Source organism: Oryctolagus cuniculus, chromosome 8, assembly GCF_964237555.1.
Source record: "Oryctolagus cuniculus chromosome 8, mOryCun1.1, whole genome shotgun sequence".
In the NCBI taxonomy this organism is placed as follows: Eukaryota; Metazoa; Chordata; class Mammalia; order Lagomorpha; family Leporidae; genus Oryctolagus; species Oryctolagus cuniculus.
In genome coordinates, this window is record NC_091439.1 from 26,378,311 (window position 1) to 26,518,904 (window position 140,594).

The window sequence follows — 140,594 nt, forward strand, 5'->3', positions numbered from 1 at the left end:
TTTCTACCTCTTAGTACCATTAAGATAGGACTTTGGGGATTCAATTGCATTGTATCAGAGCTAAATCATTTTCAAAGCATAACATGATGTTTTAGATGAAAATATACAAATGAATTTTCTGGATAATTACTTCATTGAGTATATATTTTGTACAAATGTACTATAAAGAATAGAAAAATAATTTATCAAAATTTATCAAGGGTTCCACTTTTAAGGAACACAGGATTGAGATGGGAAGACAACATGTTTGTGAATTGCTGTAGCATAATGAGAAAGCAATATAGACATAAAAGTCAAAAGAAGGTCAAAGGACAGGTGGATAAGAAAAAGGAATTTCCACTTGAGGACCCTGTGAAGGAGGTAACATTTGCATTTTGCCTTAAAGAATAATTAGAGTTTGTATACGCATTCCTAAAGAAAACTGGCAAGCCAAAAGTATTAGAACAAAGGCCTAGAAAAGACGTTATTAACAGGAAATATGTAGAATTTTATTACCTTATAGACTGGAGCTACGGATCTTGTCCATCACTTGTAACCTCATTGCTTCCAATAGAACATGCAGCAGTTTCTCCATAAACACCTGTTAAGTGAAAGGTAAATATTTGGGAAATAAGACCTTGAATGCCAAATGAACTTGCTCCCAATTAAAAGTTTTAAGCAGAACAACATGATTTGAACTGTATTGTAGGAAGTTAAATCTGGCCAAAAAATGCAATTCAGATGCAAAGGGAGAGAAAAGAAAATACTGAAATTGTTCAGGCAAGATATTAAAATTCTGTTAGTCTTATTTATTTGCTAACATAATCACTAGTCTCTGTTAAAAATTAGATTCTATTTATATCAGGTTAACAATTTAAGAAAGTGGATGATTATAAACAAAAAATACCAGTCTCCTATTCAAGTAAGACAATCCAATTTCTCTGCATCAGCGCTAAGAGCTTTCAGCTATTTTAACAATATTATTGCAATATTTATTACTTATGTTATGTATTATTATTATTCAACATTTGCCCCTTTATTTTTACACATCAAACATGTATAGCTAGTTCTCATTCTTCTTTTAGATAATATTTTTGCCTCTACTGTTGAAAATGAGAATTTTTCTTTCTCACACTAATGTATGGTTTCCTATATTCACTTCCATAATGCCTTTCCCTCATTCTTCTAGTAAAAATACATTAACCATTTTTATTGAGTCAGTATTTGGTGTTAATACCATAATTAAATAAACATACATGGCTAAGCCATGTGGACCACTGTGATTACTACATTCCTATTCTTACAGAACACTTTGTGTTGAAGGTAACCACTGTCTTGTTTTTTCTTAGCTTAATGTCATTCAGCTCTTTCAACATGGTTACATGCATAGAAAATCTAATAGATTTTGAACTCCTGCACCAGTTTGAATCAAATACTCTCTGAGAATCTTTTCAGGATAACTTGTTATTACATAAAAAGATGTATTATCTTTGAAATTCCAACTGCCTTTTTTCTTATTGACTAACCTACTACTTCAATTTTAAATTTCCCTCTTTATTATTGGTTTTCTTGTAACATATCCTCCAAATAGCTTATACAATAACTGGAAGGTAGTATTTTTTAAAGGTTATATGTCTACCTTATTCAAATTACTGCATTAAGTGGATATACAAGTGTAGTCTGAAATTAATTTTTCCTCCGAGATTTCAAGACAGATCAATTATCTTCCCTGGCTACTGATGCTGCTGAGCTCAGTATTGCTTTGATTTCTTCCGTGTGCTTGTTATCCCTGGGAGTTATTAGAAATTTTAGGATGCTCACAATGTTCTGAGACTTCACTAATGTGTGGCCTGGTGTGGGTGTGTCTTTCTCATTCCTTGTTTGTCTTTTTTCTGTTTTCTGGCAGTTATTCCCCCAAGTTTTAAAATCTAATATATTGGTGGAAACAAATATTTTTAATCTCCTTGTGCTATCTATTTTGTGAAGATTTTTTTAAAGATAAAATTTCTGTTCCCATTTTATGGCTGTAATCTTTTATCTTTCTAAGATTATTAATTACAGTGTTGGGAAAGTTTTACTCAGAGTTCTTTTTCCCACTGGTTTTATTTAGCCTTTCATGTCTTCAAACAGCTAATGATCCCTGACTTCCACTCAGTCTGATTTAAAGATCTGTACACATGGGTGAAACATCTCTGTAGGGTGAACAGATGGAGTGCCCACTGTTTTCACAGGAATCCTCAAGCGTCAAATGGATAGGTCTGTTATTTTTGGCTAGCTTGGGTGAAAAGCCCTCCAGTCTCTAATATTGCTCCCAGGAGTATCAACCTTCCTGATCTTCTCTGTGAGCCAAGCAGGGGCACTGGGATTGGCAGGGATTCCACAGTCTTCCCCCTGTAAACTTTCACTTACTCTCCCTGTTCCAAAATGGTACCTTCTGTTAGGCTTTAGAGTACAATGTCTACAGAAAGTAGAAACACCCAGATTTAATTCCTCCAGAGAGTAAATATCACTTCCTGCTGTGATGGAGAACAGTAGGGGAGGAATCTTTCACCAGAAATAGCTCATTAAGCAGTTCTACAATCTCTTAGCTGAAACCCTTGGACCCAGATATGTTTAATGATTCAGATTTCATATTTTATAAAATGATATGGTACACAACTGATATATTACCTTATGAGATCTGTAGCAGCCTTCTTAAACACATTGAATGTTCTGAAGTGGAACATGAATATTCTCACTAGGATGGATGCATAAAGATTATAATTAGCTTTACCTATTTTAGATTATATTTGACAGCAAAGTAATTTGTCTAGTGTCAAATTTTGCTACAAAGTAAGTTTTAAAAGTTTTCTTAGTTTTCAGAAATTTTGGACTTACAAGTTGCAAGAAAAGGATTACTGAACCTTTATCTCTCACCTTTGGCTTTGAAAATAACAATGCCCCCAATTCCTCCTGTAAGTCTTATTGACTTTTCCCTTTGCAAGCATAGGGTTGTGTTCTTCTGTTCTAAGTTGTCACTATCTGTTCATCTGCTTTCCTTCCATCTCCCAAAATTTGATTGATGTATGCCTTCCACTTCTGTATCTTCTGTCATAATGTTTGAACAGGTACCTCTTTACCTGTATTATTCCTTAACTGCTTCCTTAATGGAGTTCAGGGAATTAGCAGAGATCATTGGATGCATCCAGTATACCATGTTTAACTTGAATTCACATGGAAATGTTAACCAGAACCTTGTGATCGAGATGAAAATGGTTTACTGAGTTAAGAATTATATTTTCCTCTCTACACTGGTTAATTTAAGAGCTCATTTTGCAAGCATTAAACTGGGCTATGCTTTAAGTCTGAGCCTGAAATTCAGTTATTAAGAAAGAGAAAAGCAATCTGTGCTCCACTTACATGGATGAAAACTATGGGCTCAGGACTAATCACATTATAGGTTTAAGTTTCCCCAGCCTAGGACTCAGGATTCATATACCTTTTGTGTCCTTCTGGTAGTCCCACAAGGTGTCTGTACCTTTCTATCTTTCTTTTTTTAATTACAAATTTATTTTTTACATGCTAGCTCACTCCTCAAATGGCACAATGGCCAGAACTGTATCAAGCCAAAGCCAACAGCCCTGAGCTGCTTCCAGGTCTCTCATGTGGGTGCAGGGACCCAAGCACTTGAGCCACCTTTCACTGCTTTCCCACGTGCAATAGCAGGGAGCTGGATGGGAAGCTGTACTTTTCTTGAGCTGAACCACCTCATTGATCTTCAGCTTCTGGTTGATGAAACTGGTTAATCCCTGGGTGTTGATGACAACATGGAAGAAATCAAGAAGACTTCATTCTCAATGCCATGCATTCCATTCACCATTGTTGACACCGGATGAACCCTGGAGAGATTTTTCTTTTTTTTTAACTTTCATTTAATGAATATAAATTTCCAAAGTACAGAATATGGATTACAATGGCTCCCCCCCCCAATAACTTCCCTCCCACCCGCAACCCTCCACTTTCCCACTCCCTCTCCCCTTCCATTCACATCAAGATTCATTTTCAATTATCTTTATATACAGAAGATCAGTTTAGCATATATTAAGTAAAGATTTCAACAGTTTGCTCCCACACAGAAACATAAAGTGAAAAATACTGTTTGAGTACTAGTTATAGCATTAAATCACAATGTACAGCATATTAAGGACAGAGATCCTACATGAGGAGTAAGTGCACAGTGACTCCTGTTGTTGACTTAACAAATTGGCACACTTGTTTATGGCATCAGTAATCACCCTAGGCTCTTGTCATGAGTTACCAAGGCTATGGAAGCCTTTTGAGTTCACTGACTCTGATCACATTTAGACAAGGTCGTAGTCAAAGTGGAAGTTCTCTCCTCCCTTCAGAGAAAGGTACCTCCTTCTTTGATGACCTGTTCTTTCCACTGGGATCTCACTCCCGGAAATCTTTCATTTAGGTAATTTTTTTTTCCAGAGTGTCTTGACTTTCCATGCCTGAAATGCTCTCATGGGCTTTTCAGCCAGATCCGCATGCCTTAAGGGATGATTCTGAGGCCAGAGTGCTGTTTAGGACATCTGCCATTTTTCAACATATTCATTTAAACCAGTTGATGCACGCTTTTAGCTTGATGACTTCATAGGCACTTTCCATCGCCATGTTCTGTACCTCTTTCCAGTTTTCATTATCATTGTCCATTCCTATATCTGGAAGCAGTTTCAGGAGAGAAACACCTGTCACATTCACTCTACTCCAGACATCCACACTTGAGTCACTGTGTTCTCCAAAAATCTAGGCATGGCAGCTGCTGTGAAGAATGTCAAGTTTTCAGACATGAGATAGCAAAATCTAGCAGAATCCAGATTATACTCACTTCTAATAACACAATGCTTGGGAAGTCCACTTAATTTCCAGATTACCTATTTAATTGGGTTGGAAATCATAGTTATGATTCAGTCAGGGGCTGGCGCCATGGCTCACTTAGTTAATCTTCCCATATAGGTCCCTGGTTCTAGTCCCGGTTGTTTCTATTCCAGTCCAGCTCTCTGCTCTGGCCCGGGGAAGGCAGTAGAGGGTGGCCCAAGTGCTTGGGTGCCTGCACCCATGTGGTAGACCAGAAAGAAGCACCTAGCTCCTGGATTTGGATCAGTGTAGCTCCAGCCGTTGCTGCCATTTTGTGGGTGAACCGACAGAAGGAACACCATTCTCTCTGTCTCTCTCTCTCACTGTCCAACTCTATCTGTCAAATAAATTTTTTTAACTTTTATTTAATGAATATAAATTTCCAAAGTATGGCTTGTGGATTACAATGGCTTCCCCCCCCATAACGTCCCTCCCACCCGCAACCCTCCCCTTTCCCATTCCCTCTCCCCTTCCATTCACTTGAGGAATCATTTTCAATTCTCTTTATATACAGAAGATCAGTTTAGCATACATTAAGTAAAGATTTCAACAGTTTGCTCCCACACAGAAACATAAAGTGAGAAATAATAGATGATTTTTTAAATGCTGATGAAATCAGATCAGACCTATTGTCATGTTTAATCCCAGTGAGAGTCAAGTTGGGAATTGATAATTTCTTCTTCTTTTTTTTTTAAGAGAAGATCAGTTTAGTATACATTAAGTAAAGATTTCAACAGTTTGCACCCCCATAGAAACACAAAGTGAAATATACAGTTTGAGTACTCGTTATAGCATTAAGCCTCAATGTACAGCACATTAAGGGCAGAGATCCTACATGAGGAGTAAGTGCACAGTGACTCCTGTTGTTGACTTTACAAATTGACACTCATGTTTATGGCATCAGTAATCTCCCTATGCACCAGTCATGAGTTTCCAAGGCTATGGAAGCCCCTTGAGTTCTCCAACTCTTATCTTGTTTAGACAAGGTCATAGTCAAAGTGGAGGTTCTCTCCTCCCTTCAGAGAAAGGTACCTCCTTCTTTGAAGACCTGTTCTTTCCACTGGGATCACACTCACAGAGATCTTTCATTTAGTATTTTTTTTTTACCGTAGTGTCTTGGCATTCCATGCCTGAAATACTCTCATGGGCTTTTCAGCCAGATCAGAATGCCTTTAGGGCTGATTCTGAGGCCAGAGTGCTGTTTAGGACATCCACCATTCTATGAGTCTGCTGAGTATCTCACTTCCCATGTTGGATCACTCTCTCCTTTATTTATTCTATCGGTTAGCGTTAGCAGGTACTAGACTTGTTTATGTGCTCCCTTTGACTCTTAGTCCTTTCATTATGATCAATTGTGAACTGAAATTGATCAATTGGACTAGTGAGATATCATTGGTACATGCCACCTTGATGGGATTAAATTGGAGTCCCCTGGTATGTTTCTAACTCTACCATTTGGGGCAAGTCAGCTTGAGCATGTCCCAAATTGTACATCTCTTCCCTCTCTTATTCCCACTCTTATGTTTAACAGGGATCACATTTCAGTTAAATTTCAACACTTAAGAATAACAGTGTATTAATTACAGAATTAAACCAGTCATATTAAGTAGAACAGACAAAAAAAACTACTAAGAGGGATAATGTATTAAGTTGTTCATTAGCAGTCAGGGCTATGCTGATCCAGTCACCATTTCCCATAGTGTCCATTTCACTTCAACAGGTTTCCTTTTTGGTGTTCAGTCAGTTGTCACCGATCAGGGTGAACATATGATATTTGTCCCTTTGGGACTGGCTTATTTCACTCAGCATGATGTGTCCCAGATTCCTCCATTTTGTTGCAAATGACTGGATTTCATTGTTTCTTACTGTGGTATAGTATTCTAAAGAGTACATATCCCATAATTTCTTTATCCAGTCTACCGTTGATGGGCATTTAGGTTGGTTCCAGGTCTTAGCTATTGTGAATTGTGCTGCAATAAACATTAGGGTGCAGACCGCTTTTTTGTTTGCCAATTTAAATTCCTTTGGGTAAATCCCAAGGAGTGGGATGGCTGGGTCGAACGGTAGGGTTATCTTCAGGTTTCTGAGGAATCTCCAGACTGACTTCCATAGTGGCTTGACCAGTTTGCATTCCCACCAACAGTGGGTTAGTGTCCCTTTTCCCCCACATCCTCGCCAGCATCTGTTGTTGGTAGATTTCTGTATGTGAGCCATTCTAACCGGGGTGAGGTGAAACCTCATTGTGGTTTTGATTTGCATTTCCCTGATTGCTAGTGACCTTGAACATTTTTTCATGTGCCTGTTGGCCATTTGGATTTCCTCTTTTGAAAAATGTCTATTGAAGTCCTTGGCCCATCTCTTAAGTGGGTTGTTGGTTTTGTTTTTGTGGAGTTTCTTGATCTCTTTGTAGATTCTGGTTATTAACCCTTTATCTGTTGCATAGTTTGCAAATATTTTTTCCCATTCTGTCAGTTGTCTCTTCACTCTCCTGACTGTTTCTTTTGCAGTACAGAAACTTCTCAATTTGATGCAATCCCAATAGTTGATTTTGGCTTTGACTGCCTGTGCCTCCCGGGTCTTTTCCAGAAATTCTTTGCCTGTGCCAATATCTTGAAGGGTTTCTCTAATGTTCTCTAATAACTTGATGGTGTCAGGTCGTAGATTTAGGTCTTTAATCCACGTTGAGTGGATTTTTGTGTAAGGTGTAAGGTAAGGGTCTTGCTTCATGCTTCTGCATGTGGAAATCCAGTTTTCCCAGCACCATTTATTGAATAGACTGTCCTTGCTCCAGGAATTGGTTTTAGATCCTTGATCAAATATAAGTTGGCTGTAGATGTTTGGGTTGATTTCTGGTGTTTCAATTCTGTTCCATTGATCTATCCATTTGTTTCTGTACCAGTACCATGCTGTTTTGATTACAACTGCCCTGTAGTATGTCCTGAAATCTGGTATTGTGATGCCTCCAGCTTTGTTTTTGTTGTACAAGATTGCTTTAGCTATTCGAGGTCTCTTGTGCCTCCATATAAATTTTAGCACCATTTTTTCCAGATCTGAGAAGAAGGTCTTCGGGATCTTGATTGGGATTGCATTGAATCTATAAATTGCTTTTTGGAGAATGGACATTTTGATGATATTGATTCTTCCAATCCATGAGCATGGAAGATTTTTCCATTTCTTGTTATCCTCTTCTATTTCTATCTTTAAGGTTTTGTAATTTTCATCATAGAGATCTTTAACGTCCTTGGTTAAGTTTATTCCAAGGTATTTGATTGTTTTTGTAGCTATTGTGAATGGGATTGATCTTAGAAGTTCTTCCTCAGCCATGGCATTGTCTGTGTATACAAAGGCTGTTGATTTTTGTGCATTGATTTTATACCCTGCTACTTTGCCAAAATCTTCTATGAGTTCCAATAGTCTCTTAGTAGAGTTCTTTGGGTCCCCTAAATATAGAATCATGTAATCTGCAAAGAGGGATAGTTTGAGTTCTTCCTTCCCAATTTGTATCCCTTTAATTTCTTTTTCTTGCCTAATAGCTCTGGCTAGAACTTCCAGAACTATATTGAATAGCAGTGGTGAGAGTGGGCATCCCTGTCTGGAACCAGATCTCAGTGGAAATGCTTCCAACTTTTCCCCATTCAATAGGATGTTGGCTGTGGGTTTTTCATAGATTGCTTTGATTGTATTGAGGAATGTTCCTTCCAAACCCAGTTTGCTTAGAGCTTTCATCATGAACGGGTGTTGTATTTTATCAAATGCTTTCTCGGCATCTATTGAGATAATCATATGGTTTTTCTTCTGCAGTCTGTTAATGTGGTGTATCACATTGATTGTCTTGCACACATTAAACCATCCCTGCATACCAGGGATAAATCCCACTTGGTCTGGGTGGATGATCTTTCTGATGTGTTGTTGCATTCTATTGGCGAGAATTTTATTGAGGATTTTTGCATCTATGTTCATCAGGGATATTGGTCTGTAATTCTCTTTCAATGCTGCATCTTTTTCCGGCTTAGGAATTTAGGTGATGCTGGCTTCATAGAAAGAATTTGGGAGGATTCCCTCTTCTTCGATTGTTCTGAATAGTTTGAGAAGACTTGGAGTCAGTTCTTCTTTAAACGTCTGGTAGAATTCAGCAGTGAATCCACCTGGTCCTGGGCTTTTCTTTGTTGGGAGGGCCTTTATTACTGTTTCAATTTCTGTCTCAGTTATGGGTCTGTTTAGGTTTTCGATGTCTTCCTGATTCAATTTAGGTAGGTTGCATATGTCCAGGAATCTATCCATTTCTGATAGGTTTCCCTGTTTGCTGGCATACAAGTCCTTGTAGTAATTTCTGATGATTCTTTTTATTTCTGTGGTGTCTGTGGTTACGTTTCCTTTTTCATCTCTGATTTTAATGATTTGGGTCTTTTCTCTTCTTTTTTTAGTTAGTTGGGCCAATGGGGTGTCAATTTTGTTTATTTTTTCAAAAAACCAGCTCCTCATTTGGCTGATTTTTTGTAATTTTTTTTATTCAATCCTGTTAATTTCTTCTCTGATTTTAATTATTTCTCTTCTCCTACTAGATTTGGGTCTAGTTTGCTGTAGGTTTTCTAGATCCTTGAGGTGAATTGAAAGCTCATCTACTTGGTGCCTTTCCAATTTCTTGATGTAGGCACCTATTGATATAAACTTTCCTCTTAACACTGCTTTTGCTGCGTCCCATAAGTTTTGGTATGTTGTGCTGTTATCCTCATTTACTTCCAGAAAATTTTTGATTTCTCTTTTGATTTCTTCTATGACCCATTGTTCATTCAGGAGCATGTTGTTCAATCTCCATGTGTTTGCGTATGCTCTACAGATTCCTGAGTTGCTAATTTCCAACTTCATTCCTTTATGGTCTGAGAAGCTGCATGGTATGATTCTAATTCTTTTGAATTTGCTGAGACTTGCTTTATGGCCTAGTATGTGGTCAATCCTAGAGAAGGTTCCATGTACTGCTGAGAAGAATGTAAAATCTTTAGCTGTAGGATGGAAAGTTCTGTATATATCTGTTAGATCCTTTTGGGCTATAGTGTCGTTTAAATCTACTATATCCTTGTTGATCTTCTGTCCTGTTGATTTATTTCTGAGAGTGGAGTATTGAAGTCCACCAGTACTGTTTTATTGGGGTCTAAGTCTCCCTTTAAGTCCGTTAACAAATCTTTTAGATAAACTGGTGCCCTGTAGTTAGGTGCATATACATTGATAATTGTTATATCTTCTTATTGAATTGATCCCTTAATCATTATATAGTGTCCCTCTTTGTCACTCTTAACAGTTTTTGTGGTAAAGTTTATGTTGTCCGATATTAAGATGGCTACGCCCTCTCTTTTTTCATTTCTGTTGGCATGGTATACCTTTTTCCAGTCTTTCACTTTCAGTCTGTATGGATCTTTGTTGGAAAGATGCGTTTCTTGTAAGCAGCAAATAGATGGGTTTTGTTCCTTAACCCAATCAGCCAATCGGTGTCTTTTAACTGGACAGTTCAGGCCATTCACGTTCAATGTGACTAATGATAAGTGGTAACTTTGCCCTGCCATTTGCCAAAGATAAGTTCTAATATATGCTTTGAATTCCCTGTGATCTTATGCTGTGAGGTTTGCTTCCTTTACCTTCTTTCACATTGATGACCGTGTTTCTGTGTTTCTGTGTGTAACACATCTTTAAGCATCTTTTGCAGGGCTGGACGAGTGGCAACAAATTCTTTCAATTTCTGTTTGCTATGAAAAGTCTTTATTTCACCTTCATTCACAAATGATAGCTTTGCAGGATATAATATTCTGGGCTGGCAGTTTTTCTCTCTTAGTACCTGGGCTATATCTCGCCATTCCCTCCTAGCTTGTAGGGTTTCTGATGAGAAGTCAGCTGTGAGTCTGATTGGAGATCCTCTGAGAGTAATCTGATGTTTCTCTCTTGCACATTTTAGGATCTTTTCTTTATGTTTCACTGTGGAGAGTTTAATTACAACGTGTCATGGTGAGGATCTTTTGGTCGTGTTTATTAGGGGTTCTGTGAGCTTCCTGTACTAGTATGTCTCTGTCCTTCTCCAAACCTGGGAAATTTTCTGCTAATATCTCACTAAAAAGGCCTTCTAATCCTTTCTCCCTCTCCATGCCTTCAGGAACTCCTAGAACCCGAATGTTGGGTTTTTTAATAGTATCCTGAAGATTCCTGACAATATGTTTTAGATTTCTAATTTCCTCTTCTTTTCTTTAGTCTGACTGTATCCTTTCCTGTTCTCTGTCTTCTAAGTCCGATATTCTCTCTTCTGCTTCACCCATTCTGTTTGTAAGGTTCTCTATTGTGTTTTTCATTTGATCTATTGAATTCTTCACTTCATTATGATTTCTCGTCACTATCACAGTTTCCTGTTGTACTAGTTGTTTTGTTTCATTTTGATTCCTCCTTAATATTTCATTTTCACGAGAGAGATTTTCTATCTTGTCCATTAAGGATTTCTGTAGTTCAAGAATTTGTTTTTGAGAACTTCTTAATGTTCTTATCAATTTTTTGAGATCTGCTTCTTGCATTTCTTCTATCTCATCGTCTTCATAATCTTGAATTGGGGGGTCTTTTTCATTTGGGGGCGTCATGGTGACTTCCTTGTTTTTATTATCTCGGTTTTTGCGTTTGTTATTTGGCATATTGGAGATATTTGGTTTCTTCACTGTGGTGCTTTTTCTTGTTATACTATGACTCTAGATTAAGTGGACTGTCTGTTTTTGATGGAGCCTTAGAGGCTTGAGATAGGTGTGGCCTGAGAGCCCTTTTTGGTGTGCCAAAGGTGATACTCCCAGGTTAGTCGTGATAGATCTCTCTCTCTCTCTTTCTTTCTTTTTTTGATTCAAAAGGGAAGCAATTCCGCACAGCTGAACGAAGTTGGAGGTAGTCAGCAGGCAAATGATATACCCACAGGAGCCAGAGATCGGAAGCTCTTTCCCAAGGACCACACAGGGAATTTGTTCTGCCCTCAGAGTGGGCTCAAATTCTCCTTCAGTCTCCCACTGGGTTGCCAAAGTTACGGAATTGTAGCGTCTCTGGAGAGTACTCACGTGAATTCTGTGAGTTCTCTCCCCCACCGTCTCTTTTTTCACAGTGTCAGTTCAGTAGCACCACAAATTTACTAGGTCCTAATCTCCTGTTAATTCGCCCCACCCAGAGTCAGGTTTTTCTGCTAGGCTCAGGGCCGGTGCAGACCTGAGGTCGCTCTGCTTATGACGTATGTCCAAGATGGTGCCTGCTCTTTGTCTTGCTCGCCCTTGAGAGGTGAGCGGAGAGAGAGAAACCCGTGTCCGTACCAGTCACCTTTTTTTCTCTCTCTCTCTCTCTTCCAGTTAGCCTGGTGAACTTTCCCTGCCCTGGGGGTCGTTCCCTCTAGTCTCCTCTCTCCGCTTGCCTGCCGGTGTCTCGGGCTATTGAGGTTCGGCTCACCTCGCGTTCCAGCGCTGGTGTGTTGAGTCTGCTGCTGGTGTCCCGAACTGTGGGCTCCCACACTCTCCACGCAGGTCCACTGTGAATCACGCATTCCGGAAGAGTTTCTTCTGCTGTTTCCTCCCCTACTCTTCCTTGAACCTGCAGTATCTCCACTTTTATTAAACTATCTCTCCCCGGACTATCAGTGTGCTCCCTTCCTATTCCGCCATCTTGCCTCCTCCGTCAAATAAATTTTTTAAAAATGATTCATTCAGGACTGTTTTTGATGATCTGCCAAATAATGAACTGGAAGACATTTGCATTTCTCTCTACCAGGTTGAGATGAGTCTCCCCCACTTGCTGATGGACTCTTGCAGTTACCATGATGATCTTAGAATTTGAGGTCACAGGGGATCTAGAATGTGTGGATATGGAAATGACATGTGGACTTTGATCATGGGAAGATTACAGAAGAAAATCAGAGGAAGCACATTCCCAGGGGAGTGTTGGAGAGACGTGTGCTTTGGGATTTCTACAGAGAGACATTGTGGAGTAACTTGGGGAGTACAAATATGCAGCAGCAATTGAGGATACAACTTTTGACACCTGCAGCCAGAGGAAGGAGGAGACATAATTTTTTTCAAGTGAGTATATACCTCTAGATAGCAATAAAGCAGCAGATACTCCATTAAGCCACCAAAAAGCCATCAGAGGAGAAAACCTACAAATGTTTCCACAAATGCCATAAAAATAAATGTAGAAATACAAGGAACATTAACAAGAAAGACAACATGACTCCCTAAAAGGAACACAAAAGCACCTCAATATTAGAATGTGATGATGGAAAGATTGAGGAAATGTCTGAAAAGGAATTCAAAAGAATAATCATAATATCCCTCAAAAACACAGAGAAGCAAATACATGGGTTAAAGGAATCCATAGATTATATTGATGAAAAATTCTGCTGGAAGATAGAGACACTGAAGAGAAATCAAACTGAAATACTACAAATAAAGAAGATAATATTTAACCACAGACTTGATGAGGCAGAAAAAAGAATATCTAAGCTAAAGACAAATCTTTGGAAATATCTCAGATCAAAAACATAAAGAAAAAATTAGAAAAACTGAAAATAGTGTTCAAGGCTTAGAAGATACTATCAAATGACCTAACATTTGTCTTGGAGTTCGGTAAACTAATTTCAGTGAAATAATAGCAGAAAATGACACTCATTTGGAGGAAGATAAGGACATTCAAGTACAGGAAGAACATAGCCCCCTTAATAGAGATGATCAGCAAAGATCTTCACTACAACACATTATAGTCAAACTTTCAAAAGTAAAAACATCAAGAAAAGATTCTAAAATGTGCACGGGAGAAACACCAGATAACCAGATAACCAGATAAAAGGATCTGACAACAAATTTCTCATCAGAAACCCTGCAGGCTGGGAGAGAATTCCTAAAACAAAACAAAACAAAACAAACAAACAAAAAAACAAACGGTCAATCCAGAATACTTCAGCTAGAAAAGCCCTCATTTATAAATGAAAGTGAAATAAACACCTTCCCAAACAGAAACTGAAAGAATTTGTTACCACTCATCCAGCCTTAAAAATGATGCTTAATGGTGTGCTACACATAGAAGTGGAGAAAGGTAGTCATGATTATGAAAGAATGTGAAGGCAGAAAATCTTCTAGTTAAGTACAAAGTTAATCCAAAAGAAACAATAGGAATATTTATAGAAAAATGGCAGGACCAACTTGTTATTTATCAACAATAACCATGAATGTAAATGGCCTAAATACTATAACTAAAATATGCAAACTAGCTGAATGGATTATAAAACAAGACCCATATATTTGCTGCCTATAAGAAGCACATTTCACCAACAAAGATACATGTAGATTGAAAGTCAAAAGATGGAAAAATATATTCCATGCTAATGGAAAGCAAAATTGAACAGGAGTAGCCATTTCTGATATCAGACAATCTAGACTTTAGCACAAAAACTTTTACACAATCTAGACTTTAACATAAAAGAGACAAAGAAGGTCATGATGTAATGATTAAGGGATCAATTCAACAGGACAAGGAGATTATAGTAATCATGTATACTTCCAATGCCAGGTTGCCTGGCCACTTAAAAATATATTAATGGATCCGAAGGGAGACATAGTTTCCAATACAACAATAATGGGGGACTTCAACACCCCACTTTCATTAATGGAAAAATCACAAAGAAACAACAGGTCTAATCTACATTATGGAGCAAATGGGCCTAACTGATACCTACAGCACATTTATCCCATGGTTGAAAAAGACACTTTCTTTTCATCAGCTGGTTCACCCTTCAAATGGCCACAATGGCTAGTGCTGGACCAGGTTGATACGAGGACCCCGGAGCTTTATTCAGGTCTCCCATGTGGGTGGCAAGAGTCCAAACACTCAGACCATCTTCTGTTGCTTTCGCCAAGCCTTTAGCAGGGAGCTGGATCAGAAGTGAAGCAGCAGGATGTGAACTGGCACCTATACAGGATGCCAGCATCACAGGTGGTGCTTTACCTACTATGCCACAATGCTGGCCCTGCATCTTAACATACTTAATAGACATTTATTTTCATCCTTTTTGTTTGGAATAGCTATTCTGATGTGCCTATATATATGGAAGCAGTAATATAATTTATATGGACAACCTGCTTGATTTGCTATGAATATGTAAGCAAAATAATTTCTAGAGATTTATTTATTTATCTATTTATTTATTTATTTATTTGAAAGACAGAATTACTGAAAGAGGGGGAGTGACAGAAGGAGAGAGGTCTTCAATCCGCTGATTCGTCCCCTAAGTGGTTGCAGCAGCTGGGGCTGGTCCAAGCCAGAGCTAGGAGTCAGGAGCTTTTTCCAGGTCTCCCACATGCATATAGGGGCTCAAACACTTGGTCAAGTCCTCTACTGCTTTTCTAGGCATAGTAGTAGAGAATGGGATCAGAAGTGATATAAACCAGTGCCTATATGGGATGCTGGTACTGTCGGTACCAATTTAACCTGCTACACCACAACAGTGACCCCCAAAACTATTTTTATATAAGACGTTTGATACATACATATATATATATATATACACTTTGCAGAAGCTTATAAATGGATTATTTGAAAATAAAAATAATAGTAATCTCTATTGTTGTTGCCAAGATTTTTGTCTTCTCTTTTCCTTAATTCAAAACCAAAAAGAAATACTTGTAACAGCATTGCTACAAATGTAGATTTGCAAACTTTGTTTCGTAACTTTGTCAAACCAATGGTTGAGAACAATATACTTCTACAGTTTTAATGACCTCTGATTATTTCAAAATTTACTGTATCCGAGTGAAATGGAAATTTTTTCATTTGATTTTTGTTTCTAGCCTTTGCTTATATTCCCACTGAACTATGGTCTTCTTACCTTTTACTTGCTGAACTATATTTAGTGGAACATTAGGCCTTTGACTATAATGAAAATTAAAAATATGTTATCTCAAAAACTGAAAGAAAGGAATAAAGAAAGAGAGGAGGAAGGAAGGAGGAAAGAAAGGATAATGGAAAGAGGGAGAGAGGGAAGAAGGGAAGTATCATTGTATTCTTAGAATTGTATCTGTGAACTACATAGAATCAGTTTTCTTTGTATTAATACCACATTAACACGAGAATTGATAAATAAATAAAATTATCTTAGGTTTAAAAATTTTAATGGTTTATTGGTCATTGTCAGAAATGTTTAAACATTCATGAAAACCATTCTTAACTTAATTGCAATAGCACAAAGGCAGCTCCTCTTTTTGTATATAATCTATTATCACAACAGTATTGGGTGTCATTATTTATACTCCCAATGATTTTTGTTTTATTCTTCTGTTCAAAAGTCACTTTTTATCCTCTAGAAGATCATAGAACCTACCATTTCTTTCAACTTTTTTTCTTCGCTTAATATTTAAAAACAAATTTAAGAATAACTAATGCTTATAAAGCACCTACTATGTCCCTAAAAATCTTTCAATGGTCACTACTTTTATTAAATATTTGTGAGGCTGGTGCATTATCATCATCATCCCCACTTGATAAATAACAAAAGCACCAGAGCCCTGCTCTGTACCTGTAGTGGCTCTTGTTGTCCCGGGGACTGTCTAAACTGAATAGCTATTGACTTGGTGTGTTAACGAAATTCATCAAGACCTGAAAATCTTAGCAGGGCTCTACTGCATTAGAGATTTAGGAGAAATTTTGTCTTTGGTAACTGAGTAACTCTGCTTTATATATGTGTGTGTATTAAAGGGAGACCACCTGATAGCTCACCAGCTCTGCTCAGCTGTCTGACATGGAAATTTATAAACGAATCAAGCTCCAACAGAATTGTGTTTTCTAATAATCTAAGCAATAAAAATCCTTATGTTGTTATACTGGCTCACTACTCACACTTTACCTAAGCTTAGGGTTGCTTCCTCACTCTACACTGCATTTCCACAAGCTCATGGAGGTTAAGGTCAAGAATAGGCCAGTGTTTTCATGTTTCCAGATTTCCCTTTGTCTGAGAGCATAGGCGGTACCATTCCTGTGACAGAGAGCAACTGCACTGCATATGATACCCCAGGGAGAATGATTTTTCATAACCTAACTGACAGATAGCAGCCCTACAGCCAGTCAGCCATAAAAACAAGCATACTTTCTGCTAATGTAGGTAAGGTATTCTGTGTAGGGGGATTTTTGAGCTGTGGCTTATGCTCATTTCACTCTGAACAATTGAGCAATTGTAACCTGCTCTTGAATGGAGCTGGAAGCACAGTAGTCCCTCTTCTCCTAACTGACCTTCTCCTACACACTCCCCCATGTCTCTCTGGATGGATATGCAGTGACTGACATCAGAAGCTGCTGCTATGGGTGAAGAGTAGTGAATTAATGCAGGTAGCGTGGGCTCTTACATCTTAGTGGCCTCAAAGAAAGGAAGATCAAGAAGATCATGCACTGAGATCACATTACTGACTCTTGCACATTTTCTCCGTATATCAGTTTGCTCAGTGGAACTAAAGAAATGGAATTCTGGATACAATCATAGCTACCCAAGATTTAATAGGATAGGTACTCTCCTCATGTTGATTAGCAATTCATTTGCGTCATTAATTCGAGTTTATCCATTATTCCTTTAGCAGTTACTTGACAACATTTATTTATTAATTATCCAGAATAAGACTAGTGACATTTTCCAGTATTTCATGGTGTATCCAAACTATGGTAAGTTGTCTCAGGCTAATAGGGATTTTTATGTTTTTAAAATGACTAAAGTTCTAATACACATCTTTCCTTGTAGTTCACTCACCTCTATTTAATAAGTAAAATGAAAGATGTAAAGGAATAAAAACATGCTGTGATCAATCTTATGGCAAAATATATGATGTTATCATAAATATTTATTTTATACTTTTATTCAAAGTTTCTAGGACTAGAAAATGCCAATACCAAAAAAGACATAGACATTGGACACTTATGTAAAGATAACTCAAATTATAAAAACCGTGTCTGGCATTCACTATCTGCAAAACATCATGCTAGATTAGACATGCAAAAATGAACACAACTTTCCGTCAAAGAGCTCATCTTCTATTCAAGAAGCCCACAGGCTAGTTTTGTACAAATTAATTCTAGTACACTCATAATAGTGTTGTTATTAAACTAATTATCCCATATGCAGTTAGAAATATTATTGTAAAACAAAAAGAACTAAAATTAAAACAATGGGGTAGAAAGAGGAACCAAATACAATCTACATCTCTCTGATGTCTGCTATTTTACTGACCCTGGTTTTGGCTGATGTGGGCTAGCTTACCACGCGTCTGTTCTCACTTCCTCTTGAAAGTCCCTTCCAAATCATGTTTTTAATGAACTTGCCCTCCTAGATAGACACTAACCTTGCGTGAGGGCTTTTCAATGAGCTGCATTCCTCTTAAAACAAGCTCAAGGTCTATTTATGATGAAAAAAGATTTCTCATTATTTCCAAGCCCTAGAGATGATATCGTGGTGTTTATTATTTTTTATGCAATAACTAAAAAGCTAGAAGCTTATTAGTCCCTGGTGTTCTTGTGTCCTCCCTTTTAGCTGGTTTCTCAAAGATTATAGAAGGATTTGGGAGATATTTACCAACTGAAGTTGTGTCAAGATTACAGGCAACTCTATTTGGAACCAAAACTCTCATTCATTAAGGCAAGAGCCAAAAATCCAGCCCTCTAGATAATATTTGATGGAAATTCACATGGAAAAGCACAGGGCCAAACTGACTATTTAAATTAATAGAGTGGAAAATGGGCTACAAAACTGCCATAGATCATAGACTATGAGAGATCCCAAGAATCTGATACTTCACCAGGGTGTGACGTTTGGAATAACTATGCATACACAGGCATAAAACAATATCCTTTCTCATAGTCCATGAGATGCTTTAGTTACAATCTATTAAAGGAACAGACCATGGGAATAGGCACCTGATATCCTTCAGGATATTTACCTACTGCAAAACATATATTTGAATCAGCATTCTCCCCAGAGTCAGTGTATCTGGGCTCAGGTGCCTTTTGCTTGTGGTATTTAAAAGTTGATTAAAATTGCATTCTTGAGGAAAGGTGGAATTCCATTCTTTTAGACTCTCTATTTTAGAATCTGTTTCTATCAAAGCATGAACGTTTGTGTGGGAGAAATACAATTATAACCCAGAACGTTACACTTTCACTCTGAGAGAAAAATATCCTGAGCTTTGCTAGTTGAAAATAACTTACGTAGTTCCATGCATCCGAGCTTCTTCTATTACACAGCTGTGGCAGATTACACCTTAGATCTCCAGAGATGCTCAAATATAGGTTTTGCTATCTAAACAGACTTGCCAGAGAGACTGCAATTACCCTGCATTTTGAGATTTATAGCATATGGTGCAATTTTAAGAAATACAAACATTTTTCAAATGTTTTAAATATTTGTTATTTCACATATAATTTACAACCTCTGTATTTCAAGTTTCATCAAATTACAGCTTCAGTATCATTTTCATATTGAGGACTTTTGTGTCCTTGTCACTTAATGGCAGAGCGTGGGGGTGAAAACGCTTGGATTTTATAGTAGAGTATCTCTAGATTGCTCTTTGCCTGCAAGTAAGTTTCAATTTCCTTTGCTTATATAATTCATGCATTTCTTCCTGATCCACTTTAACATTTTTGTTCTTTTAGGTGGTGGTGTTATTACTAAAGATAACCCAGAGACCAGACTCTTTGCTCACTTGTCTGTGTGGCTGGCTGCCACTTTGTGAATCTTCAAATCATTCATGGAAAATGCACATCATAAAAAAGCCACACATGATTTTCAAATGTTTTGCCCCAAAATAAACTTATCTTTTAATTGTATTTTTTCATTAACTATATTTAAAGTCTATTGACTTTTATATATTTGAAAGTCAGAGAGAGAGAGAGAGCAAGTTCCTATCTGCTGGTTCACTTTCTAAACTTTCTAAACAGCCAAGGCAAGGCCAGGTCAATGCCAGGAGCCAGAAACTCCATCCAGGTCTTTCACGTGGGTGGCAGGAAACCAACTCCTTGAGCTGTCATCTGCTGCCTCCTGGGATGCACATTAGCATCCTGGAATGGAAGTGGAGGTGGGACTCAATCCCAGGCAGTTGATACAGGATATGACATGCTGTGCCACAACACAGGCCCCTCCAATACTTTTTTTAAGTACCCATGTAGCGTTTAAATTGAACTATGCCCTACTAAGAATAGGACATATTCCTTGTCTTTGGAATCTCCATGCTCTTTTCCTGCTAATCTCTGGGAACATCTGGTAGTGGCAGAGTGAATATAAAGCACCCTTCCATTTGTGACCCACCTTCCAGAGGGGACACCACAAGGTATACCTGGTGTTAAACTGTATGTGACCTGAAAACAGAATCAAACCAGTTTTTACTTTATCTCTACTTATATTTTGTACCTTAGATAAGCAATTAACAATATTCTGATTGCCCCAAAAACACAATTTGAACAAAGTCTTCTTTTCTCCTTCTCCCTCCCCAACTTCAAAGCTATATGAAAGTTGTAGTGGTTTCATATTCATTTTTTGAATTTATTTGACAGATAGAGTTAGACAGTGAGAGAGAGAGACAGAGAGAAAAGTCTTCCTTCCGTTGGTTCACCCCGCAAATGGCCACTATGGCTGGAGCTACGTCGACCTGAAGCCAGGAGCCTGGTGCTTCCCCCGGTCTCCTTGTGGGTTCAGGAGCCCAAGCACTTGAGCCATCCTCTACTGCCTTCCCCAGGGCACAGCAGAGAGCTGGACTGGAAGAGGAGTAGCCGGGACTAGAACCCAGCACCCATATGGGATGCCGGCTCCACAGGCGGAGGATTAACCAAGTGAGCCATGGAGCCAGCCCTCATATTCATTTTTAAGTCTCCCAGCAAAATCACTCACATCTATGTTTCATGAGTGTTGGGCTAATCTAGGCCTGTGAGAGATTAAGTAACCAGCTTATAAATAAATTGCAAATAGCACTGAGACAGGAAAACTATAAAGTATTAGTTCAAGGTACACAGATGAAGAATGTAGATGAATGTGATGCCAGTGATTTGCTAAAAAAGGATGAGTGCAAGCATGTCTATGTCCTGTGGCTACAAGTAACACATTTCCACTAAAGCAGTGGCTAAAACAACACAGATTTCTATACATTTCTGGAGGTCACCAGTCTAAAACGGGTCTGGCTGGCATAACATCAAGGTATTGACAGGGCTGCCTTCCATTCTGTAAGTGCTAGGGCTAAATGTGTTTGTTTGTTTTATTTATTTATTTATTTATTTCAGCTTCTGAGGTTGTCCACATTCCTGGCTCCTTTGACCTTCAAAGTCAGCAATGGCTGCTCAAGTCTCTCTGGCATCATGTCACTCTAATCCTGGCTCTTCTGCCTCCCTCTTTCACATGGATGGACCCTTGTGATATTGCCTGGACAATCAAAGAGGCAATTCCTATTTTCAGCTCAACTGCTAAGCAGCCTAATTCCACTTGAAGTCATAATTCTCCTTGCCATGCAATCCAACATATTCCACTTCTAGGATCAAAATACGGGTATCTGGGAGGTGGGACCTTTTCTCTGCCTACCCTAAGAAAGTTTGAAGTTAAAGCTAGATAGGAGTAGGAAGTTCTGGGGTTCATTTGCAGAGTAGAGTGACTATAGATGATGAGAATATACTCTATATTCTTAAAAAATCAGGAGAAAGGTTTCTGAATGTTTTCACTATAAAGAACTGTAGAAGTTTTAGGAGACATTTATACTTGCCCTGATTTGGAGGTAAAATCACATATGCACACTCACACATGCATTCTATTTGTCACCTAAAAAATAAAATAAAAGGAATATAATATTTTCCAGTAATATGTTATAGCAAATATTACCTATCCCAGTCAAGTTAGGACTGGCTTTAACTTGACAATTAACTGTAAGGACTGACTTCATAAAAGCCTAATTATTTGCCTCTGGGGATCTACTATAATGCAGGTCATAATCCTGAGCATGATCGTCAATGGGTGTCTTTCCCACTAGCACTATCCAATTTTGTCCCAACATCTGAAAATATCTCCTGAATTTCTTGCCTTTGTTGCATCCCTTATCTTAGTTCAGTTTGCCATCATCTTTCACCAGAACAATTTCATGTATCCCCTAATAGGTATTATGTTTATAGTCTGTGAAGTTGTTCCATATCTTTCCTGTACAAATATCAGGTGGATTTTTAAAACCCACATGTATTTATGTCTTTCACCTTTAAAAATCATTCAATGGCTTCCCATCCTTCACAGCAGGAACTCTCATCTGCATTGGAGGAATCAAAATCTTCTTTGAAGACATTTTGAAATACACAACTGTTTATGCACCTGTCCCAACTTTATAAGATGCTGCCTTAGGAATCAAACACCTTCCCTATCATTAACAAACCATTTGACAATCACTGTATATGTGTCTGGTACACTACATAAGCACAGAGTGATTGTTTTGTCCTCTACAGTTCCTTAACGTCTTTTTCTTCTGTAATAGATGAAATCTCCAGCAATCCACTGACCTATCTAATCAATTGTAGGTAATCAATTGTAGGATCATCAAATACAGCTGGAGGGAAAATTTGCCAAACAGAAACCTGAGGATGATATTCAAAATGTTATTCTCTTACCATTTACACAAAATGTGTTCACCAAAATCTGTCAATTACGCTTATTAGATAGCACTCAGATTTTTCTGGTTCCATGTTATAAAGTTTTTAGCTATACTCAAAGAGCAGGTATTTCCCTATTACTTGCTTAGGTTGATTAGTTGAAACCTTGTAGCTGGGGAAGTGTATGTGGTCAGCTTTTTGGTTTTAACCCCACTCTTCTTCCCCTGAGTTTGCAAGCATGGTTTCCAATCTTTTTAACCATGGTGGAGGAACAGATATGTGGGCTGGAACTAGACTACTCAACTGGTACATTCTGAAGTTGGTTCCATACTCTCAGAACCCCACTGAAATATAAAGCCTGCTTCTTCTTGGGAGGTAAAACTCTGGGTCCATTTAACAGATCCTTTCTCTTTGAGCTGGTGTTTCTCACAGCAGATTAACCTATGGTTTATTTTCTCCAGTATCCCGAGAAATTCTCTCCAAAAGTCCTCCCCCAACTTTTTCATATATATTTTTTTAATTCAAGAAGACAATATTCTACTCTGAAGAAAATATTGTAGAACAGAGGAATCTACCTATATCGTGTTTTGTAAAGGAATTTATTGATACCTTAGATCCTCAGGGTCACAGCAAATGCATGAAAACTATGACAACATAATTCTCATGTTAATGGAATATTAATACAAAGAGAACCAACTCAGTCTAATTCATAGAAAAAATTCTAAATATGATATTTCCATTCATTCTTCCCTTCCTCCTTTCTCTTCCTTTTTTTCTCTCTCACCTTTCTTCCCTCTTTCTTTCTTTCTTTCTTTCTTTCTTTCTTTCTTTCTTTCTCTCTCTCTCTCTCTCTTTCTCTCTTTTTTATTTCTTTCTTTCTTTCATCTTGTTTTTAAGATAACATTTTTAATTTACATTACAGTCATTTTCTTTATATTGGTGAGAAGTTGAAGGTTTTCTATTTTGGTTTTACTTCATGGGGCGATTAATGCCATGAGCTAATTTGACTGAGTCACAGATTCCCAGATAATTGTCCAACATTATTCTGGATGTTTACATGAGGACGCTTTCTGGATGAGGCTAACATTTAAATAGATTGAGTAAAGCAGATTGCCCTCCAACTGATTGGATGAAACCCTGGAAAGGACTAAAAGGCTGGCACTACTGCAAGTAAGAGAGACTCCCTCTTGCCCAGCAGCCTTTGAAACAGGGACATCAGCTTTTTCCTGCTTTATACTGCAACTAAAATATCAGTTCTTCCTGGGTCTTGATTTTTGGACAGGGACCACACCACCAGTTCTCCTGAGTCTCCAGGTTGAGGGCATGCACACATACACACACATCTTAGGGTGCCTTAGAACACTTAGTAATTTATCTCACAATTCATTTCGGTGCCTTATATGCTCAGCCCAATTCCTGTTTGAACATTCATTTACATATCTGGTATGTAAATGAGAATTTTTTTTTAGAACAGTAGATCATGCTTGTGGATGGTTTAGAGGCAGAAAAAGCATGAAAAGTCCTTCCTCAAGATCTGTGCTGTCAAATCCAAAAGACATTATTAACATGTGGTTATTTAAATTTAAAACAATTAAAATAAAATGAAATTTTAAAGAATTGAGCATCTCACTGGAAAAAGGCATATTTCAAAGCACTTGACAGCCGTATGTAACTGATGGTTATTATATAACATGGTGCAGATTCAGAACATTTTCCTCTTTCTGAAGTTTCTCTGGGGTAGCATTGTTCCATGTATGTTCAAGTGTATTGGAGAGCGTACCATGCCCTTCCTCCTTCAGCCTAAGCCATCATCACTTTCTAATATGTCTTAATCCAGGCTATTAGAAAAACTTGTCACTGTTTAGACTTCACCCAAAGTGGAACACTCTTTCTTATTCTCTTTTTCTTCCTGTTCAACTTTTTCTTTCACTGAAATCTCCTTTATACTTTGGAATTTTCCTTATTTCCAGGAAAAATGAGATAGTTCCTATGATGCTTCATCTATACATCTACTGTAACACTTATTGACTATTACATTAAATTGTTATTGTTCACATCTTCTCCTGATTGTTCACTTGGTTCTGAATGTCTTAAAAACATGGATTGTGGCCAATGTGCCTGTATATAGCATCCCCTACACTACTTGGCAGGAAAAAGATTCAAGCATATTCCTAAATAACTTGGTTGCAAAGATCTCCATTAAGTTAAAAGGCATTGGATATATCCATTCCTGGATCAACCTGGAATCCATTCTTAATAATTTTTGCCACTTTATTTTACTACATTCTCTTATATAATTCAATTTATAATGTAGTGTTATGGGCTGAATTGTGTTCTCTCAAAACTCATATGTTGAAGTCCTAACCCATGATACTCAACTTGCACTGTACTTAGAAATAAGAACTTTAAGAAACTGTTGGGTTAAAATATAGTCTTTGGAGTGGACCTTAGTTCAATCTGACTGGTGTCCTAATAAGCAGAGATTTGGATACACACAGAGTTACTAGGCTGCACATGCCCAGAGGGAAAAACCATGCAAGAGCACTATGAAAACACAGTAATCTGCAAGATAGGGAGTGAGGTCTCAGAAGAATCAGCCCTGCTGCTACCTGATGTCAGCCTTCCAGCTTCCAGAACTGGGAGAAAATTGTTTCTGTTGTTCAGGTCACTCAGTCTATGGTATCTATGGCAGCACTTGCAAACTTTATTTCTAGAAAGATAGCTGATACATTCAAGTATCCTTTCAAAGTGTTAGTGTGTATATTAGGTACCACATTCCAAAAATAGAACAATTTTAATGAAGTGTTCAAGCAAGTTATGTAATGAAACTATTTACTTGGTGTCATTGTGATCTAATGGTATATATGAGTGTCTCTATAGGCAACGGTGTCATTAGTACCTATAACACATGTAAGCAGGGTACTTCGTGGTATTCATGAATGTTGCACTGAGAAAGCAACTTTTTCTTTTCTTTTTTCAGAAAAGTGAAAATATTGGTGTTCCTGTTACACAAATTGCTCAAGTATTTGTATATACCTCATGCCCAAACACCTTGAATTTCAAGATAAGCCAAATCGTAGAAAATTTGTGATGTAACAATTAAACTGCAGATTGCTGGGTTGTTGGGTTCATAGAGCAGATTACGGTTTTGAGGTCTCCAGCGGGTGGAAACCGGAAGCTGGCAGGGCTAGAAAGAAGAATGTAGCTGCCAGAGGTAACCACCTGATGGCAACAGAGGATAGGGCCCCACAAAGCTGCTTCCACCAGGCTAGAAGCTGGGCTGGGTTTCCCTAGACTGGGCTGCCATAACGTCTCACATTTGTTGGAAATTTCTTCCCCAGAAAAAGACTCCAGGCAGAAACCCTGACCTAAGTCATTTCACACACTGAGAAAGGTGCTTAGCGTACCACGGAGAGGAAACCCCATCACCTGCAGGGGGCCAAACTCAAATCCCATTGAAGTTTGTGTTTGACGGAATTTGTGGCTTGTAGGGGGTAAAGCCGCCCGCAGTGCCGGCATCCCATATGGAATCTAGTTTGAGACCCAGCTGCTCCACTTCCAATCCTGCTCTCTGCTATGCCTAGGAAAGCAGTAGAAGATGGCCCAAGTCCTTGGACTCCTGCACATGTGTGGGAGACCTGAAGAAGTTCCTGGCTCCTGGCTCTTGGCTCCTGGCTTCAGATCAGCGCAGCTCAGGCCGTTGCAGCCAATTAGGGAGTGAACCAATGGATGGAAGACCTCTCTCTCTCTGCCTCTCCTTCTCTCACTGTATTAACTCTGCCTTTCAAATAAATAAATAAATCTTTAAAAAAAAGAATTTGTGGCTTATTCTCACAGTTCCACTCTTAAACTTGGGGAAGTACTTTGCTCTTCTCCCTACTTCCTGATCTTGCTTCTCCTGATGGATGACAGCCTTGGGATCTTTTTTGATTGGCTCTTTTTATTATCTTGGGAGCTTCTGCTGTTTTCCTATATTTCCATCTTTTCAGCATTTCACATGTGATCTGATGGTGTCTGTGATACTTACCTCCAATGTAATACCATATGGGACAAACTTTGATTCTAGACAGCAGTGTATCAGGAAACTTGAATCAAATACATTTTCAACTTGAATCTACTTTTAGAAATTAGAGGGACTAGAGGCTGGCGCTGTGACATAGTGTGTCACCTGGGGTAGCATCGGAAGATGTCCCAGGTGTTTGAGCCCCTGAACCCATGTGGGAGACCCAGAAGAAACTCTACTGGGTTTGGACTAGCCAGCTCCAGCTGCTGTGGCCATGTGGAGAGTGGAACAGCAAATAGAAGATCTCTCTCTGTCTCTGTCTGTGTCTCTCCATCTCTCTCTGCAACTCTGCTTTTCAAATAAATAAATCTTTAAAAAAGAAATTAGAGGGGCTATACTAACATGTTAGGTGATATAATACAAAGAATAATAATACATGATAAAGTCTTGAACAAGAAGCTTCATCTGGACAACCAGAATTCAAATGGACATTTGGTTCTGAAGGTTGAGCCTGTGGGAACAAATGGAATGTAAATTCTGTCCAGACCTGGGAAGCTGACTCAGTTCCTGTAGGCCCATACAGAGATTAAGTGATAGGATTTATCTTGACTATGAATTTATGCCTCACGATTGAACCTGTCTTACTAGATATATGCACAGATTATTTAATGTTTTAGCCTTTGACAGTATATTCTTTCTATTGATCAAGTTGATTTCAACCATGTCATTCTAGTGTTTCCTTTAACTTGTGGTGAGAAAATTAGAATATTTTCCAAAATTGTGATCCTCAGTTCCTACCGCCCGAGGCAGACATCAGCACTGTTAGAATGAGCTCCTTGATTGTCTAATTCAGTTGAGTATGGAGGGGCTTGTGAAAGACCCAGAGTCACAATAGCTTTTTAGCTTCTGAAATTTTCACACTTGTTTTATAACAATGTGCAGAGGCCACCCTGTTGTGATACAAACCTGAATTTAAAAAAAAAATTTTAAGTTTTATTTATTTGAGAGGGAGAGAGAGGGAGAGAATAAAAAAGAGAGAGCTCCCATTCACTAGTGCACCCCCCAAGTGCCCAAATAGCCACATCTTGGTGAAACTGAAACTGGGGGAAGCCAGGAACTCATTCAATATTTCCCACATGTGTGGCAGGGATGCCAACTACTGAAGCCATCACCTGCTGCCTCTGAAGTTGTGCATTAGCAGGGAGCTGGAATAGGGAGTAGAGTCAGTGCTTGAACTGAGATATGCCAAAACATGGCATGGAAGCATCCCAAGTGGCATCTTAACTGCTAGGCCAAATGCCCACCCTATACTTGAGTTCTGTAGTTCTGGGCTTTCAATACAAAGAGCTACATTGAGTTCCATCTGTAGATTTGCCATTCTATGATTTCATAGGACTGAATCTTCAGTTCTGTTGCTCCAAAGAGAAGAAATGATGGTAGGGGGTCTGGCATTAGCACTAAAGGATTATCTTAAAAGTCATGCCTTATTGCCTTCTTTTAATATATCTGGTAGCCACCAAATGACCATTTTAAAAACCATACTTTTAAAGTGGAGGAATGTATGGACTGGGTAGGATATGTGTTTACATATGTTATACAAGAGTAGTTCAAAAAGTTCGTGGAAAACATGCTTAAAACTAAATTTATTGTGGTGCAAAAAATTATGAAGTCACAAACACTTTTTTCATAATACACATTTTCTATGAACTTTTTGAAGATTCATCCTATAAAATGCATGTGTTTATTTAAATTGGCATCTATTGTGAAATACATACCTTTCTATATTTTATAATTGGAAAAAATTATTTGTAGGCCACAGACTCAAATTCATGTAAGGAAAGAGTACTTCCTATGTACTTAAGTTTATTATTTAATTCTATACCCATAGGGACTTTTTGAAGTAGATGGTTATATCTCAGTTTTCCAGGTCCAAGGTCACTATAAAATAAGACTAGCTATTAGTGAAATAGTTATCTGTGGTTTAGCCCCACAAAGGTTAATTCTTACCCACAAACACTGATATAGAGGTTAATAGTTGGGTGGCTTTACTCCAGTTGGCTACTGAGGAATCTGGGTTTCTTCCACTATGCAATCTCATCATCTCTGAGACTTTCACTTCCAGATACACAGAGAAGGAGAATGAGTTTGGAAAATTACTTGGAATGTTTTAGGAGCCTGGGATGAAAGAGGCTTATATCACTCCCTGTTCCCCAGATTAGGCTTGGTCCAGCTCAGCCATTGTGGGCATCCGGGGAGTAAACCAGCAGTTGGGAACTCTCCCTTTTTCTCTTTCTCCCTCAAATAAATAACACTAAATAAATCACCTTTAAAAAAAATCAGGCTTGTGTTCCAACATGATGCTCTCTGTGTCCAAACAAGAGTGAACATTTCTCAAGAAAGAAAGCTATTGCAATTAATTTCTGAGGCCTTCAAAAGGCCCTCCAAATTCAATAGAATTAGAGAGTGAAGGAGCTTGTTCTAGCAGTGTTAATAACATTCTACTGCTTGACTTCAAACTTTCAGGCAAGGTAGCTGCAAGTAATGCTGAGAAACAGAGAGGTGCACACTGATGTGCTAATAGTTCTGGGCCCTTCACAAAGCAGAAAAACCCCAGAAACTCTAAAATTTATATTAGAAAATACGTTTGATAAATTTATTGGAAATCCCACAGGTGATTTAGGAAAATGAAAGAATATCTCAAACCTTCTTTATAGGACTTTCGCTTATCAAATACAGATTTTAAGATATTTCCTGATTTTTTCTTGGACAATAGTAATCAAAAAACAAGCATGACCTTGGCTGGCAAAATGTTCAAGGGTCCCCATTCTTGAAACTGAAAACAACTTTTAAGAAAGTCAGTATGTAATTTTTTATTAAATACTAATTAAATGGTGAAGAGATATGGCTTTCCAATATATCTATTGGCACCCAAAATAGTGTTTCTATCACTAAGAGTTTTCTAGGTAAGAAGTTTAGGGAAGTTGCATGCACCAAGTTTCAACATGTTGTACTATTTTAGGCATTAACAATTCTCTCTGAGTCTACCACTAACTAAACAGTAAATACTATTTCATACTATAAATATTGCTTTAATTTTCCCAGTGAATAGTATAATCTTTTGATTTTACAATTGTTAGTTTAATTTAGGGATGCCTACTACATGTGGCATAGCCAGTAACTTAGAAAATGCTAAGATTTACAGCAAGTAAAGTACATTATATCTGCCTTCCTTGCTGGTTGTGGCGTAGAAGTAGCTAGGTTTTTAATCTTGACTTTATTGTTTTGATGTGTGATCTTGGGCAAGTTTTTCCAATTTTACAAATCTCAATTGTTTAATCTGAAAAATAAAGATAAACCTAGCTTTTTGGGAGGTTTACCAGAGATTTATAGTTAAAGTACTTAGTTCAGAATCTAACATATTGTTCTTTGAAATTTAACTATAATAGCCATATAAATAATCATTGTGGATGTTACCACTATTATCTTAGTCTCAATTTCTCTTGTAGATAATAATATCTAAGTAAATGAGGTGTATATAACATGTCTGATATATAATAGGCACTCAATTGAAATTATTTCCCTAACTTTTCCTAGCCAAATGGAACCCAAATGTATCTCTCTGTTCAGCTGAAGGAAATGTGGTACGGTTTGGGGTACATCCTTTAGCTTCTAACAAGGTCCTTTAGTTTCTAATTCTACAGATAGACGTCTTATTTTTCATTGCTTGTATATAGAATATATATCATCTATTATGGGTGCCATATATAAAAATGAGTTATAGTTTATTGAAACAGTTGGATTTTTCTCTGTGCTATCTTCAGATTTAGTGCTCATGTTATGCTGCCTTGGATAATGTTCATTGTAATTACTCAGGCTTTAATTCATATACACACCATCATTTGGCAACAGTATTAGACCCCCAAGGACACAGACTGGGTATCAGCCACAGCAGATCACATACTGCAGGAATCGATTCGTTGATATCAACTTTGTCTTCAACATTTTTAGCTGATGATTTTAAGCAAGGAAGAGAAGAAATAATGCCTAGAGAAAAATATCATCAGACCTTCTGAATTCAAAGATAGTTAATGTAATAGTGAAATGAGTTTCCCTTCAGAATGTGTGGTGTTTTCTAGTGAACTGTGGGTTTTGCAGTACTAGATTAAAGTGGAATCCTTAACTGAGCTGAAGAAAGAAGAGGCTCTGAGTGAGTTCAGCTGTGTCTTGGAGTGGAGAATGCTCTTGAAAGCAATTCTGCTGCCTTGACAATTTCTCTTTCTCTTTGGGATTTATGGAAATAGCAGGTGTAGGAGAGTTGTTATTCTTGTTCTATATCGCAGTCTTTCTCCCCATCCATGTTTCTTTCTTAATTAGGATTATCTGCCATCTCATGCTGCTAAAATTTAGGTAAAAGCCACGCTTCTCCAGGCTTTTAAGCAGCAACATTGTCAGGAAGACCCGCTTCTGGCAGGAAAATGAAATTATTTTCAGTGTTAAACAAAGTAACTGCAGGATTCCACCTGCAGCCCATGTCCGACTGGGAAATGATAAAAGATGAAGTCAAGATATTACTCACTGATCAAATGGATTGCCTTTAGACATAGCTTTTAAAAAAGCCCACCCCAAATCACACAGTTGTCAACCTAAAATGTAATAAAAATGAACTACTTGGGGGAATTGGAGATTAGCAGACCCTGATTAAGGACCCAGGCAGAAGAAGCCATGGAAATGCAGTGTTGGGAAAGCCTGAACGCTGGCTGGACGCATTCGAGGGAAGCACAACTGTGTGCGTGTGGGGTGTGTGTGTGTGTGTGCGTGTGAGTGTGCTCCATTTGAGAGAAGCAGGAAATGTTCCAAAACATTAATGCTGCTTCAGGGAGTTGTGATAAACTAACCTAAACTCGCTTATTTATTGGGGACGAGGTGCTGGCCCTTTCCAATATTTTCATATTAACTGTGACCTGTCAGAAAAATGTGGAAAAGATGGGTATTGACAACATGAACTAGAGGGTTGGGGAAGACCAGCCAAGCACGGGTAATGGGAGAAAGTTGGCAGCATGACTCACACCTCTCAGGTGATACTGATGCTTCGTAAATTGCTACAGGGCAGGAATCAGCATGGCTATGCTTGTGCAAAATGAATGAAGACCCACTACCTATTCATCTTCAAAAGGCTTTCATTTTCCCAAAATAAGAGCAGCTTTGCTGGGCCAAAATAATGATCTCTTCACCACAGGAAGACCTGTGCATTCAGAGTAAAGGCAGTGTTTAAAGAATGTAGATGAAGGTTCTTGATGTGCACTTATTTTGCAAAACATCCATTTAAATCAATAGAGCAGTAATATCTGTTCTATGTAGTAAGCAGATAGCCCTGATGAACGCCATTCTGTACCCAGATGAGAACATTCTTTCTATGGTTCAGCAACACTTTCGGAGAGATGGTTTTGCTTCAAGTCATTTGCTTGACTTTAGTTCTTCTTGTTTTCAAATTGGTTTTAAAGCTATTGCAGAAATGTTCTTGATCTCTCTCTCTCATACACACACACACACACACACGCATGCACGCACACACATGTGCAGTCAGTGGGGAAGTCCACAGGTAATCTTGACCTCCAGTGCACTTCTTTCATTCTCAGGAAAAGTTGCCAGGTGATAATGCAGAGAAAAAACATTAGGATGTGTAAACTATAGAGAACAGTCGCAGGGTAATCATTAAGCTCAGGTGAGCAGCAAGACTGCCTCTCATGTGCCCGGCTCACGGAACAGGCAGTGCAAGGCAGTTACTGCGTGTGGATAGCAGGGAGTACAGCTTAATAGAAACCGTGGCCTGTAATTATTTGGGAACTGACAGTTGCTGAACACCCCTTCTAATGATAGCTGATGCATGTCTTGAAGCTTTAGTCAGGAGAGAGTAAAGCATTTTACAACCACTGCAGGCACCTACGTTGCTGCCAGCTTCCTTGCTGGAGGGGCAATGGGTGGGACATGCCAGGACTTTGTACTTAAGGTCAACCTTTTTAACAAAATATTTAAACTCTTGAAATGCCTTCAATTACAGGTACAAGCACTATTTTTTTGGATTATAATATTTAGGGAAGGTTAGTGACGGGTACTCTTGGAGCCTTAGGAGAATTCTGAGTTCCCCAGAAAAGTGCCCTATAAACTCAAGGTATAATTAGATGGATCCCTGTTGTCATTATTTCCATTTAAACGTGTTTCTATGTATGGTTGGAGATAAAAAGAAGTTTGTAGAATGTAGTTTTCAATGGCAGGAGAAATGTTGACCCTTGAAAGAAAAGCACCGTGTGGGAGAGGTCTTCACAGCTGCTGATGCATGAGTGTTTGTAGGAGTGCGGCAGTACCATCCACGGCCTTTCCCACAGCTGTGTTGTCTCACATTTGTGTCATCTGGTGAAGGTGACTACTGTGACTACAGAGGAAATAATGCCACAAATCATCCATTCAACTGCAATTGACAGAGCCAACAAGTAACACAGAGCATTTTCATCCTTTCACTGAGATTACATATCTGAATAGAGAGAGAACATTCAGAGGAACATCTGGGTAAGGTTTAGGGATGTGGAGGGCAAGGCGTGGTGAGTATGTTGTACCAGGAAGGTGGGAACATTTGTTCACTGACTATCCCGAGAGTTTGAATATACAGTTTTCCAGATGTGCTGCAATAGAGATGGTGACCTCCAGATTTAAAAGGCAAGAAGAATGAGAAACTTCTGGGACCATCTGGAAGAGAAGTGCGTAGGACCCGGAGTCACTGTATTGGAGTGAGCGACGGAAAGCAAAAACAAACAAACAAACAAAACTTCTGTAGAAGATCTTTAGCTGAAGGGGGTGTAGAGGCAAGGCTACCTGAGGGATTTTAAGTTGGTTTATGTGGGGTGTAATATGCTAATCTTCTTCTCCATCTTCCTTACGAGTGTGTGTGCGTGTGTGAGTATATGTATATGTTTGTGTATATGTTTCCTTAGGACCATCCAAAGAATCACTAGTTCTGCATCTCTACATCCAGGTTTTCTCCAAGAGATCAAAAAATTGCATGTGCTGGTAAACTTAGCACCAAGAGGACCGGGTGAATGCTCACCTAAAGTTTAAGCAATATTTGTTTACATTACTGTAGAAGACAAACAGAAGCAACGAGGGGGGGGGGTACAGGGCAAGGAGATGATTAACTGTGTTTGATGATGTCAAGCCTAAGGGAGGAAAAATACCTAAATGCCGTTAAAATGGAACAGCTTGAAGGGAAGAAGAGAGTAAAATTATGTAAATTGGCATTATTATAATTATTACTAATTATTTTAAAGTAGAGTAGTGTTGAATATTTTCACACTGTCTTGCTGTTCCAAAACTTTGTATTCTACTGTCTGAGCTTTTGATTATCTGAATACTTGATGTAAGTGAACTCGGAACTTTCCTTTTATCCCTTTAGGGATGTTAGGTTAGAGTTGAAATAACAAGCTTGGTACTATCATGATATGCCAATTCAAACAAATTGAGAAAAGTTCAAATAAATAAAAGCCAAGTAGGATATGTGGAGATGTTTATTGAATTGCATCATACTCTGGTTTTCTGTTGCTATCCTTCCCTCCATCCTTAATAAAGACTGGGGAAACCTTGCATGTCATCTGACTCAGGCAGCCTGCGGATCATTAAGTCTTAAAAGCAAAAAGAACCTTAGAGATTATCACTTTCCCATCTATATTGAACTTTACCTGTGCCCTGACAATCTAGAATAGAGCGCTCTAGCCTCTGATTGAACTCTTGAGTGGTTTACAACCTGCCAATTACATTTTCTGAACCTCTCTGAATTATTGAAACGTTTTATGTAAGCTACAGCATGTTCAGTGGAATTTTTTTCTGTTGTCTCCAAGGGCCCAAAGTTAGAGAATAGACCATTCCAAATTGAGGGGTTAGATTTGCAAAGCAGAGAATCCTAAACTGGGTCTGCCTGTATTATCTGTCATCCACCTCAAGCACATTCAAAGAAATATGAGGTTGAAAGGCTTTGGAGAAGACATTTCTTTGAGGACTGTTTTCTCTGCATCACTCTTTTTTTTTTTATTTGACAGGCAGAGTGGACAGTGAGAGAGAGACAGAGAGAAAGGTCTTTCTTTTGCCGTTGGTTCACCCTCCAATGGCTGCCGCGCCGCGCTGATCCGATGGCAAGAGCCAGGTACTTATCCTGGTCTCCCATGGGGTGCAGGGCCCAAGCACTTGGGCCATCCTCCACTGCACTCCCTGGCCACAGCAGAGAGCTGGCCTGGAAGAGGGGCAACCAGGACAGAATCCGGCGCCCCGACCGGGACTAGAACCCGGTGTGCCGGCGCCGCTAGGTGGAGGATTAGCCTAGTGAGCCACGGTGCCGGCCTCTGCATCACTCTTAAGTAAGAAGGCTTCAAGGGAGGGCCAGGACAAAACCTTCACGTGTGTCTTGGTCAACTCTCGTTGGCTGAAGGTGTGCTACTTGAATTATTCTTAAGTAGTCTGATGGTGAGAGGCTGCAGCGGGAGCTGCCTTTTCCTGGATGCAGAGGGAAGCAAAGCTCTGGGAAGGAACTGCACCTGATCCAGTGTTAAACAAAAGTGTGTCCTTCCAGGATCTAAATTTGAACCCTACAGAAGGGAACTGATTATATGCCCACCTGAGAGGAATCTCATCCCAAAGGACTGCCCACAGGGGCAAGAGGACCCCAGGAGAGGGGACCTCCAGAAACCCAAAGTAGTCATAAGCTGTCAGCTAGAGAGGTGGCCTTGCTCAGACTGACCTGCAGGGTGGGAGTGCTTAGGACAAGAGCCCCAAGGAGTCTACAAAACACTGGTGAGAGAAACTGTCACCCAATGGGCCGCAATGTAACTATGGGAGTAGAATTTAAGCAAGAGAGAGGCACAGGAATATGGATGGAGAACTTGCAACAGTTTATTCATCAAAAGACTTCAGAAGGAGCCAGATATAACACACAAGTTGCACAAGGCAATTTGAGACAGATTTTTGAATGAAGCTTCTTGCAAGCAAGAAGGACCCTCCTGTTTCCCCTTTCCTACATCCCACACACTCCCCCATCCCTTGCTATAAAAGCCCTGGTGAACAGTTTCATTAGGGAACTGTACCTTCCCACTGCCTCTTTTACTTGTCACAAATAAATAATGACTCCCTGTGAGCAACTCCCACTTGAGGCTGATTATTTGGTGACACCCTAAGTGAACGGACTCCTTGTGTCTGCTGATGTAATTGTACCTTGACCGTCCTCACGCAACAGAGCTCTTTTTGCTGAGTCATCTCTCTCTAGCTGGGCCTCACCCTGGAGCCAGCAAGAGAAAGGAAGTATGTGAGGATAAGAGGTGGAACTAGGAAGAGGGAGGAGGCCAGACACGCAATTCAGATTTCCAACCCAGATCCAAGGAAAGAAAAGACGGTTCTAAAGTTCTGAGTTTTTGTATTATTGGCTAGAAGTTTTAAAATTATTGCCTAAGACTCCTCTTGTGACTAAATGGAGCAGAGAGGTTTGCTGTAGATTCCATCAATGATAGGGAAAGAGGAACACCCTGGGTGTTTGGTCAGAGTTAGGTGGGTGACATGATACGATTCAAAGGTTACCATACAAAGTGTTTTTCCACATGGATATCTAAAACATTAATGATTCATTTGGTGTTTTCTACTGACCAGATGTATGACATAAAGTACCTTGCATTCCACTGTGCTTTTTTCCTTAACTATAAAAGGAAAAAGTTGGAATGAACTAAATCAAATTTCTCAAATATTTACTGAGTATTATATATAAAGTAGTAGAATACCAGATATTAAGATATGATTATATTAAAACTCTAGAAAGGAGTTTCCCAGTGATAGGGGAGCCAGACAAACACACAATTAACATTGGCACAGAGCAAATTGGGACAAGATGAAAGAAAGCAAGTGTCATGAAAGTCCATGTGGGCTCTCAAAAATATTTTTTGGACAGATGAATGAATAAGCCTCGTGCTTATTCATGAAGCCCTAAGAAGCATCTATGTCCTTTCTCATTCTAAATCCAGTGATTTTTGACACTGAAACTCTTTGAAAGAGATTCTTACCTTTGTGTAGTATTATTTGTAAATAGAAATATTTCTAGTATGTAACTTATTAGGTACATAAGATTTTAAAAATGACTGTATCAGGTTAATTTCACATTGATAGCTGTGTGGTTCTCCCAGAACTAGGAATAGCAGGTAACTTGCAGACAGGGCAGGTCTGACAAGGCAAGGCAAGGCAATAGATGATGTTTTCAAGAGGTGAAAGTAAGACACAAGCGGAAGCTATATTTACCTCCATGAGATTCTTAATGTAGTCCTACATAAGCAAACCCTCAACTTATTGGAGTATTTGTTCCTCAAATACTGCATAAAGTCACAAAGTTTAGGATAATAGAACTGGAGCAGACATCAAGATTGAAGAACTTTCATCCATACAATGGGAACAAAACAGATTCCACATTGAGAACAGATCCTATGGCAGAAGAAGTTGGAATGGGGTAAGATGTGAAAGTGGGAGAATGTCACAGCTGGATTTTTCCTTAAACTCCTTGTAATCACTAATGTCACAGACCCTGGCAAGATTTGCACATAAGTACTAAATAAGGAATAATATGAGCTTACATATTTGAATAAGGTACTTACAACAGAATTGGATTAAGTCAAGTGGGTGTAAGAAGAGGGGTGAGATGGAGAAAAAGTGCTACTGTTCATGCATGGAGAAGAAATTTTAATAATACAAAGTTGCTTTTTGACTCATAATGGCCTAGTTTGGACATGTGAAATTACATAATGAGCTTAAGTAGAATTATATATTGGCAGGAAAAATAAAAGATGTTATCTGGTGAAATTTAAAAAAAGATAAACTAGGCCAGGGCCGCAGCTCACTAGGCTAATCCTCCGCCTGTGGCGCCAGCAACCCGGGTTATAGTCTCGATTAGGGCACTGGATTCTGTCCCGGTTGCTCCTCTTCCAGGCCAGCTCTCTGCTGTGGCTTGGGAAACCAGTGGAGGATGGCCCAAGTCCTCGGGCCCTGCACCCGCATGGGAGACCAGGAGAAGCACCTGGCTCCTGGCTTCGGATGGGTGCAGCGCGCCAGCCACAACGTGCTGGCCGTAGCGGCCACTTTGGGGGTGAACCAATGGAAAAAGGAAGACCTTTCTCTTTGTCTCTCTCTCTCTCACTGTCTAACTCTGCCTGTCAAAAAAAAAAAAAAGATAAACTAACCATTATTACCCTCTCTTAAGTAGAATTCTCATAGCTCTCAAGACAGAGTAGAAGGAAATTACAATCAATGGGATCATAAGCCAAACAGTGGATGGTAGTGCATTTTATAAGTATTTGATCATCAATATTCTACACTTCAAGAATGACTGCAAATGCAGTCCTTTAATCTTAGCTTTGATATGTGCAGCTACTCATTTTCTTATAAGAAGTAGGTCTGACAAAAGTTAGTTGCCTATGTGAGTCAAGTGTAGTAAGACCGCTATCTCCTCTTTACCTGTTATTATTTTAAATACATCAATACTTCTTAAAAATGATCTTTTTGATTATTCATTAGGTATCTACCTTCTCCTTCTGTTTTTTAATGCTTATTTTTGTCCATTTTTATTCGCAAATGAATTTTACTTACAAACCAATTATGTGAAAAACAACAAATTATCCAGTTTTATTATTTATTTAATAAAATTAAATAAAATTATTTATTTAATAAAATTCATTTACAGATGTGGTTATTTAAATTATAGCCTAATCTTAGTCCTTTACATAATTATGACTTGTGGTTTTGTGCTTTGGGTTTATTACCCATGATTGCACTACAAATATATAATCTAATAACACCATCTGACTTTGTAATAAAAATCACCTGGCTCCCCCAGCTGAGGAAACCACAGGACAGGCAGAAATAGCATCTTTGGGCACTGTATGCTTTGTATTTTAATCCTTGGGGAGGAAATCTCTGATCACAAATGTAGTTGTTATCTGTTTTAACGGAAGTATTATTTAGTTTTTGTCACAATTATGTGTATAAAGATGGAGCTAGCTCAGTTTCAGTTTTGACTCAGTCCCTAACATAATACATGGTAAATGGACCCATGTTTCAAAAGGAGATGTGGAGCTGTCTGTGTGGAACCTTAAAGGAAGTGGGTATTTGTTGGAAAGGGGGTGCTTTCTTCTCACCAGAGTTGCAATGGGAGTTGCTCTAAACAAACCATTCAGAGATCAGGAAGGACATTGAGGACTGCTGCTTGCCTCGTGTTTGATAAATCTGAAAGGTGAGCATCAGCTTGAGGGGCCAGGACCAGGAGAACACAGGGATACCCTTGGGTTGGTTGGGATGTGTTATGGGTGGCATTGAACTCCTTCCCTAACATGTTAAAGTCCTGATTCTGAGTCCTGGTGACAGTAACCTTATTTGGAAAAAGGTCCTTGCAAATGTAATTAAGGTAAGGATGGACCCTAATTCAACATGACTGGTATCCTTATGAGAAGATAAGAGACAGAGACGAATAGAGCAAAGGGCACCTGCCTCGAGAACTGCTTTAGGATTTTATGCCATGAAGGTTTCCCAAGATCCTATGAATGCTCCCATTAGGGAAAGGGCTTACTCAAGCCCAACACAGCCATATTGGGGCCTACAGAATGGCTCTTGCTGGTTTTATTTCCTATTTTATTTTCTCGAGAATACAACAGATTCACCAGAGTTGTAGGAAGAGGTATTAAAGAACAAAGAGCATAAAATGAGAACACCATTCAGTCTGTCCTCTCTATCATTGGTGGTCAGTGTGAACCAGGAGCAAAGCTTTAACACAGAAATAAATCCAGAGTTGCTATTACACCGGGCAGAACACACTCATTAATATCTGAAGACTGCTTGGGTGACTGAATACTTTTCAATCACATGAGCCTGATTTGATATCACTGGACTGTCCCTAAATTCCATATAAGCTCAGGGTGTGTGTAGGGATAGAGGTTGGAGTTAGCACCTGTGGATGAATACCTACAGGAAGACTTCTTCAAGAAAAGAATGATAAGGTTTTCTATTTAACCCTATGAGTCTTGCTCACTCAAAGTGTTACAAGCATTAAATACTTTATAGGAAAAACTCCTTTTGTATACATTATTTTATTTTCTATTCACAAGAGGCCTATGAAGGAAATGGGTCAGATACTAGAAAAGAATAACTGAGAGAGAAGTAAACAGACTTGTCCATACTGATTTCAATGATGGTTTTTACATATATTTCCCCTCTGCCTGGTAAAAAAAAAAATGTTACCTTTCTTTGGTGCCCCAGAAAGCCAACAAGTAAAATGTTATTTTTAGCATTTCCATGTGTTTTGTGCTTGACCAGTTCACTTTTGTTTCAACTGGACTGCTTCCATCTCTTGGTAGCCATTAGTTTGATCATGTTTTCTCTTCAGGATTGTGCTAATAAAACCATTCTTCATCTGCTGTTAGTCTTGGAGTAAATGTTCCAGGATGTTGTTCTGTTTGTTAAAAATTTCCATGGAAAGCTCTGCCCCTGCTGCAGCTGATGTGGATACAGTATTTTTGGCACTTATTGAGTATACAGTTTGCTCTGCTTTAATATTTCAGTCAGAATTGTGTAAGGTGAACTAAGTGAGATATCTGTTGCACTTTATTTCTGCTATTAATTGTTAGTACTCTTCAATTTTGGCACAAATGCTGATACAGACTTCACCATCAATATTGTCTTTTTCCTTCTTAAAATGACTTATCCATTTGTAAACTCCTAGGTTCTTTTTTTTGGGGGGGGGGGGGTGGGACACTGACCTAATTAAGTTTTTGTAGGCATTAATGATTTCATCATTCTTGCATCCAAGCTTCATTAGCAGACATGAGGAGTCTACTTGCTGGGGGTGCCACCAATTAATCAGCCTGAAGTGGGAGTAGCTTGGAAGGAAGTCTTTATTGAAACAAGTAAAGGAGACAGCGGGAAGGTATAGATCCCTAAAGCAACAGCCTCCCTGAGGAGCAATTTGCCGCCGGAGCTTTTATAACAGGGTTTAGGGGAGTGTCCAGGATGTATAAAATGGGGAAGTGGTGAGTCCTTCCTGCTTTCAATACATATCTTCATTAAGTTGTATATCCCAAAATCTCACTCAAACTGGTTTCTTTCATCTTCACCCATCCTTTGGTTGTGGTGGTCTGCTCCCCTCTGAGCACAGAGCTTCAAGAAAAGCTTTCCTGGAAGATTCTTAGAAAACCAAGCTGAAGTGAGTAAACTGCCTTCCACTGTTCTAGTGACAACCTTTCTGCCTAAATCCTACATTCTTGGTTACAGCTTAATTATCATGTTGATGTTTGTTCTTACTTCAATGTTGCAGAACTCAGGATTCTCGGATGGGGGTTTTTCAAACTGCTGTTTATCCTTTTTAGTTTCTCAAATTATATATATATATATAATATATATACTTATATATACAATATACACAATATATATAAAATATACAAGTTCCCTTCATATATTTAAGGTAAATAACTCTGTTTATATACTTTCATTGAAGGTAGTCCATATGTTTCATTATTCAGCTGTGTGTCTATAAACAAAGTGGTAACAAAATAACAGTAAAAATATCTAGGAAGGGGGCAAAATATATACTCTTGTATTGGCTACCAGCAATAATCTGGAGTTTGTAAAAAAAAAAAAACAGTGAGATTTTCTAGGCTTACGTAATGAGAACACAAAATGGTTAATAATAATAATGTAATAATAATAAAGATTTATAAGGATATGACAGTGTTGTTAATGACATAATAGCCCAATGCAAGCAGAGATGTGAGAAACCTAGGGTTCTGGTTTTTGTACTACACTGTGAGATAGTGAGAAGATTAGCTTATCTAAGCATCATTAATACAAATAAAATGGTGGTTTGGAAATTGATCTCCAGACAGCATTCAGAGATTCGGATTTAATAAATTTGAGGTGTGGCCCTCAAATCTCAGTGAACATGAAGAATCTCATATTATACAGATTGACAGCTAGTTTGTGGATATACTGATGAGATAATTTCCTAGATTACTATTCATTTCTAGTTTTATCCATATTTAAATTTTAATAATTATAACAGTAGCCACCTTTTGTGGACACTGAGTATGAATTGTTTCAGGCACTTAAATACATATCCAGTAATCTAATATCTTGCAGAGAGATCTTATTATTCTTATTTTCTGAAAGGAAGTTCATATTTCTTTCTTACAAATGCTGAGTAACTTTCCTAAGTCTATATGTGGAATGTATTTTAAAAATTATAAGCTTAATTTTCCTTATGATCTGACACCAAACTGCTATTTCTATATTATCATGGTACTCATCAAAAGACTACTCCAAAATATCCTTAATAGTTTAATATTATTGATTTATTTCATCCCAATTTGTCAAATGTAAAAGACTGTAATTATCTTATAAGAAAGGATCTCAAAATTTTATAAAAGAAGAATGAATTGATGTGGTTTGTAAATAATAGTTAGCAATTTTACAATACTAATACTTTATTGCAAATTTATTTATAGCAGGCTAAGTGTTGTATTACATTATTTATTGCCATGATTTTATATAACTTACAGTTTCTTAGTGGGATTCTGCCCATAACTTAGTGAAATTTCAAATTGAATGCATGTATTGATTTAAGCCCTTCACATTACCTTTACGAATACAATATCTCACATTGTTAGGAAACATATAAGCACTTGGTATTATCTTAAATGACTTTCCCTTCTTGTATCTTCTCTTTTCATCCCTTTATTTGTTCTATTACTATCTTTCATTTCTTCATCATTTATTTTCCCCTTTTCTTTTTTTTTTTTTTTTAAGATTTATTTATTTGTTTGCAAGTCAGAGTTACACAGAGAGAGAGGAGAGCCGGAGAGCCAGAGAGAGAGTTCTTCCATCCAATGGCTCACTCTCCAATTGGCCGCAACAGCAGGAGCTGCGCCGATCCGAAGCCAGGAGCCAGGAGCTTCCTCTAGGTCTCCCACACAGGTGCAGGGGCCCAGGGACTTGGGCCATCCTCTACTGCTTTCCCAGGCCACAGCAGAGAGCTGGATCAGAAATGGAGCAGCTGGGTCTTGAACCGGCGCCCATATGGGATGCTGGCGCTCCAGGCCAGGGCGTTAACCTGCTGCACCACAGCACTGGCCCCCATTTTCCCCTTTTCTAACTCAAGGCTATACTGAAGAGAAGTCCCTTCTAGGTGCTTTTTTCTCATTTCAATTTCAAATACTAGATGTTGTTATTTTATACTGGATATGGGTAGAGACACTCCTGCCATCCAGATATGAAGTGAGTGAATGAGCAGTATATGGATCAGACATAAAAAAATATCTTGTGAACTCTGTGATTCAGGTAAGTAGAAATAGTTCCTGTAATTTATATTTGGGTTCTAAAATTCTAAGAAAGAACAAAATGCAAACTTTTTATGTCACAATCAGATTTTAATAAATATTTCTGATATTTATTTGTAAAGACCTTTGAGTGTTTTGGGAGACGCTTTGGACTGATGGTACTGATTTAAATTCTGTCCATGCCTTCCCTATCTTACCCAGTTGCCTTTGTTTCCCCTCTCCCTCTATTTAATTGGAGATTTTTTTTTTTTCAAACTGAAGCTGATCTGAATGGAGTTGCGATGTGAAATTAACCAATTCCCTTGAAAGAACTAGGGGTAGCAATACTTTAGAAAGCTTGTTAATTCCTCTTTTCACTTTGCCTTCCTGCTCTGCTCTCAGGCCTCACTTGGAACCCCTGGAGAAGGAAAATTAACAAGCCCCCTGAAGCTGAACCACCACAGCCTTTCAAGGGAATTGGTTAATTTCACTTTGCCGCTCCATTTGTAGCAGCTGGGGGTACTGGTCTTGCGGGAAATAATAGGACCTAGTGCTTGAAATCTTTTACATTTTACAGAAAAACTACTAAGTTCTTAGCAGACTGAAAAACAGTATTCATCATATGTCTCCATCACTGGCTTACATGGTTGCATGTACTATTTGTATTTCGTTTTCAAGTTCCATTTCTTGAAGCAGTTTGAACCTTCCAAATTGTTTTGATTCTGATACCTACTAAATAGTTTCTTTTTAGTGTCCAGTGATTGCTTATCAGTAAGCAACAAACGGCTAAATTATCTCTTCTTCTAATACAGTTTGGGCTAGAGACACTCTGTTGCCCCTCTGCTCTGCCCCCAGTACTGTTTTTGAGAATCCTGAATCCTTTCTCCAGGGGCCTTGTTTAGGAAATTCCATCACAGTCTCTCAGTGCAATTTATCCCATGCCTTCCTCGAGGGGGCATCAGAAGAGGGATCAGATGGCCCATGGACGCTCCATGATCTTCTCCCTGAAGTCTCTTAACACTTCTGTCACATTAGCACACTTTTAAATTCACAACCCAGTCTTTTTCTAGGTTAATAAATTCATTGAACACCAAGAGTTTTAAACTGTACTCTGGGGGCATCCCACCACGAACCTCTTTGCATTCTGAGACTTAGGCATTTGAATCCTCTCAGTTCCCCTCAAAGATGTTTAAATGACTGAACTTCACTTTTTTTTTTCTTTGCCCTACGGCAAATCAATCTTCTCAGTGCCCACTTGTGGAGAAGTTTCCTAAAAATCATCCTCAGAGTCTCAGCTGAATTGTCTGTAGTCTTTCTTTGTACAACCCTTCAATTAGTTCCAGAGTAATGAGAGCAAACTTGAGATGGGCTTGCAAAAGTTAATGTTCAAAAATATCACAGAGTTTAAAGTAACTCTCAACTTACCCACAGGCGTTTCTGACAATCAGATGTAAGATGCCTCTTTTTTATATGAAGTTACACAAATTTCAGTGGATCATCAATTACTGTTGAGTGTTATTATATTGTGAACGTATTAAAAAGCATTTTTGAAATCCTGGAAAACTCTGGTTTGACACCAGAGCCTCTGACAAGTGCATCTGTTCTCATTATCTCAACATCTATCTTGGCTTCTAACAATCCTGCAGGTTTATGATGCATCATGATACCCTTCGCTACCTCCTCTTGTGCTTCAACATAAAGCTGCCACTTATGCTAAAACAAGCTTGATAAGATTGTCCTATATAGCCAATTCATTTAAACAGAACATTGCTGCGGACACTAACGCCCCTTTGTTGCAGTTCCTCTCAGGCTGAATTAAAATACTATGCTCAAGAGTTGGAAGGATGAGGTATAGAGGTACTATATGCACACAATCATCATGCACTCCTGATGGGTTAGAGCCTTAAATATCAAGATCCTCATTCTCATAGGAACAGAGGAAAAGTGCTGTTTTCACACTTTCTCAAATGAGGCCATAGACTTGAGCCATCTAATATACTATCCTTAGTAAGTGGACAATAAGAAGAATAATAAACCATGGTTCATTTTAGATGTTAACCCACATCCAAATACCTGAATGACCTTCTCACAAAGCTATTTTAAATAAATGGTGTATAAAATACACACCAAGAGAGTCATAAATGGCCAAGGTGATATTTGAGGCCTTATGGGAGGTACTGATTTCAAAAATTCCATGCTCTGTCACCTCTAATGATCTTTGGCTCTTCATTTAGATGATAGTTGGTTTTTTAATGAACAAATGCCCTAACCAGTCTAAATGGCATTCTTATTATGGTCATATATTTTGGAAGTGTGATGGGGAAGAAATTGATATAAGAAGAAGGTGTAAGAGAAGTAAAAGATTCCCTAGGAGATGGAGGACATCCTTGTCCCTATTAAAATGATAAATTTGGTGGGATAGAGGTACCTCTGGTGACTGCTAGCTAATGAATGAAGCCTGATATTTTGTGTCCTTACACTTTGATGAGATTGGATGTACCCGAGTATTTGCTTGGGTATAAGTCAGGGCTAGTGAGCATATACTCCAGTCCATAATCAGTATCTATGTGTCTTTTCAGGTCAGCTATAAAAACCTGAATGTTCCCTGAAGTTATAAAACAAACCTGGGTTTTCTGAGACATGCCAGGAAGTGTCAGGCCAACTTCTAAACATTTTGGAAAGTCTTGGATTCTTTTTTTTTTTTTTTTTACAGGCAGAATTAGACAGTGAGAGACAGAGAGAAAGGTCTTCCTTTTGCCGTTGGTTCACCCTCCAATGGCCGCTACAGTAGGTGTGTTGCGGCTGGCGCACTGCGCCGATCTGAAACCAGGAGCCAGGTGCTTCCTCCTGGTCTCCCATGCGGGTGCAGGGCCCAAGCACTTGGGCCATCCTCCACTGCCTTCCTGGGCCACAGCAGAGAGCTGGCCTGGAAGAGGAGCAACCGGGACAGAATCCGGCGCCCTGACTGGGACTGGAACCTGGGGTGCCAGCGCTGCAGTCGGAGGATTAGCCTAGTGAGCCGTAGCGCCGGCCAAGTCTTGGATTCACAGAGAAGGAAGGGAAAATAGCTTATTAATAACTTGTTAACTTTCTGCTGGTTATCTTGACCAAGAAATTGTCTTCTGGAGATTGTGGTGGCAAAGTTTAAACAACCTTGTTTTCCCAGTCTTAACAGCCTCTGGAGCTCCTGGGCTGTACTTGGGTCCTGGCAAGAGTTACATATAAAGAGTTCCATGTCATCTTATACTTCTGTGTCAGATAACAAAAGGAACTTAACTACCATTACTTAACTACCACTACACATTGCCTCATGATACAAAGAAACATTTGGCTCTCTTCAGTGATTGTTACGGCTCCTATTCCATATGAAAGCATTTCTCCTTTGTGTTTGAAAGAGCATATTGGAGACTAAGGAGTCTGATTTATGTGCACACTGTCCACCTGCAAAAGTGTATCAATCAATCTTTGGACTTTGGATGTAGCCACATGCTATTTTAAAGGATATTGTAAAAGAAGGTGGAGGAGCAGGAGGAGAAGCAGCGGCAGCAACAGATCTTTGGCCTGGTAGTTAAGTCACTGGTTGGGATGCCCAGATTCCCTGGATTGACTGGGCTGGAGTGCTTGGGTCCCTGCCACCACCGTGGGAGACCCAGATTGAATTCGTACCTCCTGGCTTCGTCTGGCCCAGCCCTGGCTATTACAGGCATTTGGAGGACTGAACTAGCAGTTGAGAAAGATGAGAGATCTTTCTTTCCCCCCTGCCATCCCAGCCTTTCAAATAAAATAAATAAGTTGAAATAAACCACATTGAGGTAAAAAAGAAAGTAAATTTTTTAAAAAAAGGAAGCATACTGTGCCAAATGATATGATCCAATTACATCTGGAGGAATTATAGGCTTTTTATCTACAAACAGAGTCATTTGCTTTTCTACTACACCAGGATGCCAGACTAATCAAGAAGCAAAAATGACATTTGATAATTGCAATAATAGAATTCCATGTGACTTGTCACCATATGGAGCAGACTAGCACGTATATCTCCAGCATATTAATTGAACTTGCTTCCAGTATTTTTAGATTTATTCTTTTTTAAAATTTGCATAATGTTTTTACTTAGATAACTGGAACCTAAAGAAAGGTAGCTTCTGTGAATTCTTTTCCATGTTGAGGACTTCATATCCAAATTCCATTATTCCAGATATAGTTCTATATGTCTGTTCCATACTTCTACCATTATGTTGATTTATGATAAGAAATGACTGTGTAAAAATGGATTAGCCATACACTTTGGTTTTTATTCTGATTTGTGTTTATAACCTAAGCTGTCAGGAAGATAAAATCAGGCGTCTGATGGAGGTACTGGTCATTGTACCTGAAATTCACAAGTTATGAGAAAGTGTTTGCTTTGTGCTGCTGTAACAGAAGATCACATTCTGGGTAACTGATAATATACCAAAAGTTATTGACTCACATTTCTGGAAGCTGAAAAGTGTAAGATTAGGAACTGGCCTCAGGCCAAGGCTCTCTTGCTGTGTCATGCCATGGTGGACGGCAAAAGGAAGAGTGAGAAGACATTAAATTCTATTCCTAAATTCTCTTACATTCAACATTCATCCATTGAGCTCTTATGATCTAAACACCTTCCCTCAGGCCCCATCTCCCAACACTATTGCAATAGAGATTAAGTTTCCAACACATTTTTTTTTTTTCAGGACACATCCAAATCACACAAAAAGGAAGAGTTAAAGGACATTTTTTATATTTGTCTCATAGGGCTTTTCTGTTGAATAGTGCCACCCTGCTTGGGAACAATGGCTCTTGAATATTAAAACAGAACCATTTTGTCTTGTACTGCTGCTGAAGAAGAGAAGGTAATTTTGGAAAATGAAACACCAAAATCCTTGAAGAAATCAGTTACCTTTGAAGACATTTGGCTTGGTTGCCTAAAGTGTGTATGTGCATAGGAGGAGAACAAGAAAATTGCTCCTTCTTCCATTGTCTTGAAAACAGGTTAGAATTGTCCTTGTCGTCCTTCAGACAATGCAGGCTAGAGAGTGATGGTAGGCTAAGACTGTTATATCACTGATCAACTCAATTGGGTCTGTATTTTTGTTGCTATTGGCAGTTGCATTTATTGTACCACTCTAGATGCTGCATAAATTGCTTTTTCCTTTTATGTAGCCATATCTGTCATTATTTTATGTTATAGAAAAGGAAATTTTTAAAAAGATTTTATTTATTTATTTGAGAGGTAGAATTGCAGGCAATGAGAGGGAGAGACAGAGAGAAAGGTCTTCCATCTGCTGGTTCACTCCCCAAATAGCCACAACGGCTGGAGCTGAGCCATTCTGAAGCCAGGAGCCAGAATCTTTTTCCTGGTCTCCTACATGGTCGCAGGGGCTCAAGTGTTCAGACCATCTTCTACTGCTTTCCCAGGCCGTAGCAGAGTGCTGGATTGAAAGAGGAGCAGCTGGGACTGGAACTGGCACCCAAATGGGATGCTGGCACCACAAGCAGAGGATTAACATACTGTGCGTTGACCACAAAAGGAAATTTTTTTAAAAATTGATTTCCTTGGATTAGATTATGTTATGCTCCATTAAAAAAAGTTCAGGATCTCAGTGACTTACAGTAAGAGTTTATTTTTCATTCTATGAGTGTAGGTTCTAGGAAAGCTGCAGCTCTGTCTACATCACATCTCTTCATTTAGAGATCCAGACCGAAGGAAAGGGGCTTCTTTAGTCCTGGGACAAAAGGGGAAAAGTGATGAGAGAGCCATGGGATGTGTCTCAGAGCAACTGCCCACATGTCACAGCTTTGGGCATTGTAAGTTACATGTCTTTCCCAAAGAGAAGCAGTGCAAGTCTCATGGTACAGGGAAATACGATGCTTTTTTTTAGGAAGGGAATGAAAATGAATAATTGATAAGGATAGTGGAACTCTAGTCCATTTTGAAGTCTTATGGAGGTAAACTATGATCATTTGGAAGCTGTAGATCTTGCTTTGCTGGCCTGAAAGAAGACAGACTGGCAGTAATTCCCAAACCTTAGAGTTTATAAGGACCACCAGGTTCTTTGTGTCAGCTCACCTCCATCATACCCTCACGCTCACCTCTAACATGGTAGACTTCAAGTAGGATCCAGAAATCTGTATTTGAAGAAGCACCTTAGCAACCTGTTGTGGAATCCCATCCCAGAAGATTGCTGTTTCTTTGTCTTTAGTTAATTTTTTAAAATAAATTTTGCGGTTCTGAAGTAAGGAGTACATTATCCAGAGAATTTCAGAAATCCCTAATCTTCAGTTTTCCTTATCATGTGGAAGACTTAGTCTTATCCAAAACTACATATATTAAAACATCTCTGTTATTCTCCATTCTTATGATAGGAGAACAGAAGAATAGCACACAGCCAGCTATGTTTGGAAGGAAGACCAGTATCACCAAGAAGGAGGTCTCTCTGTCTTAGAAACATTCTACTCTGAGGAACTGGAAACATACACAAGAAATGTGGTTCCTCAGAAGACCTAGGATCATTGACATATGGATGGAGGTTTGTCAGAAAAGGCAACCACGGCCGGCACCACGGCTCACTAGGCTAGTCCTCTGCCTGTGGCGCTGGCACTCCGGGTTCTAGTATGGGTTGGGGCGCCAAATTCTGTCCCGGTTGCTCCTCTTCCAGTCCAGCTTTCTGCTGTGGCCCGGGAGTGCAGTGGAGGATGGCCCAGGTGCTTGGGCCCTGCACCCGCATGGGAGACCAGGAGGAAGCACCTGGCTCCTGGCTTTGGATCGGCGCAGCGCGCTGGCCTTAGCAGCCATTTGGGGGTGAACCAATGGAAGAAAGACCTTTCTTTCTGTCTCTCTGTCTCTCACTGTCTAACTCTGCCTGTCAAGAAAAAAAAAAAAAGGCAACCACCCTGGCCCCGATCAAGCTGGGATCCTGCCAGGATGGAACTGGGATTCTGCAAGGAAGACAGATACATAGTTGGCAATGAATAAGTAGAAAAAGAACATGCAGGGGAAGTAGTAAGGAAATGAGAAAGGGGAAGAAGTGAAGGGCAATTCTCTAGTAGTTTTAGACTGACCCAGCTCTCTCTCTTTCTCTCTTACAATTCTCAATAATAACCATAGCACATGCTGGGAGTGCAATATCTCGAATAAAGGAGGGAGCAGCATTCACTGTTAACCCTTCAATTCACAAATCACTATGCGTATGACAGATGCAAAATGAGCAGCTACCAGTCACCTCAATACTGTACGTGTGTTTTTCAATTAACTCACAAACAGAAAAGCATGCAACTTTTTTGCTTCCAAGTCTCTAGGTGATAAATTCATGAAATTTTACAAAACTGATGATTAAAAGAGGGAATCGTCCCATAAAGTGTAACTAAAAATATAAAACAATAATACTAGATGTGAAGTAGATGTGCTAAGAATATAGTTGACCATGAGAATGCTGATGGGGTTGTCATTTAAGTGTCTCTAGATTTGATCCCAGGAGGACTTAGTGAAAGAGAACTTAGCATAAATAAGAAAAGTCATTGTGATGAACAGGATGAAGGCATCCCAGAAGAAGTAATGCTGGCAATAAATAAATAAATAAAAGTTTCACATTAAAATAACTCTTGGAGATATTTAAGGACATTTAAAGCATGTAGTATAAAACACTAGAAGCTGATCCAAACTTAGAATATGACAATTCTCCAATGCATAGAAAGATGCTTGTTCCACATTGTTAATTAATGAAGAGAAGCAAGCACTATTCAAACTACTCTTCATTAAGTTTTTTAATGTAGAATTACAATTACAGTTTATATGCAGTAGCAAATGAAATTTGAGCCATGTTATTGATGGACTGGTGTTATTTAAACCATAGAAATGGAATATATATACTTATATATTTGTGTATATATCTGGATATGCGAAGTGAGGGCTTCCAGTGTTGTGTATTAAGCATGTGTTTTTTATCCTTATTTTTCTGGTTTTATCTTTATTTCTGATTGATACAAAATAATTATACATATCTATGGCATACAATGTGGTGTTTCAACACATGTATACATTATATAAAGATCAAGGTAATTGATATATCTACCACTCTAAGCATGTATCTTTTTTTGTGATATGGATATTCTTAATCCTTTCTTTCAGCTGTTTTGAAATATATGGGGGTAGATGTAAAAGGTCATTGAAAAAAGAATAAAAATAAGTTTAATTCAGAAATCTTGAGATTAGTACACAAGTTTTCTTTCTTTTTTTTTTTAAGATTTCTTTATTTATTGGAAAGTCATAGTTACATGGAAAGAAAAGGAGAGGCAGAGAGAGAGAGAGAGAGGTCTTCCATCTGCTAGTCCACTCCCCAGTTGGCCACAATGGCCAGAGCTGCACCGATCCAAAGCCAGTAGCCAGGAGCTTCTTCTGGGTCTCTCATGCAGGTACAGGGGCCCAAGGACTTGGGCCATTTTCCACTGCTTTCCCAGGACACAGCAGAGAACTGGATCACAAATGAAGCAGCCAGGATTTGAACCAGAACCCATATGGGATGCTGGTTCTGCAAGTGGCAGCCTCACCCGCTAAGCCACAGCTCGGCACCAGTGCACAAGTTTTCATAATGGGCATTTGCCATGAACTTTCTTAAGACCCTTATACAATGCATTATTGGTATCTATAGTCATCCTCCTCTGCAATAGATCTCACTCCTAGATGGAACTTGGAATGTGAGAGTAGAAGAGTAGTCACCAGGAGCTGGGGAGAGTAGAGAGCATGGAGAGAGGTTGATCAACTTGCACAATATTACAATTAGATAGGAGCTGCTAATATTTTTAGTTTGCATCATTCTTTAGGAAAAAAGTTTGTAATTTCTCCTAAGCAAGAGACTGTGCTTGTATGAACCTGCTGTCATGAAGATACCCAGCTTTTGATGGCTGAGCTGCATTGGTAGTAAGACCTGCAGAACTAGAAGATAAATGTATAATGTTTTAAGCCACTTAGTGGTAATACATATTCTGTGTAGTCATCAAAAACAAGAGAAGTCTGAGGAATTGTCACAGATAGAAGACTCTAAGGAGACTTGGCACCTACATGTAACGCCGATCTTGGACAGCATCCTGGAACAGAATAAAGGACGTTCTGTTTCCCTGCTATTTAGCTATTCAGGACATGTTGTTATTTTAGAACATTTGAATCCCTCTTTTCCAATGAAACTAATTGTGCATTAACCTTCAAGGCCGGACTCTAGTTTTCTAGGTGATCAAATGGTTACAAGTAATGAACTCAAGAAAGAAGTCTGCCTACCCTTTCTGTGTATTTAGATTCTAAGACTCAGAGCCAACTTCTTTCTCTTCCTGACTGAATCATCAAGCCTGTCAGTTCCCTTTCCTTATGAGTTTGTCTCCCACCCTTAATTTCTGTTTCTAGACCTAAATTCATGTACTCATTACCCCTTTTCCAGTACATGAGTTTAGTTTTAAAACACTGTTAACACTGTATTCCAGATACTCTTTTAAGTGCTTTACAAGCATTAGTTTATTTAAAACATCTTTTTTTTTTTTTTTGACAAGCAGAGTTAGACAGTGAGAAAGAGACAGAGAAAATGGTCTTCCATCCATTGGTTCACCCCCAAAATGGCCGCTACAGCTGGCGCTGCGCTGATCTGAAGCCAGGAGCCAGGTGCTTCCTCCTGGTCTCCCATGCGGGTGCAGGGCCCAAATACTTGGGCCGTCCTCCACTGCCTTTCCGGGCCACAGCAGAAAGCTGGACTGGAAGAGGAGCAACCAGGACAGAACCGGTGCCCCAACCGGGACTAGAACCTGGGGTGCCGGTGCCGCAGGCGGAGGATTAGCGTAGTGAGCCGTGGCGCTGTCCTATTTAAAACCTCTTAACAACTCTGTAATTCAGGTACAGTTACTGTCTTTCCCACTTTATAATTGATAAGATGTGACTTAAAGTAACTCTCCCAAATTCATAAACCTGGTTAAGTTATACAGAAACAATTTGAAACTAGTCAGTGTAACTACAAAATCTTTGCTTTAAATCACTGTATTATATTTTGTGTCATTCATTCACACATTCGTTCAGTCATTTGGCAAACATTCCCTGAGGGTTTACTGTATCAAATATTGTAAAAGGGGAGAAAGAAATGGTAAAATAAAAGGTGACGTGTAATAGATTACATGACAGGAGCATTGATAAAAAAAGGCATGGAGTCATGAAATAACCTGGTGTGTCTGGGCAAGAAGCAAGGAGTGAGGGAAGGTTTGAAGTCAGACAAAAAGTCTGAAATCACAGAAAGGACCAACGTAAGGGGACATACTTGGTTTTTGTAATGAAATTCGTACTTCAGATTCTGAGCTTCTGCCTGCGACAACACAGTCTGAATGTTTGAAGCTAAAATCAGGGAACCTGTATTTTTTAAAATAAAATTATCAAATCTTATTTTATAATCAACTGGTTTGAGACTCATGGCTTCAGTCAGGCGTCTGCCTTGACTACTCTTCAGAGATCCGCAGAAAGCTTCACCTTTCTTCTTAACAAGGCAAGGCCATTACTACCAACTCGGAAAAACCAGTCCCGATTGAATGCCTCCACCTTAAGTTCCTTTTTGAGAGAGAAGTATCTCTTGATTCAGTTCTGTGCAGTTTCACCATGCGAGGCACTGTGAATTAATACAGACAGGAAAACAGGAATTTAAATAAAAGACAAAAAGACTTGGCTTTTAGAAGTGCAACATATAGTAACCCACAACATTCTTTCACTATTTCATCATTAAGAGTGTATCATGACCTTTTACATTTGTTTATTTTTTGCCTAAAAGGTTTGAGGTAAACACAAGCTTTAAAGCTGGCTGGCATCTTTAACATTACACAGTGCATCCGACATTTGTGAATGTGAGTAGGGGTGCCGTTAGTTGATGGCTGGGCCTGGCTCGTGTGATTTTTCCATGACACCATGTTCTCTCTCACCGCAGCTGAGTTTTGGAGTTCCTGCTTTGATGTGTGACCTTTGTGGATTCTGAGCTTTCACATACGCTTTTTTTCTTTTTTCAGGATCCTCTTTCTTCCACCTCAGCTGTGGTCCCCTAGTAACCCTTAAGATCTGAGCTTAGAAACACTTCTGTCGAGCTTTTTGAATCATGAAAATTGTGCTTAGTGTCAATCCTACTTACCATCTCACTAACCTATACCTCACCTGTGTTAGCACCAACATTTTGTAAATAAATGTTTTCAACACTAAGCTGAAAGCTTTGTGAACATGAGAGAACACCTGCTTTGTTACTTCCATAGTCCTAGTGCCTAGCAGTCTTTGGGCATGTAACAGGGTGCCCCTGGTGTATTTGATGACTTAAGAATGAATCGATGATGTATTCTTTATATTTCCTGCATGAGAAGAAGTTTAATTTCTACTTATTCCAATAAACCCACACTGGAGCTGCATTAGAAGCATGCATTCAGTTCCAAAGAACTGTGTCGGTAGAATACTCATTGCTGCTTTCTGTGATAATATTTGACGATTATATTAAAATTGATGTTAGTTTTTGTGAAGATACTTTCAACGTTAATCACTCAAATGTTGGGAAAAAACTGCTACAACTTATGAAATTAAGTAGTTAAGGAGTGACATGACAAAAGTAAGCAATAGCAACTCTACTTTTGTTCAAACTGGGCTACTGAATCTACTTCCAGCTTCTCATCTACTTCTAGAAGCATGAATGCTAATTTGCAAGTCACCCAAAAACTCTTGTCTAACTGTAAGAACTCCTTTAATGTCTGTGAAATGTGGCACTCTAATCACTATATTACTCATTAGATGATCTCATCACCTGAAGTTAATTAGAAAACTCTAAATAGTAATAAGAATGATATTGATAACTACCCATTCTGCAATTCTAATCTATATGGAACACAGTGATTGAATGTTGAACATCTCATTTAATTCTCATTGCAACCATATGAATTTAGGTATCATAATCTGCGTTTCACTAAAGGGTGATAGCCAAGGTGGAGAGAAAGTTAAAAAAAGAAAGAGAAATCCATTGTTCATGTCTGGTAGTTAATAGTGATGATATTTATATTTTTGTCATGATGCCTATAAAATCCAAAGCCTTTTTTATAGGATATTGTGCTGATCCTCAAAGAATGAATTTCCTTATATTTACTGCAAAATTTTACTTCCATAATTCCATAGATTCATTTTAGTTTTGTCTTTCAGAATAACCTAGAAAAACCTCATTCCTTTTTTTTTCAGTCCAGTCCTTCAGAAATTTTTAAGTAGCTGTCACATACCCTCTAATATTTTCTGGCATGAGTGGAATTAGTATTCTTACAAAAGAGGCTACAGAGAGGGACAGAGGACCTTATGTGAAGGCACAGAGGAAAGATGGCATCTATGAAGTGGACCTTCCATAGGCACCAAGTCTATGAGCACCTTGATCTCAGATGTCAGTTGTTCATAAGAATCTGTAGTATTTTGTTATAGCAACCTGATGGACCAAGAAACTGTTACAGACTATCCCCCCAGCACACACAAATTTCTATGTTGAAATCCTAACACCTCAGAATATGACCTTATTTTTTTAAAGATTTATTTTATTTATTTGAAAGAGTTACAGAGAGAGGTAGAGACAAAGAGAACGGTCTCCCATCTGCGGGTTCACTCCCCAGATGGCCGCAACAGCTGGAGCTGCACCCAATCCAAAGCCAGGAACCAGGAGCCTCGTCCGGGTTTCCCATGTGGGTGCAGGAGCCCAAGGACTTGGGCCCTCTTCTACTGCTATTCCAGGCGATAGCAGAGAGCTGGATTGGAAGAGGAGCAGCCAGGACTAGAACCAGTGCCCATATGGGATGCCAGCGCTTCAGGCCAGGGCTTTAACCTACTGCGCTACAGTGCCAGCCCCAGAATATGACCTCAGTTAACAACAGGGTGTTTACAGGGGTGATGAAGTTAAAATACGCTTGATAGCATCAAACTGAAAAGGGGAATGTGGATACAGAAGCAAGCATAGTGGGAGAGTGCTCTGAGCACCAGGTATCTGCAGGCCTAGGAGACAGACTTGAAGCAGATCCTTCCCTCATACCCCTCAGAAGGAACCAAACCTCCAACACATTGATTTCAGATATCCAGACCCCATAATGTGAGATGATAAATGCCTGTAGCTGCCCTGTAGACACTTTGTTCTGGTAGATGTGGCAATCTACTACAACACCAGCAATCGATTTTTTTTTTATTTTTTATTATTTTTATTTTTTTTGACAGGCAGAGTGGACAGTGAGAGAGAGAGACAGAGAGAAAGGTCTTCCTTTGCCATTGGTTCACCCTCCAATGGCCGCCGTGGCCGGCGCACCACGCTGATCCGATGGCAGGAGCCAGGTGCTTCTCCTGGTCTCCCATGGGGTGCAGGGCCCAAGCACTTGGGCCATCCTCCACTGCACTCCTGGGCCACAGCAGAGAGCTGGCCTGGAAGAGGGGCAACCGGAACAGAATCTGACGCCCCGACCGGGACTAGAACCCGTGTGCCGGCGCCGCAAGGCGGAGGATTAGCCTAGTGAGCCACGGCGCCAGCCTCGATTTATTTTTTAAAAGGTTTATTTATCTGCTTATTTGAAAAGCAGAGTGAAAGAGACAGAGGGAGAGACAGAGAGAGGTATTTTACCTGCTGATTCACTCTCTAAGTGACCACAGTACCCAGAGCTGGGCCTGGCTGAAGCCAGGAGCCAGGGACTCCATCTGGGTCTTCCACATGAGTGTCAGGGCCACAAGTGTTTGGGCCATGTTCTACTGCCTTCCTAGGCTCATTAATAGGATGCTGGATCAGAAGCAGAGCAACTAGGACTTGAGCTGGACCTCTGATATGGGATGCCAGTGTTGCAAGCAGTGGCTTAACCCAGTGCATCACAACATTGGTCCCAACACCAGCCTCCTTTAGAACACTTTGCTATTCACATGGATTTTGGTCCCAGGTGTTCCAGCATATTAATATTGCACTTGAGGACAGCGCTGCGGCTCACTAGGCTAATCCTCCACCTGCGGCGCTGGCACCCCGGGTTCTAGCCCTGGTTGGGCGTCGGATTCTGTCCCGGTTGCTCCTCTTCTAGTCCAGCTCTCTGCTGTGGCCTGGGAAGGCAGTGAGGATGGCCCAGGTCCTTGGGCCCTGCACTTGCATGGGAGACCAGGAGGAAGCACCTGGCTCCTGGCTTCAGATTGGTGCAGTGCGCTGGCTGTAGCGGCCATTTGGGGGGCGAACCAATGGAAGGAAGACCTCTCTCTCTCTCTCTCTCTCTCTCTCACTCACTGTCTAACTCTGCCTGTCAAAAAAAATTAAAAAAAATATTGCACTTGAAATTTGATGTCAAAGCTAAAAAGATATTTTCTTACAATTGAACATAAGAAATAGCTAATTTTTTTTTTCTGTTTATTGTCCCTCAGTTAACACAGTGTAGGTTGTATTGAATTGTAACAGCTCAAAATACTGACTCTGAGTGAGCTTATAATTTTCCAACTCAGAAATAATGCTCTGAAACCCTCACAGAAGGGAATCTCTCTCCACATAGCTAATTCATCATAATACAAAGTTTGAAAAAAAAAATCAGTGAATTTCTTATTTTTCTCCACCTTGTCTCTTTGTTGATGAAGAAAGGGAAGTATGAGTTTTATCATATATTTTATCTTGTGGGGGCTAGTGTCATCCCATTTTGGAAAGCCTCTGATAGGGTATCACCTCTTCTATCCAGCTTCCTGCTAATACATGTGAGAGGCAGAAGATGGTGGCTCATGTATTTGGGTTCCTTCACCTACTTGAGAGACATAGATGGAGTTCCTGGATCTGGCATGACCCAACCCCAGCTGTTGTGGGCATTTGGAGATGAGCCAACAGATAATTCTCTCTCCCTCTTTCTGTTTCTCTGCCCTTCAAATTAATAAATTAAATATGTATAATAAACAAGCATCTACTTGTTATCTCAGAATACTAAACTGAAGATGCTCTAAATAGCTTTTTGTTTGAAAATAATGTGTATAAAATATTTCTGAATAAAAAGAGGATTTTTAAGTTATCAGTAAAAGTATCAGCCATAAGTATCACAGATGCTTACTGTAAACCTATGAAGAGTAACACTTCTAAGTACATATATAACAACATCAGGGTATATATTTGACAACATCCTCAGGTACGGATCATCTTTCCAAGCAAGTGACCTCAGTTGAGAAAGACTGCATAAATCATGATGTTGACCTTCTCTTTCTAGGCAATGTAACTTGAGTTGTTTTCATGTGGACTGTATTCAATCCACCCCTACCACCTCAATTTATCCATATTCTTTACATAGTCACAGAAACATATGCTATACAACTGTGTGTGTTATCAGTTCAGAGGAGAATGAAACCTTCAGCAATTTTTTTTTCTCTTACAAAACTAAATAACTCACACAACAGTTAGGCATATGACTTTGAATTAGTACCATGGTCCAAATGAGCTAAAAGATCGGATTTCAAGAAAATTTCTCATAGGGACATACTTGTAATATAGGCCTAATTTTTAGAAACATATTCACATGCAGAGTGTGATCATATTTTGCAAAAATTTGACATGACATGTTAGTAAGGTCTTAACTTTCTAGGCAGCAACTAATACAAATCCAAGGTTTTCCACCTTTATTTTCAAGAGTTGAATGATTTGAAGCCATTATTTGGATACAAATCTGAATGAATTCTAAAATGAGTTGCCACTGTTGTCATAAGGTAATGCCATCTTATCCTTTATCCAGGCCTCCTGCCATCCTTGCTGGTATCCTGCATTCCACAACTGTTAGTGATGCATCTGTGCTTCCCTGAATGACTTAGATAACTCTCAAGCTATTATTTTTTAATATTCGCTGTAAGAATTTAAGAGCTTTTTAAAATCCTGTAGCAATGTCATACATGTACATACTAGGTAGAAAAGCTACGCTAATACCAAGAAACACATCTGAAAATCATTAGCACTGGAAAGAAAGTTAAATGCACTGTATGATATATACAGAAGCCTATGATAGGTAGCTTTCTCAGAGGGCCTCAAGTGAGCCCCACCTTCTGCTATTCCCTGCCTTATATAATCCCCTCACCTGGAGTGTGGGTTGGACTTAGCAATTCTCTCCTAATGAATGGCTTATGGAAAAAGAGATGGGTATCATTCATGATATTCAACAAATTTAAGAAATGCTTTAGACTTGTTGGCAAATTCTCCTCCCCTTTCTCTTTAGTTTTTCTTGTCTGCATGTTTTGATAAAGCCATTTCCCATGTTATGAGCTTCCTTATGGAGAGGCCAGAGTGGCCAGGAACTGAGAGGGACCTCTGATCAATAGCCACGAAGGAACTGAAGTCCGTAGTCTAACAGCCTATGAAGAAGGTGGTCCTGCTGATGGCCAGTCTCTAAGTGAGCTTGGAAGTCAACCCCTCCCTCAGCTGAGCCATGAGATCATTATGGTTCCTCTTGACAATATGATTGCATGAGAACCGGGAGAGACCATAGGATAGAGGCCTCAGTTAAGCCATGCCCTGATTTCTGAAGGTTTGCAATTGTGAGACAATAAGTATTGTTATTCTAAGTCACTAAGTTTTAGGGTAAATTTTTAAACGGCAATAAATAACTAAATCAAGTCAAAGACCCACCGTGTTCATTTTGCTGTTAAGTTAAAGTCTCAATGGGACATAAGAGAGAGAGAAGACTAATGGAAGAAGACAGAGCATGAAAAGAAAAAGTATTACACCACGTAAGAGGAATCATTCCAAAATGTTTTCTTTCGTTTACAGTGTTTTCTACGGGAATGTTAACCTTGACTTGAGTAATTTGGAATTATTTGTGATGTTCTAGAACATACCTTTCACTCACTCTATATGTGACTTGATGCCATGTATTTTAACTTAACTGACAGAATCATACTCTTCTGTATTATCTAAAATGACACTTTTGATAGAACTTCCAGGTAATGAAAATTCTTGACCTTGAACTGTTTGTGACTATACTTTGAGTCTTCCTCCAACCAAGTGTATCTATGGACTATTGCAATAAGCAGCAAACACACATTGATAAGACTCAGCCTGTGGGTGCGATGCTGAGGAGGGACAGGCACAAGCATTGTCCTGTTATGGATGGAGAAAGGACCAACCATGCATGGCATTTGGGACTGAAGCCAATGTTTTTGTTTTTGTGTTTTCAACCTCATGTGCCTCTCATTCGTACATTTGACTTCCTTTTGAGGATATATTGACATTCTCAGGCTAGCTAGATTCCAGAGTGAGTCATCTTTTGCCCTTTATGCTGAGATTGTTCTTGTTAACAATAGTTGGAGGAGTTATTATATCTGCAAGGAATGAGGTACTTCACTCTGCCTGCCTTTACTGTCAGGCTTTGCAGATGTTTAATTCATATGCTGGCCTTCTGAGGTCAGGATTATTATCCCTATTTAGAGGCTCTGGAAACCAAGGAAAAAGGGTTGAGTAATTTATCCTAGGTCACAAGAGGGATCAGTGTCTGAGCTAGGATTACAGCTCAGAAACCCTCCAATTCCACGACCTATGCTCAGGCTGCACTGGCCTCCAGCCCGCTCGGCTGCTTGAAATAAGTCTTCCTCCCCACTGCTGCTCGCAGAGCCCTCCATTGAGTATTTGAACTGCTGTCAGCAAATGTGAAAGAGGTCTAGAGACACAGCCTAGAAATTATATGAGACATTGGCTGCGTGGAGTGGAGCTTCATTACCGCTTAACAGGCAGCTTCACCTCCCAAACTGATTTTCAGACAGGGTATTTCAAAAAGGTTTTTCTTTTTATGTAGGGATATTAAAGCGATTTAGTCAGATTTCATTGGTCTTAATGTTGTACCTCAAAATTCCAACTCTTTGGGAGTAGGGAACATTAGCAAAAGAAACTTCATCATCACAGTGGATAATACAGACGTTCACATAGCTTTTGGCACATATGCTAGCACCTGGCTTTCCAGGCAGAATACTTCCTGAGGAGAACCTCTGTACTTACTACATGCATTTATTTTACTTTCCAGAGTTTTTTGAAACATAACTTTACAGGAAGATATAAAAAGATACACATGTGTGCATGTATGCATGTGGTTATGGATTTGTTATTAGTGTTAATATTAATAAAAGCAATGAAGCTTCTCTGAAGGAGAAAGAGAAATTAAGAAATATTTTTAGAGTACCAGGCTTGGCAGTAAGATGCCTGGGAATGTCTGCTTTTTGCCTGTTTCATGATTTGTTTTTTTTTTTTGGACAGGCAGAGTGGACAGTGAGAGAGAGAGACAGAGAAAGGTCTTCCTTTTTCCATTGGTTCACCCTCCAATGGCTGCTGCAGCCAGCGTGCTGCGGCCGGTGTGAAACACTGATCCGAAGGCAGGAGCCAGGTACTTCTCCTGGTCTCCCATGGGGTGCAGGGCCCAAGCATGTGGGCCATCCTCCACTGCACTCCCTGGCCACAGCAGAGAGCTGGCCTGGAAGAGGGGCAACCGGGACAGAATCCGGCACCCTGACCGGGACTAGAACCCGGTGTGCCGGTGCCACAAGGCGGAGGATTAGCCTAGTAAGCTGCGGCGCCGGCCTGTTTCATGATCTTAAACAAATCACTTACCCTCTCTGAAAATACAAAGATAAATCTAAAGGCTCTTGTTCATTACAGTGCCCAGAGGTGGGAATGATACTTAGATAGATGATAGATGATAGATAGATAGATCAACAGCCATGATGCAATGTGATTATGTACATCATATTATGATTTCAGTGCTTGGAGAGCATAAAGAAGTAACAAAGCCCAGCCATGATTTTCACTGCATGCAAAACAAAGTATTTTCATTAGAATGACCGTTACAATCCTGTGTTGCAAAATTGCACAGCCCAGGTGAGAAAGTACAAGCCTGGAAGACAGGACCACTTGATGAATAACAGCTTGAGAAAAGTTACAGGAGGTGAAATGGAAAAGAAGAGAGGAGGCAAGTCTGGAATGAGACTAAGTCTACATTATCCTGAGAAAAATGGAGCCGTTTATGAATAAAGTCCTCCCTCCCTCCCTTCCTCCCTCCCTCTCTCCTTTCCCCCCTTTCTCCCCTCCTTCCTTCCCATCTCACTTCCTTCTTTCAAATTGACAATTGCAGTGCCATGATAACATCTAGTAGTGACAAAGAGGTGAAAGTTAGAAGTACCCACTTAGGATTCTCCATGTGGAGATTACAATCATTTGCAATACAGACAAGTAAACAGCCATTTCCAGAGAACAAGTGAGTACCACGAAATATCAAAGCACAGGGGTACAGAGATAGAGATGGAATATCCAGTCTCACCTGGGAGGGACAGCAAAGACTTCATGGAAAAGGAGGTGCTATGGATGAGTCCTAACGGGGAAAAGGAAGGAAAGGGACAACAAAAAGGTCTGGGTATTGAGGCATAAGAGCAGTGAGTATGGAGACAAGAGGAACCAAAATGGGATGCCCTCTTTAGATGATGAATAAAGCCCTGTAGGAATTTATTTAATTTTCCAACTGACTTGAGCATTATAGAAAACGCGAGGCAGCTGTGGCCTGAGATGCACAGGATGGGATGCCAACAGAGGACAGATCTAAGAGAGAGATGAGAAGCAGTGCTTCCTGAGATTACAGAGAGGCACCATCAGGACTTTGAGGAGATGTCATGCCCAGTACTCTTCATTGCCCAGGGTGAGGACAATTGAACATTATGTTGTCAAATTAAATTTTAATGATGCTTGCCTCTTTTGCTTATTTTACTGTCCAGGAAATATTTCTCATTGTCACCAACTTAATCGTAAATTGAGGAACTAGGAAATCAGGAGTTGAGACATGGGGTTAAGAGAGCTGAGGGAGGGGCTGGCATCCCATATGGGTGCCAGTTCAAGTCCTGACTGCTCCACTTCTGATCCAGCTCTCTGCTATCGCCTGGGAAAGCAGTAGACAGTGTCCCAAGTGCTTGGACCCTTGTACCCACATGGGAAACCCAGAGGAGGCTTCTGGCTCCTGGCTTTGGATCGGCTCAGCTCTGGCTGTTGTGGCCATTTGGGCAGTGAAGCAGCAGATGGAAGATCTCCCCTCCCCCCACCAAACACACACCCCGTCGCCACCTCTGCCTCTCGGTAATTTCCTTTCAAATAAATAAATAAATAAATAAATCTTTTTTAAAAAAGAGATAGTTGATACTGATGGATACAGAGGATTATTACAAAGGGAAGGGGACTGGTTGGCAACTGAAAGTTGGCAGATTCGGTTGGGTGAGTATCTGAAACAATATGTATGAATATACACTGTTGGGGCCAGCACTATGGGGTAGCTGGAAAGGCTGCTGCCTGCAGTGCTGGCATCACATAGAGGTGCCAGTTTGAGCTCTGGCTGTTCCATTTCTGATCCAGCTCCCTGCTAATGCACCTGGGAAAGCAGTGGAAGATTGTGCAAGTCCTTAGGCCTCTGCAGCCACATGGGAGACTTGGATGAAGGTCCGGGCTCCTGGCTTTGGCCCAGCCTACCTCTGGCCATTGTGGCCATTTGGAGAGTGAACCAGCAGATGGAGGTTCTCTCTCTCTCTCTCTCTTTCTGCCTCTACCTTTCTCTTTTTGTAACTCTGGCTATCAAATAAAATAAATATTAAGAAAATAAAATAAGAGCATACCTAATATTCACCGTAATAATAGCTCTCCAGATCTATAAAATGGGAGAAAATGTGACTCTATCTAAAACAAATCTCTCGGTAACTTGGTGAGAGGACTACTTCTCTAGACCACACTTTTAGAACCTGCAGAAGAAAAATAAGTATATCTAAGGAGCATAAAGTAAATGGTACAATGATTCATAGGTGAATGATTTTATTATAATTATGCTGGGTTATAATACAACCTAGTTCCTGAGTTATCACGGAAAAAATACATCTTTTGCTTGCTTGATTTTAGAAGAGGAAACTGTGGCTAAATGTGAATATTTAGAAAAAACTGGAATGAGAAGTTTAAAGAAAATCTTTAAAATCTTTAGAATGGAGAGCTTCTTTTATTTATTTATTTATTTATTTATTTTTTTGACAGGCAGAGTGGACAGTGAGAGAGAGAGACAGAGAGAAAGGTCTTCCTTTGCCGTTGGTTCACCCTCCAATGGCCGCTGCGGCCGGCGTGCTGCGGCCGGCGCACCGCGCTGATCCGATGGCAGGAGCCAGGAGCCAGGTGCTTTTCCTGGTCTCCCATGGCGTGCAGGGCCCAAGCACTTGGGCCATCCTCCACTGCACTCCCTGGCCACAGCAGAGAGCTGGCCTGGAAGAGGGGCAACCGGGACAGAATCCGGCGCCCCGACCGGGACTAGAACCCGGTGTGCCAGCGCCGCTAGGCGGAGGATTAGCCTAGTGAGCGGCGGCGCCGGCCAGCTTCTTAAAAACATCTTATTGGAAGTCCAACAGAGATGGCTAATGCATACTAATACAACTGAGCTATTAAATAAAATCCGTGTGGTTAAGTTATGAATAAAAAATTACTTTTTTTGGACAAGAACAGCTTATGATGAATCGTCTAACTGTGGACTGAAGAAATGACACAATGTGACAGCATATAAATCCGAAGCCAAATAAATCCATATTTCTTTAGGTTTAATGCACTTTTTTTTTTTTGAGAGGATACAAGAAACTAGAAGACATAGCTCCTTCCCTTAAGGTAACTTATCATCTTGGGAAACTAAGATATACAATAGAATACACTGAAGAACAATGAAAGGCACTGATGTTTAAAAATAGGGTAGCATCACTGAAATTACAACCTCTAAAGGGTAGATTACTACAAGTAGGAGCAAACAGGGACTTCCTGGAAAAGCAGGATTTGGGGATGGACTTTAATGAAATGTAGCAGTTGGATTGATCACAGGAAGAGAAATAACATTTGCACATCATAATCAGAAATATAAATGAAAAGAAAAGCATATTTAAGAGAAGAATGAATGATGAAATGAGCTAAAAGTGGAACATATATATAAAACAAAGAAATCATTTAATAAATTTCCAGTGAATAGTCTGTGAGCATTTATTGATTCAATGATTCAATATTTTTTGTTCAATAGTTGCTTAACTCATGGCTAGCTACAGTGGAAGGAGAAATTTCTATGTTGAAGGCATGAGTGTGACATGAGGTAATTTACACTACTTCACAATGTGATATAAGCTTCTGTTTTCTGTTTATCTCTTTGGCACAACCCTACATTGAGTAGAGTTTAGGAGATGGAGAAAGGAACAGGGTAAGAATCAATGACTTCAGGAAGGAAATGGGGTAACATAAGCTTGGAAAGATGGCTGAAATTCAAATAAGTATCACCAACCATAGAACATTTCCTGAAATCAGCCCAGTGTGATCTTCTGTAGTTACTGTTATGAAAGACGACTTAACAACAAGGGGTCCATATTTAACCCTGTTTGAATAGATGGCTCTTTCTGACTTTGTGTGAAGTTCATATTTCCCATGGTTTTTTTTTTTTCTCTTTCATTTACTTTCTAATTACAGTAGATAATGCTAACTTCTTGTCTAATCCTTGAGGCAGGAGAATATTTGAAATTTAAAGCTTCCTTGTACTGTGAAACTTAGCTAAGAATAAATCATTGACAATAATAAGCATCATGTCCTGTTTCTAATACCTGTTTAAGTAATAAGACATAATTAAGATAAAATATGTGTCATGCCATTATTATCTATTATTATTATTACCCTAAAATGTAATTATATTAAAATGTATTTTTAGTAAAATTTAATTGAAAAATTTAGGTAATGTGATGGCTTTGAAAACTGATAATAATTATGAACCAAAGCTGAAATACAAATGTAAACACATGTGGGAGGGAATAGGTATTTGGCCCTTTGGTAATATTCCAGTTAGTAAAATGGCACCTCATATCCAAGTATCTGGGTTCAAGTTCCAGCTCCATTCCTGATGCCAGATTCCAGCTAATGTGCGTTCTGGAGGTAGCAGGTAGTTCAGGTAATAAGGTCCTGGTACCACCGAGGTAAGAAACCAGGTTTGAGTTCCTGGCTCCTAGCTATGGAAACTTGAGAATGAGTTAGGGGATGGGAACTCCCAATTCTCTCTCTTTTTATATATAAAGCATGCTTAATGTTCTCACAGCACTTTGAAAGATGTTTGGGGGGAGAAAGTGAGATTGAGGACCTTGAAAGCATAGACAATAAAGATGTTGGTTAATAATTAAAATGAATATTCCATCCCTAGGAATATCTTGTATCTTGGCTAGTGGTTGGTCTTCTAGGAGAAGAAAGTAAAAAACTGAATACATTGTAGTTGCAAATCCTGAAACATTCTGAGGTAGCTCCTGGCTTTATTCTAGTCTAAAGAGATCACATTTCATGATGAAGGTTAGAATTACTCATGATACACTGAAATGCTAGAAAGCAATTGTACTTAAAACTCTCCCCCTAAACTTTCAGTAGTGCTGAATGGCTGGTGTAAATTGGTGTAGATTGGTAAATTGGTCATTTTTTTAAACTTTTATCTAATGAATATAAATTTCCAAAATACAGCTTATGGATTACAATGACTTTTTTCCCCCATAACTTCCCTCCCATCCGCAACCCTCCCCTCTCCTGTTCCCTCTCCCCTTCCATTCACATCAAGATTCATTTTCAATTATCTTTATATACAGAAGATCAATTTAGCATATATTAAGTAAAGCTTTCAACAATTTGCACCCACACAGAAACACAAAGTGAAAAATACTGTTTGAGTACTAGTTATAGCATTAAATCACGATGTACAGCATATCACTTTTATGAGTGGTTACAGATTTGACTGAAGAGATTTCTTTATGAATCAATGACTTGGAAATTGCTGCTATCCTTTGGTCTCCCAACTGTTGACAAATTGCTAAATATTGCAGGTGATTGATGTATTATATAATTAAATGTAATATAGCTGTAGATATGATCATTTGCAAAACAACAAAAAGATACCCATATTTTATTTACAGATATATTTAGGAGACAGAATCAGAAAATGATAGGCTTAGGGATCAGGTAGAGTAAATGAAATTTTCAACCCACTACTTTTGATCTCAGAGAAGTGACTTAGCCTCTCTTAGCCTGAAATTTCTGGTTTGCAGTTGAGATTAATAAGATTAACTGCATAGACTTGTTCAGAGATTTACATGTGATAACCAATGCAATAATCTATCAACCTTAGTGAATGTTCAATAAATATTAGTTCCTTTCTCTTACTCAGTGAAGATTAAGTCATTGAAAAGTGGGTTTGCCAATAGAAATTCGAAGTAATTGCCAACAAATTCTAGCCTATGAGTTGCAGATAATAAGAATAAAAGATGAGGAGGCTATATTTAACATCTTTGCTACTCATCTGTGTTAATCACACACATGCAGCCCAAACTTTAGGTGGAAAGTTGTAATTAAATGGGTGGAGTTGCAGTTTTAGAATCAAACACAGGTAAAGCTTGTAAGAGAACAGACAGATGAGTGTTAAGAATCTTATTTGCTAAATAGCTCACTAGTTGAGCTTCGGGAAAGTGGATCTGTCATAAATTTGAAGTTTGTGAATTCCTCTTCTAGGCAGGTTCTTCAAGGGGAACTGAAAATAACCTCTGTCTAATTCCACTCAGTATTTCATTTCTCTTTTGTTTGCAAGGTATTAATTATTAAATGTGCTTCATATTGATAATTATACTGCATCTTATTTATTAATGACTCACTATTAAGCTTAAACTTAATATCTCAAGAGGTTCTCAGGTCTCTGTTTTTGCAGGTCATTGCTCTTTTTCTCTTTGCAAGACTGAGAGCTGAGAAGGTTGCAGGCTTTGGGGTTTAAGGTAGATGGGTCTTGGTGGTGTGATTACCCATGACACAGTTCATTACCACTAATGGAGTCACCCATGCAGCCAAAGAGAGAAAAGTGAGGCTCTGAAATGGTGAACTAATAGGCAATAAATTATTGCACCAGGGAAAGGCATCATACATAGCAGCAGTAAATGGATAGAGCCCAGTAGAAAGGTCTATACTTTTTATTTTCCCTGAAGAGTGTGTGTGTGTGTGTGTGTGTGTGTGTGTGTTTGGTTCTATTTCAGAACGGACCTCATTTATAAAGCAAAACTATTTTTCCCACTTCTTCTTTGGGTCAGTGTAGCTACTGTAAGAGATTCAAAATTATCAAAACAAAAGTTGAGTTCAATCCTCAAAATACTACTTCTTAGAACCCTCACTTCCTTGCTTGGGTTTCTCTCAAACAGGAAAATTTACCTGAATCTTTATGTTCAGGATTTTAGTGACATGAGTTGCAAATTCGCATTTGAGAGCATAAGAATTCACTGACTTGTCCCACAGGGAAAACATATATCCTAAATAGTAAATACTCATAAAATTGTTTTTAGGAAGACATTTCATTAATAACAATAAAAGCCCATAAACCTGAGTTCTCGAATACCCACGTGATACCTTTGAGACTACAATGCCTTTGGTATCTTGGTCTCCCCCAATCAGGAATCATTTCCTGACATCCATCACATTTCACTGAGCAGGCACCCTTTTCTACCTCTGCACCCCAAAGGGGTTTCCTACAACGTTTTCCTGTGGTTTACTGCTCCCATAGCTCCCCTATTTGGAAGTCTACTCCCAGTGTCTCCAAAGTAACCCCTCGGATTTCCTCATCAAGTAACAGAAATTGTTAATGGGTCCTTTCTCACACGTAAGAAGGAAAGCTTCCCCGCTGCTCCTGTGCTCAGCTGCGATTTCACAGTTCCCATCCATCCCTGGATTTAGGGAAACCACAATCTTTCATCCAGGTAATGTTGCATTTCAGTCCCTCCCTTGGGCTGAGCCAATGACTCAGGTGAACCATCCCCCTTTATGGAGACTCCAGTTTGGATATCTTGGAGTCCATTTTGCATCATTTGGTCAGGAGTGGGGAGTGTGTTTTCTCTGCATTTTTGTCAAGGAGGTCGAATGAGTATATGTGTGGTGTGTGTGTGTGTGTGTGTACAACATGCTGTTTTTTATGTTTGACTTTTTAAATCATTTCAGATGTATTAAAATTAAACTGGATATGGTTCATTCAACTGTGGTAAAGATATGAGATGTTAATCGGGGAAATGGGGTAAGGAGCTTATGGGAACTTTTTGTACTATTATCTCACATGTTGTTTTGGAAATTTTAAATTATTCTCATATAAAATGTTAAAAATAAATAAAGTGACTCAACGGCCTTCAAAAATGAGAGAGCTCCTGTCTACCTCTTTCTAGTTTCCTCTGTTCACATTCTTTATGATACGTTTGTCACACTTAAGGTATCATCATTGGTAGATTATTTTTAGCTCAAATCCACATTGTATATAGATTTCACTAATTGTTCCCTAACACCCTTTTTATGTCTCAGGATTCCATCCAGTACAGTACACTACAATTTTAGTTGTCATGCCTCCTTAATTTCCTATGTGACAGTTTCTTAGGTTCCTTGTGCTTGATGACCTTGACAATTTTGAAGGGTATTGGTCAGATATTTATATTCTGTCTTTCCATTTGGATTTATCTGACATTTTCTTCAGGATTATACTAAGGCTGTTGTTTTGGAGCAGAAGGTTACAAAGGTGAGGTGCCATTCTCCTTAGAGCATGTCAAGTGCACATGCTACAGACGTGCACTTGCTAGCACTTGATGCTGTGCCGGGTTTCTCCCCTGTAAAGTGACTCTCTCCTCTTTCCCTTTTCCATACTCTACTCCTTTAAATCAAATCAAGAAGCTGAACCCACAATCAAGGAATAAGGAGTTAAGCTGTACATCCTTGAAAGAGAATATTTATATAAATTATTCAGAATTCTTCTGTAAGAGAGATTTGCTTCTTCTCCCATTATTAAAATTTATTCAATCATTTATGTGTATGAAGATCGTAACTTATTTTATTCACTGATAAGATCATATAAGATCTTACAATTTTTAAAACTTTATTTACTAAGCAGAGCAAGAAAGAGCAAGATAGCGAAGGAGATAGAAATTTTTTAGCCACAAGTTCACTTTCCAAATGCCCACAACACCTGAAGGTGGACCAGCCCGAAGCCAGGAGCAAGGAACTCAGTTTAGGTCTCCAAAGTGGTAACAGGGACCAAGTACTTGAACATCATTTGCTGCCTCCTAGGGTGCACGTTAGCAGGAAGCTGAAATCTGGAGCAAAGCTGAGACTTGAACCCTGGCATTATAATATAGGAAGGATGTGGAAGTCCCAAGGGGTGTCTTTACTATTGTGTCAAAGGCCTGTCTCTCGATTAATAAATCTAAAATGAATTAATGTCTCCACACAATCACAAGGAACTCAGATCTTCTCTGATAACTTCAATATAATTTAATGCAAAAGATTCTGCTAGCTCCATTTTTAAATATAAAAACTGGGAACGTAATGTCTAACCTGCAGAATTATTGTAAAACAGTGTCGAGTGTAAGCCAGCTCAGAGAACATTGGTGTGTTGCAGTAAAGTTGGCTATTCTAATTTTCTAGAGATTTTCACCAGTTCAGAAGCTCAAGACTGTGAGACACTGAAATTCTCAGCCATCATTGCTGAGATTACCTATCAATCTATATCTATCTATTATGTATCTCAGATGATCTTCCTTTTTAAAGTACTGAGAATCGAATTATAAATTAATGCTTAATTTTTGCTAATATAAATAATTTTTGCTAACATAAAAATAAATTCAAATTTTAAGATTCTATTCATTTCTCTACTTTCTCCACCTAGGTAAAGTTTTGGCCTATAGAGGGTTTAGTTATTTATAATTTACATAACAGAGAAAATAAAATTGCAAGATGCTTTCCTTTGCTGATGTAAAAGCTCTTTTCATTCTTATATTAGAATGATAAAATTGTAAAAGTGATGGATAGATGACAGTAGTACAGACAGCTAGACAGAAAAAGATATGGTAAAGAATCTTAGAATTTGAAACATGATACACACAAAAAATCGATTCCAAAAGAGAAAGAGAAATAAAAACTTTCCAACGTAATTCCTCCATTTGCTGTTTTACCTCAAAGGTAAGAATGTCAATTTCTGATATGTAGTCATGTGCTGAAATAGTGGAGAAAGTGATTTCAATACTTTCATTTGTCTGTTCACAGACTGTAATTGGGGAATCAGCTTTGGTTACTAGATCAAACTGTGGGAGAGTTACAATACAGGATTGTGCAGAAATAGTGTTTACTACGTCAAACACATGATTTTTTTTTTTTTTGCCTAGTTCTGTTTGTAGCTTTACCCTGAACTAATGCTGATGCTATCCTAGAGCGTTCAAGTTCCTTCCAGCTCTGGTAAGATCTGCTGCTGAGCTATCATTGCATGTGATACGCATGACGACGAACAGACAACACACACTCTCCTGTTCTGGAGAAACAATAAGACATGAAATTTAGATAGAAGAAGGGTTATAATTTATGCTTTTATGTTAGAAAGATCCATTGACAGGGTAAAAGGTCAGGCAAAGGTCTGAAGGAAATGAGAAGTGAGGGTATCTGAGAGGAGAGCATTCCAGCCAGAGGAAATAATAGATGCAAAGGCCCTGAAGTGGGGGAATCATCCAAGCATCTAAGAAACTAATACATAATAGAGCAGATCTTAGGATCCGGATACTTAGTATTTATGACTAAGCCAAAACTGAGTTAAATTAAGGTAATCCATTGTTCAAATATGGGTATACTTTTAAAAAACTGAATTAGAGGCGGCACCGTGGCTCACTTGGCTGATCCTCCACCTGTGGAGCCGGCACCCCGGGTTCTAGTCCAGGTCGGAGCGCCAGATTCTGTCCCGGTTGCTCCTGTTCCAGGCCAGCTCTCTGCTGTGGCCCGGGGAAGGCAGTGGAGGATGGCCCAGGTGCTTGGGCCCTGCACCCTCATGGGAGACCAGGAGGAAAACTCCTGGCTTCGGATCGGTGCAGCGCGCTGGCCGTAGCAGCCATTTGGGGGGTGAACCAACGGAAGGAAGACCTTTCTCTTTCTGTCGTTCTCTCTCTCACTGTCCACTCTGCCTGTCAAAAAATTGAATTAGAGATATGTCAAGCAAAGTTACTTTAAACTTCAAAACCTTGCTTTATTACTAAAAATACACCCTTGCCTAACAAAATAAGTGTGTCAAAATCTTTGAGTTCCTGGTACTCTCTGCTTTTCTTTAGTGATAAAACTTCCTTAAACTTGCTAGTAAGATCTGACTTGAGAATCTCAAGCTTTGTAAGTGCTCTTTTTCTTTCCTGTAGAACATGCTGGAAATGTGCATTCTACTTATGTGATATTGTGGGCTATCGCCTTCTTCTTCCAATGTGGCCACAGATTGCTTTGCTATAACCAGATTAACTGATCTTTGAGTCAATTTTTAATATAAGAAGCAAACACATGAGTACTATTACAGCCCTAAGAAGTGTGTTTTTCAATATTTATAAAATTTCAAAACTAGATTATGGTATCTATGACCTCTTTGGTTTCATATTTGGACTCCTTTCAATGCTATAAAATATTTTGGCTGAAAAAATCTTCGCATTTTTCTCAAAGCATTCACGTACAAAAAGTATAAGATTCTAAATTCAGACATTTTATTCTTTGTCACCAATTCAAGGTTCACAGAGGCCTATGTTTTCATTGCCGCAGGCAGTCAGATTTTGACAGCAAGTGAATATTATTTTGCACTTGTGGTATCTATAGGGACACATCTTCAGATGGGTTATGCCTGCTGCGAGCTCTATTGTCCTCCCTGTGAATTTCAGACACCCCAAGGAGTGTCTTCTTTGTGGATGATAATCGCTGTATTTGGATTGAAAAAATATGGCCCCCCTTCAGTGCACATACACGTGTGTGTGTGTCTGTGTGTGTGTGTGTGTGTATATATAACTGAACTTTAAAGTTAGGTCAGTGGTTTGGTTCAGGATAAGGACACTTCAAGTGTCTTTGGAAATATTGAAAAATAAGTATTTTTAAATGACATAGGATTGATGAGGTTAAGTCAAAATTCTGTGTGTGGGCAAACTGATGAAATCTTTACTTAATATATGCTAAATTGATCTTCTGTATATAAAGATAATCGAAAATGAATCTTGATGTGAATGGAATGGGAGAGGGAGTGGGAGATGGGAGGGTTGCAGGTGGGAGGGAAGTTATGGGGGGGAGCCATTGTAATCCATAAACTGTACTTTGGAAATTTATATCTACTAAATAAAAGTTTTAAACAATTAAAAAAATTTCAGTCTAAAATTTTTGTCTAAAATATTGCTTTTCAAAGTAATCCATTGTGGCCATTTGTATAGTTGCATGGGTTTTGTATTAGTCTGCTTTGTGTTAGTTTGTGTTAGTCTGCTTTGTGTTATTAGTCTATTTTGTATTAGTCTGCTGTTTCAACAAAATAGTTGAGGCTGAGTAGTTTATGAAGAAAAGGGCTTACTCTGGCTCATAATTCTGGTGACTGGACGATTTCTTCTACCATCCTAACCAGGGCTCTCTTGCCACATTACATGATGCAGGAACAAAAACCAAGCCGGCCATGTGCAGAAGGGGGGCAAGCACACAGGTTGGTCCTACAGGAATTGACTGGGGTCCTCTGAGAACAACATTAATTGCTTCCCTTCCAAGGGCGGTGGCCCCAGTGACTTAATTATCTTCCACTGGGCCCTACACCTCAACAGTACCATACTGACGATTAAATTTTCAACACATGAAAATTTAAGGACTACAACTTAAGTCTTATTAAACCACAGCATGTTTTTTAGATAATTTCTAAAAATGGAGACATAAAACATTTATAAATTTTGAAAAAGAGAAACAGTTGCCTCAAAATGAATGTTTTCCAAGGAAATAGTTATTTTTACTTTTTTCTAAAATGCAAATATACTACAACATCATTTTTTTGTATGTACCAGGCAAACGAATTAGTCTTTGAGGGGAGTAAAAGTAATTGCTGCTTTCTGTATTGTACATACTCCCACTATGGGTAATTTTTGTTACTAACAATGCAACAACTGGATCATGAAATCCCATAAAATTTTACTATTGGCTCTTTTGACTTCCTAAAAGAAGTTTCCAGGACATTCAGTAGGTATGTATCCTCTTTCTCTGGAAAAATGTGAATTTGGGATTTACTTTGCTCACTTTTAAGACTTTTTGAGTTTTCCACTTCAAACTTGTCTTTATTTCTTTTCTGATCTTGGCCAGTTTTATTTTTTCTTTTTCTTTTTCCTTTTTTAATCTAGGAAGGATGGACAAGTATTCTCAATATGTAGGAAGTAACAGAAGTAATGGAACAACTGTGACCTTGAAATTTCCTAGTAACTTGTTAGACTCATGTCACGTGGTGAAATGGGTAGTGGATGTCATGCTGATCCTTCTGTTTCTTCAGTTCCTTCTCTTGATGTCCAAGGAAATCCCTCTCTTCTTAGATCAAGGCTTCCCTGTAGCATAACTTCTATTAACCAGACAAATAAATCTTAACTGAAATTTGGAGGCCTGAATGGCCAGTATTTTCTTCATTTTAATATGCCTTCAGTTGCAAAATATATCTTTAATTTTATAGTAGTTTTCATGGGAAACAATCTTTATTCAATAGCAAATGTAAAATGCATCCATTTTCCAGAATCGGGTAGTGTGTGTGTGTGTGTGTGTGGTGTGTATGAAAATGAAGACTACACATTTTGCAGTTAAGGAAGCATGGTAATGGTAGATGGATTATTTGAATGTTTTGGTTTAGAGGCAGTACACGTATTCCAGGATTGTGCTTTTTCAACCAGGGAAGGAGGAGGAGTGAAAAGATGGATTTTTTCCCCTTACAATTAGTATTTTCAAATCATTTGAATGTCTGTATCACAACAGTGTAGGTGTTATGTGTGGATTCTAAATCTTTTAAAAAATTAACTTTGCAGCAGTTGTACTGTCAGCATTCTTAAAAACTGTACTGAAACCCTCTCAGTTTTAACTGTTAAACAAATCTGATGCCCCAAATTAGAATCCTATTGGGGCCGGCGCCGTGGCGCAGTAGGTTAATCCTCCGCCTGTGGTGCCAGCATCCCATATGGGCGCCGTTTCTAGTCTCAGCTGCTCCTCTTCCAATCCAGCTCTCTGCTGTGGCCCAGGAAGGCAGTGGAGGATGGCCCAAGTGCTTGGGCCCCTGCACCTGCATGGGAGACCAGGAAGAAGCACCTGGCTCCTGGCTTTGGTTTGGATACAGGCTCCAGCCATTGCGGCCATTTGGGGAGTGAACCAGTGGAAGGAAGACCTTTCTCTTTGTCTCTCCCTCTCACTGTCTGTAACTCTAACTCTCAAATAAATAAATAAAATCTTTAAAAAATAATAAAAAAGAGAATCAACAGATGAGTGAAAGTACTGAAATCACCTCTTCACTGTTTCAGCACATAACTACATGCCAGAAATCAACATCCTTACCTTTGAGGTAAAACAGCAAATAGAGGAATTACCATGGAAAGTCTTTCTCTTTCGCTTTTGGAGTTGGTTTTTGTGTATGACATATTTCAAACTCCAAGATTCCTTACCATTTCTCTCTCTTTCATACACAAACACACACACACACACACACACACACCTCCTTCTCTACCTCCATCTCTATATCTATCTGTATCTCTACTGTCTCTACTATCATCTATCTAATATTTTTATATCATCTATCTATATCTGTCCATCACAGTATTCAAGATATGTGCAAGAAGACAATGGTAGGTTCAAAGTCTGAGCTATGAAATCAGTGTTTTCCACTATTTTTTTAAACTTTTATTTAGTGAATATAAATTTCCAAAGTACAGTTTACGGATTACAATGGCTTTTTCCCCACTATAATTTCTCTCCCACCCGCAACCCTCCCATCTCCTGCTCCCTTTCCCATTCTAATCACATCAAGATTCATTTTCAATTATCTTCATATACAGAAGATTTAGTATATATTAAGTAAAGATTTCATTAGTTTGCACCCACACAAAACATAATGTGTAAAATACTGTTTCAGTACTAGCAATAGCATTACTTCACATTGGAAAACACATTAAGGACAGAGACCCTACATGAGGAGTAAGTGCACAGTGACTCCTGTTGTTGATTTAACAATTTGACACTCCTGTTTATGGCGTCAGTAATCTCCCTCGGCTCTAGTCATGAGTTGCCAAGGCTATGGAAGCCTTCTGAGTTCGCAGACTTTGATCTTATTTAGACAAGGTCATAGTTGATGTGGAAGTTCTCTCCTCCCTTCAGAGAAAGGTACCTCCTTTTTTGATGGCCCGTTCTTTCTACAATGCACAAAAATGAACAGCCTTTGTATACACAGACAATGCCATGGCTGAGAAAGAACTTCTAAGATCAATCCCATTCACAATAGCTACAAAAACAATCAAATACCTTGGAATAAACTTAACCAAGGATGTTAAAGATCTCTGCGATGAGAATTACAAAATCTTAAAGAAATAAATGGAAGAGGATATCAAAAAATGGAAAAATCTTCCATGCTCATGGATTGGAAGAATCAATATCATCAAAATGTCCATTTTCCCAAAAGCACTTTATAGATTCAATGCAATACCAATCAAAATACCAAAGACATTCTTCTCAGATCTGGAAAAAAATGATGCTGAAATTCATATGGAGACACAGGAGACCTCAAATAGCTAAAGCAATCTTGTACAACAAAAACAAAGCTGGAGGCATCACAATACCAGATTTTAGGACATACTACAGGGCAGTTGTTATCAAAACAGCATGGTACTGGTACAGAAACAGATGGATAGACCAATGGAACAGAATTGAAACACCAGAAATCAACCCAAACATCTACAGCCAACTCATATTTGATCAAGGATCCAAAACCAATCCCTGGAGTAAGGACAGTCTATTCAATAAATGGTGCTGGGAAAACTGGATTTCCACCTGCAGAAGCATGAAGCAAGACCCCTACCTTACACTTTAGACAAAAATCCCATCAACACGGATTAAAGACTTAAATCTACGACCTGACACCATCAAATTATTAGAGAGCATTGGAGAAACCCTGCAAGATATAGGTGCCGGCAAAGACTTCTTGGAAAAGACCCCGGAAGCACGGGCAGTCAAACCCAAAATTAACATTTGGGATTGCATCAAATTGAGAAGTTTCTGTACTTCAAAAGAAACAGTCAGGAAAGTGAAGAGGCAACCGACAGAATGGGAAAAAATATTTGCAAACTATGCAACAGATAAAGGGTTGATAACCAGAATCTACAAAGAGATCAAGAAACTCCACAACATCAAAACAAACAACCCACTTAAGAGATGGGCCAAATGGCCAGCGCCGCAGCTCAATAGGCTTATCCTCCACCTAGCAACGGCGGCACACCGGGTTCTAATCCCGGTTGGGGCGCCGGATTCTGTCCCGGTTGCCCCTCTTCCAGGCCAGCTCTCTGCTGTGGCCTGGGAGTGCAGTGGAGGATGGCCCAAGTGCTTGGGCCCTGCACCCCAGGGGAGACCAGGAGAAGCACCTGGCTCCTGCCTTCGGATCAGTGCTGGCCACAGCGCGCCAGCCGTGGCGGCCATTGGAGAGTGAACCAACAGCAAAAAGGAAGACCTTTCTCTCTGTCTCTCTCACTATCCACTCTGCCTGTCAAAAAAAAAAAAAAAAAGAGAGAGAGAGAGAGAGAGAGAGAGAGATGGGCCAAGGACCTCAATAAACATTTTTCTTTTTTTTATTTATTTTTTTAATTTTTTATATTTTTTTTATTTTTATTTTTTTGACAGGCAGAGTGGACAGTGAGAGAGAGAGAGAGACAGAGAGAAAGGTCTTCCTTTGCCGTTGGTTCACCCTCCAATGGCCACCGCAGCCGGCGCGCTGCGGCCGGCGCACCGCGCTGATCTGATGGCAGGAGCCAGGAGCCAGGAGCCAGGTGCTTTTCCTGGTCTCCCATGGGGTGCAGGGCCCAAGCACCTGGGCCATCCTCCACTGCACTCCCTGGCCACAGCAGAGGGCTGGCCTGGAAGAGGGGCAACTGGGACAGAATCCTGCGCCCCGACCGGGACTAGAACCCGGTGTGCCGGCGCCGCTAGGCGGAGGATTAGCCTAGTGAGCCGCGGCGCCGGCCCTAAATAAACATTTTTCAAAAAAAGGAAATCCAAATGGCCAACAGACACATGAAAAAATGTTCAAGATCACTAGCAATCAGGGAAATGCAAATCAAAACCACAATGAGGTTTCACCTCACCCCGGTTAGAATGGCTCACATTCAGAAATCTACCAACAACAGATGCTGGAGAGGATGTGGGGAAAAAGGGACACTAACCCACTGTTGGTGGAAATGCAAACTGGTAAAGCCACTATGGAAGTCAATCTGGAGATTCCTCAGAAACCTGAATATAATCCTACCATACAACCCAGCCATCCCACTCCTTGGAATTTTCCACTATTTGTTCTACTAATAATGTCATCTCAATTATTAGTACATAATAAAAGTTACTTCATTTAGTATTCTTGGATTTTTTTCCCTCTTTTTCTTGCTAGCGATTTTAGCCAAGAACCTTATTTTAGCCATTCCATAAAATTTTCTACTTATTGGGCAGAATAAATAAAGTAGCAAGTTTATGTGATACTGATAGTGTGAGAGTTCATTTAAAGCAAAATAAAGTTTTTAGATTGTGTCATTTGGGTGTCCCTAAATAATTGCCTCAAGGGTGAGTTGCTCAGAGGAAACCATTTGTTTACTTCACAAGTAAAGGAAGCAGTGGGAAGGTGCAGTTCCTGGAATGAGACGTCTCCCTGAGCAGTAGTTTCACAGAGTTTTACAGCAAGGGTTAGGAGAGCTTCCACTGTGTAGAAAATCAGGGAGTGGGTACAGGGATCCTAATGCTTGGATGCTGCAAGCAGAACACTTCTTGCGTTGAATGGTAAAAAGATGGTGGCAATGTTCTTCCATGGGAGGCAGTCTATTATTATACTGAGGCAACGTCAGCTTGGGTCTAGAAGATATGACTCAAACTGGTTTCTTGCAGCTTTAACCCTTGTTTGTGCTGGTCTGGCCTGCTCTGGGGACAATATTGCAAGATAGGCTTTCTTAGAACATGAACTGAAAAGCAAGCTCAAAGGATTCTACTTACAAACTGTTTGAGAGTTTCTGTATATCTCCCCATCCTCCCTTTTGTCTCAATCTCATGTCCTTGGTTACAAAGTAAGAATTTTATTTGGTTAAGGTATGTTTTATTGATAAATTCATAATTTATCAAAGAAAAGTAGAGATATTGCATGCAGAACATATTAATTAATTCAGTAAGCATGCTAGACCAATGCTTAAAAAGACCAATAGGAGTAGAAGCTTTCCTCTAGGATTTTAATGTATTGTGTGAAATAAAATATAGAGTTCAAGAATCCATCCAAATCAAGACCATCAATATCCACAGAGGTTGGACCTCAGCATATGTTTTTAATAAACCTAAAGATATTTTCATGGCAATTTTCCTGCAATTCCATGTTTAGACATTTATGGCCCACAGAAATTGACCGGCATTTCTGTCCCCAGCAAATGGGATCCACAGAATGAATCAAATTGGCATCAGGAGCACCTGTTTTCTGTTTATGCAACAGGCAAGTATTAGCTCCCACCCCCTCTTACTCCATTCACTACAGAAAAAAAAAATTCTTTCTGAACATCTCCCAGCACTGGCATTTCCCACTATTCTGTAGTCTTAACTGGAGAGAAACTATTTTCATTTGGGAAAACCCAGCCAGACAAAAAGTCACTCTCAGTCAATTCTTTCTTTCTTTTTTTTTTTTTTTTTTTTGACAGGCAGAGTGGACAGTGAGAGAGAGAGACAGAGAGAAAGGTCTTCATTTGCCGTTGGTTCACCCTCCAATGGCCGCCGCGGCCAGCGCGCTGCAGCCGGCGCACCGCGCTGATCAGATGGCAGGAGCCAGGAGCCAGGTGCTTTTCCTGGTCTCCCATGGGGTGCAGGGCCCAAGCACTTGGGCCATCCTCCACTGCACTCCCAGGCCACAGCAGAGAGCTGGCCTGGATGAGGGGCAACCGGGACAGAATCCGGCGCCCCGACCGGGACTAGAACCCGGTGTGCCGGTGCCGCTAGGCAGAGGATTAGCCTAGTGAGCCGGGGCGCCGGCTCTCAGTCAATTCTATATTGCTTTGTATGGTGATTAACTAAGAGCTTTTGAAATTATTTTTTCTACTTATTTAATGAGTCTTTACTGAACTTTTTCCAGGAAGAACATTAGGATAAGTAAGACACATGCTTCTATTCCACTGGAGAAGATCAATGAATCTTAGTATCACACGAGGCAGAAGTCCGTTTTGTGTTAACAGGGTAAAAGTTTACAAGTCCCCAAAGCTTGTTTTATGTTCAAATGAAACAGCTCAAGACACACGCTGTGAGTTCACTGTCATGTCTAATGTTTCTGACAATTCCTGCCTGCGGGTGCTTATAGTCTATGAAGTGCCTGCCGGCTTCTTTCTCTCCAAACCCAGTTCTTGATCAATTTCATCATCCTTGCCTGTGTACTCCTGGTTCTTAGCGCTTTGTCCCAAGTATGGCCACTTCTCCATGTTCCAAGAGGACCATTAGATAAGGCTGCTGTTATGGGCAGCTGAGGTTTTAGAGACAAGGGGGGTCATTGTAGTATAGAGAACAACAGCACTTGAACTTCAGATGTTATTCTGAGATTCCATGTTTAGGTCAGACATTCCTGCACATGGAAGTCACTCCCTCATAATGTTTGTCTTTCAATACAAGACTCCCAACACATTGCTGATTCATGCCCTCACAGGAACTAAAATCTACTTTACACCTCATTTCCTGAATTTTAGGGAAAATTTCCAAGTTATCAGGTAGACTCAGAAGTTGATGATAACTAGTTATGCAGGATAAATTTGTTCCTTTTAATTTAAATCTCTGTCTTTTACACCATCCTGGGAGGCAGTCTGGATGCAACCTCTAGGCCCATATAAACATTTTTGAAAACCCGACAAATTTCCCTCAATATCTATTGCAATAGTAACAATTCTTATTTCTTGGCCCATTCCATTTTAGAAATGTAAAATAAATGCCATGGAAATGTGAAATTTTTGAATGAGTGCATGTTTTACATGAAAGAGGGAGAGAGAGGGAGGGAGAAGGGAGACAGGAGGGGGGAAGGAGAGACCAATCTTTTTGAGATGATGGACCATCTTTCTTTACTATATTGCTAAACGCTAACATAGTTACATATTTCCTGTCACAACACTGTCATTTGTTATATCTTGTTGAATGAATAGATAATTGGATGTTAAAAAAATATATGTCTGGCTATTCTAGTCATTAAAGATGAGCACCCAATCATCTGAGAAGTCTAGGAGACATGGAACACCTGTGTGGGCTGAGAAAGGATGTCTGGTGGGGTGTGGTCATCCACTTAAGCAGGCGATTAATTTTTCAACATAATTAGCTATTTAATTGTCCATTTACATAATGTTAATGAATTTGAATTCATAATTAATCTTCATTTTATTGAAAACATCTTATATCTATAATTCCAAACCTAATTTCACAGCAAGTGGCCTTGACTTTTTAAGTGAGTTTACCACCAAGTGCATGCATGTACACATTCGCACAAAAGACCAGGAAAATTAGAGGAGGAATATCTGCCACATTAGGTTTTTAGCAGACAATTTCTTTTTTCTTTTAAAGATGTATTTATTTATTTGAAAGTCAGAGTTACACAGAGAGAGGAGAGAAGAGGGAGAGAGAGAGAGAGAGAGAGGTCTTCCATCCGATGGTTCACTCCCCAACTGGCCGCAACAGCTGGAGCTGCGCTGATCCAAAGCCAGGAGCTTCTTCTGGGTCTCCCACGTGGGTGCAGGAGCCCAAGCACTTGGGCCATCTTCTACTGCTTTCTCAGGCCATAGCAGAGACCTGAATCTGAAGATGAGCAGCTAGGACTAGAACCAGCACCCATATGGGATGCCAGTGCTTCAGGCCAGGGCGTTAACCCACTGAACCACAGCGCCAGCCCTGATGACAATTTCTAATGGTTGGCTATATATTATTTACACACAGAATTTTGTTGTAAAACATAGTTTTATTGCAAATTTTCAACTTCTTTTTCTAAGTTAATGTTTAACCAAAATTTTCTGTTAAAAAAAAAAAAAAGACCAGGTAGTACAGGTTTTAGACTTTGTGGGCCATCCAGTCTCTTTCCAAAGTCCTCAGTACATAAATTAATGACTATTGCTGTGTTCCAGCAGAGCTTTATTTACAAAGCAGTGGGGGATTGGGGATCCCATCATATGATTTAGATTAATCTCTTGCAAATTAAGAGGGTTCTTGCTTTTAACTTTGTTCTCCTCCATTAAAATGTTTTCTACCCTCTCCTCCATGCCTCTCCTCTCCTCTTCTCTTCCTTCTTTTCCTCTCCTCTCTATATTTAAATAGATACAGTCTTTCTCTTTCAAAAATGTGCGATTAAAGAGATGCTGTCCTAAGGCAGGCAATATCTTGCCATCCTTTTTTCCTTTTTGTGATCTACCTCCTCTTCTACCGTCTGTTATTCCTTAGTTGTTTCAGGTCTGAGTTGTCCAGAATCCTCTTGAGGTGGAACCCTGATTTTATATTCCTCTTGACCTAGCATGATAAAAATCCTGTAGTCTTTTGACACAGAAAGGGGCTGGCGCTGTGGCGTAGTGGGTAAAGCCACTGCCTGCAGTGCTGGCATCCCATATGGGCACTGCTTTGATTCCCAGCTGTTCCTCTTCCGATCCAGCTCTCTGCTATGGCCTGGGAAAGCAGTAAAAGATGGCCTAAGTGCTTGGGCCCCTGTGCCCAGATGGGAGACCGGAAGAAGCTCCTGGCTACTGGCTTTAGATCGGCACATCTCTGGATGTTGTAGCCATTTGGGGAGTAAACCAACAGATGGAAGACTTCTCACTCTCTATCTGCCTTTGCCTCTCTGTAACTCAGCCTTTCAAATAAGTAAATAAATAAATAGACACAGAAAATTACTCAATAGCATTATTAATATTTAAATATATTGCCACTTCTTATTTCAATGTATAAGTGTTAAGTAGTTATACTTGTATTACGTATGATTGCTTGTCTTTGCCTTTACAATTTAATTATATATTTCCTTGTTATTTTGCATTTTTATAAACATTCTTTAGTGATTACTTTTTTAAGGTAGATATGTTATCCTTTAATTCCTATTTGATTATTAGCACTGAATTAATTATTACATAACAAATAACCTCTTGCATTAAGTTAAAGAAATTACTTGAGGTTATTTAAGGTATATTCCAAATGTGCAAGTATTGTGTCACATGGTATAAATTGTTTGAAGGCAAATAAAATGTATTGCCAAATAGTTGTTATGAAAGGTTTAGGTCATTTATGTTTGTTCAAGGAGTGTCCCCAGTCAGAGGTGTACTGGAACTCAATGAGATCAGTTTATGCGAATACACATTGAGTATCTCTTCCCGACCCAGTGTTCAGGTTCTTCCAGTTGGTAGCTTAAAATTAGCCACGGTGAAAGTACTTGCAACATGGAAATTAGCAAATAGGTGTTGCGTTTGTAACTTCTCCAGACAGCAGATTGTTGAGCACTAAACAGCACATCATTGGAACACACCTTTTATCATCATACATTGAATAATAAGATTTAAATTTTTTGGCTAATGTAAAGGTTAACTATTATATATTTAGGGAACAGCCTAGCAATTAAGGCATCTGTGTCCCACACTGGAGTGGGTGGGTTAGAGCCCCACCTCTAGTTCCTGATTCTAGCTTCTTACCAATATAGACCTTAGGAAGCAGTAAATGATGGCTTAAGCACTTGGGTCCCTGCCAATTACCTGGAAGGTGCGGGAAGCCTGTATTGCATTCCAGGCTGTTGGCTGTGGCCTTAGACAAGCCTCAGATGTTGTGGGCATTTGAGGAATTGACCAGCAGGTAGGAACACTCTGTCAGTCTCTGTCTTTCAAGTAAATAAAAAATATATTTGAAAATGTTTTCTTTTAGATTAATTTCAGATGTGGTTATATATTTTTGCTAACCAGCTGTTTTCCTTTTTTTTTTTTTAATTGGTTTACATGTTCATGCTTGTTTCTCATCAAGGATGAGTTTGTGTTTTGTGGAAAACTTTCACAACTCTGGTTTCGTCTCCCCCAATCCCATTCTAAAACTGGGCACATTTCCATGTGTCTCTCTGGATCCTCCAGATCCACCGTGCTTCACACACAGTGAGTTCCCAATAAGTAGTTTTTAATTTGGTGAGAACAGACAGTAAATCTTAGGAAATTTCTGCCCCTACTTGCTTACACTAAGATTTATTTCATTATAAGAATATTTTTAGGAAACAAGTGCTTAATATCAAGTAAATAGTCAGAAAAAAACAACCTGTTTCACAGAGGCAGGTTGAAATACTATTTTTCTGAGAAATTATTTCTTAATGATTAAAAAATGTCATAAGAGCTATTTTTTCAATGAGTATAAGTACTGAAGCTTTTATAAATAATTATTAAAACCCAGTGACATTTAGCTTATTTATATAATATAAAAGAACAAGGATACACCTGAAGCAAACAAAATAAAAAAGATCACTTTGTACTTCCATTACCATTTAAAGAAAATATTTATTTTTATGTACTCAAAGGGCAGAGAGAGAGAGAGAATCCTCCACCTACTGATTCACTCCCCAAATGCTCCCAACAGCAGGGCTGGGTCAGGCCAAAGACAAGAGACCAGAACTCCATCCAGTTTTGCCATGTGGGTGGCAGGGGCTCAGGACTTGAGATCAGAAGAAGAGGAGCCTGGATTAGAACTGGCCCCCCAGTGCAGATGCCATCTTCCCAGTGAGGCTTAACCAACTGTGCCACAACACTAGCCCTTTCATTTCCTTTTGAAATCAAATAAAAATGTACAATCAATACAATCATGTATATGCGTGTTAGCGGTAGAACTGGTATGGAGCTGGTGGAAAGAAGAACATGAATTGGGAAGAAATTTTGAAAGAAAGATAGGATATTAGGCATATCTAGAATGGGAAGTTCCAGTCCCACTTGGTAATGCCAATTTAAGACTGAATATATTTTTCTTAGCATTAGTTTGTCGAGATAACACTTCACTTAGAGCTTTAATTAAGAATGTGAGTGGCAGAACAGGCTAAATTAGAGTCTTCCCAGACCTGTGGTACAGGTCAGATGTTCAATCCATGTGCTTTGAGATCCATCCTAAGAAAACGTATCCTTAGATGAGTACAGCTTGAGGTGTGAAACCTGGACACAGATATTCGAAAATAAAGTGCTGGGCATATGTGAGCCTTGGGATAATTTAGGATGGAGGAGATGAGAATAAAGCAGATTAGGGCATAAATGAGCCAAGGAACTGCCAACAGATCAGCTAGAAAGGGAGTCTTTTTAAGGTTTAGGAACACCTCGTATGGGCAATAACCACCAACTAGTAGAAGCAGCTCACCCAGTACCCTAGATCATACCTCGGGAGAATTTTCTGTTGGTTTGCTGCTCTCATGTGTTCTGATGACATTGCACTCTAAACTCCTGATTACTTGAGTAAAATTTTCCTCTGTAATTTCTACTTCTGTAAACAGATTACTCATTTTTTTAAAGATTTATTTATTTATTTGCAAGTCAGAGATACGCAGAGAGAGGAGAGACAGAAAGATGGAGATATAGAGGTCTTTCATTTGCTGTTTCACTCCCCAGTTGGCTGCAATGGTTGGAAATGTGCTGATCTGAAGCCAGGAGCCAGGAGCTTCTTCTGGGTCTCCCACGTGGGTGCAGGGGCCCAACAATTTGGGCCATCTTATACTGCTTTCCCAGGCCATAGTAGAGAGCTGAATCAGAAGTAAAGTAGCCAAGACTTGAACTGGTGCCCAAATGGGATGCTGGCACTTTAGGCAGTGGCTTTACTGGCTATGCCACAGCACCGACATCCAGACTACTTGTTTTTGCCTTAAAGACCTGTCTCTATCTTATTCCATTTCTTGGTCTCTTTTATCTGGTCAATACTCACATGTGTACATTTCTGCAAGGAGATCCTCTTTCCTAATTTTATTTTATTGTTATATTTTTACAAAACCACATAATTGCTTAACTTGCTTGTTTCTAGGCCATGCCTGGACCTGGTGCTTCCTTTACATTTCTGTCAAACTAGCCACGTATTTTGCCATTCTCCATTTCCTGAATTTACATTTTAAGTTAAATTTTGTTCCAGCAGATGTTGACTTAATCTTGTTCTTATTGTGTTAGGTTGGTGTAACCAGGTATGCGGCAAGGGGGTTAATTACAGAACAAATTAAAGAAAAGGAAAGAGATTGGTTATTGGGGAAAAGTTAGAAATAAGGCTTGAGGGATCTGATGGATCCAGTTATACCCAATTGGCACCATATCTAAGTTATTTCCAGTGACTTCAGCAAAGAAGATTGGGTGCCCCAGATCACTGGTACATGATGAGAAACACTGATACAAGTTCAGGCATAGATAGAATAGCTAGATAGATGATAGATTACAGGGGAGAAACATCCAGCTGTGTATATGGCATGGTGATGGATGATACAAGTAAATCGTGCATGGATATGATGGGACTGAAATATATTCTGTGTAGTTGGGATTAGCATCTTTAATAAAGCAGAAACAAGACAAAACAAAACAAAATAGCATTAACCTAGACAATAATGATATTTAATTTTCTGTTATAAACTAATTCTAGAGGTACTTGCAGTGGCCTATTGTAGTGGCTTCGTGATATCATTAGTGGCACAAATGCCAATCTTTCTGCTCCAAAAACTCAGCCACATAGTTTCTACTTGATTAACATAGATCCTAGAGCTCCAGATGTTTTTTCTGCATTCCAGGACAACAGTAATAGGCAGCAGAGGAGGTCCAAACCATGTGGTCATTTTCTCCCTGCTTTAGAAGGGGCTCACTGATAGAATGGTCATACAGTGCAAACATACTGTGCAGAAATAACGGGAACTGTAGTCCTTTTAACGGGTGGCAAAACCCAAGCTAAAAATTCTTGTTTTTTAGCAAAGAAGAAGAGTAGAATGGATTTTAGGAGACAAATAGGAACCTCTTCTTAGGCCTTACTTTACTGCTTTTCAACCTATATGACTTGACCAGAGAGTTAGTTTTATGGTGTCTTTTTATGACTTAATTTGAGTGAGGGTTGAGTTGTACAATTATGACTAGTTTTTAAATCTCACTTTAGTTTAATGAGTGTTCTTGAACACCATATTTACAAAATCCTGGGAATATAAATAAGATTTGATTCCTGCCTATGCAGTGCTTACAGTACACTGGAAGATTGGGAGAATAAATAAATTAATAGCTCTTGGGTGATATGATAAACCCAATGATAGATGTGGAAATGGTATATAAATACTTGCTAACTCATGGATTTATTTATAAGAAAAATCTTACAATGGTGTACATTTACATTTTGTCATTTCCTTGCAAGTTGTCCTTTATAAAGATAAAATGTGCAACAGGAAAATTTTAAAAGAATGCAGAAATATATACATCAAGTCTTGTAAGTTTTCTCTCGGCAATTTTCAGCATTCATTTGTAATTGAAGATGATAGGTATTGTTTTTCTTACATTTGATTGAAGAAATGCCTTTTCAGACTGCTCTTGGCAAGTCTCAGGGTAGTGTGTGCCTTAGCTTATCAACATAACAGTTTCAGTTATAAATGATTAGGCTTTCTGTCCCCAGGAATTTGCTAAACAATAAAATGACCCCTCAGTTTCAGTATTCACACCAAATAATGAGAAGATAATTTCATGAATTTGTTAAATGCTTGACATGCTGGTGTTTTCTTGTTAAAATCACTAAATGGCTTCAACTCTTTATGATTGTATACACTTCCTCCAGGTATCATTAAAATATGATTTGAACTCACATCTATCATCACAAAAATTATTGTACAGAAGTAAATTCATACTAAGAAAGCAATAGAAATCTAACTCAGAGAACTTAATGTGCGTGCCTCCCTTTGCCTGTTGCCTTAGCTCCAAACCACTGTGAATGTTGTGAGCAGCTGTTTTTGCTCATATTTATTGGTATTTAGAAGAAAGCCATGATTCTGAAAAATTTAAAGTATTCCAATGTAGTTTTCATTACTCATATATTCTATCTGACCATTTTGGAAATCAGAAAAATAAAAGAAAAATTGTATAAGCACCATCACAAAGTTTCTTACTTCTAAAGTAAGGTGCATTAGACCATTTAAAAAAAAAAACTATCAACATCAGATATTACAGGAAACTGAAAAATGAAAGAAAATTGGAAGAATCTAAAGTCTTATTTCTAGTTGCATTTTTGAAATTCAAATCTTCGCATATTATTCAAATTATATATTTTGTTTGTTTCTGGAGTCAATATTTTCCTCACTCAAAATACATTGCAGCTTTTTGCCTTGTTTTAAAACTTTTCTGTGATGTGTAACACACATAAGAAAAGCAAACAAAACGTATATGAATTGTTACAAAGTATCAAGGTCAAGAAACAGGACACTATTCTCACTCAGATGCCTGCTTTGTGACCCTCCAAATCAATATTATGTCCTTCTATCCAAAATATAACTGCTAATCTGACTTCCCAAATTGCAGTATAATTTTTTGGTTGTGAACGCTATATTAATAGAATCATGTACCATGTATTTTTCGGTTTCCCTCCCTTGCCTCAGTATTAAGTGTGAGATTAACCTATGCTGTTCTGATTGCTGGGGACCACTTGCTTTCATTATTTTATGTACCCCAATATATGACTATGACAGTTACTGAGAATTCTCAGCTCTTAACTCTTCAAATATTACTCTTTTCTCTTCAATTACATATATGATAGACTCTGTCACCTCTTGATTGTGACCTTTATGTCTTCAATACTCATTTCTGTAAATTCCATTAGTTCTCCTCTTCATGTTTTAGGTTGCCTATTTCCTTATCACTTGACTTCAAGCTAACTCTTTCTTCAGTTGCATTATTGTGCTGTTTAACCTGTACTTTACAGTTTTCTTATTACAATTTTATTTTAATATTTCTGTTGATTATCTTTATGGTTCCTAGGATTTTGCCAAAATTCTTTGTCATGCCTTTTATTTTCTCGAACTTAAGTAGCATGCTTGTTTAAATTTTCTTATGTTTACCTGGATTCTCTGAGGATCTCTTCCTACTGTTGTACTGTTTTGTTGTTTTTATTAGTGTTGTTTTTGTTCAAGTTAACCAGTCTGTTTTTGTGCCTATTTGTTGTTGAATATGTTATATTTGTTATGAAAATCTCTAGAAATAACTTAGAGCTTAACATATAATGATCTTTATTCAGAGAAGATTTACCTTGGCTTCTGGCAAGTGAGTAGCAAATCCAGCAATCCTAGATCATTGGAACACATTGATTGTGTTTTTGGAAGACTTCAGGCTCAGTGAGGACTGCTGTTTCCTGTATATTCTTATCTCTAAGCTTTAACCTTCAGGTTCCGAATCTGAGGCCCAAAATATTTACCAGGGCTCTGGATTCTAAACATTTTCCCCTTTGCCTCACAAGTAAGTCCAAAGCTCTACTCTGCCTCTGGCTCCTTGGATAGTAATTCTTAAATCAGTGGATTCCCTAGGAGAAGGACAGTCTGAATAGGATACCACTTGCATCCTATTCAACTGCATGGGGTAAAACAGTGTAATAGCATTTCAGAATAGTGTTAATTTGAAATCTCTCATGTAACATTGTCCAGACTTATAATAACTTCCTTAGCCACATGAAACTGCCTCTTTATTCCCCAGATCTTGTCCTTGAAATTTGTAACTACTTTGGTAGGTCTTTGAGATCTTCAAACAGATTTGTAAAATGGTTAGCCCTAGTAGTTTTAGTTGGTCTTAGGAAAAAAGTTGAATTTTTTATTTGATAAGTTTTTACTGAAAGTAGAATTGATAAATACATTTTATAATAATAATACCTTTAAATGAGGCAGAATCCTTATAAATAGAGAGAACACACATGTAATATGAATAAAGACACTGTAATAGATTGATATTATGAACTATTAAATTAAACACTGACTATATTTTGGGGAATACTAATGTTATTTTTATTTATTTACTTACTATAAGACATTGTAAGATAAAAATGAAGACTATGGACTCTGGATTCATAGCCCACCTATGAAACTCTCTATTTTTGTGACCTCAAGCATGTATTTTGTTTTTTTTGTAGGCTTGTTTCTTTCTCAGTAAATCAAAGATAATCAATATCCTTACTTAGAGATTCGCTATGAATGGTAAATTAAATAATTCATTCAAATACTTACAATGATTCCTACCCATTATATATGTGATGAAGTGTTGACTATTATTATTGTCTTAAAATTAGGAGTTATTTTATAATACTTTGTTTGCGTATCAATTCTTTTCCAGAGTTATTATTGAATTAAAAAACAGGTAGTGACTATTTAATAGAAAAAACTGATCACTCAGTGGTAATATTCAGTTAAATGGGATAGAAAAGTATAAATGTTTTTGGAATTATGGAACTCTCATATCTCTTACATAGTGTCTTAAATATTTATAAAGTATTGCCTCAGCTGCTTGATTTAGTCAGGGCATTTGACAACTGGATATTTTCTATACCTCTCATATACTCAAATTATTGTCTGATAATCATGAAGAACATCATGTAAATATACTTGAAAATCTTGTTCCTTGCTAACCATGAGGGTTTTCTTGTAAGATTTAGCTTCTATGTATATTTTGACTTTTCAAGGGAAAAATCTAACTGTAATTATTTCTGCTTCCATATTACCACAAAATGAAAAAAGAATTAAGAAAAGGCTCAGAAAAAGGTGATTATAGCAAATATAACAAAATGTTATATACTAAACTAAATTTTTCTCACATGTTAAGCTATAAATGGTATTATATCTGCCTGATAATTTATGTGACTCATAGACTGGTAATATATCACTGCATTTATTCATTTAGTTTTAGGTAAACTAGTGACACAAAAGTATGTTTATTTATTCATTATTTTATGTGTGTGATTAATTTAAGTCCTCTTGCTTTTCAGGTGAAACAATTCATGTTGATAATAACCAAATATTCTGAATATTGCAGAGATGATGTAGACTAGTGAGACCACCAAAATATCAGTAAATATTAATTACTAATAGTTATTAAAATATCTTCCCTAATTTCAAATTCTACAAAAATCTATAATTTTTAAAAATGATTTTGGAATATTTTAAATAGAACTACTGTGTTTGGACAATAATTTGCATTTAAGCATAATGTTAGAAAAGTTGATATTAAAACAAGCAAGTTTAGGTAGATTTTCAACACTGAATTTAGGAAGGTAAGAAATGAATGGAAGGGCTGGCATTGTGGCTTAGTGGGATAAGCTGCTGCCTGCAGCACTGGCATCCCATATGGGTATTGATTTAAGTACCAGTTCCAATCCAGTTCCCTGATAATGTGTCTAGGAAAGCAGTGGAGGAGGACCCAACTGTTTGGGTCTCTGCATCCATGTGGGACACAAGGAAGAAGTTCGTGGCTCCTGGCTTCGACCTCTCTCAGCCTTGGCTTGTGGCCATTTGGGGAGTGTATAAGCAGATGGAAGAGCTCTCTCTGCCTTGCCCTCTCTGTGTGTCTGTCTTTCAAATAAGTAAAATAAATCTTTAAAACAAAAAAGAATTGAATGGAAAACTAGCAAAAAAAATGCAGTCCTTAATTGATTGTTTTCTCTCCTTTCTCAGAAGGAGAAAATTTAAAATTTTCTACATGGCAAAATGCAACATAAAACATAAATATATGAAAAAACTTGTGAGAAACTGCTTGCAAGACATATGGTATAATAAATGTAATTATCTCTAGAATCAGAAAGCTCCTTCAAGTTGAGAAAATTAATGGAAGAATTACTTGGTACAAAACTGAAAAAAAAAAAACACAAAAACAGGCAAGAAACAGAAATGGAAGTGAAAATGGAAAATAAATTTTGGAAAATAAATGTTAGAAAAATTATTAATCTGAAATAAATTCAAATTAAATATCAATACTATTCCATTTCTACCCATAAGAATATCCAAAATTAGAGAACTGACAACATTTAGTTATTTAAAGAGTGAAAAAAGTGAGTCTGTATGCACTGTTCTTGGAAGTCAAATTTTCAATGTTTTTTTTTTTTCCTAAAGATTTATTTTATTTATTTGAAAGGCAGAGTTACTGACAGAGAGAGAGAGAGGGAAAACAGAGAGGCCTTCCATCTGCTGATCCACTTTCCAAATGGCTGCAATGGCCAGGGATGGACCATGCCAAAGGCAGGAGCCAGGAGCTTCTTCCAGGTTTCCTACTTGGGTGTGGGTGCCCAAGCACTTGGGCTCTCTTCTGGTTTCCCAGGCGCATTAGCAACTCAAACCTGTGCCCATATGGGATGCCAGCGTTGCAGGTGGTGGCTTAACCTACTATGCTACCATCCAACCACGCCACATTTTTTTTTCTTAAGATTTATTTACTTATTTGAAAGGCAGAGTTACAGAGAGGGAGAGAGAGAGAGAGACCCCAGCTTTTTAAATGTGATCTTAGAATACCTACTAAAATCAAGAATACACATTCCATTTGACATAGCAGCACATTGTTTGGGAATCTACCTTAAAGGTGAATGTTAGCCTCATGTGCAAGGGTGTTTGGAAAAGGCTGTGTGAATCAGCATTGTGTTCTGTGACAAAACTGGGAAACAAACTTAAATGCTTAGTAACAGAGAAATGTCAAAGACATTATGGTTCAGTTCCTGTCCAAACTGTACTGTTTTATATAATTGATAATTTGGGAGTGTAAAAGAAATACTTGTTCTGAAGGATAGAAGTGGGTAGCATACAGTAACATTAAAGAGCTGTGATTTCTGTGGTTATATTACTTCTCTCAGGCTCCTGGTGTAGGTAAATTATCTTGTTCATTTCCTTTTGGAAAATGCAATGGGATACTGTTAAGAAATTAATTTCCAAATCTACTTATTTCTCTTCTTTCCAATTTATTTTCATATTGTTCTCAGACCTAGATGATTTTTATTTCCATGTCAATGTTACCAGTTTTCTATGGCTGCTATGAGAAGTCATCTCCACACAACACAATTGTATCATCTTAATAGTTCTGGGGCTCAGAATTCCAAAACCCGTGTCACTGGTCTAAAATCCAGATCTTGGGAGGGCTGCATTCCTGTTACCCTCCTTTTGCAGCTTCTACAGGCTGCCGAGTGCTCCTTGGCTTTTGGCCTCATTTCATCTTCAAAGCCAGCAATGACCATTCTAATTTCTGTGGCGTGTTCTGACAGTGACTGACAGTGAGTCTTCTGCCTCCCTCTTCCATATGCAGGAACATTTGTGATGAACTGGACTACCCTGGAAATGTATGATAACTTTCACATTTTAAAGTCAGCTCATTATGAGACTGACCTTATTACATCTGCACACTGAATTACCCTTTGCCATGTAAGCTAGTATATTCACAGATTCTGAGAATTAGGATGTAAACATCTCTTTGGGACCATGATTCTGTCTACTACATTGTGTTATACAAGAATGAAATTGATTAGGACCTATCAGAAAGACAGCCAATCTTTCAAGAAAAATTAATATCTCCACCAGTACTTTGTATGCTATTGATTTTAATTTTACTCCGAGTTAAATAAAATGTGTATATATATATATATATATATATATATTTAGCAACAGGAATATATACATTATCTTTGAAATTTAGATATCCAAACATTTTCATAGACCCCAATTATAGAATTATTCATTTTAGCAATTATTCCTGAATTATCATTGTCCCTTTTTAAACAGTTTATAGTATAAAAATACATCCTTTTTCACTGTTCACTCAAGAAAGGGGATATGCTTGTTTTTTAAGTAAAAAGAGTAATTTAATTCAAAAGTAATAACTACTTTCTCTAAACTACATTTTGTTGGCAATGAAGTCTTTAAGGTTTGTCTCTCAAGTCTGCAGTGTTGCTTATCCCCTCATCTGATCAGTAGTTACTCTGCAGCAAGGTTACTGAGGTGGCCATGGTATGTTTCTTCAGGCAACACCATATGCAAGATTTAGAAGTCAACATCACTTCAGATTACTTTGTACTCTCAAAGAAGGGCATGTCCAACTCCCTAATCTTCTCTGTTGCAATAAATAAATAGAAATAAATAGATAAGGAACTTCCATATTGCTCTATTTACATGACTCATGATTGCACTTGGATATGATTTACACTCTTCAGCAATCTTAGGGGTCTTGTTTATATAAACTTGCGGTAGGATAGTACAAGGGGGAAGTGCAATAATCCAGCAGTCATGGCACATGTGATATTTCTCCTTAGATCATTTTGCTTCATTTTCCTAATTTGCAGAATGCCTACTAATGACATTTACTTCACATAAACTTCCAGGTCCAGATTTAAAGATCTCCTTTTGTAAAACAAATAAATAAATATTGTATTTTTAAAATCTGTCTGAAGGTTAGAAAGACAAGGAGACAGAGAAAGAGACAGACATTTCATTCATTGGTTTACTCCCCTTATGCCCACAACAGATGGGGCTAAGCCAGGACAAATCAAGGAACTAGGAACTCAATCCAGACTTCCTACATGAGTGGCAGGGACCCAAGTCCTTGAGCCACCACCTGCTGTCTTGCAGGTTGGACATTAGCAGGAAGATGGCTGGGATGTGGAGCTGGGACTTGAATACAGATACTCCAACATGAGTGGCAGGTATTGCAAGCAGTGTCTTAAGTCTTAACTGCTACACCAAATGCTCACCTTTAACGTTTTTTTTTTTTTCTGATACATTGTTCTTGTTAATGTAATATTAATACAAAGGGAACAGAGTCAATGTAGTTCACAGATGCAATTCTAGGAATATAATTTCTCCCAGCCACTCTCTTTTTCTCTTTTCTTTCCTTCATTTCCCTCCCTCCCTCTCTCCCTCCCTCCCTCCCTGTCTCCCTTCCTTTCTCTCTCTCTCTTTTTCTCTATCTTCTTTCTTTTTTTCCTTCCCCACAGGATACCTCTGAGCACTTGTCTTTAAGGGTGGTATTGTTGCAGTTTCATGGAAAAAAACAAGGGAGCTTTTCTTTGAATTGGTGCTTTTCCAATGTGGGCTCATGGGTGGGAATCTTTGCTTCATCAGCCTTCTTGGAGCATGGGGGAGAAAGTGTGTCTCTTACCACATGTTGTTTCTTGGACCTTTGGACCCCAGAACCTCATATCTACTCATACATGTTTTCCTCCAAGATTTGTAGTTTTATTCTTTCTGTAATCCCTGGGGACTCATTCTGTTTGCTTTCCTCTGTCAAGTTGCCATTGCTCACTGGGTACCTAAAAGAACATCCCTGCACAAAGGAGGCTGACAAATGGAATGTAATCCTTCTTCATAGTAGGCACCCATTCATTAACTCATTAATTCATTTTCTTGTTTAACTCACAACTTGCCGATTTTTAACTTCTTTTTTTTAAGATTTATTTACTTATTTGAAAGTCAGAGTTACACAGAGAGAGGAGAGGCAGAGAGAGAGAGAGAGAGAGAGAGAGAGGTCCTCCATCTGACGGTTCACTCCCCAGTTGGCTGCAATGGCTGGAGCTGAGCTGATCCAAAGCCAGGAGCCAGGAGCCTCCTCTGGGTCTCCCATGTGGGTGCAGGGGCCCAAGGACTTGGACCATCACCCACTGCTTTCCCAGGCCACAGCAGAGAGCTGGATCAGAAGAAGAGCAACCGGGTCTCGAACTGGTGCCCATATGGGATGCCAGTGCTCCAGGCCAGGGCATTAACCCACTGCACCACAGCACCGGCCCCCAATTTTTTTTTAACTTCTTTGGAGTGGCTTACTGTCTCACAATGCTCCACCTTAAAGAACTTCAATACCTCAAGCAGGGGGAGTGCCATGAAAGCATCCCATGCATTAGTCTGGGTTGCCTTTCCTTTCTGCTGTACAGACATGGGTTTCTTCTTCTGTTAAAGGCTGCATTCTCAGAGAAGACTTTTCTGACCACTGTGTGAAGGCCAGTTTATCTCTAGTCTTAAAAACGCAGCCTTCCATATTAGTTTTTGTTTTCTAGTAGAATCCTATCACTTCACGAGCAAAATAAATCTTGATTTTGTATCAGATACTTTAGTACTCACTCAAGGAAGCAGGGCCTTCCTGCCTAGTTTACTATCTCAAGACTCTAGAGCCATCACATTAATGAGATTCCAAGTAACTCCTACCTGGGATCCTCACAATTGTGGTTTTAAATGTTTTATCCATTTATCTCTTTAGTGACTTTGGCCCTCTTTTCCTTTTCCCAGATTAACTTTGTTAACTTCAGGAAAGTAGTAGGGGTCTTAAGGTCTGCTCTAGATGCCATAATAAAATACCATAGACTGGGTGGCTTAAACAACAAACATTTATTTCTGCCAGTTCTGGAAGCACAAAAGTTCAAATGCAAGATGCTAACACATTTGGTTGTTGCTGTAGGCTCTCATACTGGCTTGCAGATGACTACCTTCTTGCTGTGTCTTTCACGAGGGCACTGCTTTCATAATGGGCTCCACCCTCACAGCCTCATCCAACCTGATTACCTTCCAAAGGCCTCATCTTCTGATATCATCATATGAGGGGTTAGGGATTCCACATCTGAATTTTGAAAAGACTCAAACTTAGTCTGTTTTATGCTGCTATAACTTAATAGCATAAGCTGGGTAATCTGCAATGAACAGAAATGTATTGGCTCATGGTTTTGGAAGATGCAAAATCCAAAAGCAAGTTTCTGGAATCTGATGAGTGGCTTCTTGATGTGTCATCTTGTGCCAGAAGGCAAGAGAGCAAGAGAGGGGGAGCCAGGGGAATGGCACTGTGGAGTAGTGGGCTAAGCCTCCGTATGCAGCACCGGCATCCCATATGGGTGCCAGTTCTAGTCCCAGCTGCTCCTCTTCCTATCCAGCTCTCTGCTATGGCCTGGGAAAGCAGTGGAAGATGGCCCAAGTGCTTGGGCCTATGTCAGAAGTCCCTGGCATGGGATCGCCCTAGCTCTAGTCGTTGCAGCCATTTGAGGAGTGGAAGACCTTTCTCTTTGTCTCTCCTTCACTTGAGTGTCCATAACTCTACTTCTCAAATACATAAATATATACATTAAAAAAAGAGAGGGAGGGGACTGAAGTCATAATTTTATAGCAAAACAATTCATATGATAACAGCATTAATCAATCCATGAGGGTGGAGCTCTCATGGTCTAATTTCCTCCTGTTAGTCTTCGTCTCCCATCAGTGCTAACATCGTTGCTTTGGGGATTAACTTTTCAACACATGTGTTTTCGGGGACACAGCAAACCACAGTTCACATATCCCAGCTGTGATGGTAGGCTTCCCTTATTATTCTTGTAGATTGTACCTGCCTTCAGAAACATTAACTATGGCTATAGCAATGACTTCTGTCTGTTAACCCTGGTTGTGAATTCTGCTACCTCAGGTTACGGTCTGAGCATCTTTCTAGAGAAAGGTTTCTAACCTTAACATATATGCAGAGAAGTTATTTTCCTTGCTCTCTGATATATCTGTAGACATTTTATGCCTGCAGTCCTTCCTGGTCTTTTTCACAGCTTTCTGCGTACAGCATTTTTAGTACATGCTATTCTACAGAGCAGAATGGGAGAGACTTTCTTTTTCATATGAGGTATCTCTGTGACCCATTTGAACCAGGTCTCAAAAATTGCTTTCCGAACAGGTCTTCAAAGAAGGAGGTACCTTTCTCTGAAGGAAGGAGAGAACCTCCACTTTGACTATGACCTTGTCTAAACAAGATAAGAATCGGAGAACTCAGAGGGCTTCCATAGCCTTGGAAACTCATGACTGGAGCATAGGGAGACTACTGATGCCATAGACAGGAGTGTCAATTGGTAAAGTCAACAACAGGAGTCACTGTGCACTTACTCCTCATGTAGGATCTCTGTCCTTAATGTGCTGTGTATTGAGATTTAATGCTATAACGAGTACTCAAACAATATATTTCACTCTGTGTTTCTATGGGGGTGCAAACTGTTGAAATCTTTACTTAATGTATACTAAACTGATCCTCTGTGAAAAAAAAAAAAAAAAGAAATTATCAACTCCCAACTTGACTCTCACTGGGATTAAACATGACAATAGGTCTGATCTGATTTCATCATCATTTAAAAAAAATCATCTATTATTTTTCACTTTATGTTTCTGTGTGGGAGCAAACTGTTGAAATCCTTACTTAATGTATACTAAGCTGATCTTCTGTATATTAAGATAATCAAAAATGAATCTTGATGTGAATGGAAGGGGAGAGGGAGTGGGAAAGGGGAGGGTAGTGGGTGGGAGGGACGGTATGTGGGGGAAGCCATTGTAATCCATAAATCGTACTTTGGAAATTTATATTCATTAAATAAAAGTTAAAAAAATTGCTTTCCATGGGGCATGTCCAAAGTTCACTGCAGATCAGTGCCTTCCTGCTTTTCATAGAAAGTTGAACGCTAGAAGCTACTCTGTCCGTTCTGTTAGATGAACCCCTTTCTCTGTTAGCATGTTCAAACACTCCAGGGAGGGATACCAGGTTGTAAGACTTGGGCTACTCTTGTACAGTATTTCCCTTCCTTCCTTAGGATGAGACTCAGGTTTTGAATTTAAAAAACAGTATCTGAGTTGGTGTTTAAGTATCATTTTCTAGACACTCACTTTTGTGAGAGGTCTCTGGAGGCTACAGAGGAATTGGCGTCCTCCACAAGCCCTATTATAGGAGCATTCATGAGCAGCTTGAACGTCTCGTCAAGCACTTCAAATCTGTACGGAGCTTTGCAGAAAAGCTGTAGAGGCCTCTCTGAGGCCGTGTCTGGGCTCTCTGGTGTTTCTGAAAGCTGCACTGATCTCGACGTTAACGCGTTGGCTTCTGTCCTCAATGAATGTCAGGGCTATTATTTCAAAAGACTCATCGTGCCTGTTTCTGGGGATGGTAGTTATTACTCTGCCAATGGAGATACCCCATATTAATGAAAACTTGGGATTGTATTTGGCTATCATGCTCTGGACATTTAACTGTGATACTGGGAAAGCTTGAAACTGGTGGGGCACAAAAACATCAAGCTGCCCTACATTAATGTGATTTAATCTCCCTTTTATGTGATTTATGGCAGAACTAGAACTTTCTTGTCACTTCTGAATAGAAAAAAGTGCAGTCTGGTCTAGAACAGTTTAGAATTTCAATCTCATTACTGATGTAAAACTCTTCTCCTCTTCTCCCCTCTCTAATCAGCTGTGAATGCTATGACAGAGTAGGGTCGGGGAAAGCTCTACCCCTGAGACACTGTTGTCTTCCTCTTGGATTCAGAAAAATGGAAAAGCAAAAACTAAAATAAATGTTGCCCAGTTATATTCAAATTTCACATTTGAAATTTGCAATTTTTTTAGTGCAAGTAAATTCCAAATATTGCGTGCTATTTACTTGTGTGTTGATTTTTTAATTTATTTTACATTCGAATTTAAGTGGGTGTAGGCTGGTGCTATGGCACAGCAGGTTAACGCCCTGGCCTGAAGTGCCAGCGTCCCACATGGACACCGGTTCTAGTCCTGGCTAGTCCTCTTCTAATCCAGTTCTCTGCTATGGCCTGAGAAAGCAGTAGAAGATGGCCCTTTGGCCCCTGCACCCGTATGGGAGACCTGGAAGAAGCTCCTGGTTTCTGGCTTCAGATCGGCACAGTTCTGGCCGTTGAGGCCATCTGGGCAGTGAACCAGCAGATGGAAGACCTCTCTCTCTGTCTCTACCTCTCTCTGTAACTGTGTCTTTCAAATAAATAAATAAATCTTTAAAAGAAAAAAAAAACAAATTTAAGTGGGCATAATTTATCCGGTAACCCTACAGTTACAGCCTCTGAACTTTCCAGGTGTTAGAATAAGAATTAGTTCTTCTTTAAATGTCTGGTAGAATTCAGCAGTGAATCCATCTGGTCCTGGGCTTTTCTTTGTTGGGATGGCCTTTATTACTGTTTCAATTTCTGTCTCAGTTATGGGTCTGTTTAGGTTTTCTATGTCTTCCTGGTTCAATTTAGGTAGGTTGCATGTGTCCAGGAATCTATCCATTTCTGATAGGTTTCCCTGTTTGCTGGCATACAAGTCCTTGTAGTAATTTCTGATGATTCGTTTTATTTCTGTGGTGTCTGTTGTTACGTTTCCTTTTTCATCTCTGATTTTATTGATTTGGGTCTTTTCTCTTCTTTTTTTAGTTAGTTGGGCCAATGGGGTGTCAATTTTGTTTATTTTTTCAAAAAACAAGCTCCTCGATTGGCTGATTTTTTGTAATGTTTTTTTTTTTGGATTCAATCCTGTTGATTTCTTCTCTGATTTTAATTATTTCTCTTCTCCTACTAGATTTGGGTCTGGTTTGCTGTAGATTTTCTAGATCCTTGATGAGTTGAAAGCTCATCTGTTTGGTGCCTTTCCAATTTCTTGATGTAGGCACCTATTGATAAAAACTTTCCTCAACACTGCTTTTGCTGTGTCCCATAAGTTTTGGTATGTTGTACTGTTATCCTCATTTACTTCCAGAAAATTTTTGATTTCTCTTTTAATTTCTTCTATGACCCATTGTTCATTCAGGAGCATGTTGTTCAATCTCCATGTGTTTGTGTATGCTCTAGGGATTCCTGAGTTGCTAATTTCCAACTTCATTCCTTTATGGTCTGAGAAGCTGCATGGTATGATTCTAATTCTTTTGAATTTGCTGAGACTTGCTTTATGGCCTAGTATGTGGTCAATCCTAGAGAAGGGTCCATGTACTGCTGAGAAGAATGTAAATGCTTTAAGTGTAGGATGAAAAGTTCTGTAGATATCTGCTAGATCCATTTGGGCAATAGTGTTGTTTAAATCTACTGTCTGCTTGTTGATCTTCTGTCCTGTTGATCTGTCTATTTCTGAGAGCGGAGTATTGAAGTCCCCAGTACTATTATATTGGGGTCTAAGTCTCCCTTTAAGTCCCTTAACAAATCTTTTAAATAAACCGGTGCCATGTAATTAGGTGCATATAAATTGATAATCGTTACATCTTCCTATTGAATTGATCCCTTAATCATTATATAGTGCCCCTCTTTGTCTCTCCTAACAGTTTTTGTGGTAAAGTTTATGTTGTCCGATATTAAGATGGCTACACCCACTCTTTTTTCATTTCTGTTGGCATGGTATATCTTTTTCCAGCCTTTCACTTTCAGTCTGTATGGATCTTTGTTGGAAAGATGTGTTTCTTGAAAGCAGCAAATAGATGGGTTTTGTTCCTTAACCCAATCAGCCAATCGATGTCTTTAAACTGGACAGTTCAGGCCATTAACGTTCAATGTGACTAATGATAAGTGGTAACTTTGCCCTGCCATTTGCCAAAGATATTTTCTAATATATGCTTTGAATTCCCTGTGATCTTATGCTGTGAGGTTTCCTTCCTTTCCTTTACCTTCTTTCATATTGATGACAGTGTTTCTGTGTGCAACACATCTTTTTTTTTTTTTTTTTTTTTTGACAGGCAGAGTGGACAGTGAGAGAGAGAGAGACAGAGAGAAAGGTCTTCCTTTGCCATTGGTTCACCCTCCAATGGCCGCTGCGGCCAGCGTGCTGCGGCTGGCGCACCGCGCTGATCCGATGGCAGGAGCCAGGTACTTATCCTGGTCTCCCGTGGGGTGCAGGGCCCAAGGACTTGGGCCATCCTCCACTGCACTCCCTGGCCACAGCACAGAGCTGTCCTGGAAGAGGGGCAACCGGGACAGAATCTAGCGCCCCGACCGGGACTAGAACTCGGTGTGCTGGTGCCACAAGGCGGAGGATTAGCCTTTTGAGCCACGGTGCTGGCCGCAACACATCTTTAAGCATCTTTTGCAGGGCTGGATGAGTGGCGACAAATTCTTTCAATTTCTGTTTGCTATGAAAGGTCTTTATTTCACCTTCATTCACAAATGAGAGCTTTGCAGGATATAATATTCTGGGCTGGCAGTTTTTCTCTCTTACTACCTGAGCTATGTCTCGCCATTCCCTTCTAGCTTGTAGGGTTTCTGATGAGAAGTCTGCTGTGAGTCTAATTGGAGTATTTTAGGCATGGAAAGCCAAGACACCCTGGAAAAAAAAAAGAAGACCTAAATGAAAGATCTCTGCGAGTGAGATCCCAGTGGAAAGAACGGGCCCATCAAAGAAGGAAGTACCTTTCTCTGAAGGGAGGAGAGAACTTCCACTTTGACTATGACCCTGTTGGAATAAGATTGAAGTCGGCAAACTCATAAGGCTTCCATAACCTTGGCAACTCATGACTAGATCCTAGGGAGATTACTGACGCCATAAACAAGAGTGTCAAATTGTTAAGTCAACAACAGGAGTCACTGTGTACTTACTTCTCATGTGGGATCTGTCCTTAGTGTGTTGTCCAATGTGAAGTAATGCTATAACTAGTACTGAAACAGTATTTTACACTTTGTGTTTCTGTGTGGGTGCAAACTGATGAAATCTTTACTGAATATATACTGAATCGATCTTTTGTATATAAAGATAATTGAAAATGAATCTTGATGTTAATGGAATGGGAGAAGAGTGGGAGATGGGATGGGTGTGAATGGGAGGGAAATTATGGGGGGGAGCCATTGTAATCCATTAACTGTACTTTGGAAATTTATATTTACTAAATAAATTTAAAAAAAAGAATAGGAAAAAGGGGGTGGGCGCTGCGGCTCTCTAGGCTAATCCTCTGCCTCTGGCGCCGGCACCCCGGGTTCTAGTTCCCATTGCTTCTCTTCCAGTCCAGTTCTCTGCTGTGGCCTGAGAAGGCAATGGAGGATGGTCCAAGAGCTTGGGTCCTGCACCCACGTGGGAGACCAGGAGGAAGCACCTGGCTCCTGGCTTCAGATTGGCACAGCGTGACAGCTGTAGTGACCATTTAGGGGGTGAATCAACAGAAGGAAGGTCTTTCTCTCTGTCTCTCTCTCACTAATTCTGCCTGTCAAAAAAAAAAAAAAAAAAGAATAGGAAAAAGGGGGAAAAAAAAGAAATGAATTTCTTTGGTGTAACTCAGTGCCTTATGATAAGAATTCCTTCTTATAACTATTAATAAAACGTTCATATTGTTTTAGGTATTATACAGAAATGATTTAAAGTATATGGGAGGATGCATCTAGGTTATCTGAACATACTACAGCGTAAGGGACTTGATTGTTTCTCAGGGTTCTACTTTGTTGCCTTGGGTCCAGCAGTTCATGCGTGGGCCCTCTACTGGGGCAGCACATTCCCTTGGGAGGCTCTGCAGAAGTTTCCGAGGACTCAGCTCGTGGACCCAGGAAATGTCCTTTGTGTGATCTTTGTTGAGTCTTCCCAACCTCTGTCTCTGGTAGGTGACCCCACAGCACCCACAGGAGTTCAGCAGGCTTACTGACAAAGTAGAAGTCCAAATGCATTTGAAAGCCTTCTCTCCCCACTTTTTGGTTGATACCAGATCTCTCTGGGGGTATTCTTGATGACCCCTTCTCCCCCTGGTTTTGGGGGAACATTATTTTGGGTGGCAATTTAAAAGTTATCACTTTTAAAAACTTCCCCAAATGGACTATAGTGTTCCTCTGTATTTGGGGGCTGCATATCCATGGATTTAAACAACCACAAATCCAAAATATTAAAAATAAATTTTCTCTGTACTGAACATACACATGATTTTTCCCTTGTTTCTGTTCCCTAAGTAATACATATAGCAGCTATTAACATAGCATGTGTATTACATTAGGTATTATAGTAAACCTAGAAATGATATAAAGTGTATAAGAGGATATGTATAGGTTGTTAGCAAACACTTCCATTTTATTTAAGGGACTTGAGCATCCATGGATTTTGGTGTCTGTAAGGGGTCTGGAACCAATCCCCCATGGATCCCAATGCACATTCTTAAAACACCTCTTTATATAAGAAAGATATTATAATATTTCTTCTAAAATATGGAAAGTTAATTCATGCTTTCTGTGGGATAACTCATTGAAATTTGCCTTTATTGATAGTTTTGCCACATAGTAATGCAATCAAATTGATTTTTAGTATTATTATAAAATTTAGGAAAATCTAAACAGCACATTTATAATTGCATACACAGTTATTTATCAAGTATTTTTGACATGAATTAATTCTTTCTTTAAAAGATTTATTTACTTATTTGAAATGCAGAGTTACAGAGAGAGGAGAGACAGAACAAAAGATACCATCCATCTGTTGGAACCAATGGCCAAGACTAGATCAGGCTGAAGCCAGGAGCCAGAAATTCCATTCAGGTCTCCCCTGTGGGTAACAGGGGTGAAAGCACTCAGACCATCTTCCACTGTTTTCTCAGGTTCATTAGCAGGGAGCTGGATCAGAAATGGAGCAGCTGGGACTTGCATAGGTGGTTTGATATGGAGTGCCTGCACCCAAAGCAGTGGTTTAGCCTGCTGTGCCTGTCGCTCCCCCTCTTCGTGGAGGAACGACACAGGACCCTGCGCTGTTCTTTCGTCTGCTCGGCCCTCCCCGGGTTTGCTGCTGGTTCTTCCCGGGTTGGCTACTATCCCTTCCACCTCCGTGGAAGGGCAGTTCCCCCTGGCCACATTCCCCACTTCCACAGGGGAGCGGCACACCGCCGGCCGGCTCTTCTCGGGGGCTGCACAGGTGTTCCTTCAGCTAGATGTTCCCCTTAGATGTTCCTGGTGCATGCCGTGTCTCTCCTCCTTTATAGTCCTCCTCCACCAATCCCAACTCGGCTGCCCACACGCCGAGTACGCTGCTCTCCTCCAATCAGGAGCAAGTCCTACAGTTTATTGGTTGAACTGGAGGCAGCTGTGCGGAAGCTGTTTTCTCCTCTCCCAGCGCCATATTGTGGGAGAGCAGATGCATAGAATAAGTCTTAATTCCAGTAACTTAGTCTAGTCCGAGTTGCTCCCCACAGTGCCGAAACGCCTGCCTCAGGAATCAATTCTTTTTGGTTAGGTATCAACATGAATCAAATTTTCTGAGTACAGTTTTAACTTTACAATGATTGGAAGAATTTTCCACAATATAGCTTCTGGCTGTTTATATTTCATTTCTTGAGTCTTTTCTACCCACGTGCTACTGATACTAGGTGCTATAGAACCGGTTTTCCTTGTGTGCTGTCCTCTCCATTTGTCTGTCTGTGTCATCACACTGGGTATATTCAAATGGTATCATGTATCATGTCTCTGGAAGCCTATTCCATCCAGCAGCAATTTAATCACATGCAGAAATGACTGAAAACCACAGAATTATATCTTGCCAAACTCAATATATATATATATATATATATAGATATAGATATATATATATAAATGTATCCTCAAATCAACTTTCACTTTAACGCATCCCTAACATCCCTAACAAGCACTCCAAGTGCAGAGCAAAGGTTGGGTTAGAAGGAGTTGATAGTCCTTAGTGACTGGAGTTGAAATATCTTATGTTTGCCTAATGTAAAAACCTCTTGACCACACAAACACTTCTTTAGATCCTGTTAGTACATTGATGGCTTCTGATGCTTAAGCTTCCTTTCCTTCATGATAAAACCACCTCTGCTTCCCAACCCATTGAGTGTTTCCTGTGTGACTAGCACAGGTAGCTTCTCAGGTACTGAAGTCCTCTTGGGAAATCCAGCACCCCAAGGGGCTGGTGGGATGTAGTAGATTAGGCCTCTGCCTGCAGTACTACCATCCCATTTGGGCACTGGTTCGAGTACTGGCTATTTCACTTCCGATATCCAGCTACCTGCTAATGGTCTGGAAAAGCAGTGGAAGATTGTCCAAGCCCAAAAAGAAATGCAACATCTTGTCTTGTCTGCTTCAGCCTTTACAATGTAATCTGTTCAGAGTCAGTATCTGTGAGTGTTGGATCCTTTTGTTACTCTTCCCACAGCCTCAGGTACTTTAAAAAATATTTAGAAAGACAACATTGTAAGTTTGTTTTTTCCCCCAGGAGAAACCTTAACCTTCAGGTAAATCAACATGTACAACTGAATGCTTTGGGGTTAGCTCACCTGTATATCCGTGCTCCAGCCTTCTCTTGGCCAGGAAACCCAGATACATGATGAAGTTTAAGAAACTTCAGGATGCCTGGGATAGGCTCCCTGCCCACTTGAAGACTATGGAGTACCCCGGTTTGACTTCCAGCTCCCATCTTGATTCCAGCTTCCAGATAATGTGTTCTCTGGATGAGTCAAGTAGTTGGGTCACTGCCACACACTTGAGAGACCTGGTTTAAGTTCCTAGCTCCTGTTTTCATCTTGGCTCAGTCCCTGATGCTGTAGGCATTTGGAGAGTCAACCAGCATGTGGAAGATAGCTCTGTGTCTGTCTACCTTTTGGGCTTCCAAATAAAATAAACAAATAAAAACTTTTTAAAAAGAAAAACTTTCAAAAATATCCTTTAGGATAGTATTGACTGATATTGTACAGAAAATTGGTGCATGCCCATGTTAATATTCCATTTCATTTTTAATCATCTAGACAAAAAATTAAATCTTGAAATTACTTTTGGGCCTCTGAAAATGTTATTGTCAAGGCACTTAAATGGGCTGATAACTCTCGCTCTTGTAATTTTAAATGAAGCCAGCTTCTGAGGAGCCTCCGATTAAAATTCTTGTTTCTTCATTCTGTGAAGTTATGGGTAGAATACCAAAGTCAAAAAGACCTCTCTCTGAGTATCTGAATAAAATATTCCTCATCACACTGAATTTTGCTGTTGCTTTTTTTCTTTACATTTTTAAATTTGTAATTTAAATTGTGATTACATATAGACAATTATGCAGGTGTGTGTTGTCTATTTGAAAGGCATATAAATTATTCCTATATTTGAGACAGTTTAACAGGAACAGTATTATGTCCCTATTAGTAGTAAATTGTCTTGCCTTATAATGACATAAGCGGGGGTCACATATTTACAATAGGGAGCAATGTTAAACTACTAATACTTCAACTGCAATTTAGGAAACTGATGCATACTAAATGAATCCTTTATGACTAGCCTACAAAGTTAAGGTCAGCTGCTTTTTTGTTGTCATGGAAAAAGTACAAAAGAAAATGCTAGAATTAACACAAGAAGAGAAATTAGTATGCAGTGTATGTGCAGGGTATGTAATAATAACTAAATTACCTATGATATAGTGTTGTTGTGACAGGCAAATAAGGTAGATTACATGAAAACACTTTGAAAAAGCACAAGTTTCTATAGCTAAGCATAATTACATTGTGTTTTACAGTTTTATTTCTCTCAATTTAAATATAAATACTGACCCAATAATCTGTGCATGGCAGGGATACTTATTAAAAAAATTCACAAACACTTAAGAGGGTTTTCTAAAAATTTCTTGGGAGCCTTATGTCTCTAATTATTCCCATTGAGTCAATATAGTTTTCTAAAAATAGTTTCCTGTGGAGCAATGCAGGTTTTAGCAAATAGTAATATGAAGAGTTTTTTTCAATGAGGGGACAAACACAAAGAAAAATAAAGAAATAAAAGCATATTCCTGGCTTGAATAAACACAGTGTAGTAACAGGCAAGATAGGGGTGAGATTTGGGCTAACAGTAAAGCTGGTTCAGATGCCTCCACCCCGTGCTGAAATACCTGCTTCCATGGAGCACCTCCTGCTAATGTGCATCCTGGGAGACAGTGGGGATGGCTCAGGGGTTTAGTTCCTACCACTCACATAGGAAATCTGTGTTGAATCCCTGGCTCCTGGCCTGGGTGCCGGTTGGGGGCTGTTGTGTACATTTAGGAAGTGAACCAGCAGACACAAGCTCTCTCTTTGTCTCTCTGTTCCGAGCTCTCTGTCATTGTGCCTTTGTCTCTCAAATAAATGAATAAATAAATAAAATGATGGTTATAATAATGATGACAACTGTATTTTCTAGAAATTGCTATTCAAACTTTTTCCCCAAAATAGTAAATATAATAGTTATATTCATGACATAAATAATATACATTCAAATATGAGTGGAAGTATATGTAATTTAACATAGATGTGTGTATATATATATATATGATTTTTAAAAACAGAATTATGGAAGAGTAGACTTTTATTTTTCTATTTAAGCTGTGATATCCAAGTGATAACAATATAATACAAATGAAGCATTTTGTTTATTGGGTTATCAAAATTGTGAAGAAATAATGCCATTGCTTAAAAAATTGTGATCATACACAATTTTTTAAGCCATAAAAAAACTAACACCCAAAGTTACTCTGACAGATGGAGATGAAGGGTACATATCAAACCAAAAAAACAGGCATAAAAGCATCTGATTTTTCATTCTAGCAAGACTCAGGCCATATTTCAGTTTATGTCTTTTCTAATTGATTCAACAGATCTGACATTGAACAGCACACGACAGAACCAGTTTAATGAAGTGTGACCTGTCTTAAGGTCACCAAGTAACTTTAAAAAACTTGCAAATACGTCCCCTAAGTTTATAGCCTCAAAATTTGACAATATTACTTGCAAATATATTAAACTATCCTGTTGCTATGCAACTTTAAGTCTTATAAAAAAGGGATGTTTGTAATAAACAGCAATATTGGAGGCAAAATCAAGGAATATTCATAATAATCAATACTGTATTACAGTACAGCAACGATTTTTGCATTTCATTAATGAAGCAAAAATTCCTTTACTGTAAATTGAGGATGTGTATCATTTCCTTTCTAATGGAAACAATAATGAAAGATCAATATCCTGAAAAGAAGTACGTAGGGTCAAGTGGAGGTTTACTTCTTATATTCCAAGACTTGAATCTCTGTTCTGACGTTCTCTTTGAAGGATGTTTTCCTTCAACACATCTTAAAGAAATCATCAAGCTCATGTCAAGCAAAAAAACTGAATGATGAGATAAATCAGGACAAATCCAGAGAGCTGCTGTGCTGACAGTCATACCGACTTGCTCATTTTACTGTGAAAACGGAGTTGCTATTTGTATGTTGCTAGCAAATTCCTTAGCAAACAGTTTCTGCATCTGTTTTAACGTTAGAAGGGAGGGGCAAACAATAATTTGATTTCCACTCTCCCTGATAGTTTCTCTCCTATTGCAAAGAGCCATTAGAAGAGTGTTTCAAAGCTCATATTTGTGACAGACCCCAGAGAAGCAGCTACCAGTTCTACACCACACACAGCTGTCAGGCATCAGAACTGAGGGGCATCTAAGCAGAATAAATAGCCAGCATTGCCTCAAATAAATTATTTGTATTAGTCATGATTCATCCCGGGCATCTTCAACGTTGGACATCTCTCTGAATATATTTTCCTTTACCTTGAAATTCATTTTATTTTTTTCTCTTTTTAAGAATTTTTATCGATATAAAAAGATTTCAGTGTTTCACGGGTACAATTCTAAGATAACCGTGCTTTCCTCCCACGCTCTCTCCCTCCCGTTTTTCACAGTTATTGATGAGCAGAGTTGATGTGGACTGACACCACTGAAAAGAAATTCCTTTAATGAGAATAGTGCTAATGTCCATGATTAGAAAACGGGTGTAATTTACCAAGGTGACACATTTGCGTTTATTTTTAAAGAATATTTCTTTATTCGAAAAGTAGATGGTAGAGAGAGAGAGAGAGAGAGAGTCATAGAGAGATCTTCTGTCTGCTGGTTCACTCCCCAGATGCTTACAGCAGCAGGTTTGGGCCAGGCAGATAGGATGGAGCTTTGACTGGAGCTAGCAGTGCATCTGGGTCTCCCACTTGAGGAACAGGGACCCAAGTACTTGAGGCCATCATTTGCTTCCCTGCCAGGTGCATCAGCAGAAGCCAGATCGAAAGTAGTGGAGCTGAGACAATTGTACCTGTGGGAACACACACACTGATACAGTACGCAGGTCTCCCAGATGGTGGCTTAACCCACTGTGCCGGGACGCCTGCCTCTTGTGTTTACTTTTTGATATGTCTCCCCATTCATTTAGCATTTCTAAGTTGAGAGTAAAATATTGAGATCCAGAAACAAATGTGAAAAGGAAAATATGGCAAGGATATTTACATACTAATAGTGGAACAAAACATCTAAAATACCACCATTCTTACTCTTGATGTAATTGTCTTGATGCAGGAATTCTTAAATGCTTAAAAATTTTAATAAATAAATATAATAAACTGAGATTTCAGATAAGGTTGTTGCTCTCCAACCACCCAATAGGAGAAATAATTGATGTGTTTCTAAACACACTTTTCCTTTTTTTTTTTTTTAGATTTATTTTATATATTTTAAAGACAGAATTACAGAGAGAGGTAGAAATAGAGAGAGAAGTCTTCCATCCTCTGGTTCACTCCCCAGATGGCTGCAATGGCCAGAGCTGCGCTGATCCAAAACCAGGAGCCAGGAGCTTCCTCCGGGTCTCCTACGAGGAGCCCAAGGACTTGGGCCATCCTCCACTGCTTTTCCAGGCCATAACAGAGAGCTGGATCAGAAAAGGAGCAGCCAGGATTAGAACTGGTGCCCATGTGGGATGTGGTGCTTCAGGCCAGGCATTTAACCCGCTGCGCCACAGAGCTGGCCCCATTCTAAACACACTTTTCAATGCAAAGAAAAAATGAAAAATATTAGGAAGTCAAGAATTATATAAGCATAGGTAGGATGAAGTTTGAAAAGCAATGGAATAAACACAAGGAAGCTTCCAAATACAGATAGATCTTGAAATAAACAAGTGGACACATAAAATGCAATATGTTTTCATGGAAGATGTTTCAGAAGAAGAAATAAGTTTTGTTGGCACTCAGTGGTCAGTCTGAAGCAAGACTTAGCCTGTCAGAGTGAGGATGAAATGGAGGTCAGTAAGAATTGAGACTAAGGGAGTAAAACTTCATGTGAGGAGAACTAGAATTTAAAAATATGTGTATTCCCTCTCTCTTAAGCATATTATTCCAAGTTCATAAAGTCCACAATAAATGTAGAATTGTGGATGACAGCGTAACTTTGGAAGCTGTTATTTACAGGTTCTCTCTATCTGTAAAATGTGGATAGTAACTTAACTTACCAAATGATTAGCACTTTTTAAATTCTTATTGTGTACCAGGAACCAAGCACCTTACATATATAAGCTCGTTAAACATCAATATAATGAACTGGGCTAAGTTCTAATGCTCTTGTTATGAGGATAAAGTAGGCAAATGAATGCCAAGCATTCAAGTGAACATAGCAGGCACTCTGAAACACTAGCAATTAGGATGATCTTAATGAGATGCCTTTAAATGAAAATGAACATAACTTCATCAAGATCTAGTTACAGCGTTGTTGGTAGTGATGTCACGAATGTCGAGAAAGTCAATGAGCAGTTACAGCTGAAGTTATTTTAGTTCAAACCTCACTTTGACATCTGAAGATCAGAATAAATCACCTCGTAAATGCTGCAGTGCTTCGTATTTGTAGGCCAACTCTGTTATTCATTTTCTTTCTGCAGGTGTCTCACTGATACTCATTTATTCACTGACATGCCCTGAGAATGGGTTTCTCAAGAGATACTTCTGTGTTTGGCCACCTAGTTCTGCTAAAATAAGTTTAATATAACAAGATCCATTGAGTGTAGCAACATTTTGGCTTCTAGCTAATCCCTTAAGAATTTCCACCCTCTATCCACAGTAATTTTACTCACTGTGCCAAGGGTTAGCAAAAATCTCACCCTTCTTAAGAGAGCTTTGCAGAAACTTTGGGCCCAAGGTTCTCCAACATGTTTGAGCAGGTACTGATCCTAAAGGAGTGGAAGTTAATGACTTCAGCTAAAGTTGAAACTTGTCTTAACATTTCCTTCGTCTGTAATACAGAGCAATTAGAGAGAAGCAAGACTTGTATACTGTCTCTGCTGTGCCATTCTTTAAGTGGTGCTTATGTCCATTGCAACTGAAGAAAACGACAAAGTATCAATGCACCCTGTATGATGAGAAATGGAATCATATTTTTATTAGCACCAGCCACACATATATTTCAATTACTAATTTTTCTCTAGGGACTGAAAGAAAGAATATGGGTTTAGATTTCAAGGCTCTTTGAAAATGATAGCAGATTCTCCACAGTTGAAGAGGCCATTCAAAAACTGTTGAGAGATACATCTCCAAGCCACTCAAGTCACTTCTTTTGGGATTTAATAACCAGTCTGTCTGTCAGTTTTCTTAAACTCCCTGAGACTCTGTTCCTTCATGGGTAAAATAGGTACTGTAGTGTATACCTCACAAGTTATCATGAGCATTAAGTGGGACAATGAGTGATTAGCAGAGTAAAACATCAAGAGCAAGAGATGGATATTATAAGGGGAGGAACATTTTATCAAATTCCCACTTGTTTTTTAAGTCATATTTGGTTTTCCTCTGTAAAAATATAGAGGTAAAGTATATGAGCCAGGGATATATAAAAATAGTCAGAACAGAGGCCTCATGGATGACCTTCTCTGACAATGGAGAATAGAAGAGAGAAGCACACCCTTCAAGGATTGTGGAAGAGATTTCTAATGAACAATGGGCCCCGTCTGCATCAACTAAGTAAAGTGAATGCAACAATTTAAGCAAGGTCACAATATCCTGTATCTCTTTGGCACTGTTCTAGGCAAAGAGTGTGGCTGGAATAATGAAAAAGAAGCAAAATATCCTGATTGCTTAGAGTTTATATATGAGTTGAAAAGGCAGCTAAGATAAATAAGTAATTTATGACATATAGTTGAAAAGGAATGAGTACTTTAAAGAAAAATCAAGCAAAGAGCAGTTGTCAGGACTGTATGGGAAAAAGGACTGTTTTACTCAGAGTGGTCAGGGAAGACCTCATTGCTCATGACTTGAAATCAGTAAGGAGTAGCAGATTGCTGGGACTAAATGTTCCAAACATTTAGAGAAAAGAACAAGTGCAAGTGTGAATGCCTTAAGGCAGGCAGGAAGGTGGCAATACCCAAGAGAAGCCTGACTCACAACATAAGGGTTAACTGGGAGGAGGAAGAGGAACAAACATTAGAAAATGATTGAGGGAACTCCTAGTTCATTGGAACAGCTTCTGTTTCCACGTGGCTTCAGCTGGTAAACCAGAAGAGACACCTGACAAGACTTAACATTTTAGATCCAGAGTCACTGTGCTTCTCTGTTGCCAGTTCTCAGTGATCTGTGAAGAAGACTGGGAAAATGATTTGTTTAAAATCCTAAAATGAAAAATCGAAGAGTAAATAATAAGAAGGGTGTATTCATTCATTTTTTGCTGCTACAAGAAGATATTTGAGACTGACCAATTATGAAGAACAGAGATTAACTTGTTACAGTATGGAAGCTGGGATTTCTGTGGCCTATTGGTTCAAATCAATGACAGACTTCTTGCTAAGTCATTCCATGGTGGAAGATGGAAAGGCAAGAAAGCACATACACAAGATGTTGATAAAAGACCATAGCCTCAAGCTCTTTTATAATGTCATTAATCTATCAATTAGGCCCTAATGACCTAATGTCTGTCATTATGTCTTACCTGCCAACACTGTTGTATTGGGGATTAAGTTTCTAATACAAGCTTTATGGGGGCAGGCACATTTAAGCTAAATAATTTTTCTGCAAGGCCTCAAAATTAACATCCTGTGACATGAAAGATATATGAATCCCAAGTTGAGAGTCACAAAGTCTTAATTCATTCTAGCACCAAGTCAAAAGTCCAAAGTCTCATCTGACATATGTATGAGTGAACTTTGAGGAGTGATTTATCTGAGGCAAGTTTCCTCTGACTTGACTATGAAATCAAACAAGTTATATAATTCCAAAATACAATGGTAGGACAGGCATAGAATATATAGTCCCATTCCAAAAGGGAGAAATGGGCAAAAAAAGAGGGGTAATTTGTCTTAGGTAAGTCTGAAACCCAAAAGAGAAACATTAAATCTGAAAGCTCCAGAATAATCTATCTTGACTCAACATCCTAAAGTTTCAGAATAATCTTTCTTGACTCTATATCCTGTTTTCTGGTCATAGCTAGGAGGAAGGGGTTGTGCCTCAAGGTCTCAGGCAGTCAGGCCCCTTTGGCTTCACTGGGTACTGACTATGCTGCAGCTCTCATTGGTTGGAATCTTGTGCCCGTATGCTAGAACTGCATGTGGGGAGCACTACTCTTCGGGACTTTTGGAGGCAGCCCTGCTCCCATGGATCAACTAGAGCAGTGATTTATTTCTTACAGCTTTGGAGGCTGAGACATCCAAGATTTAAGAGCTACATCTGAAGATGTCCTTGATATGTCACAACGTGGTGGAAGAAAGAAGAGCAAAAGAGAACTTACCTAGTATAGAGTAAGTCATAGAACTCATAGCCTTAAGCTCTTTTTTTTTTTTATCTATATTAATGTATTCATGAGGGATTAAGTTCTGAGACACACATTTCTACAGATCTATTCAAGTCATAAATAACAATCTGTTTATTCCAAGTTTTACTATTTACTAAATCCTGTATAGATTTAGCATTACATAATCTCATTTAACCCTCACTACTAATTTAAGTACATCATTATCTTTATTTTATAGAAAAGGAAATGAATTTACGGAGTGCGAGTAACTTGTCTAAGTTATCACGATTAGTAGGTCACATTGACATCTGATTCTAGAGTCCAAACTCTAATATGTCTCCCTCATTGAACATTGAATTAGAGTTTGGAATTTAATTTTTGTAAATTGTGTATTTATAGTTTTTCTTTAAATTTGGTTCTTTCTACAATGCAACCTAATTACTAATTTTTAACATAGCACATCACCTATTGTACTAATGATTGTGAATACATAAAAATATCTTCCCATGTTCAGCTATTATACATTGTAGTAGTAATTAAGGATTAATGACAGTTTTCTATAAATCATCTCAAATCTTACTTAACCTAACAAATGATTGTTTATTTAAAATTGATTCATAAATATTCATGGGTACTTCAAAATGTTTGTAGAAGATTAAATTAAAAAGTGAATTTATTTGGGTGCCAAAGTTTTGAAATCCTGCATAGGAGAAGTCTTCAAAAAGTTTACGGGGAAGTGTACCATGGAAAACCTGTCTGAATTTCAATTATCCTTTAATTCCATTTTCCCATAATTTTTGAATAATGCTTATGTGCTCTGTACTTCTCAATGCTTTTTTAAAGAGTCACTATATATTTATTTCTTCCTAAATTTTGACTCATGGTGTTTGTTATCCTAATGAAGTTTCTCAAAAAAAAAAAAAGCAGATTTTGAGAAATGGGTTATGATAAAAAGGCATTCACCTTAAATCTAAATCTCTTCCTCATCACTGAAATTCCTTATGCTCAGGTTCCAGTAACATGGATAAATTGAAAATGCAGTGGTTATTTTCAAAACACTAGCTTTTTCTCCCAATATCCCTGAAGAATCAGTGTAGTTTTAAGCTGTAGTGGAATATGAACATAATGATGAATCATGCCTTTAAGCAAACAGAAGACATATCTCACTTTGCATTTCGTTTAGAGAGATGCACCTTAGCCTGCTCATGCTGGTAGGCTGAATAATATCCCACATTTGTCTATATCCTAATACCTTAAGCTTATGAATGTGTTATCTTTTTCACATGCTCCTCAATTTACCATAGAGTTAAGTCCCAATAAATCCATAGTTGATAGAAAAATGTCATGTTGAAATTCTTTTTAATACACTGGACCTACTAACCTGCATAGTTCAGCAACACAGTTGAACACTGTTGAAGTAATAGCTTCATGATCACATGGCTGACTGGGAGCAAAAACTCACTGCCCCTTCTCAACATCATGAGAAAGTATTGTATGACATATCATTAGCCTCAGAAAAGATCAAAATTCAAAATTTGAAATACAGTTTCTACTGAATCTATATCACTTTGACACCATTTTAAAGTTGAAAAATCAAAAATGGAACAATCGTTAGTTGGGTGCATCTGTATTTGAGATAGGGAGATTATTGCTGATTTATTGGGTGGGCTCAGTGTGATCATAAGGAGTCTTTGGAAAGGGAGGCCAGGGATGAGAGAGAGAAGAATAGAGCCATGCTTCTGTTGTCTCTTCTTGGGACAATAATCAAAACTACTTTACCGACTAGATGTTAGGCACTGTGCTGAGTAATCTATGTCCATTATGTAATGTGTTCCTCAGAGCTTTATGCAAATTTGTTAGCCCCGTTGTACAGATAACTAAAAAACCCAAACTAAGTGAAAGTATTTGGTTAGCACAAAGTGGTGGAGAGAGGTATCTATAGAACCCTGGCTCCGCAGAGTGAGAAAGGGCAAAGAACTCAAAAGAAAGATTCAGTCAGGGGAGGACTTCTAGTGCCAGCCAAAGAGAGTATGTGGAGAAACTGAAGTAGAGACTTCACATGAACTGGATTGGTGTGTTCCGTGGGTTTCGGAAAGTAATAACAGGCTATGCGTGTGTGTAAGCAGGATTAGCTCAGAAGCTGAGCATGGTGGAAATGGTGACAAAACTTTCTAATCTTAGCTCCTCGCTGAGTGAAGCTGATAATTCACTGCCTATTCTCAACAGTACCAGGCTTGAGGACTTTAGAGGAATGAACATTGGGGTGACAGTAAATCCATGAATAGCAAGAGGAATGTTGTGGAGTCAAGAAGAAAGCTCTATGCTACAAAGAGAATGATGCTGCCAGTTTTTAGCAAGAGTCAACAACTTATTAGAAAGTCTACTGAATTGTGTAATTACTCTAAAAACACATGAAATTGAAGCTACTCTCTCAAAGTAAGCAAAGTGTGCTTTGAATGCTTTCATGCCAAAACAAATAAATCAAAACAAACAAATCAGGAAAAAAAAACCTTCCTACACAAACCACCAATTGATTTTCATTAACAATACTCCTTTGAGGTTTAGGTTTGTACCAGTCATTCACATTTAGCATGAATGTCTCCAATAAGTTCTTTTTTTAAGTTATTATAAGTAAGATAGAACTTTTTTGTGGAAGAAAGGATTATTTTATGTTATGGATGGGGTAATTTAGTGAAAATTAGATTAAATGGGGGAAGTTGAATAGACCAAAACCAGAACAAAATTATTCATCTGAAAATGGGGAAAAGGATGATCAAATGCTAACTTTTCCAGAATTTGCTAATTTCCTACGTGTGCCATTGACAAATGCTTTCTTTAGAAGACTTCACATACCACAGATTGCTTTCATGCTTTTAAACAACAAAAACGTTTTATTATGTCAAAATGGTAAAAATGGTGGCTCCAATTTCTATTTCTTGTATTTAAAAATGTGTCATACAAAGATGAACTATTATAATTGGGTGCTATCCTCATGACACTCTGTCTTAGATCATTTGAACTGTTATATAACAAAATAGCATAGATTCTATGGTTTATAAGAAGCAGAAAATTTTTTCTCCCAGTTCTGGAGGCTATGAACGCCAAGACAAAGGTAAAGGTAGCGTTGGTGTCTGGTGAGGGTCTATTTCCTGGTTCATAGATGCCACCTTCTTGCTGTATTCTCACATTGTGGAAAGGACGAGGTATTTCTCTGGGGCCTCTTTGATAGGACACTAATAATATTCAGGAGACCTCTGCTTCCCAATGGCCACACCTCCTGATACCATCACACTGGTGATTAAGATTTCACTAAGAATTGTAGGAGACACAAACATTCAGACTGTAGTAACCTCACAGTTAAAATGATGAAAATAACACAACAAATTGCCTATTTTAAAATAATAAATTCCTCGGCCGGCGCCGTGGCTCAATAGGCTAATCCTCCACCTAGCGGCGCCAGCACACCGGGTTCTAGTCCCGGTCGGGGTGCCGGATTCTGTCCCGGTTGCCCCTCTTCCAGGCCAGCTCTCTGCTATGGCCAGGGAGTGCAGTGGAGGATGGCCCAGGTGCTTGGGCCCTGCACCCCATGGGAGACCAGGAAAAAGCACCTGGCTCCTGGCTCCTGCCATCGGATCAGCGCGGTGCGCCGGCTGCAGCGGCGGCCATTGGAGGGTGAACCAACGGCAAAGGAAGACCTTTCTCTCTGTCTCTCTCTCTCACTGTCCACTCTGCCTGTCAAAAAAAAAAAAATATTAAAAAAATATTAAATAATAAATTCCTTTACTTTTTCCCTTTCTTACCCCCTCCCTCATCCTCTTCATTTCCTTTCTCCCTGTTTTCTTCCTTCTTCTTTCTTTGTTTTTCTTAAAATGCAATCCAATGTGGATGCAGCTTGCTAGGAAAAGCTATGTAACACTAATAGCTATAAGAACCTTATTTCATTGGCATGATTAACACCAAGATTTCAAAGCTATAGCTTGCTCAGCCTACTACCATTATTATCAAGAAATCCAAGCCACAAAAATGTGGCCAAACAATTATCTATGACAAACATGCTGAATATTGCAGTGAAAATGACAGCGTCTGACTGGACATGAGCGGAAAGAAATTTGGCCCTCTTTGTCAAATTAAAAACTCACTTCTAAACCCAGAGGTTTGCAAAATGTAAGTTTTTATCAATTATGTTATATTAGAATGTGCAGTCTCCAAGTAAAGCATAATTACCTGCTATATCACAAAATTTTGGCCATCCTTTCTTTGAATCATCTTTACTTATCATCTTCCCTATCCTTCTCAGCCTTCTCATGAACAACTGTCAAGTCTCTTCTTTAATTTCTTTTTCAAAAGGTATTATTTCATATTCATTGACACTTTTCCAGCATATGATATATGTCGTTGGGTAGCTCCAGGCTGACTTTCTTTTTTTGGTTATTCCACAAGCTCTTGATCACTGTAGGATTGGATAGGATAGACTGTGAGGTTTCAGTTTGCTCATTTACTTGGCAGATTGATCAATTCATAGTTTTAGCAGAAAGCAGAGCAAATGTATACCATTGGTGTACTTTGTCATTTCCAAGGCTACTTTAGGAGTTCTGATCATTAACAATCACATTCTTCCCTACTTTTTCTTTTCAGTCCCAGTATCCAACACACCTACAATCTACCTGACTTTTAGTGGCCATAACTACACCTGCATTTCTGAGGTCTCTGTTATTGCTTGCCTATTAACCAAAGTCTTGACATCCTTTTTCCTTTGTCCTCATATTGTACTATACCATATACTGGATTTTTTTATTACTATTTCAGAAACTGATGGGTACACATTCACCTGTATACATACAAACTGAATAAAAATTGGGTTATGCTAATTAGTGGAGAGAATTCTATTCTACCAGTTTCAATAAAGTATGATTACTGTGTGATACCAGTCAGAACTTTTAAGCAATTTATTATGGTATATTTTATCTTTCATTACTATGTCTTGTAGATTTTATTCTCTTTGCTTTATTTTTTTTCAATTATTATTTCAAAACTGTAATAAAGAGTAGAAGAGAACCTGTTAGTTTAAGAACTGGGAAAGAATTTCTCTTAGTTGAAATGATAGGGTTTTTTTACATACAGAAATTTATTAAAGCTAATATTTTCCAAATTCAGTTTAGCATAAAACTTGTATCATCATCTACGATATTATTTACGGACTTTTTTTCATATTACAAATCAGACATAAGTGGTTTGTAAAATCAATTTACTAGTCTATGCCATCATTTACATAAATAAAAATAATTGAAATGGAAGAGATAGCATACACAAAAAAGATACATTATGTTTCATGGATATTTTCTTTCTGCTGTGTGTGTGTGTGTGTATGTGTGTATGTGTATGTGTTTGGGATAAATGGACTGAGATGTTAAAACATGAATTTTTATTCTTGAAAAAAACCTTTTAATTTTTTCCAATTTTTAAATGAATGAAACCTAAAAACTCATTAGGTGGTGACATGAATATATTTTTTAAAGTAAATAACATTCCTTTAGTGTTTATTAACACTTTGGAAAACATATAGGTTATAGACATAATTAATTGAACCATCAAATAATGGATAATGATACATTTCTTAAGGTAAACACCATGGTGTACTACTTATTTTGTGGAATGTCTTCTAGTACAGAAATAGACTGACTAGTAGTGATGGAAGCAGACAAGTTGCTCTGAATGACAAAGAAGAATTTGGAGTTTCTCTAGGCAGTCGGAGAATGAAAGAGAAGGTAGAAGTAAGGAAGGCAAGATAGATTAGAAATTTAGGAAAAGGTGTTACATGCAGAAGGAGGGTGACTAGGCAAAAGTCTCCTGTACTAAGAATGACTAAGAGACTATAAAAACAGAGACTATGGTTTGGACGTGGTTTGCCCCCAAAGGTTAACATAACGAAAGACTAGTTCTTGGTATGGCTGTGCTGATGTGGCTGAAACTTTGAGGATGGCTAGTGGTTAGTGGGAAATAATTACATCACAAAGACACCACCCTTGTGGAGGGATTATCAGTGGTCTCACCTGAGTGGGTTGGTTCCTCTGAGAGCATGTAGTTACAGAAGAATGAGGCAAGCTCCTCTTCCCTCTCTTGTTTCCTTGTTCACACAATGTCCCTTCTGCATCCAACTGTCTTAGTCTCTACCACATTACATTGCAGCCAGGCTGGCACCAGGCTGTGTGGACCTTCCAGCAACCAGAATCATGAGCCAAATAAACTCCTTCCAGAGTTACCCAGCTTCAAGGATTTTGTTATAGCAACATGCAATGGACTAAGACAGCAGATAGGTCTGGCCTTTAATTTTGAGTTGTTCCTGAGTTGCTCAGAGTTGTGACCTCCGCTTCTCCAACTTCCATTTCCCCCCAAACATCACAATAGTTTTCTGAGTACACATAAATATGAGAATAAGGCATTGAGAGATTGCCATTTGGATGTGCGTTTAAAGGTTGGAGGCAGTGTCAACTGGGTGAAGAGGTGAGGAAAATTAAAGCATAAGCAAGAGGCAAAGGCAAGGTACTGATATACAAGGCAGCAAAAGTGAAGATTCCAAGCCCACAGTGAGAGCAGAAATCTAAGTGCAAGAAGTGAAGTTTGTCAGCTTTACCTAAAATATCTGGAGCACATTTAGGAAATAGGGGCTATCATCTGCACTACAATACAATCTACATTTATGAACTGAATCCAGAAGATAGCCCACAGCATCAGCTTAAAACTGTGCATTTATGAGTACTGATAGGCAAGGAAGACAAGTAGGAAGTCAGGGAGAAAGAAAATGGGGAGAAGAGAAAGATGGGGCAGTGAGATGAAAAGGTGTCAACATTCTCCTTTTATGGAGAATATGGGATTTCTGCTGGTGACTTCTCACCTCTTCCTTTCCATCTTATCTTTACCACCCCCTTGATTCCTTCTCTCTTTCCTGCCTTTTCACTCTCATTTTCTTCCTATCCATGAAAGAGAGTAGATGGAGGTAGGAGTCAAAAGTAAGAATTTAAGGAAAAGGTAACTTTCAACCAGCAGTGGCTGCCTTCTCTTTGGCTTGCGTTACAAAGGGAAATAACTGTGTGATGGCTCATGTGAGTCTCATATTTTAAACGGAGTGAAGTATGTTTACCGAAATGTGGAAGCCAAATGCGAGGTCCTCAGTGAAGAGCTGATCAGGGCATGGGAGGGAAGACAGAAGGAGGGAGGAAGTAGTATCAGTTTTCAGAGAAAAGCAATAATTGGCAACAGCTGCAGGATGAAGAGCACTGGGTGAAGCCTGGCACTGTTCTTGGGCTTGCTCAGGGCCACCAACCCTAACATTCAGATTTCCTTCTTAGAACTTATTTAAATTGTAATCATTTTTTTTAGTTGCTTCTTCCCTACTAGACTGTAAGCTTCAAGAAGGCAGAGACTATAGAGTGCTTAATCATTGCCAGACCCATAACACACATTCATTATTATTTTGCTAAGCCACTTAATGATATTCCTTTATACATTCTCACTTCTTATAATGCCTGCCACATTGTAAATACTCATATGTATTTGCTGAAGAAAGAAGTTGTCAGATGCACAAGGGAGAAGCATCAACTGAAGTGGGCAATGGATTGGCCTGGCTTTTCCAAAGCATCTGTTCTCATTGAAGGTTTGTTAGGTAGATATGGCTTTATCATTTATATGCCTACAAAAGATGTTCATGTGGAAGGAGAATTTACTTAGCAAAATTAATTCAAATATTAACTATCATAAAGATGTTTGAAGCATAATCCTATTCTCACAAAGCAACTTTGAGATAGGACTAATCAGGGAGATAGGATTAAGTCCATGACCTGGAGGCCACACCCCCTTATCCCTGTGAGATCTCACTTGTTTCCACCCACCTGTCAATCAGACTGTAACCACTCCCCTTTTGGAAGTGAGAGGCTGGAGTGTACTAGGCCTGCCCCAGATCTTCCCCCTGTTCTCTCTCCGCTACCTGCTTCCATTTTGCTCGCGCTCTCCTGCCCATTCGCCTCTCAGTTGAAGTCTGTCCTGCTCTCTGGAAAAGGCTGGTATGGAACACCCCGTCTACCCTTCTAGCCCGCTTTCCCTTAATAAAGCCCTCAAGTTCCTGCGTATTTCTCTCACTTTCCAATCCCGAACTTTACCATGCTGCCTGTCTCATTGGGGCCAGTGCTTAGAATTCTTACCTACGTGAACATCAAGAACTGAAATGTTAAATTTGGGGACAAGCTAACGCATAACATAAATGGTAACCATGAAGGGATTAGGAATCTGTCTAAAAATGGCAACATGGTAAAGGGCTTTCAAACAGTTTCCCGTGGCTTCCAAGTTCTGAAAATCTGTCTGTCTTCCAGCCTGTCTTCTCTCCGCTTTCATGGCTTCCCTCGGAAACACACTTTCGCAAATATGTGGTTTCATCTCTCACTCAGGAAAGGGGCCTGAGCAAATGCGTGAGGTTTTTGCCTCAGGCGGTTTTTCGGTTTTCTCTCAGTGTTTGCAGTTTGGGAAGAAAGTGTAAAAATGCAAGGGTTGATGTATTTTGTGTTTCTAACATTGCTGGTTTTTGAAATACAAAATGTTAGCGTTAATGGAGTTATGGAAAAAAGGCAGGAAAAAGAGGGGCCTGTTCGTTAGAGTTTGTTGAAATATAGAAGTTTCCAAATTGCTTGTGATGGGTTTCTAAGGATAAGGTAAAATTTTAAAGTTTCACCGATGGGTTTAACTTTACCTCACAATTGCCTGCCCTTGCCTCAGGTCTTTTGATTTTCAAATCAGGCATGCTTTCAGCTGTTAACTTCTGATAGGCTACCTGGTCCTGTTGCCTAGCAATTGATAGCATCAGGAATGTGGGACTCTAAACATGCTGCCTCCGCCCCAAGATGGCAGTCTCTGTGATAAACACGTGTTTGCCAAAATGGTGAACGCCGCTGGGGACTTCTGCCCTTACTGGAAGATGGGAACAGATTCCACCCCAAGATAGCAGCTAGCAGCTCCTATGGCTGGCCACGTGCTGCATGCCTGATTAAGGAAGTGACATTTTATTATGGACATTTAAAATTTAGCCTTATGCTAAAATTTATCGTTTTGGCTTTATGCTGGTTTTCCCTTTGGTCTTCTGGGACAGCATTTTCCCAGCCCAGGCAGCTTTCCCGTTTGCAGTCTTTATTTGAGTATGCTATGTTATGGCTGTGTGCTGGAAGTGGAATTCTTGGATTCCCAATCGTTATTATTCTAGATTGTTATGTTTTGGGTATGCACTGGATTCTGGAATTCTTGAATTCCCATTTTTTTCTTTATTATTTTAGTTCCTTTTCTTGGCTATGTGTGGGAATTGTGGTACCCCTAGGGTTTAGTACACCAGGAGTGTCATGGCTCTCTGGGATGGTATGTTTCAGACTAAGCGGTGTTTTCTTTTTATTTTGGTATGGTATTTTGGCTTTACAATGATTTAAAAGTGTGTAGTCCACTGTGGTTAACATGTTTGTGAAAAAATGTATATTCTAGTTCTGTCTGCCATGAGGGTACATTAGCTCGAGAGTAGAGTTGTTGAGGAGAGTAGATGAGGAACTCTGGCATAATGTAGTGTGATTTGTAATGAAATGTGGATTATACACTTCAGGGATGGATGGCATAAACTTGATCTGGATGAGGTGGTACTGGTATCTACAAATTAGTTTACACACACATTGCTTCAATGCTATTTGTGTCAGACTAGGTCTGGAAATAGGGTGTCATACTAACAGAAAGCTTAGACTTCACTCATCTTGCTCTTATGTGACAGACAGCAGTTGGTGAACTTGAACTGTCACTGAGATTTCTGCCTATGCCTTCCTCTCTATACTCTATATAGATAAGCCCTATTTGATGTTTTTCAAAATATTTATTTGTTTTAAAGGCAGAGTTACAGAGAGGCAGGGAAGAGAGAGAGAGAGAGAGAGAGGTCTTTCATCTGCTGCTTCACAACCCAGATAGCCACAACGGCCAGAACTGCGCTGAATCTAAAACCAGGAGCTTCTTCCAGGTTTCTCTTGTGGGTGCAGGGGCCCAGGCATTTGGGCCATTTTTTACTGTTTTCCCAGGCTATAGCAGAGAGCTGGATCAGAAGTGGAGCAGCTGGGACTCGAACCAGCTCCCATATGGGATGTCAGCTCTGCAGGCGGCCACTACGCCGAAGTGCCAGCCCCATCTTTATTTGATTTTCACAAGCAGTGCTGGTCTTCCAGTTTATGTTGTTTATTGACAGATGTCAATAGGTAGCTATGTAGCTAATAAGGTCACTTTTTCATGTCCTTTGCCTATTGAGTTTTCTCTTCTGTGAATAATCTGAGCAAATGCTCTACACTTTACATCTCGAATGGTTTGCTTTTCTTATATATTTGCACATATATCTTTTTACATCTGGGCTTTATGACACTCTAACATGCAAAACAAATGATGTCTCAGATACAGCTGATTGCTATGTTTATAGTGACTTTAAACATATGAAAAAGTTTTTAGTTTAATATAACAAACTTATAAATAGTTTCCTTTGTACTTTTTTTCATGGCATTTTTCAAATTCTATTTAGGGACTAACCTGTGCCAGGTAATAGAAAATGGGTTTGTAGCAACCAACACAGGCAATAGTGTCCCTACTTATATCTCAGTAGTGATAATCATTGCTTGAAGAAAAGTAAAGCAATGTACTAGTGTAGAGAATGATACACAGTAAGTATATGGAGTAGAATTTTGAATCTCATGAGAAGAGATAAAGTTTTTGATTAGATGACATGAGAGTAGAGAACTGGTTAAGTAATGGAGCAAGCCATGTAAATATCTGTCTTGTTTATATTTTTTTTCACTACTCAGATGATGCAAAATTTGCTCCTATAGATTCTTGGAAAATATTTTGTTAAAATTTGCATTTAATATTAATCCTTTAATCTGTCCCAAATATTTTTTGTTTATAGTGTGAGGTAAAGATCTAATTTCAACTGTTCTGTATGGGTAGATAGCTGTTCTGACACCATGTGTTACATTGGTCATTCTATCTCCACTGTTTTGTAAGACTGCCTGTCATGTATCATTGGTGCCCTATATGAGGGTACTTCCAAAAATTTGTGCTAAAGTAGAATAATAAAAGTTTATTTTGATGCACAAATTTTTGAAATCCATGCATAGTTTTTCTCTCTCTTTCTTTCTTTCTTTCTTTCTTTCTTTCTTTCTTTCTTTCTCTCTCTCTTTTCTCTCTCTCTCCTTTCTCTCTCTCTTCTTTCTTTCTTTCTTTCTTTCTTTCTTTCTTTCTTTCTTTCTTTCTTTCTCTCTCTCTCTCTCTCTCTCTCTCTCTCCTTTCTCTCTCTCTCCTTTCTCTCTCTCTTCTTTCTTTCTTTCTTTCTTTCTTTCTTTCTTTCTTTCTTTCTTTCTTTCTTTCTTTCTTTCTTTCTTTCTTTCTTTCTTTCTTTTCCTTCCTTCCTTCCTTCCTTCCTTCCTTCCTTCCTTCCTTCCTTCCTTCCTTTCTATCTTTCAATTTGACAGATAGAGTTAGACAGTGAGAGAGAGAGACAGAGAGAAAGGTCTTCCTTCCATTGGTTCACCCCAGAAATGGCCGTTACGGCTGGAGCTATGCCGACTTGAAGCCAGGAGCCAGGTCTTCCTCCTGGTCTCCCATGTGGGTGCAGGAGCCCAAGCACTTGGGCCATCCTCCACTGCCTTCCCGGGGCCATAGCAGAGAGCTGGACTGGAAGAGGAGTAGCCGGGACTAGAACCCAGCACCCATATGGGATGCTGGCACCCCAGGCGGAGGATTAACCAAATGAGCCATGGCGCCGGCCCACATAGTTTTTCATAATATGCATTTTTCATAAAATATTTGAAGACCATTCCCCTAGTATAACTGAATTGAATAAAATAAATTTTGTATTCTGTTCCACTGGCCTATTTGTTTTTGTATCAATATTGCAGTGTTTAATTACTATATAAGAAGTCTTGATTTCTTTTGGGTTGTGTCTTTTGTTTACTGTATTTTTTTTCTATTGATTTTTCCTATTCTTCACTTTTAATCTTACCTTGCAAATTTGAAAATGAACTTGTCTGAGTTTTATGAAGTGCTATACTTTGATTTTGGTTTGATGTATTGATTCATGTTAGTGACTACTACCATCTTAAAGACACAAAGCTTTATCATCCAGTTAAAGAATGTTTTTCTCTATCCAAATTGATAGACTTAAATTAGGCTTTTTATAAGTACTTCAATAATTATAGTTTTCTCTCCAATTTTTAGACATTCAATTTTTGAATGATTTCAGAAAATTACAAATTCCATATCTTGTAGATCCCAGTGTACATACTTTAAATCCTACATTTATACAGATAAATAGAAGTTTTTCCTCTTTTACTGTCTCTCTATTACCCCTATTTTCCTCTTGAAGTTTTTTTTTTTAGATTTATTTTCATTTATTTGAAAGACACAGTTACAGAGAGAGGTAGAGACAGAGAGAGAGGTCTTCCATTTGCTGTTTCACTGCCCAGATGGCCGCAACGGCTGGAGCTGCGCCAATCTGAAGCCAGGAATCAGGAACCAGGAGCTTCTTCCAGGTTCCCATGTGGGTGCAGGGGCCAAGGGGCCATCTTCTATTGCTTTTCCAGGCCATAGCAGAGAGCTGGATGGGAAGAGGAACAGTCGGGACTAGAACCGGTGTCCATATGGGATGCTGATGCTTCAGGCCAGGGCTTTAACCCGCTGTGCCACAGCGTCGGCCTCCCATCTTGTGTCTTTTTTACCACACTATGCTTCATTTGTTAGACTTTCAGAACGATTTTACTTTTGTTGCTTCTTATTATCATATCAAATTTCGATATTATCCTGTGAATCTCTTTCTCTATCTTCTTTGGACTGTTATCATTGTTCTTTGTTTCATTTTTTTTCTTGTTTAAATAGTTTTCCATTCACAATGGTTATATAGCAATAAAAAAAAGTACAGAGTGAAAGTACTCTTACCCCCTTCTAATTAGTTTCTATACAGGAATTTTACACTATCATGTTTATGCATACACAGAATTATTCTTTTGTTATTTAATATCCTATATATACTATATTTAGATATATTCCTGTATCAGTGTATTTAGAGATTTTTAAATCTTTATAAAAAGCTGGTTAGTATTCCATTGTATATTTGGATAATCATCTATCCATTACCTTCTTGATGGGTGTTGATATTATTTCCAAATTTTGCTATTATAAATTATGATGCAGTAATAAAAAGTTTTTTGTATTTGACTTATTTCTTTTATACTTTTGTGGAGCCATTGGAGAATAAATTGCATATGTCATAACATCTTAGCTGTATATTTTTTCATATGCATATCTGAAGAATAAAACTATTCTATGAAATCACAATTTTATTACATATAAAAAATTAACAATAATTCCATATGTAATACAAAATCCAATTCTCATTTGTATTTTCTCAAATTTTTCAATTACATCTTTTATATTTTTTGAAAAAATCTAATGCCCAATAAAATTTCACAAATGTGTCATGTCTCTTTAGTTTCTTGTAATTTAAAAAATCTCCTCTCTTTTGGTGTCTCAAGATTTTTTTTAAAGTTTTATTCATTCATTTATTTGCAAAGCAGAGTGACAGACAAAGAGGAAGAGGCAGAGATCTTGGGTCCACAGTTATCATGAGTGCTGGTTCAAGTCTGGTGAATTCCTGGCTTCCACCTGGCCCCGCCCAGCCATTTCTGTCATTTGGGCAGTGAATTAGCAGATGGAAGATATTCTCTCTCTCTCTCACTCTCATTCTCACTCTCACTCTCACTTTCACTCTCTTTCACTGAATTTCTCACTCTCTTATAACTCTGCCTTTCAGATAAATGAATAAATGGAGAGAGAGATCTTCCACCTACCGTTTCACTCCCTAAATAGGGCCAGGTTGAAGCTAGGAATCGGGAACTCCCTGTCTGCTACATGGGTGGTAGGGGCTCAAGTATTCAAACTGTCATCCACTGCCTTCCCAGGAGCATTAGCAGGAACCTAGAATACAGGCAAAGTAGCTCAGACTCGAACTGACACTCCGATATGAGATGCTGGCATTGTCAGCTGTGGCTTAACTTCCTGTGCCACAACACCAGCCCCTCAAAAGTTTTTTGAAAAATTTAAACCAGTTATTGAATTGTTTGTCATATTCAGAAGTTTTTTGATTGTTTCCTCACTACTGGATCCAGATTAAACATGTTTGCACAAATTCTACGTAGGTGATATGGTATTGAGTTATCAGTGTTGGTTATGTCAATAGATTTTACTGCTGATAATTATTTTTGTCATTCATTAAGGTGGTATAAAGATACATTTGATCACTTAATTAAGATGATACCCAGGAGGTATACTGATAACTGTTGTAAATATAACTTTTCCTCTGAAAATTTGTAAATCAGCTCTGGATGAATAACTCTAAAATATGTGAATATTCTTTGTCAGCAAGGTTTCACCTATTGGCTTTGACCTGTGTGATCCTAGTCTGAGGCAGTTATTACATTGAACTTGAAAATCATTGATTTTCTAATTCTTTCATTCTTGTTATACCTATTAGTTGTGAATCTTTTAAAAATTTGCTTCGGGGTCAGCACTGTGGCATTGCAGGTAAAGCCGCTGCCTGTGATGCAAGCATCCTATAGGGAATCTGCTTCTGTGGAGGCTGTGCTACTTTCACTCCAACTCTCTGCTAATGGCCTCGGAGGCCGTATGAAGATGCCTCAGAAATCCGAATACAGACCTACCACCTGATCCAGGCATCCCACTCCTGGGAATTTACTCAAACCAAAGGAAATCAGCATATGAAAGAGTTATCCGTGCCCCTATGTTCACTGTAGCTCAATTCACAATAGCTAAGATATAGAATCAACCCAGATGTACATCAACTGTTGACTGGATAAAGGAATGATAGTACATATGTACTGTGGAGTACTAGTCAGCTTTAAAAAAAATGAAATTCTGTCTGAACAAAATGGACTCAACTGGAAACTATTATATTTAGTGAAATAAGCCAGACTGAAAAAGACAGATAGCATATGTTTTCCCTGATCGAGGTAAATGAGTTCCTAAAGTGTAAGGTATTGGAGTGAAATGGACATTTGAGATTCAATAATTGTTTACAGCCCTTGTCTCTTCTGTTTTTTTCCTTCATACTATTTGTTGAACCCTTTTACTTAGTGTGCGGTTAACTTTATGATCATTAAGTAAACAAAGTAGATCTTTGTAAAAATTAAGACTGGGAATGGGAAAGGAAGGAGGAAGAAGGGTTGGAGCATGGACAGGAGGAAGGGTGTGTGGGGGGGAAGTGTCGCTATGATCCCAATCTGTATGTATGAAATACATGAAACTTCTATATCTTATTTTTTTTAAAAAAAGGAAGAAAATGAAGCAGAGGATGGCCCAGGTGCTTGCATCTGGGCACTTGTGTGGGAGGCCTGGAAGAAGTTCTTGGCGCTTGGCTTCTGCCTGGCTCAGCCCCTGGCCATTGCAGCCATTGGGGAACAGTGGATGAAAGATCTCTCTCCCTCTCTGCCCTCTCTCTATGTAACTGTTACTTTCAAATAAATAACATACATCTTTAAAAAATGTTTTCCTTTTCTTCTTTACCTTCTTTTTCTCCTTTACTTCTAAGTAAACTTCACTCATCATTTTTTAAAAGAAGTATATAATTTTTTTGTGTTTCTTTTTTTTTTAAAGATTTATTTATTTTATTTGAAAGTCAGAGCTACAAAGAGAGAGGAGAGGCAAAGAGAGAAAGAAAGAGAGATCTTCCATCCACTGGTTTACTCCCCAGATGGTCGCAACGGCCAATGCTGCGCCGATCCAGGAACCAGAAGCTTCCTCCAGGTTTCCCACGTGGGCGCAGGAGCCCAAGGACTTGGGCCATCTTCTACTGCTCTCCCAGGCCACAGCAGAGAGCTGGATCAGAAGTGGAGCAGCTGGGACTCTAACCGGCACCCATGTGGGATGCTGGCACTGTAGGTAGTGGCTTTACCTGCTACACCACAGCACCAGCCCCGTGTGTTTTTTAAAATAGTTTTATTCTTTCTTCTAGCTTGCTTGCTTATTTATTTATTTACTTATTTATTTCAAAGGCAAAGTTACAGAGAGGCAGAGATAGAGAGAGATAGGTCTTCCACCTACTGCTTCACTCCCCAAATGACTGCAATGGCCAGAGCTGTGCTGATCCAAAGCCAGGAGCCAGGAGCTTCTTCCAGGTCTCCCATGTGAGTGCTGGGGCCCAAGCACTTGGGCCATATTCCACTGCTTTCTCAGGCCATAACGGAGAGCTGGATCTGAAGTGGAGCAGCTGGGACTCTAACAGCACCCATATGGGATGCTGGCACCGCAGGTGGTGGCTTTTCCTGCTATGCCACAGTGCCAGCCCTCCCCCCAGTACTTTTTTTTTTTTTTGCTCAGATTATGCTGTCTGAAGATGCTGCTTCAAGAAAACCTCTTTTCTTGACCATGAACCTTCATGATTGAGCATATCCTTGATCTATGCAATTGCATTGATCTAAATATAAGTAAGGTTGAGCATTTTATGTATAATAGGTATTTGTCTTTCTTTATATTGGGAAGGATTTATTAATATCCCTTACTCTTAATTTTTGTTGAGTTGTTTGTCTGCTTTCTATTGATTTGTTTGAAATTCTTATATTTAGAGACTAAAACTTTAGCTGCAATATTAAGTATGTCATTCTCATTTTATTTCTTGAGTTTGTTAATTGTTTAATTATCTTATTACAATTTGTTATGGCTTCTGCAGTTAGATAAACTTTCTTCAAACTAGATTCTAAGGGAATTCTGCTATATTTTAATATAGGATTTTAATGATTTCATTTTTATATTCCTATCTGTATATATATCACAATTTTGTCCCTATTGTAGGGATTATAAAAGTGATCCAACCTTATGGTTTTCTAAAAGTTTATATAGGTTTCTTCATATCATTATTAGATCATCCATATTATTCCTTTACTTTGAGATAACACTTTTATCATTTGATAAAATCCTGAATTTACTTGGGTCAAATAGTAGGCTTTGTATTCTGTTCTATTATTTTGTTCTTAATGAACCTACACCATAAAGTTTTAGTTCCTGATACATTGATAGCCTAGTATTCTCTCAAAGCTTGGATTTTCAGATTTAAAAAACATTTGTGTATAACTGCAGAATTTCTTTTCCTGGTTAAAAAGAATACTTCTAAGGTGAGTGATGTGTCATAGTGGCCTCAGCCCTCTTAGGACACCCTAATCCCATAGTAGAGTGCTGGTTTGGGTGCTGGTTATTCTGCTTTGGATCCAGTTTCTTGCTAATGCATCCTGGAAGGCAGTAGATGGTGGCTCAATTACTTGGGCCACTGCTACTAATGTAGGAGAGACCAAAATGGATTTCCAGGCTCCTAGCTTTGACCTTGCCCAGTGCCAGCTGTTGTGGGCATTTGGGGGAGTGAACTAGTGGATGAAAGATTCTCTCTCTCTCTCTCTCTCTTTCTCTCTCTCTGTCTCTCGCTTTCAAGGGTATAGAAACACATATATAAAAAAGACACAAGGAAACAAAAATTTCTCTTGGCATTTTTATTTGTATTATGTTCTATGTATAAATGAGGGAATATACATAATAGTCTATGATTAAGACAAGCACATCCCACATCAGTGTGCCCAAGGTCTATCCCTAGCCTCAGCTCCTAACTCCAGGTTCCTGCTAATGTAGACTATGGGAGGTAGCAGTGATGACTTAGCAATTGGATTCCTGCTTCCCACACGGGAGACCTGGTTTGTGTTCCCTGTTCCCAGATCCAGCCTCAGCCATTGCAGGCAATTTGGAGAGTGATTCTAGTGAATGGGAGCATGCTCTATCTACTTGTCTCTGTCCCTATCTCAAATAAGTTCATTACTTAAGTTTGAACATAAATTAATTAACTTAGGAAATTGGCAGCTCATGGTATGAGTATTCTTATCCAAGTGCCTGACATACTTTTCTATTTGATCAAACATGCCTTTTATAATTTTATTTTATTTTATAATTTTATTGTTAAGTGTTAAAATCTGTGTTGCTATTGTAAATGTCATAATGTCCTTCATTATTTTATTTAACTTGTTTATGCATAAATAAAAATCTGATTTTTCATACTTATTTTGAATTATTACCTAACAAATAGTTTAAATCACAGTAGTACAAATTTTGTTGTTAAAATTTTTTAGGTAATTAATCATAAAATGAGAGCTTTGTTCCCTTTTTACATTTCTCATGCTTAAGTTCTTTGTTGTTGTTGTCTAATTACAGAAGATAGTTAGTTAACAGATAATGTTAAATGACAGTGGCGACAATGGACTGCCTTGTCTTATTCTTGATGTTTCTGGTGCTCCTAATTCCAGAGACTGTACAAGTCAGTGCATCTCTTCCAACTGTGTTGTATACAAGTTCACTTGGGGTGAAAGTCTTAGTAATTGTGATACAGTAGCTTGACAGGAGCTCTCAAACTCTGCCTACTAATGGAGGTTGGTGCCTTGGTGCTTTTTGACAGGCGAGTGAGTAGACTTTAGATCCCTTTTAGAAAGTCTGCATGTCGGGCTACTTCTAGTATCAGCTGTTTTTAGACAGGTTCTCCAGCACAAGATGAGCAATTATAAGCAAGTGATTAGTGCATATATGAATACTGGTCAGGGAGTTCAGAACACAGTGTGAGAAGAAGGAAGATAAAGGTGCAATGACAGGTAAAGTTCTAGCCTGAAGCTGCAGGAAGAGCTTGGGATCAATTAGACCTTAGAATTTGTCTCAACTTTGCATGTTGGACTTTCACATCCTTGGATCAGGGACTCAGTGGCCAACACCCATAAGGGTAGAAAACTTGCAGGCACTCCCTCTGGGAGAAAAGTGGGTCCATTCCTTAATTCAAGGGCAGTCCTCTGAGCAGAGTGACAGGTATGCCCTTCCAGAACAAAATCACGAGGTAGGAAATGGGTACCCAGAAGCAGGACAAGTAATAGCGTGAAATGTAGATAGAACATCAACAATTGGTTGCAATTCACGCTTTTTTTCTTATTGATTTATTAAATACTAAGAGCAGTTGTTGAATTTTTCAACAATAATTATGTATTAATTTGTTATTCCACTGGATTTGTCTTACATTTATTGTGACTATTTTCTCAGGTGCATATATGTGCTCTATCTGTGTGACTCTTCAGCCATAATAATTTTATGCCTTAATTTTATATTTTAATAAATATATCTTAATGGGATGTTAATTTTTTATAAACCGAAGAAAATTAATTTAACTGGTGATTTTAATCAATTTAAATTTATTGATAGTGTTGATGTATTGCAATGTATTTTATGCATTTGTATTTATTTTTTCCTCACTTGACTCCCCCCTTTTCCTGATTGTAATTTAGAATAAATGAGGTTTGTCCATTTTTGGTTTTTGTTTTTTAGTTTCTTCTGGTTTAGGAGTTGCACATCTTTTTCTTTCTTTCCCTTACTGGTTTTCTTCTTCCCTCCTTTTCTCTTGGTTGCCTTTTTTGCTCTCTCTTCCTCTTTCCTTTTTTCCCTCCTTCCTTTTTTGCAAGCTATTAATACACATGGGTTGACATAATCTAAATGAGTTAATGCCTCACCTACCCAGCTTTGCTCACTATAATAAAACACAAGCCTAACTTTATAAAGAGGTTTATTCAGCTCAAAATTTTGGAGGCTGAAAGTCTAAACAGCTCTGGTGAGGCCTCCATGGTAGAGAGTGAAAACTAGTGAGAGGAATATCACCCGGTGAGCCAGAAAGCAGAAAGGGACTCAGGGGTCACACTTTGCCTGTTATAAAAACTGATTCCGCTGAGAACTTATTCCAGGAGACCAGTATTACTTCCCAACAGCCACACACCATGACCTGAGGACCCACCACTAGGCACCACCTCGGGAAGTTTCCAAATCACCACCCTAGGGACCAGGCCTCCAATACCTAAAATGTTGAGGGGACACATTTAAACTATATTCCAACCTTAGCACTTCCTACCTTCAAATAAAAGAAACATGTCTGCTTTTAGTTAGTTTTTATCTGTCTTATTTTTTGAAAGGGAGATACACACACACACACACACACACACACATCTCCCATCCACTGTAAGTCTGAATTCCTGCAACAGCTAGGGATTTGCAGGGCTGAAGCCAGGGGTCCAGAACTCCATCAGGATCATCTGTGTAGGTAGTAGGGATCCAAGTCCTTGAGCTGTCATCTGTTGTCACCAGGGTGCACATTCTCAGGAAGATGGAATTGGGAGTAGAGCAGGGACTTGAACCCACACATTCCAATATGGGGTGCAGACACCCTGAGTCTTAACTTCTGTGTCTAATGCCAGTGATGGTTTTTAATTTTTCATTATTTTATCTCAAATATATGAATAGCTTGTTTAATTTTTAGTTTTTAGCAAAAAACAAGAACGTAGTTTGAAAAATCAAGTTATCCTACAAGATTTAACACATGAACAAGTGTCCGTTTTAAAAATACCCCTTTCTATTCAGGCAGGACTCCCTTGCCTTTCTCCCTAGATACAACACATTCTTCCTCTTCATCTGATTTTTTTTTTTTTTTCCCTTTTTGGCCTCTATATCTCTAAATAATAAGCCTACATTGATTCTTAGTTCTTATGTTATATATCAACTTTCTATTGTGAAAGATGGTGACAACTCTCTTGCTGACTCCAATGCACTTCTTTATTTTTTATTTTAAGATTTTATTTTTATTTGAGAGGTAGCATTACAGACGGTGAGAGGTAGGGACAGAGAGAAAGGCCTTCCATCTGCTGGTTCACTCACCAAATGGCCACAAAGGCTGGAGCTGTGCTGATCCTAAGCCAGGAGCTTTTCTGGGTCACCCACACAGGTGCAGGGGCCCAAGCACTTGGGCTATCTTCCAATGCCCTCCCAGGCTATAGCAGAGAGCTGGATTGGAAGAGAAGCAGCTGGGACTAGAACCGGCACCTGTATAGGATACCAGCACTGCAGGTGGAGGAATCAACCCACTGCACCACAGCTTCAGCCCCTTCAATTCACTTCTTTCACTTTCCCAACAAGGCTATCTAACAGTGTTGTTTCTATTGGTGGAAGATAATAGTTTTTAAATATACTTAATAATTAATATTCTGTAATAAATAATGGGCCATGTAATTTGGAATACTGAACTAGAAATGCAATCCAAGATTAGAGATTTTATAATCTTACGAAGGAGAGAGAAATTTAGCAGATACCCCTTAAGGTAATTGTTGTGGTAATTAATAGCAGTTAGGACAAGAGGTGAAGGAATGTGGCATGTAGAGGTTAACAGGATTTTAAGCAGAAGCAATAGTGATTTCAAATGCCTAAAGGCTGGGAGCTGCTGCTTATAGAAAGAACAAGCAGTGAGAATGCTAGCAGAGCTGTGTGTTCTGTTCCTGTGTGTTCTCTTAAGCCAAGGCCAGCAAACATTTTCTGGAAAGAGAAAGACAGCTAATATTTTCCACTTTGTGGACTATGTAGTTTCTTTTGCCACTAACCCAAGTCTGCTTTTGTGGTGTGTGAGAGGCCAGACAATGTGTTCTAATAAAACTTTATTTATGAAAACCTCAGCTGTGAGCCATTGCCGTGACTTTGTATTACCTTATCATAATTGCAATCAACATATTACCAGACAAGAATTGGCAAAGTATACTGGAGCTAAGAATTCTTTTTACATTTTTAAATGACTGTAATACAAACACAGGAAAAACACTGGGCAGAGACCAGGTATGGCCATAAATTCTAAAATATTTACAACCTGGCCTTTTACAAGAAATGTTTGCCAACTTCTGCACTAGACTCACAAAAATGAGTTGGGCAGTTTTTCCTCTTTTTCTTTCATTCTCTGAAATAACTTCTCTAAGAAAGGGCTATCTTTGACTCAAAACAGAAAATAAAACAAAACTATCTCCTGTTGCTTTATAGATAATGCCAAGCAAAATTTTGTGACATAATCCCTTTGTTGGAGAAGTAATTTCAGAGAATTGAAAATTTAGCTCCATTTCAAGTACTGATAACTACATGTGGTCAATGGCTTTCATATTGGTTAAATAGAAGCTTCAATGATATACCGTTCCCATTTAGCTCTACCACTCACATACAAATAAGTTTTGTGTGTAGCATGGGATGGCTTACCTAGAAGGAAACCAGGTAGCTTATGCAATTAAAAAAAAAAAAATCTTGGGGCTGGTGCTGTAACATAGCGAGCAAAGCAGCTGCCTGCAGTTGCCAGCATCCCACATGGGCCCTAGTTCGAGTCTTAGCTACTCCACTTTGATCTGGCTCTCTGCTATAGCCAGGAAAGCAGTGGAAGACAGCCCAAGTCCTTGGGCCCCTGCCCCAGCGTGGGAGACCTGGAAGAAGCTCCTGGCTCCTGGCTTTGGATTGGCGCAGCTCCAGCTGTTGCAGCCAACTGGGGAGCGAACCAGTGGATGGATGACCTCTCTCTCTCTCTGCCTCTGCCTCTGCCTCTCTGTAAGTCTGACTTTCAAATAAATAAATAAATCTTAAAAAGATTCAGAGCCAGTTTGAGTCTCTTAAGAACTAACATAGGACTTGATGATACTATAATTATCTAAATAGTTACTATTTCTGCATAATTTTTATTCCATGAAGATTTTTGCAACGTGGCAGGGGACATGGCTACCAGTAGTTCTGGTGGTATCCTATTTATTTTTTTTGAGATTTATTTCATGTATTTTAAAGGCAGATTTGCAAACGGAGAGGGAGATACACACACACACACATACATACAAAGAGAGAGGGAGAGGAAGAAAGAGATCTTTCATCCTCTGGTTCACTCCCCAAAATGGCAGCAACTGCCAGGGCTGGGCTGAAGCCAAGAGCCAGAAAATTCATCTGGACCTCCCACATGGGTGCAGGGCAGCAAGCATTTGGGCCATCATGCACTGGTTTCCCAGGTGCATTAGCAGGTAGCTGTATTGGGAGTGGAGCCAGACATGAGCTGGAACCCATATGGGATGCCAGTGTCCCAGGTGTTGCCTTCACTCACTGTGCTGCAACACCAGAACCTGAGGTAACATCTTTATAGTTTCCAACAGATGAGAAAAGAGTATGTTAATCCTGTTTAGAAATATTGCACCTTGGGTCACATTCTGATAGCCTGCAGCCAGAATGATTATTTTTGGCCTGGCCAAGCTTATACCCGTATTTTTAATCATAGGACAAAAATTGTTACCAGAAAATGGTAGCCATCACAGTGTATCACATCCCTATCTTCTATTAGGTGTTTTTAGGGAGCTGGGACTATTCCTGGTATATAGTATGCACTAAATAAATATTTGTGAATGACATTAAAATGGCCTCGATTTGAAAGGAATTCTTAAAATAAGAACTAAAGTAGGAGGAAAAGTACAAATTCATTTACTTTGAACTCATTTTTATGATCAACATAGTTTTGAAGGCCATCCAAATTTTAGTTTACAAGTTAAGAACTAGTGATTATAAGGGCTTGGTAACTTTAAAGGTAATACAACATTTTCTTTGTAACTGGATTTTCTGCAAACTTTCTGGGTGGTTAAGCAAAACGTCCTGCTTTCTTGGTCGCTACATGTGGCTTTGCAGAAATTGAGTGCGACTCTTTTTAGTACAGTTCTTTTGACCATAATATAACATTAGCAATTTCCCCCAAAATCTATATATTCTTTAATTCAGCAAGGGGTGAAAATGTCACTTGACATGGAAAGAACATTTACCCTCTTTTATTTATCTTTCTTTTTAAATGTGTCTTTATTCACTTCATTACTTGTGTTTTTCTTTTTTTCAGTTTTCCAATTTTTTTATGTTTTTAAAAGTTTTTACTAATATCAAGAGCCCAGATTTTTTGCATTCCATAGGTGCAGTTCCAAGAAGACAACCACACTACTCCCCACCGATTCCCCTCTTCTCATCAGTTTTGCAGACATAATTCTCATCCACTGTGTATCCTCTATCTAACTTCTTGTCTGAGGGAGTTTTAATTTCAGCTTAGTAGTTTAGTCATTTATAAGAAAATTTAAAATTGAAGCCTAGTACTATGTTGGGGAGAGAAAGCTCATGAGTTTTCTAGGGTTCTACAGGCCTCATTTTTCTTCAGAAAGAATGACTTCCCTTTCTGTGAAACAAACGCCTCTCCTCTCCCCCTCATGTGCATTAAAAAGAGAATTAGGAGGAAAATCTTTGTCTTACTTCATTTTTTAGGAGTTTCAACAAGATTGAATGGGGAAAACTTCCTATTTTTATTTTCTGAAAGACATAACATCTGACAAAAAATATTTATTTGGGCTTCATAGAAACTCTGACTTGGTATGTTGGAAACAATTTTATATAGATTTTTTTTAAAGTCACTCTTTTATTTTAATTTTTACTTACGTATTTGAAATGGAGAGAGAGAGAGAGAGAGAGAGAGAGAGAGAGAGATGTTTAAGGTCTTCTATAAAAAATAAATTAAAAAAAAATTAAAAAAGGGCCAGCGCCGTGGCCCACTTGGTTAATCCTCTGCCTGGGGCACCAGCATCCCATATGGGCACCGGGTTCTAGTCCCGGCTGCTCCTCTTCCAGTCCAGCTCTCTGCTGTTGCCCAGGAGGGCAGTGGAGGATGGTCCAGGTGCTTGGGGCCCTGCACCTGCATGGGAGACCAGGAGGAAGCACCTGGCTCTTGGCTTTGGATCGGTGCAGCAACGGCTGTAGCAGCCATTTGGGGAGTGAACCAACGGAGGGAAGACCTTTCTCTCTGTCTCTCTCTTTCACTTTCTAACTCTACCTGTCAAGTAAAAAGAAAATAAGGTCTTCTATCTGCTGGTTTACTTCCCAAATATTCTCAAAAGTCAGGGCTGGACCGGGCAGGATCCGATAGCCCAGAAACCAATCTAAGTCTCCTACTTGGGTGTCAGAGACCCAAGTACTTGGACCATCACTTGCTGCCTCCCAAGGTACACAGTAACAGGAAGCTGGAATTAGAAGCAGAGCCAACATTAGAACCCCTGCACTCTGAGCAGCCTCTCCACCACTGTGCCAAGCACCCCTCTCAACTAGGAAGAATTTGGGTAGATAATTTGAAAAGGAAATGTTGTAGCCTCAGTTATTTGGGTGGTGAGGCATTGATGTGGTGTAATTTTCCAGGTGCCAACATAACAGAAAATGGTTCTGGCCTTCTCTATGCTACTTCCCTAACAGCTGTTGGCTGTGTCTTTCTTGTATCATCCTGGGCCCCCTTTCCACCCACACCTACCCTGGCCCAGGCCCACCTCTCACAGGTTTTTGTTTACTGCTTCAGGAGCAGAATTTAGTGTTCAGGAGCATATTTAATGGTGTGTGTAAATGTAGCTTCAGGGTGATTCTAACATGGCATTTTTTTTTAAAGATTTATTTATTTATTTGAAAGTCTGAATTAAACACAGAGAGAAAGGCAGAGAGGGAGAGAGAGGTCTTCTTTTTATTTATTTTATTTTATTTATTTTTATAGGCAGAGCAGACAGTGAGAGAGAGAGATAGAGAGAAAGGTCTTCCTTTTTCCATTGGTTCACCCCGCAATGGCTGCTGTGGCCGGCGCACCGCGCTAATCCAAAGGCCGGGGCCAGGTGCTTCTCCTGGTCTCCCATGCGGGTGCAGGGCCCAAGCACTTGGGCCATCCTCCACTGCACTCCCGGGCCACAGCAGAGAGCTGGACTGGAAGAGGAGCAACCGGGACAGAACCGGTGCCCCGACTGGGACTAGAACCTGGGATGCCTATGCCGCAGTCGGAGGATTAGTCTAGTGAGCCATGGCGCGGCCAAGAGAGAGAGGTCTTCTATCTTCTGGTTCACTCTGCAAATGGCTGCAACAGCCGAAGCTTCTTCCAGGTTTCCCACAATGATGCAGGGGCCCAAGGACTTGGGCCATCTTCTACTGCTTTCCCAGGCCATAGCAGAGAGCTGGATCAGAAGTGGAGCGGCCGGAACTGGAACTGGCACCCATATGGGATGCTGGCACTGCAGGTGGCAGCCTTACCCGCTATGCCACAGTGGGAGCTCCCATCCCCTTCTCACTGAACCTGCAACCACATACAACCATCGCCAAAAATGATATCTAGAGTTCTTTTCCTTTTGTACTTGGTTTTCAGATGCTTGGGCAAGAAAGTTGGAAGGGCTTAAAAATGTTGTGCCTTTTGATTTTTTCAAAGTAAGCATTTTAATCTCAGGTTCCATTTGTAATGCATTGGAAATGTAAAAGCATTTATAATAATAGTTCATGTAATTCAGAATAAATCTAATGTATAATTGCCTTTCTACAACTATTCTATGAGTTCATTTTCAGGTTTTTGCTATGTATCTGATTCTATGTCATTGCAATCATTGCTTAAATTTGAAATTAGAATTTTTTGATAATTTGATGGAATAAGGTGCAAATAGGAAATAAATTTCTTCCACTTAGTCC

At 39.0% G+C, this 140,594-nt stretch overlaps 1 pseudogene; it reads right to left on the reverse strand.

Annotated features, from left to right (window-relative positions):
* Window positions 1–3,281: 3,281 nt before the first annotated feature.
* LOC100349010 (L-lactate dehydrogenase B chain-like) lies at window positions 3,282–105,944 on the reverse strand (annotated as a pseudogene).
* Window positions 105,945–140,594: the final 34,650 nt, after the last annotated feature.